At 37.3% G+C, this 144,179-nt stretch overlaps 1 protein-coding gene across 1 annotated transcript; it reads left to right on the top strand.

Moving 5' to 3' along the window:
* Positions 1 to 35,312: 35,312 nt before the first annotated feature.
* LOC121156745 (casein kinase 2 subunit alpha' interacting protein) lies at positions 35,313 to 139,050 on the top strand. Its single transcript, XM_040980613.1, has 2 exons — positions 35,313 to 35,578; positions 136,606 to 139,050. The coding sequence occupies exon 2, from the start codon at positions 136,968 to 136,970 to the stop codon at positions 139,026 to 139,028; it is 2,061 nt and encodes a 686-aa protein (XP_040836547.1). The 5' UTR covers positions 35,313 to 35,578; positions 136,606 to 136,967; the 3' UTR covers positions 139,029 to 139,050.
* Positions 139,051 to 144,179: the final 5,129 nt, after the last annotated feature.

Raw genomic sequence — 144,179 nt, 5'->3', positions numbered from 1 at the left:
ATATCCTTGGAAGTAAAGTATAGTTCACAACGATATGTCTATGTCTATAATTTAATTTTGACATTTTAATGTTTCAAGTACTGAATTTTTTACTCATGTAAGCTAGTGAGGATTCTCAGGCAAGTCTTAGTAGATCTAATATTTTGTTAATTAGTACAATAAAAATTCACTAGTAACAATTCCATTTCGATATTGACTTTTGAATATTATTAGACTATGAAGGGTACTTCAAAAAGATTGGAGGAAAACTAAATTAAATGATAAGTTCATTTGTGTTGCAAAGTTTTTAAAATCCACCCTTTTTTTCTTAACGCATATTTTCCGTAAACCTTTTGAGCTAACTTTGTATGTCATGTTTAAATTTGGGAAGTGTGCGGGAACTCAATGAAGGCTTAGAAGAGAAACACAATGCAGAAAACAATAAAAGAATTACACTATTTGTGATTTGGTGAATTTCATATTATATGATATTGATGTTTAGTGAGGAACTGGTTTACCATAGGAAATTATTTTTAAGCCAAAATACAAAGGAAATGAACATTTTAACTTTTATAGTATTTTACAAAGGGCGTTTCTATTCACCACAATGAATTTTGCCAACTTGGTAATTCCTTTGACCTGATCTGAGGACCTTCTACTTGAACTTGGCCTCCCAAATAAGATCAACATGGTTGTGGTTGTGGTTCTTGTAGGGCAGAGGGACACGCAGCCGGGGCTTACCCAACTGATGCTAAGTGCAATATTATGGAGTAAATGAAGAAACATGCCAAGTCAAGATGAAAGAATTTCCTGTGCTTCTCTCCTCAAAGCAATCAAAGTTACTGAGTTGGCCCCTGAGTACAGAAAAATATTCTAAACTGGAAAGTAATTTGTTTGAAAGGATTTTCCCCTGTAGTGAAAGCCCATGAAAGTAACTCCTATGTATTATAATATGCACCATGAAAGTTGATATCCTATATCACTAAGTAATATTTTCCTTACATGAGGAAAGTCTCCAGAGTCTCAATAATTAAAACTACCCCATAACTCCAGCAAAATGGATGAAGGCTGAGATTTTTCCACCACAGAAGTATTGGCTAAGTTTTATTGCCTGTAAAAAATGCACTTTTTCATTAGTAAGTTTTCCTACATTTTCATTAGTGAGTTTTCCTACATAGTTTGTGCCAGTCCTAACGTTTATTTTTGTTTTATACAAGTTTTGATTTTTTTCCTCAAATAATTAAATTCAGATTTTTATTGGTTGGTGTTGGTTTCTTGGAAATTTTTATCATCAAGCTGATTCTTGCAAATAACCTAGTACTGGTCTTGCCTTTGCTTTGAAGGGAAGGTACCATGTAATGAAGAGGAAAGCTGAGAAATAAATACTGCTGACAACCAAGACCCCCTCTTACAATGCTCATGCCAACTCAGAACCTGATGTCTTCAAGCTCATCTCATTCATTTGCGCAGGAATTCTTTCAGCGACAAACATGGCCCTAATTTGATTCTCCTTTTGCCAGTAAGCTGCTGTTCTATCCATCATTATCCATTTACTTGTTTCTTTTTTTCCTCTTAATCTTTCCACATATTTTCCCTCCTCTCCTTTCTCTTCTTTTCTACTTTCTTCCCGATCAGTTCTCATGTGTTCTTCCTGGCTGCGGTGCAGTGCATCACCTCTGTGAAGCTTGTGTAAATGAATCCTGGCCAGGAGTCTCAGTTGAATCTTAATTTCTTTAATTGCTTTTAACAATACATTTTCTTCCTTGTTTCCTGACATTTCTGTTTTCCTATCTCTCTCTTTTTTTCTTTTAATATGTACTTACTTGAAAGAGAGAGGAAGAGACAGAGAGGGAGAAGATGAGAGCGAGGTTTTCCATTGGTTGGTTCACTCCCCAAATGGCTAGGAGGAAGGTGAAAGGTAGGAGCTTTGTCTTGATCTCCCATGTGGATGCAGAGGTCCAAGTACGTAGGCCCTCGCTTGCTACTTATTTTAGGCATAAATATAATTGTCTTAGACAAGTTACTGGTTCTATCTGTTTCAATACACTTATCTACAAGTCAGGAACAATGATAATATTTTTAGGTTAAGTTTACTATTGGAATTAAGTGAACTAATGGTTTTGAAAAAGATGAAAGTAATAATCTAGATTTTAAATGTAACTTATGTTAAGATATTATTTATGGTCTTTCCTTAAAATTGCATTTTATTAAAATCAAAAAGATTAGTATGCTTCATAGAATGTATCGACTATATAATTCACTTGGCATTATTAATATTTCCTACAATATATTCGTTTTTTCTTTCAAATTTGCAAATTATAAAAATAGTTTATTGCTGATTATTGCTGTAATACAGAAACACAGTGTTGACACCCCAGAAACTTAACTGATATCTGATTATAACAGTGTAAAAATGTTGCATGATTTTTTTTTTACTGATACAGGATATTATCTAACAACTATTTCGCTATAACAAATCGATTGGTCTGAAAGAACTTTCCAAAGTTTCTACTATGTACCTGGAAGAGAGATTTTTCTCACAGTGAAAAACAAAGATCTGACACTCACTCTTTGTATTATGTTTTATTTCTGCTTTCAATTACATTTCATCTAAATAAAAAGGCGTCTGTCTGAATTGTTGGTCACTGAATTTGTGGCAGTTAATGGACTTGCTCATGTATTAATTTTTTCCATTGTTCAATCACGTATTTGCTCATTCACTGATGAGAGTTTTCTATATTAATGCCTGTAAAAGTGGTAAAAGCTTGATGAGTTGTCTTGAGGAGAGTTGCAATGAACAGAACAACAGAAAGAAAGGCTGTGACTAGAAATTTCATTGTGCTAGGGATGGTTGGCTCTTGAATGAAGTCCCTGCCTTCAAGTCCTAACTCTGGTCTGGGTTGCACCTTCCTGCCAATGTGCATGCTGGGAGGTAGCAGGGAGGCCTGGGGATCTGGGTTTCTGTGTTTTTTGTGGGAGATCTAGATCAAGTTCCAGGCTGCCAGCTTTTATCTGGCAGAGTCTAGAATGTTGCATGCATGTGGGGAAAGACCTCAGGTTGGAGTGGGAGTATTGGTGGTAAACTGGTGGGTGGGAGAGCTGCCTCTTGGTCTGTTAGTCTTTCCACGCATTAAATAAATAAGTTTCAGAAAAGGAAAGAATGCCATAAAATGGGTGTAAAATGTAGTAGTAAAAGCAAATGCTTTAAGGTAATCAGGGAGTGGAGGAAGGCTTCTCAAAGTCAAGGAGAAAAGAAATAGTTTGCATTGGCCAAGAAGCAACCAGATAATCAGATATTTAAGATAGGGTGTAGAAGTCATTTTTAAAAAGATTGCTTTATTTTTGCTTGAAAGGGTTATGGAGACATGGAGAATGATAGAGAAAGAGAAACCTTTCATCCACTGACTCATTCGCCCAGGTGGCTCCAATGACCAGAGCTAATCTGAAGCCAGGAGCCTGGAGCTTCTTCCAGGTCTACCACGTGAGAGCAGGGGCCAAGTATTTGATTTAACCTCTGATGTTATACTGGGCCATTAGCAAGGAGTTGGATTGGAAGTGGAGCAACTGGGATGCCAACTGGCCCCCATACGGGATGCTCGTGCCACAGGCAAAGCATTAGCTTGTTATGCCACTGTGTTGTCCCCATAAATCTTTAATGTTTGAGTATTTTATAATAAAGCTACCTTATGTTCTTTTTGAACAAAGCCTCCTTCTTTCACACTTGGAATTAAAGTGTAGAAAGCTGGAGAAAACCTTGCTCTAAAGGCGTTTTCTTTTAATTTTTGAAACTGGTGGCAAATTTTCTTTATACACTCAGATTTGTAGTAGGTAGTTTTTGTTTCCCTGACATTTTTTTTTTATCCTTACCAGTCGGAAAATACGTCAAAACTAAAACACTTTCATATACAAATTGAAAACCATGCTGGTTGCAATGGACAATTTTCCCCCAACCCATGTGGCCTTGAAAATGAGTGTATGAAGACAGAAACTGGTCCATGGAGCAGTTATCTCCGATTCTTGGGTGGCTTGTGGTTAGTGCTATTGTTTTTAAGAACTGATTTTGGCTTCTGTGGCTCATTGACCTGTGTGTGGAATCAAAGGAAACATTTTCTGCTCTGTGGGACACTGGGCCAAAGACAAGAGGTTTTGCTCCCTTTCCAGTAACAATCATTTTTTTCTGTGTATTTTCGGCATGATTGAAAGTCCTCTTTATTTAGGCAAATGTTCTTTCTTCAAGTAAGTACCCCACATTTGGGAAGATAACTTGAAAAGCCTAGAGTTCATTTCAAATCAAGGGAAAGCAACCCTCCATTTGGTATAATTTCGCAGATGTGGGGAGCTTGCTTTCCTTATTCAAAAAGCTGCTCTTCTCAGCAATAGCCCATAAAATTCTGGTTAAGCTTTATTTCTCCAGAACTCCTCTACTTTCTTTCTCTCTGATTTCAACCTTTATCAGCTTGAACATAAATTAGTTTACTAGAATAGTTAAAGTGATGGGCAGGGAATGAGCAATGCAGGTTGTACATTTTACGGGGGAAAGGAGTGGGCAGGTTGCGAACATGGTGCGTTGTCCAGTTGGAATGCAGAAAACAGTAAGGCATTATTTGTTCAAGGCATCTTAATGAAGAAGAAAATGAAAAATGAGGAGTATAAGAAATGAGGACTGCCCAAACATCCCACGTAACAACTTTGAGGTTTTAGCTGATTTGGAGAGACTGGGTTTTCCGCACTTGAAGTCTGGCTAAGTGTGACTCTCTGAAATATTCATTCTGTGAAAGAGCTACTCCAGGGATTCTGAAGGTTGAGACACTGGCTTAGGGCTGCATCATTCAAAATTGAAGTAACACAAATGATTCAACAACTTAATACTGAATCAAAACGAAAGTCGCCCTGGAGTTTCGGAAAGGTTCAAGTTGTGGGCCTTTAGAGATATAGCCTGAGTCTGGTGCTATAAGACAGGGCAAGCCTCTGACATATTGCTTACCCTGCCAGAGGATGCTAGCCAAGTGGTTGCTCTGAGTATCCAGCTGCATTAGCCCTTTGCCTGTGAGCCCAGCGTTTGGCCTTTTTCAACGCTTCTCCCATGTGCCTCCACCTGTGTTCCAATCTTCCATCAGCTCTTGCCCCCATTTCTCATTCTGGTCTCACTGCAGTTTCAGGGTAAGGTGAATTGTAATAGCTTCACCTTCAGGTTGCAAGAACTTGAATGAAAGTGTTCTTGAGCAGCCAGGATTGTTGTGACATTTTACTTGGAAGGTTGTTTTGATGCCACTAACTTGAGATTTTTGTGAATCACGTGATCTCTCTCTCTCTTTTAAGATTTATTTCTTTTTATTTGAAAGTCAGATACATAGAGAGGAAGAGAAACAGAGAAGAAGATCTTCCATCCGATGATACATTTCCCAAGTGGCCACAACAGCTGGAGCTGGGCTAATCCGAAGCCAGGAATCTGGAACCTCTTCTGGGTCTCCCACACATGTGCAGGCTCCCAAGGCTGTAGGTTGTCCTTGATTGCTTTGCCAGGCTACAAGCAGGGAGCTGGATAGGAAGCAGCGCCGCTGGAATTAGAACCAGTACCTATATTTGATCCCAGTGCTTTCAAGGTGAGGACATTTTCGCTAGACTACCGCACCTGGCCCCCATGTGATCTTTTGATTCAGCCAACATCACATTTCTTTTAAATTTATGCCTGATGAGTTTGGAAACTTGGATTTGTGTATTTCTCTCTAAATCGACTGCTAAACAGTAAAATTTTCATGCTAAATGTAAAAAATTATTTTTGCTACCAGCTCAGTTTTGCCACACACTAGGGAAGTTTAAAAGGTTGCTGGAAAAATGGAATTACATGTTTAGGTAAATATTTAAATAACATTTAAATTTCATGCATCATTTTTTCATAATACAAATGTCCATCAATTTGGAGGAGATTCTCATATTAGTCAACTGATAGAATACCGTGAATACAATTGATTTATAGTTTTTTCAAATAACTTATATAGCGCATAAACCTTTTTAGAATTGATTCACAATACTGTTTTCCCAGACATGCTCATCTTTCTGTTTTCTTACCACTTCTTTCAGTCAGAAATCTAGATGAGCTAACTGTGAAAAGTTTGCAGATGTAATGCGAATCAAGTCTCAAATATGCTGTTATTTTGAGGGAAAACCTAATATTTGACTGCAGTTATCAGCTCCGGAGTCTATCTGACCCAGTGGCCTTCAACACATGTGTCTCAGCACTGTTGTAGGAAAGGCTTGACTGCAATTCAGAAAGTTTAAACTTTGCTCATTGTAATTCACTTTTCAGTGATGTTAATTAGCTAATTTGTGAGATACCAATAAGCTATAATTAGCATGGTGCTTTGATATTTTATTTCTAACAACAGGATGATGATTACCTTCAAAAATAATAAAAGATTTAAATCTGAGTAAGGATCTAAATTACAGCCCTTGGATTGTGAAGAAAAGTGAATCAGTTAATCCCTATTTGCATGTGCCAATTAGTTAAGTATTAATCAATTTCCTATATAAATGGAAATGAGGTTACCAGGATTTCTTCGTAAGATAATCTTCCTCATTAACACAAACACAACCTGACATTTAATAAAAAAAGAAGATACTTTCTATTTGCTGTTCCTCTTGTTCAAAGTATCTGTTGATATTCATTTTCTTTCGCTATGGAATTTGTGCATTTGAAACATTTGTGGAAATCTTTTTAGATTTCCTCTTAGAATTTAATAGTACAAGATGATTCCTGAGAAGCTGTTTATTAAAAAAAATCCAAATGTCGGGTCTTTCTTCTCTTGGAGCCTCCCTCCCAATGCTGCACAGCAGGTTTCTTCTGTCTTCAATATCTTTACTAAATTTTGCTTTTAAAAATATTTGCAAATTTAAAAATTTAATTCTGTACTTTAGGAAATAGATAATATACCAAGAATGAGATGAAAAATTTTACATGAGCCATACCCCAGTAAAATGATCATTTCCTTCTCAATGTACTCTAGATAATAAATATGAATTTGTAATTAGGCTTAAACTACTCTTATTGTAAGTAGCTGTTGTCATTGATAAATCAATTAAGTGGATCATTTGTTTTGGTACCTGGAAAGGTATTTAGTATTTGAAAACTTGAAGGCACATACTTTTCAGTGTGATTCTGAGATAAATGAATTATTCGTTAAGAAATACTTTCATAGAACTTTCGAACTTGGAGCTCAATTTTGCACAATTCAGGGATGATATAGCTGTGAAAATCATGGGCATGTCCATTGTCTTTCTCTTTTGGAGTTAGTCCTCTGGGATATATTTGCTGTATGGCAACCTGGCTCTGCACTTTCCCATTGACATATCCCAATAATTCAATTAATATTATTAGGGTGAGAAGTGAGAAACAAATAACGCAGAATATGCCTTTGAAATGCACGTCAAGAAGGAAATAGGATTCAGAAGGTGAACAGAGTAGTGTCTGGACTTCTACTTTAGTATCTACTTTAAGAGGAAGAAAGCTGGTAGAACCCCCAGTTATATTTTAGTGATTTTTCCACCAGAGTTTTTATTCAATCCTTACAAAAAGCAGAATCAGTGTGGGGATTTAGTTATTATTTTTAGCAAATCACAAGCTTATAAAGGTAAGGATGTTGGTTACAGAAATAGCTGATGTCTTCTATGTTCTCATTTCCCTTATTATTTTTATTTATTTAGTAAGTAAACAGAATTTCCCTTAATTGTAAAACTTAAATATAAAGAAATAAATGAATAGTTCCCTATTTCCATTCCTGTTTAAGTCTCAATCTTTAATGGTAATTTCAATGAACATTTTAGTGCTCATCTTTGAGACTCGTCTTAATTTTATTCAAAAATACCTACATATATATACATGTACATCTATTTTCCATAAATAGAATCATAAGTAAATAATAAATTTTATATAAATTATATCATAAAAATTTTCAACCATTACTTTGTTTTTGTTTTCCTCATTACAAATGGTGTTTCAGTGAGAATTGTGGTACAAGCATTGATTTCCTTGTGGGTTTCTTTCTTTTGGGGAGGTTTTGTTTGTTAATCTTTTCGTATGGCCACCTGAAAAAGTTGGGCTATATTCTGTGCAGTCTGTGAGAGGGCCTGTTTCTTTGCATGCTCATCATTCAAGGATGATCATCCTTGAATGTCACTTTCCCCCTTCCCCACTCCGTTTTTGGGTAGTGCTACCAGTTAGGCAAAACATCTTTCAAATGTTTACATATTGTCCATTTGTGTGATGCTAAGTTTAAAAAAATCTCTTAATATTTTGGTAATCCTCCTCTTTGACTTTTTAATTTTAATTTTAATTTTAATTTTAATATTGTTTACATAATTGAGAGGGATGCATGCCCATGTAAGCCCCTTATTAGGATGGAGGGGATAGGGGAGCAGGGAGGAAGGTTGGTAGGACAATTATTTCAATTCGTTTTTCTTTCTTTCCTTTTCCTCCCTTGTCTGCATTGGAGGAAGTGGAGGAAGTGTTTCTTGCCATCAAACTACATCAGTACCTCAGGATGTGGAGTGGCCATTTGGTAATGCCTTAGAGACCCTGATATTGGGTACAGTGTCCTGAAGATGTTACCTGAGTGATTTTGGTGTTTCTGAGATGTTGTGAGCTTTTTTGCACCAGGGTTGAGAAAATGTTTCCAAGGTCTATCGGCTGATCAAGTCCATCTTAGTGCATCACACACTCAGACACTTGTTGCAATGCCTGGCCCAGAGAGTAGTCCAACCTTTTCTGCTTTGCATCCTCTGAGGAGGCACTCGATGTTCTCTGTTGACCTAGATGAGCTGGCTCTCATGCCTCTCATGTACATCTGCATTTGCTGTCTATTGCATGGGCATCAGCAACTCAGGCGGCCCAGCCCTGATAAGTGTATGCCAGGGTGGGACCACATACTTGTGATTTTTGCTGTGGCTGGGATTTGAGTCCAGTGGTCTAAGTTGAGGAGACCCCCAAGAAACTTTATCTGAGGAGTCCTCAGATTTAATTCTTATGTGCATCAGCTAGTGCAGGGCCAGTTTTGGTTCATCACCTTATGCATGCCAGTATCTGCTATGGCCTAGTTGGGGGTGACCACCAATAACCGCCACCAGCTCAATCCTAGCCCTGGTTTTTGTGCATGCAAGATGACACTCATGTACATTCATGAGTACCGCATCTTAGCTCTGCCCATCCTGCCTCCAGACCTAGCTCACACATATGCTGATAGATGCTGTCACATTGTCTGGCCTGGCCTGCCTCCAGGTCTGGCTCACGTGCTTACCAGTGGGAGCTGCCACCTAGCAGGGAAGTTCCCACAGTTTCTTACCAATCCACTTTAAGCCTCAGAGTCCATGTATGCCAGTGGGTACCCTGGGTTTGTTTGGCATGGTCCACCCCAAGTACTGGCCTTAGCATGTATCATGAGTGTTATAGCCTGGCCCAGCCTGGACTCCTCCCAGTCAAGTCTCTTGCACAGTAAGTGGTTGCTGCAGTCTCACAGGGGCAAGCCCACAAAGTCTTTACAGAATCCATCCTCAGTTCAAGGTGGGTGCTGAGGCCCAGTGTGATGTGACCTAACCTTTGCCCCAACACGCACTGGAGGGTACTGTGGCTTATTCCTGCCCGGCTTGCCTCCCCCTTGGCCCTCAGCCCAGGTGGGCATTGCTACGTAGTCCAACCCAGGTCTCTCATATAGGTGGATGCCTTGACCTGACCCAGACATGCCCTTTGATTTCTTCTTTTTAAACCATCGTGTTTCAGCTCCCTCATTTACCCGTGAGTGCACTGACCTAGTATGTGGAATCGCTTAGAGGTCATGACGCACCTGTCGAAAATGTGCTTGGTATCCCCTATTCCAATGTTTCCCCAGGAAATCTGCAGTGAGCCCCTGCCACTCAGCTGTGGGCAGTATGTCTGGGGCCAGGATGGCAGGTCCTGGTCCAATGTCCCCACTCCCTGCTATTTGGCATTCCTAACATATCTTATAGAAAATAGAATAGACAACTGTGTTGGCAACAGGTCAGTTAACACAGGTATTAACCAAGCCCAGAATGCCTACCTTGTATAGGTTGTTTTCCCCTGTGGTATAACATTCGCCTAGGTACAAGGCAACCTCAGTAGCTGCCTACAGCTGGGGTGCCTCTTTGATTTTAACATCTAAGCTTGTTCTTTATTTCATGGAAAGTGAATAAACTTGCAAAGCCATCAAAGAAAGTATTTAAAAATATTCTGAATCTGAATAGATGAGAAGGTATATTTTGTAATGATGCAAAGAGCTAAATTCCTTATGGCTTATTCAGTCAGTTCTACAGTTACCAGTTCACTCAAGGTCAGAGGCTAGGACTGTGTAACATTTGAGAAATTGTCAGTTATATCATGATTTAACCTTGGAAAAGTTTTAATTATAGCTGTCTAGGTGAGGATTAACACACACACACACAAACTGCATTTCTAATCTGAAATATGAAATTCAAAATGCCGCATGATCCAAGAACTGACATAATGTTCAAAAAGGAAAATTTCACACCATGAACCTTTGTTTTCTGTACAAAGTTGCTTATAATACTGTGGTCAGGCTATGTGTATAAGACATATATGAAGCCAATAAGTTTTATGTTTATACTTGAGTTCCATCCTCAAGTGATCTCATTATAAATGCAAATATTCTAAAGCGAGAAACAATGACAGATCCAAAGTATTTCCTGTCACAGAATTTTGGATAAAGTATCTATCTATCTATCTATCATCCTAATATACTATATATGTGCATGGATATATGTATATATGTGTAAACAGATGTTTGTATTTTTATCTATTTATAAGCAAATAAGATCTGTTTTTGAAAAAGAATTTGATTTTAGGAGAGAAGTTTTTTTTTAGCAAGATGACTTGTTTTTGAATTAATTTTATTTTTGTATAATATTAATAATTAAAAATCATATTATTTTCAAATCCCAAACAAAAGCAATTTCTTAGAATGAATCTAGAAGAATGTGGGCCATACTTTTGCACAGAGAAGTACATTACTGAGAGAAGTTAAACAAAATATAAATAAATGTAATTATGGATACAATGAGTTTGCAAATAAGTTGAAACATTCTCTAAAACAGAAATTTCATTTCCTAAACCAATTTATACATTCATCACGATTTTAATAGATAGTCACACGTTTTTGCTTCTTTAAAAAAATATTCACATGCTAATTCTAAAAGCTCTATGAGAAGCTCAAGGGGCCAATAACTATCATGAAAAATCTTGAACTATACAAGCAATGATAGGAAACTTACACTACCTTGAAAACATACATTCTCTCTCTCTCTGTGTCACACACACACACACACACACACACACACAGATGAATGCTAGATAGCTAGACAGACAGATAAGTAGACACATCTGTCATCTGCTGGTTCTTTCCGTGAATGCCTGCAATGGCTGGGGCTAGCTCAGATTGAAACTGGGGATACGAGCACAATCCTGGTCCCCCACTTGAGTGGCAACACCCAGTAACTTGGGCAATATCCACCTGCCTTCCAGTGTCTGCAATAACAGGAGGCTGGAGTCACAAACCATAGATGGCAGGTGCTCTGATGTGAAATGCAGATGCCCTAACTAGCAGGACAAATAGTCTCTCCCTAAGGAGTCTGTACTTATGACAACGTTTCATTCTGAAAATGTGAAATACAAGACAAAATTAACTACAATTCTTTGAGAACAGTGAAAGTAAGTAGTAAGGATGTTTAAATGGTTGGAACAATGGTTATAGTTGTATTCCTATATAGTGTTAACTTACATTGCTGTCTTGGTATCACACACAAAGTCAAATCACTGACCCACCGTTTTTAGTTGGATCTTCCATGAGTTATTGATGCTTAAACTTTTTAAAATCTTCCACTGTCATAAGCCACTTTATTTAATTCTTTCATCTCAGAAATGGGAATCCAACCACTTTCCTGACATCACAGTAACATGATTATTAGTTAATATTTGTAGATCTCTAAATAAGTATTAAGCACAGTTAACTATCAAAATCAATCATCATAAGAGCACATTGTGTAGAGTCTCCTACTATTTCAAATTCAAATAACTGATTTAATTAATAGGAGGATTCTTAGGAAATTAGAACTATCGGACAAAATTATCCAAAATTTTGTTTTCGAGAGATGTAGTAGTATCCAGATTCACATTGATTTATTTGTTTAGTGTTTTGATTTGCCTCCATTATTAAGTTCTTCAATAGAGACAAGAAAAATTTCATTTCAAGTTGCCACTTCAATGTTATATATTATAAATGCTCATGCAATAATATCTGCTGGAGTCTATTTAGTTGTCTGTAACTCTGAGCACATACAATACAATTATTATGTTTCTAATAATGCCATTGCTATTTTGTAAAGAATCTTTGGAAACTGGAACTATAGTTATTTTGTCCTTGTATTTTCATAAACTGAAATAAATGACTTTGTATTAATAAAAATTCCCATTTTTTTCTGTCTTGAATTTGAGATATTATAAGAAAATTTCTGTATCTAGAGGACATAGACTAAGAGGGCTGATACAATCCAGACACACTGACTCAAAGTCCAAACGCACAGAATAATGAAAAGGTAAGAAACATAAATTCTTTTTTCATTTCTTTAAATCCCAGAAGGTTCTCATATTCTTCGTACAGGAGGGAAACATTAAATCAAATTTATTTATCCATGTGTAATACAAAAATGAGCAAATGTTAACTAGGAACTAATTTATTATTATTAAAAACAGTTCACTATGTGTGACTTTTTATTTCAAGTAAATAAAATGTATTTTTCTCAAATAAAAATACTTAAGATATTCTTTAAAAATACTTGAAGCACATGCTGTAAGTACATGAATGCATCTTGCACTCTGTCTTCGCACATGAGTTCACCTTTTGGAGCTAATTTTTAATGCATGCAGTACACAGAATGAGTGAACAAAACAGTTTATCTATGGCTTTCCAGGGCCTTTGCAGACCTAACAAACACTCCTCTCTTTCCATGACAGTGCTTGTGTGAGAATATCTCAAGTACAGCAAGGGATTTAATTCAGACACCGATTGCAAAACCAAACCACACTTTTAAAAATATACAGATCCCAGACTCCTCACTCATTCTGGGAAGTTATTTTCCTGGGTTCCTAGAGATCATCACTGAGTGTAATCTTGGAGATGACAGCCCCAGGTTGCACAGATTCCAGGAACTGGCCTGGGAAGCAGGTCTGAGGGCATGGGGGCAGTGCTGGGGCTTCTCAGTCCTGTGCCCTTGCCTTGGTCACCTCCATGCTTTTGTGGGTGAGTAATGCAGTACAGATTTTGAAATTAAGCATCTTAAGCCTGGGTGCCAATTTCTGGCTTTTTTCATTTTCTATTTATGTGACTTTGAGTGTATCACTTCTCAGCTATGTTTCTCACAGAATCGAGAAATAATAATCTGCTTTTCAGGGTTGTTGTAAAGGTTAAAGATAATGTGCTGCAAGTACTCAGTGGCTCAATAGTTGAGGGTAAGCTAATATAATTAGCCCACAGTCCTTTCACATTCATTTATCTCAATTGGAAATTGTACTAATGCTACATTATTATACTCATATACTAAACAGCTCTACATTTATTCATCTAGCTTCGTGGTAACTGTTAGGTGAGTGTTTTATTTCTATTTTACAAGTGGGAAAATTGATGCTCAGAAAGACTAATGGACATGTGTAAGTCAGTGGAGCCTCATGGAAATTTACTAACCAAATCAAGTACACAAATCTTGTGTCTAGGGACCTGGACCTTGGTCGACTTGACCAGTCTTTCCTTTTGCCCCTTTGCTAATACCGTCTGCCTTAATGCATGACTTAATGATGATCTAAACTCTAAACAGGAAATATCCTCTTAAAAGGGAAGAGTAGGAAAAACGAGAGCAGAAAAAGATTGATGAGAGCAGAAAAATCTTAATTAGATAAACAATGTCATTGATATTGATATGGTCTGTTACATGAACTGCATATTTTTAAACAAATATCTCACTATATTCCTCCTCTTAAAGTTTATTGCAAAAGAACTTCAATTTTTTCTTGATCTTAGTGCATTATTCATTACCCAAGGTCCACTAATTTGCCACCAATTTTACTGACTAAACTCGATGTAGTGTCTGTTAGTGACAAAGCCCTCATTTGTCACTTGTGAATACGCATTATGCCCTCTACTGTGCCAGCGACTATATCCACGGTTCCTTGGGGAACTAGAGCATATCACTTACAGTGCTTGGTGAGCTCATAAAGCTATCTATAATGTGCAATGCAACCATTAATAGCTTAAATATTTATAACCATATTTAATAGCTATATATCACTGGTAGAACAACAAATGATACACAGGAAAGGATGATGGTTTCTTTCTCAGAGGCAAAGCTAATTTCTTTGCCTTTAAATGCATTTGGGAGAAAAACTAGATTAGTATTTGTATAAAACTCAAGCTAAGTGTATCCTGGGAGTTCTGTAGCATTTCCTTACAGTATTATAATTTACATATATTTCAGAGTTTCCTTTTTTTTTTTTTAACTATCCTGTATCTCTTTGTCTAGTTAATTGTACTGGGCTAGTTTATCTAATAAACAAATGAAAGTTAATTTACACAGAACTGACTTCCTGATCCCTACCTTTCCAAACATGCACCTCTTGGAACCATCCTTTCCCGGCAGATGGTATGTGCCACTCTTCTACTGAGGCCACTGACCTTGGAATCATTCTTACTCCTTTCTCTCCTGTTGCTCTGTACACTCTTCTGTTAGAAACGTATTCATCAGCATAAGATATCATAGTTTCAGGATGTTCTCAGGTGACCTTATTCCTTGAAATTTCTTAGCCTTTAAATTGAGGACACCCATTTAATGCCCTTTCGGACTTAATAATCACATCATAATTTAAGGATCTTATTGTAAAATTGATATAAAATAAAGCAATAATTCACCTTAAGACAGTAAATAACAACTTAATAGAAGGCTGTTTGAATGGAAAGAAGTTTATACTATAATTGGTTCTTACTTTCTCTTTTAGTGTTTGAATATGAGAAATCTTTGCAGAAAATCAGTCATGAAGGAACTTAAAGGGTCAATTTAGTGGACTTCGGGACTGCCTTCACTGATTTAAAAGAACATACACATTCACAATATAAACAAAAGACAGAGTTTCTATAGTTTGTTAGGCACTAAATGCAAGAAATTTGTCATTGCGAGTGTCCTCACCAAGTTCTACAAACAAAAATCACAAGATACTTCTTTAGTTTCTGAAAATTCACTAGCAATTCTATTGTTGATAAACACATCAGGAAAAATCAAGTAAATTTTTGTATATAATTAGAACTTTCCCTGTTATCATGCAAATTTTGCTGGGTCTGGAAAACCCTTGCCTAAGCCCGCAAGTTGTGGTCATTGTACATACATGGGGTTCCAGTGAGACATGTGCGTGCAAAGTGTAGCCATTAGTATGTTTTCATCGGCATATCAATTAACTCTGAGATTTGTAAAATGTGTTAGGAAAATTAAAAATCATCTCTTCTATTTATGAATATTTTGAACTAGTCAATCAATTATTGTTAGAAGTTACTCCTGCTATCCTACTTTAGCCTTCTATCTGTTAACCATGGTCTCTCCATCTTTTCCGCTGACCATTTCAGGCTCTGGAAATAATGATTATACTCACCATTTATTTAAAAAACTTTAAAAGACATTCATTTTATTTATTTGAATGGGTTAGGAGAGAGAGGGAGAGAGAGAGAGAAAAAGAGAGAGAGAGAGATTTTCCATCTGTTGACTCTCTCCTCAAAAGGCTGCAAAGGCCTGGGCTGGGACAGAATGAAGCTAGGAGTCAGGAAATTCTTCCAGGTCTTTCACATGGGTGGAGGGACCTAAGCACATGAACTACCTCTGTTGCTTTCCCAGGCCCACTAACAGGGAGCTGGATCAGAAGTGGAGCAGCTGAGACTTGAACCAGCATCCATATGGGATGATGACATTTCAGGTGGCAGCTTTACTTGCTACAATGCAATTCCCTTATATTCTGTATTTCTTCAAAATAAGCTTTTCAACTTTCACAAGTGTGAGGGTATTTCAAAATGTTCAAGGAAAGTATGTAGTATGAATAAACTGAATGGATCTTGGATTTTTGCATAAAAGTAAATTTTTATGAACTTGTTATATCGTGCTTGAAGAGAATCAGAAGAGAAGATTTTTTAAAAGACAATATAAATGTAGTTAAAAATGAAGCTTACTTGTTTCTTTGAAAGTCAGAGTTACAGAGAGCAAGCAAGACGCAGACAGAGATATTTTACATAATTGAGCAACCTGGTATTCTATTTTTTTATTTTTAAAAGACAAATTATTTATGTATCTTTATTAGTTTGTTACAGTTTATTAAAAGGTTATTTTACTGCAGTGAGATATTCTAAGTTGTTTTACCAAGTTGTACAATGTTTTGTTCAATTTCAACAAAAATGACATTTAGATATACTTTGGTACTCAGTGTATCAGAGTGTAAAAACTTTATGGAGATCCATTTTTCTTCATTACTTCTAATATAAGTTAATGTTTTTTCTAAAGATCAATATGCAAAAAATTCAGAGAGCAAACAGCATGCATATATTTAGTATAATATTCTTTACTTTCTTTAAGTTGAACCATAAAAGCCTTTCAGTAATTGATGTTAAATTCCTAAAATAGACTGCATTATCTTCAACCATATTATCTATTCCTATATGTCATGAAATGACAAAGTTTCAACCAGAATGCCAGGAAATATACAAAAGGAAACTGTAAGTGGTATTATTTTTTTTTTAAAGCTTTCTAGTAGTGAAGCTATATTTGATTATAGGTTTTGAATGCAATGCAGCAAAATAGATGAAAAATACATTTTAGATACTAAAAGCATCACAAATTTGGGTATACAAGATAAAATTTTCTCAGATTTGAAACATTTTAGAAATGTGAAATGACAGGCATTGCATTCCCACTAAAATTAATTTATTCATTACACAGGTATTTTGAGTGCCTTCTAGATGCTAGCTGTTCTAGATTATGGCAATGGACACAAATGAAGCAAACCTTTCTATGGGAGGAAGCTTTGAATGGCTCCCAAGGATCTCTGCCTCTTGATACGCATGTCCTTGTGTACTACCCTCCCATTTGCTGGACTTAGAATTCATTCCTAATAGATAAAACAAGCCAAAAGTATTCCTGAGATACAGTTACAAGGACAATTTCTGTCTTTCTTTGGTGTCCTGCCTCTCTCCCCCTTCTCTCCAGGATCCATGAGTTTGGTCGAAAACAAGCTCTCTGTCCTGCTGTGATGGGTCCCAGTGGATGCCCGTGAGCCACTGAGGGCCTGGTGGGCTTCGAGTCCCTCTTCTGAGGCTTCCCAGATGGACGTGTGAAGGAGCTCTGGACACAGGCCCTTCCTGAGAATCCTGCAGATTCTTCCTGAGACTGCTTGACTACAGTCCCTGCCACTATATCAATGGCAAGATAGCCAGTGTTGGGGCACCCAGCTACATTGTGCCCAGATTCCTGACACACAGAAGCTATGAAATCATATTTTTTTTATTATTGTTTAAAGCTGTTGGGTTTTGGGAGTCACTGCTACGTAGCCCTCGATAACTAACATACTTGTCCTCATTTCTATGTACATCCAACCTAAGCAGAACACATTCTAGACAATGTTGGGTGCAAGAGCTAGTCTGAGTGGTAGTAGTTCTTCAAAATACTAATCAGAATTGCAGAATGATCTAACAATTCCATTTCTGAGTTATGTATTTCTCAGCTTCTCATTAATTCATCCGAAGAACTTAAGAAGAGTTTCTTGGGAAGGAAAAGGCTTATGTTGGCTTACAGATTGGAGATTGTTGTTTCAAGATCAAGCAGCCTCATGAGATTGGCATCTGGTGGAGGGTAGCAACAATGGAATGTGTGAGGACCCATCACATGATGAGCTGGGAAAGACACAGAGCAAGTGAGAACCACCTCAATGGCTGCAAGATCTTCCAAATTTTACATTGGATTTTTTAGTTTCTTTACTATCTGAGAGTCTGCAGAGGCCTTAGTATCACTGAGAGGTTGTATTATGGCTTAGTTTCAGAATCTTTGAAGCTTGTTGTCTTACTCTGTACTGAATACAGACAAAGACAGTGATAAGAGTAAAGAAGAGCTTTCTAACTGGGTGTTTATTGGTAGCTCAGTGGAGGCTTAGAGATGCTTAGAAACAGGGTATTATGTTGTCCTGAGGGGGAACAAAGAATAAACAGTAAAGCGGGAGATCCTAGTGGATATAGAGATGTAAACCAGAAGTATGGGCACTTTCCGCATATGATTTGTCTCTTTTTGTCATTTACACTTCACACCTGAGTATTATATCACTGAATACTGACATTGCAATTATTAATAAATCTTTGGTTTGGATCATATTGACATAATTGTGAAGTTTGCTGGATGATAAATTTACTGTCTTTATCTTAGGGTTACATAGAAGAACGCAGTCGTTTGCAGGCACCAACTGATGGTGTAAAGGAAATTCTTTTAACTTCAATAGCTTGAAATAAAAGTGAAGGAAATAAACATTTGTCCTGATACAAAATCTGCAGAACAATAATGATCTGCAAAGTGTGCAGAAACCAGAGAGTAAGTTTGAGTACCAGAGGAGACCTCTTGAATGATTCACAGTCTTGAGTAGCTACAGCCTGTAAAGAATGGATGAATGAAGTAACCAAGTGCATATCTTAATACTGAAATCACTCCAGCTAAGGATAAAAAAATAGGCTGAGCGAGGAGGTGCCATAGACCCTATGGGGCCCTGTGCTTGTCTGTGAATCCTGTAGATGATAATAAACTGGTGGGAAAAGTGAGATGTTCAAATGTACATGTTTTTGAAGACAATGAAAGCAAACTTATGCAACTTGTAGATACGAATGACATTGATTCCATGAATTATGGATTGTCTGCCTCTGCATCCACATTTTAAAAAGGTCAGCTCTAATTATTCAGATGGAAATAATTCCCACCTTGCCTCATTCCCTACCCACAACAGCCCAATACAGAGGACTGAAGTAGAAGGAGAAAGTTTCTTTTAAAAAGTGGTTGATCTGTTTGCAAATATTCATGTAATATCACTATGAGATTAAAAAATATTTTTGGAACTCTTTTCATTTAGATGACAAAATTATCATTGAGGTTCCTGGGTTTGTATTTGTTTGGTAACTTTGATTTTTTTGGTAACTGATATATATGAGAAAAAGAGAGAGAGAAAGAGAGAGAGAGAGAGAAATTGAAGATGTTAGAGTTAAGCAGAGGGTCTGGCAGAGTAGCCTAGTGGTTTTCCTTGCCTTGCAGGTGCTGGGATCCCATATGGACTCTGATTCGTGCTCTGGCAATCCCATTTTCCACATGCTTGTGGCCTGAGAAAGCAGTGGAGGTCGGCTCAAAGCCTTGGGACCCTGCACCCACATGGGAAGTCTGGAAGTAGCTCCTGGCTCCTGGCTTCGGATCAGCTTAGCTCTGGTCATTTTGGCCACATGGGGAGTGAATCAGTGGATGAAAGATCTTCCCTTCTGTCTCTACTTCTTTTTGTATAGCTGACTTTCCTGTGTGTGTGTGTGTGTGTGTGTGTGTATAAAGGCACAGTATTTCACAACATACTTTTAACCATGGAAGTTAACAAAAGAAACCTATGATGAGGTTAAGACTAAATACCATTTGGACCTAAAGTAAAGGATGAGTTGAACATTGTTTTGAATTCTATTTGCAGTGAAGATAAACTGAAACGGAGGGTAGGTAAGCTTTTTTCAGGACTGTGTTCCCATCTGGTTTTGAAAGATGTCTCCATGTTTTGGAAGTGGGAAAAGGAATCTGGCGAAGAATCTCTGGTTCCTGAGATAAAATTAGTATCACCTGTTGTAGGCATTCATTAGCATAGCTAGAGAGACTGAAGGTTCTGAGGATAGAATGATCTGTTTGGTGCTTGGCAAGAGGTTATCAAGACAAGTTCAACAGTTACCAGCAGCCCAGAAGCATGGCTTTCAAGTGTAGAGCGAGTAGGTCTGGCGGGACTGCCCTGCAGCTCAACAGAGAACTATGGTGACTGGAACCTGAATGTTTGATGCCTACACTTCCTCCAGTGTCTTGGTACTGAAAGGTTTCAGTCACTCACAGATTTGTTCAGTGTCAATTTAAAGTTACAGCTGTGTTAACTATTCTCATTTCTGAAAAGCTTTAAAGCAAGACAAAGTCACACTCCAAGGGTAGACATTGGAAACAAAAAGTGGAGAATAAAAACTGTGTGGACATTGCTGTTCCCAGAACTTGCATATCTTTATCCAACACATTTATAGTATGGTATTCACTCTGGATTCACTCTAGCATGGATTGATAAAGATGATTATCTAGCACAGAAAGGAACTTATATTCTATGGATAAATTTCTGCATTTGTGCTGCTAAATAAATGAGTCATACATCGTCTTTAAAAAGACTTAAGAACTGAGAATATCTGTAAGAGTCACGTGCCGTGTGTCTTGGGTCAGTTCCTCTGCTCTCCGTGTACTCCTTTCTCCTTGTTTCTTCTGCTGATTCTGCTGCTGTCTTTCCAAAACAGTAATTTTTTTCTGATACAAATCCTAAATTTACAGATATAAGCCAGCATTAAGAATATTTATTGACTGATTTTAAAGACACAATAAGATAGAGGGGGAGAGAAAGGACATCAATCATTTCATGCTTCTCACATCCTGACTAAAACTGACAAGGAAGAGGTTACTGGCAATTACCATGAAATCTGATGCTAGATAGTTAAAGTATCATGTGACAATTCTTAACAGATGAAAAGTCTGACAATTCCATTGGATTCAAAAGTATTTCCTGAGCTGCATTAGATAATTAAAAATATTTAAAAGGTGAGTTCATAGCATATCAGAACTGAAATGGAGCTTGCTTATACAGCTTGAAAATATTTTTAAGTGGTTGGAGGATAACAAGTAGATTATCACATGGAAACAAAGTTATTGAAGAAAAACTTCACCTAAAATTTTCATTTTCTGTCTTTACACATTCATGAAATATTTAACACCAAGGAGGGGATTTAATGTCCACAGCTAGAGTTAATGAAACAGTGAAGACAGATTTCTACTTAATCTCCCTGAATTAAAGAGAGCTATTTTTTAAGGCTTAATATAACAACGAAAAAAAATTTTTAACCTTACTAATGCATGTTTTCTTAAATTTGTTTTAATTTTATTTAGAAAAATTATGGTAAGATTTAAAACTTTGGATTTTAATCATGATTCTTAACTTCTATTTTTATGATCCATAAATATTTTATGTATTATGTTGCTGTACGGTTTGGTTAAGTATTCGTGTACTGCAACTGGTTTCTAATACATAGTCGTTTTGTAATTTTGAGATTTCTTCATTATAGAATTTTAATTTCGAAATTAGACTTGTTACTGAATTGACATTAAGAAAAAAGTTCCAAAGCCATAGAATTGTTCTATTTTGTTAATGGGAAACCAAGTAGCATGTACGTTTATTTGCAGCAAACTAAGTAGTACTTATTCAATCTTACTAGCAATAGCTTTTTATAGCTGTAATTTTAATAATTACTTCTGAAGCTAAAAACAATCTAGATTTAACATTAAAAAACTGTTTAAGAAGTTTTCTTAAAAAAATTAAAATCTTACCTTCTTTTTTAAATGGCAGGGCATCAGAGGGGTAAGAAAGAGAGGTTTTTGGATTTTTCATTTGCTGGTTCACTTCTCAAAGGTCTACCAAAGCCAAGCTTGGCCACCAAAGCCACGAGCTAGGAGCTTCCATCGAGGTCTCATTGTGGTTGGCAGGGGCCCAAGCACTCCGCCCATTATCTGCTGCATTTGAAGTGGTATTTTATTAAACATGTTCAATTCCTATTACTGGAGCATATGCTTAATAACACTAACTGTTCTTTTTAGTATCTGTAAAAAATTCTATATTGTTGTGGGAATAGTGCTACTTATTTTCAGGGTAGAATATATTACAAGCAAAAATTATTTTTGAATATAAATGTGAGTTTATAGACTAAGGCAATTGGGTCATGAAAGTCTCTAACTCAGATGAGCAAAAATATTTTCAGATATCTCTGTAACATTTATTATTGTCTGAAATAGGAATATATTACAATGGTTTTTTAAGTATTTTATCTTTTTTTGCCTGGTGAAAAAAATATTTGTCAATAAAGGACTCTTTAAGTATACCTTGACATGACACATGGGTTTTAGTTTTTAAAATCCTTTTCACTGAAAATTGTTAAAAAAAATTAAAAAAAACTTTTTGAAAATACATTTATTTTATTTTGTTAGTGGATTGTAATTTTTTGAAGACAGAAAGAATCTCATTCTTTCTAGTGTTCCCACTGCTTGGTTTATTTAGCTTCATCAGTGAATAGATGGATGATACATTTTTTTTCAACATGAAGATGTTTAGTATATCTGAAGGTTCTTTTAATTATTTTAATTTTAGTGTCCATACATATATATATATGAACATAATGTAGAAACATGCAGGTCCAAGGATCTAAAATAAATGTATGGCCCCAGTGCAATGGCTCAATGATTAAATCCTCATCTTGAAATCTCCATGATCCCATAAGGAAGCCAACTCATGCCATAGCAACTTTATTTCTCATGCAGCTCCCTGCCTGTAACCTGGGAAGCAGTAGAAGATTGCTCACAGCCTTGGGATCCTGCACTTGAGTAGAAGAGCTAGAAAAAGCTTCTGGGTCCTGGCTTTGGATGGGCTCAACTCTGCTGCAGCCATTTTGGAAGGAAGGTATTTCTCTCTTTCTCTCTGTAAATCTAATCTGCGCTTCCAATACAAATAAAAAAGTAAAATACATATACAACTATTGAAATCAAGAAGTTAACTATGAGCTGTTCATAAAGGAAAATAAAACTGCTTTTTGCCATGTCTAAGAACTTCATGTACTTGAGAAGACATTGCATGAGTGCTTGGTAAAGAAAAAATGTGTTAAATTATGAAGCTACAGAAACTGAGGTTAAAAAAATTAAGGTTTAGTAAGGCAAGCAATAAAATAAATTTTAAATCTCAATCAAGCGTTTAGACATGATAAACTCAGGGTTTAGGGTAACTGCATCTCACAACAGTATAAGAAACCTTTGATTGACAGGATGAAAGACATGGAGAGCAAGTGGAAGACTGCTGCTGTAATTTAATGAGAGCTGTAGAGCAGAAATATGAAAAGAGGGAGATGTAAACAGAAAATGCTTAGCAAGTAATAGTGAGAAGACTGGATAAAAGCCAGTTTCCATTTGATCTGACTGCTGAAATGGTAGGGACGAGAGAAGAGAGAAGGTTAAATTTTATAGCTTGTTTTAGTACATCTGAAATTTAGGAAGGAAATCAAAATATCTATAACAAAATATAAAAAAATCTTGTATAAATATGAATTATAATACAGAGCTAAATGTAATATCTGTAAGCATAATCAGCTATGTAGTCAGTGAGTTATGCTAAGAGAGTAGGCTGGGGGAATATGTTGAGACCAAGAAAGGAGCCACATTGAGCTCTATGAACGAGAATAAAGATAGGAGAAGAAACTGCCTGGAAATAAGCAAGGGAAAACCAAAGAAGAAAAAAGAACAGCACAAGGATTCAGGACATGCAGTGGGAAGGAAGAATTTTAAGGAAGAAAATATAGAGTAGAAGTCTGTCCCTCCAAGTTCAAAAGGCAGGCTGTCAAGTTTTCAAAAAATGTATAGAGAAGTTTCAAAATACACTTATTTAATCATTCTAGTAAGTTTACATAATTGTCCAAGTAAGTAAAATGTTAAAACAAATCAATTTAATAAGTATTTAAGAACTCATCACTTTCTAATTAATACTATTTTTACTCTTGCCCATAAAATTAAGTTTATGTTCCATGTGCTGTGTGTCATGTGGAAGTACTAGCTAATGATGCTTTATTGTACATCTCTTTCCAACTTAGGATGCAATAAAGTCGTACTGACAGTTTAGAAGCAGCAGTAGCACATGACACATGCTAAAAATCAGAGCCAATCTGTCGCTCTGTTAATTATCTAGGCAAAAGGATTGGCAAACTAGTTTCCTTGGGCCAAATCCAGACTGTTACTTGTTTTTGTATATAAAACTTTATTGGACATAGACACATTTTTGTGTACATTTTGTATATGGCTTCTTTCACACCAGAATGGCAGAATGTGGGTAATTACAGCAGAAAAGACATGGAAAACCTAAAATATTTACTATTTGACCCCTTGTAGAAAAATTTCAACTACTTTTGGTCAAAACATATGCAAGTGATGATGAACATATTAGTAACGCAGTTTACACTTAAAATTTTTTTGTGTGTGTTTTCCATCATGAAAAAATACAAATAATTGAGACATAATTCCGTTACTTGAAAATCACATATAATCTCAATTAGCAAAAATATTACACTTGTCATGAACATATTCTCAACGTTCTGATAAATGTTTCTGTTTTTCATGTTATTAAAAATTATTTTGAGAGAGAGAGAAATGAGAACAGAAAAAGAGAGACAGAGTGAGCAATCAAGCTCTCATCCAGCGCTTCACTCCTTAAATGCCCACAAAAGCCAGAGAGCCAGGGCAGAAATGGGACTGAAACTGAAAGTAAGGACTGAAATGGGACTGAGGCTGAAAATGCAATGGGCATCTCCTCTTTGGGAGGCAGGAGTTCTGTTACTTGACATTACTGCTGCCTCCCAGAGTGTGTATTAGCAGGAAGCTGGAGTCAGGAACCGGAGCTGGGATTCAGACTCATGTACTCTGTTGTGAAATGTAGGCATATTAACTGCCCAGCTAAAATCTGCTCAGATTGTTATTGCACACAATGAAAGTTCAATCTATAGATACAGTGGAATTACATTCATTTATCAAGTTAAAGTTTAGATTCAGTGTGTGTAAGGGTTTAGAGCGAACCTGCAAAACTGGCTAGAAGAATTAGTCACATACATGAGGGTTTCAAGGAAGAAAATTGAGCATTCTAGTATTTGTTGTAAATTATATGCTGTGCATTCTTTATGTCCGTAAATTTTTAATAACACGCAAGTATACATGCACACACTACATGCACCTACCTTCTGCATATAATAACATGTTATAAACTTCTTGGAAAATGAATTTCAAAGATAAATTTATTTTGATGCACAAATATTCAAAGTCCATGCATAGAAGGCTCTTCAAAAAGCTATTGGATTATGCATATTATGAAAGAATGCATAGGTTACTAAACATTTTTCCATCATAACAAATCAAATCCATTTTGTTTTCTGAATTTTTATTTATTTGAAAAGCAGAGAGCAATCATCACACTTCTAAAACATCTGCAAAAGATGGAGTTGCTTGGTTAAAGCCAGTACATGAGAACTCACTTTAGGGTCTCCTACATGGGTGACAGGGATCTAAATACTTGAGTCATTACCTGTTGCCCTCATTGGTATCAGTAGCAGGAAGCTGAATTTTAAGTGGAATTAGGAGTATAAGTATATATATATTAGGAATATAAGTATAAGTAATATATATTCTTATATGCCTAGTTCTGCTTAAAATTCAGCCACACACATACAAATACACACAGGCAGTTTATATATATTATATATTATAATATGCATATATATATATATATATGCAGTTTTACACAAAAGAAGGAGGGACAGAGAGATCATTCAGGTGCTGGTTCACTCTCCAAATGGTCGTAACAGCTTGCCCAATCTGAAGCCAGGAGCCTCTTCTGACTGGTGTGCATGGCCCAAGGACCTGAGCCATTCTGTGCTGCTTTCCCAAGCCACTGACAGGAAGCTAGATTAGAAGTGGAGCAGCCTGGACATGGCTCTGTGCCCAAATGGAATGTTGGTGATGCAGGTGGAGGCTTAACCTACTCTGCCACAGCTGGTCTGACAGCTGGACTTTCAATCAAAGTATTCTGGCATGGGTTATGGGCAGCAAGTATTTCTTCCAAATTAATCTTGAGAGAGAGAGATCCTCCATTCTTTGGTTTATACCTCAAGTGGTTGCAATGGCCATAGCTGAGCTAATCAGAAACCAGGAGCCAAGAATCAAGAGAGAGATATGGAGAGAGAAAGTTGTTAAACATTTACTGTATTTATCATTACACTACCATTTAATAAACAATTTCAGAAGTGTTGGACTTTTTGCAAAAGAAAGGAAAGCTTTATTGTTAAATACATATACTTATTCAAAAAAGTAGCACTCAGCAAAAAAGTTTTCAGACAACTTATTTTCACATTTTTTTAAAAATTTGAGAAATATTGGACTACTTGCTCTGTTCTCGGCATTGTACATAGAAGTGCTTTCAGGAGTTAAGCATATAAACATATAAACATTGTTTGTTTCGTGGAATTTGGAATCTCATATAAAATGCAGTTGAAAAAGGAGTATTTACATAATAGCATATTTACAAAATTATATAACTGGACATAGAGTTGGTGACTAATGGAGGTGTGGTGAGCTTGACCTCCTTGGTCAGTGTGGCTAGGATTGCCTTTCTGAGAAAACAATGTTTCAGCTAAGGCAGTTTCCAGCTAGAAAGATGGTGCTTAGGGAAAAGAAAAGATTGCACAAATATCTTGAGGGGTTAACTATTTTCTTTTAAAAGTTATTCTCTTGTAAGAAAAGAGGTAATCACTTTCAACTGCTTCTTTAATTATGAAATAAATTAAATGTTACTATTGCTTGAGATATAGGCAGTTACTTTCCTTTAAAAACCTCAAAGTTAATCATGTGTGGAAGTTAATTTCCCAAGTTTCCTTTTAAAACTAGTGTGGAATTCTTTCTATGTTTACATATGACCTGTATTGAAAGTAAGAATTTCTTCATTTAACTTTTGGCTTTGCACGATGCAAATACGGGCTGTTTCTCAATAGTTATGTCAGAGGACGACAACCTTTTTTCTTTATTTATTTGTATGTTCCTGATTTTGTAAGTCACTCTTTGCACTGGGAGAGGAACACATTCACACGGTATCCAGTTTGGACTTTCTCCTTAATCAATTAAGTTTTCAGAAACAAGATTTGGTGGTTTTAGTTTCTTGATGATACTGAGTAAGTTCAGTGGTGCTGTGGAACTCTATCTTGTGAGAAAACAACAATTGCATTTCCTCATTATCATCCATTCTTGACTTCTTTTTTCTAGGATACAAAGAGAGAATACATTAGAATCCACACGCTTCTGTCATTCACTTGATTTTTAAATTATGATAAATTCATTTTATTTTTTTCTGATGGTTATGTAGTTGAGAGGCATGCATGCCCACGTAGACCAACACATTAAGTTGAAAAGAGTAAAGGAATGGGAGAAAATGGATGAGATAACTGCCTCTAACCTCCTTTTATTCTTCTGGTACCTGGAGAAAGTGGAGAGGGCTGCTTCTAGCAACCCAACCACATTCGTACTTAGGGATGGGGATGACTACTCAGTGTTGTTCCAGGGTCCTGTATGTGGAGCATTTTTCGTGGACACTCCTTAAGTGATTTTGATAGTTCTAAGATGCTATTGATTTCGCTGCTCCAAGGTTGAGGAAATCGTTCCAAGGTTCATTGACTGACATAGTTCACCTTAGAGTCTTGATTTGCCCAGAAACCCATCTGGCAGAGCTGTCCAAGTTGTTCTGCCCTCCATGGTATTGGCTATGCTTCGCAGGCCTAAATGAATGGGTTGTCATGTCTCCCATAGGCATCTAGACATGCTCCCCTCTGCACAGGTCTCAGGAAACATGGAGGATCCAATTCTGACACATGGACTCAATAGTCATATCACAGATCTTGTTATTTTCACCAGGGTGATCTAGTTGGTGGGAGTCCCCAACGATACCTCATCAGAGGTGACCTCAGAACTTTTACTCCTGTGTGTGCCAACCAGTGTGGGGTTCTGTTCAGTCCAATATCAGCCTACACACGCACACAGTGGTGGGTTTGTCAGTTATGACTCCAGTCCCATCTCAAACACAAACCAATGGATGCTGTGGTCCAGCCTAATCATGCCTACCACACATTCTTCCTTCATGTGTACCTTTGAGAGCTGCAGCCTAGTTGAAGCAATCCCCAATAACCACCACTAGATCTGCCTCAGTTCTGGTTCCTGTGAATGCTAATATGTGTCACAGACTGGTCCATTCTGTTCCACAATCCATTTAGCTCTCAGTCAGACCAATGGGCCCTACTGGGCCCACTCCCAGCCCCAAATCTGACACTTTCTAGGTGGTTCTGCAGTCTATTCCAACAGGACTTGCCTCCAGTCCCAGCACTTGCCAGCTGATGCTATGGCGAAACCCAATCAGCTTGAACTACTCTAGCTCATTTTTGCCCCAGTGGATATGGTAGCTTAGCCCAGCCTGACTCTCCTCCTAACCCAGCTCACATGAGGTCGATGAGTGTTGTAGCCCTTCCCAGCCTGGTATGCCTCTAGTCCCAGTTCTCACACTCACCAGCAGGTGCACTGGTCCACCAGGGAAGCCCACATTCCTCAATCACATGTATGTTAGCTGATACTGTAACGTGGCTTGGGCTGGGCTGCTCCTAACGTTGGTTCTTGCATTCATTTGCAGGAACTGCTCCCTGATGGAGGAGTTCCCCAATCTCCTCTATCAGGTCACCTCCCAGTGGCAGATCTTGTGGATACCAGTAAGTCTTTGCACATACCAAGTCCCACTCAGCCTGATTTGGCCTCTCCTGTCCTGGCCAGAACAGTGGCCTTGCCCAACTGGCCCACACTCATTCTGACTCTTACTGTGGGGTTTTACAGCCCAGCCATGCCTGTTCTACCCCCAGACCCAGTTTTCTTGTGGTTCAATGGATGAAGGGACCTAACCTAATCTGTCCTACACCTACTCTAGCTCTTGTGAGAACTAGTGGATGTTGGAGCCTAACCCAGTCTGCCATACCCCAGATCCAGTCCGCATTCATACGGGGGGGGGGGATGCTGCAGGCATGTCCAGCTCTATTGGTCACCCACATTCCATCTGTCACTCCATTGCTCCCGAAAATCTTTTGCATGTCGGTGGTTTCTCTGATGCAGCCCAGCATAACCCATCACCAGCTGGGCCTTTGCCTGTCCTGGCCTGGCCCCAGTCCCAATTCTTGCTGGTAGGTAGCGCAGCCTCACCCTACCCAGTCTGGTCCCATCCCTGGCTGTCATACAGAACTGTAGGTGTGATAGCCTGGCTTAGCTTGGCATGGTTCTTGTCCTAACCTGTCTCCCACACATGCCAGTGTGCCAAGGTTTGCATGTCTGCCCCCTACAGAGCCAGTACTCACATTTGCCAGCAAGTAAAGCAGCCCTACCTGACCTGACTTACCCGCAGTACTGACTCATGTGCTCACCAGTAGGAGTTAGGCCCATGAGGGGAATTTCCTAAGCTCCCCCATCAGACCCACGCCAAGACCCAGATCACACTGTGCAAGCAGGTACTAGGCTCTTACCAGGCAGTCTGCCCCCAGTGTCAGCCTGTGTGTATGCTGGTGGATTTTGTGGCCTGGTCCACCCCATACCCAATTCTTTCATATACCTGTAGGTGCTACAGCCTGAACCATCCCAGCCTGTTCTGAACCCCAGTATCCATGAGTGTTGTTGAGTTCCATTGTCATACTTAGCTCAGCCTGTTACCATCCCAGCCCTTGAGAAAAACAGCTGGTATGGCAGTCCCGCCGTGGTGAGCCCACCATCCCCCACAGAATCTGCTCCCAGACTGAGTTCTCTCATGAGCTGGTTATTGTCATAGCTCAGCCTACCATGGCCACTCTCTACCCTAACACTCACTGGCTGATACAGTGGTCAAACCTTTGTTTGCACTGGTAGGCACTGATTGATAACAACCCCAGCTCAGTTCTCCCACATGGGCAGGCATATCGGTTTGGCCCCCAAAGTCCTCCGTTTTCCTTTCTCTAAACCACCTGGCCTTAGCCCTCTCATTTACCTGCAAATGCAGTGGTCAGGCTGGTGGAAGTCCCCTGAAGTCACTCCCTACCTGTCATGTTTTCCCTCGGCAGTCCTCCATCCCACACATCTCTAAACCCACTTCACTGAGCAATCCACAGACTCCCATGCCTCTGAAGGTGTGCTGTGCCAGCTTGGGGCATATATATATGTGTGTGTGTGTTTATATATTTAAATATATATGCATTTGTATTAATTTAATTTATATATTTGATGTGTGTATATATATATATGTATCCATATATTGTAATAGGATAGGCTACCGTGCTGGAAAACTGGTACAGTTAACACAATTTGGCATTATCCAGGTCCAGGATAGTCATCATCTATTAGCTGCTTTTCTCTCAGCATTGCAACACTTACCTAGGTACAGTGTAACCTACACCTCTGCCTACAGATGGGGAATGCTAACTTTTTAATGAAAGGATAATCTAGTTACAATAACTTACTCATGTGATAAAGGTCAGAGCTAAGCTTGGTGAATATTTTGGAATCTGTGAAAACTGCGTACCATTTGCCTCTTGCTGTCCTCTCAACCTTACCTCTAAGCCTTTTTGGATTTCTTTTCTTGGGTCTTGAAATTCTAGACTGCATGTATCCAGAAATTTGTCATTGGATCGCAGTATTCATAGAAACCTAGGGGGAAAAAGTCAACAAATACCTGATTTTAAACTCCAAAAGTCTCAGTTACACAGGAGGATATATTTACAAGAATATTTGTTATTCAGTTTTGAACTCTCTCCAACCCTGACAAGAGCTGTTCTGCAGGACTCAGGGTATGAGAAGAGGAAAGGAAGCAAGAGTGACTGGCTTGGGATTGGTCTTCTCCCTTTTTATTTAGTTTTTTTGGGGGGTGGGTGAGTATTTATTTTGATTGAAAAGTCAGATATAAAGAAAGGAGGAGAGACAGAGAGGAAGATCTTCCATCTGATGATTCACTCCCCAAGTGGCTGCAACAGCCATAGCTGAGCTGAGCCTCTTCTGTGTCTCTCACGCGGGCACAGGGTCCCAAGGCTTTGGGCTGTCCTCGACTGCTTTCCCAGGCCACAGGCAGGGAGCTGGATGGGAAGCCAGGATTAGAACCGACACCCATATGGAATCTCGGAGCTTGTAAGGCGAGGACTTTAGCCACTAGGCTACCACACCAATCCACCTTTCTATTCCCTACCCAGCATTGTTTCAGCACAGGTGGAAGATGTATTCAAATTCTAAGTCTGGGTGGCTGGAAGTAGAGGGGTCCAATTATGAAAGCTCAGGAAGATAGCTAAAACTTTGTACCACCTTTAACGTAGGCACGACATCAGCAGAAAGACAAAGCCATCAGAATCCCTCAATTTTTAAGTGCTGATTGTTTCATGGTATTACAGATACTGGAATGATGTTTGATATGTTCAGAGACCACCAGTGGGAGCAGACGTGGGAACAGAGATCGAGAGAGGCAGAAATCATTTCAAGAGATAAAAATTTGTTATCAAAGGTGGTCACAGCATGGGCGTTCCCTCTGACGTCCCTTCCATATAAGCTCTAGGAAATTATGTACTAGGTTGAGGAGAAAAATAAAAATAGTAAAAGAAAAAAAAAACAAAAAAGCTTCAAAGCAAAAATAATCAGGGGTAACAGGAAATAATAAAGGTTCTGCTTATTTGAAAATTTGCTATATGTTAGCTGCTGTTCCAGAAACTTGAGGTATACTAGGAATAAACATATTTTTTGCTGACATTATAACAAGTGACACAGGAAAAAATATGACTAGGGAAATAACAATATAAAACAGGATGGTTAAGATGAGTCTCATTTTGACAACAGCATTGAGCAGAATCTTGACAGACTTACGAAGTCATGCCAACTTGGGGTTAGAAGGAGTGTTTTGGGGGTAAAAAACCACTAGAGCAAAAGTTGTAGAATAATAGCACACCAGGATACTTGGTGAGGACTCAGCAGTAGTATGGAAACAAATCATATGAGCTTGCTGCTCATTTTTACAGAAGTTAGCTTTTACTTCGAGTCAAACAGGATTCTATTAGAGAATCCAGAAAAGGGAGAAAAAGATCTGAAATACCTTTTCAAAGAATCCTTCTGCCTGCTGTGATACATGTGGACCAAGGGGCCTGCTGTGATACATGTGGACCAAGGGAACAATGGTAATTATAATGAATACATTTGGGATACTATTGCTGGGGTCCCTACAAGGGATGAGAGTAATCGCCATGACAGTGAGCACAGTGCTCTGATCCTGAATGTATTCAAAAGTGGAAGGAATTGAATTTTTTAACTGGATTGGATGATGACAACAGAGGCAGGAAGAGTAATGAACGCTCTGAAGTTTACTATTTTGAGTAACAGGAAGGATACCGTTGTAATCCCCTGAGATGGAAAAGCTGCTGAATGAAGGGGCTTGGGGTTAGGAGACTGATCTGGGGCATACTATGTCCAACACTGACAGCATGTGTTGATGATGAGTATACAGGTAGATAGATGAGTCTAGATGGAGGTATTAAACAAGTGGTATTAAACAAAGAGTTCTCAGATATTAATCAAGGTATTAATCAGGAGTTAAGCTGCTATTTATAGTCAAAAGTTTGAAGTTTGGTTCCTGAGTAAAATGTTTGTATATTCTTCTAATACAATAATACTCTGTACAAAAGAGCTGTAAATTTTAAACAGAATATTAAAAAAGAACTATAAAGTTCTGAGGAGTTAATAAATGAGACAGATTATGGAGGAAAAGTGAGACATAAAAAGTAGCATGGCTTCCTGTTTTAATTCTCACTTTCAGCTTCAATATAATCTTCAGGAGTTCCTGAAAGGACAATCTAAAACTCAGCAGACAATCTTAAGATGTTCTAGTTTGAAAAATCAAAGACAGAGTTTGCAGGTCAAAGAAATAAAAGGTAACATAGCTTCTACAACATAGTATTTGCAATGTTTAACATATAAATTGAAAATCCTCAATATATAAGGAATCTGGAAAGTGTGAGAATTCTCAAGAGAGTAACAGTGTAGGTGGAACAACCCTGAGGTTGGAATTACTCAAAAATAACTTTAAGGTAAATTTTAGCTATAGCTAATAAGAAAAAGTAAAGATGTTTACAGAGGATTAAAATATTGAAGATCCCAACAGAAAGAAAAGAAAAACATGAAAAATGACGCTGGAAGTTCAGTCCTTGTCAGTGGTGCCACATCAGAATAATAAGGACAGATTTGTAGGAAAGAAGGAAAGAGTAAGTTCAGCCCATCAGTGGAAGACAATGGCAGAATTTGACTATACATTTCTTATCATATTTTAATGAATAAAAGATAATTGTGGAGTTTGTGACAAACTAGAGTGTTCACAGCATTAAATAATGCTTGCTAATTCTAGACTGGCTTTGAAAATGGTCACCTAAGATCCTGAATAATCTAGACTTCTCAGCATGATGAAAGGATTGGACATATTATAATAGAAAGTAAAGGGGTACAGTCAGCATGCAATAAACAGTTTTAGGCTGAGTGAATTTCAATCAGGTTAATAAAACACTGAAATCTCTTAACAGGTTCACCTCTACCTCTTTCAGATCTCAATCAACTGGCTGCTTTAGATGTGCAGAACACACCGCCATGCTTTCCTTGTGATGACGTCAAGGCATCAGCAAGCTTCTCAAAGAGCTACATGACCATCTGGGAATGATAAAATCTGACAGGAGGCCAGAAACTGGGTTCAGTGCCTGATTGTATCTGGGTTGGCACTAGTTACTCCTGCAGCACCCCACCCTCCATTTGTACTTCTAGGAGACCTAGACATCTCTCAGGAGCAAGAGAGTAATTTTTGGGACCACTGGTCTGCTGACATCCTCTCTGCCAATGGATTAAACATTCTTTTTTCACTTATCATCATATTTTGTCTGCATTATCCTGATTCATTACTGTTGATAAGGACTAGTACCAAAAGAACCAAATGAAAATTCTAGAACTGAAAGAAACAATTTATGAAACAAGGAATTCACTTGCTTGGCCTTAACACTTGTGTGGTGATGATAAAGAAGAGAATTCATTAGAGATCGAAGAAAATTCATTAGAGATCAATCTGAAAAAGAAAGAAAAGAATTAAAAAATTTGAGCAGGGATATCAAAAGTTCTAACACAGACAATAATTGGAGTCCAGAAAACAGAAAAGAGAATGAGCCAGAGAAAATTGAAGAAAAAAGGAAGAAAATTTTTCTAATGATGAAAGATTCATAATTACAGATTCAAGAAATTAAGAAAATCCAGATCAAGGAAAATAAGCAACAAATGGCTTCTGGACACATTATAGTCAAACATTTGAAAATAGCAAGAGAAAAATGACATGTTGCCTATAGGACTAAGTGATTCATAAAGCCATTGATTTCTTAGAAACCTAGACACCAGAAGATGCCAGAAGAATGTCTTTGAACTCTTTAAGTCGTGGAACTAGATAAGATTACTTTGGAAATAGGTAGAGAAGTGGGACTGAGGAATTAGGTAAAAGTGTTGAGAGACAAAGAATATCAAAAGTGAGAGGTGTACTTGAGAATTTATATAAAAGGGGGAATGACCAATCGCATCAAATGCTGCTGTTAAGTCAAGGGCAGGAGAAGTAACAGTTGGATTGGGCAACTGGGGAAGTAAGACGTTATGACAGAATGGTGGGCTTAGAGACTGATTAGAGTGCATTTGGGAGAGAATGCAAAGATAGGATTTGGAAATAATGGGGAAAGCAACTCTCTCAAAAAGTTTTACTTAAGAAAATGAAACAAATGGTGGCTAATGCAGAGGCTGGGCAAGGGGTTTTTGCTTTGGTTTGCTGGCAAGTTATTAGTGCATTGATTAGCATTACTGAGTATAGATGAAACAGGAGTGAAAACACAGGTAAAAATGGAGAGAATGATCCAGTCTTTAGGAAGACGAAAACAGTTGTACCAGAGCTAAAAGTTGTAGGTATAAATATTTGACTTGAATTCTCTTATCTTTTCCATATTATGCAAACTCTGTTCCTCAGACTTAATAATTTGGAATTTTCTTTCTCATAATAATTGAAAAGTAGATCCACAAAACTACATAAAACTTTATTATTTCCTAGGGTAATAACTTCCATTTTTCTGTGTATATTTTTAATTTTGTGACATTCCCAAATAATGAAGGATATGTTTCAAAATTGGCTTTTACGTTACATTAAAACTCAGAGTATACTTTTCTGTTGCTACTTATGTTACATGAAGTAATTTATCCTAAAACTTGTCATTAGTTGTCTTGGGAGTCTCAACCAGACGTGTTTTCATTTGTATGTGGAAACATGTTCTAATTTCCAACTCAAGATTCTGGAACACATTTCCCATTATGAAGTGGGCCTGAAGGTGGGGGTGGAAACACAGCCCCCTGTTCACACTCCACATCCTCATATTCCAGCAGTGAGGGTGGGATGGTAAGGCTCTCACGGCATGGCAGGCTGAAGCAACGGGGTAATGGAGACCCTAGATAACTGTCTCTCACCCGTAAAGATCAAATGAAGATCCAGGAATCCCTACGGCCCTCACAGCGATGAGAAGGAGGTCTCAGCACTCAGAGTGCGATGGTGAGTTCCTGGCTACATTTTCTGCACAATAGGGTGTTAAGGTCTCTTGTTTCATGCAATTGTGTATGTATGAGTGTACAAACTTGTACTGTTTCTTCTGCACATAATGAAATCTTGGTAACTTCCCGATTCAACATTAAAACATGTTACAGAATCAAATTTTATTCAAAGATCTGCTCTCATGAAGACAAGTGGTGACAAATAAGCCACAAGTAGACATATTTCTACACAAAGTGGATCGCCACAGCCACATGTTGTGCCTCTGAAGGTTCAACCAACCACAGACAAAATATTTGGGAAACATTGTACTAAACATGTATACAGGTTTCTTTTGCCATTATATAGTAAACAATGTAGTATAATAAGTACTTACATAGTTTTGGTTATGAGTAATCTAGAGATGTTTTTAAGGGACTGGGCACTTGTGGATTCAGATATCCATAGAAACCATAGACAATCTGTCCTGGATTCTGTGGGCTGGCCTGGCCGTATTTTAAAGTATACACAGCAAACATCCATTTCCTATTCATTCAGTATCTGCAAGATTGTGAGAGGAGAGCTGATGCTTAGAATAGGGAATTCCCAATCAGCTATAATTTGGTTATTTCCAACATCAATTACTATTTGTTATAAATCTCTAATCATTGACAAACAGTATAATTCTTGGAGTAAGATAATGGTAGAACGACACATAGTTTTGGGAGTGAAAGCAGTTGTTTCCTTAAGTAGAAAATATATTTTATTTAGATTTATTGAAGTAATTTTTCTTGTTCTTCTGAGCCATTATAACTGTCTTGTTTTATCATGTCCTGCTTATCTTGAAATAGAAAGCTGATCAATTTAGATTCCCCTTAGGCTTTCAGAATTAAAGATACAAATGCCTATAGAGGACAAAGAAGAACTTCAAACTTGCTGGAATGAATTAAATCTCAAATGCACGAGGGAAGTTCTTGGGTTCAAAAGACTTAGAGTAATTGTAATTACAACTCATCGAGAGTATGAATTACAGCTAAGTAATTTTGTTTTGAGTACACAGATGTATACTCTGCATACTTGCAGAGTCTTAATTGCCTGACAGGAGGTAGTTTTTAGGAGAGTAAGCAAATTGATTAAGTCACATATGTGAAAGAAAACTTCTAAGAAGGCACACATACATGCTAGCACTGCTTCTGAGACTGAGTTTAAGGCAGAAAGCATTCCCAAGCATTTTGTGAAAGTCTCATGTTGTTTATATACACATTGTAAGGAAACAACGGAGTCATTCACAATAGAATTTAATTTATTGGCATTATTTCTCAAATAACAATTTTGAAAATTATCTTATTATTTTTCCATGATGTATTTCTGCAGGTATGAGGATTATGCCCTCATTTTCCCTGGTCTCTCTCACTACTTTCTTCTCCCACCATTTCTGCCAAATTATTTCAGTAGTACAGGCCTTTAGCAAAAGTTGCGACTTTAATGTTCTGTTATTTAAGTGCTTGATAGGATTATAGGTATAGGCAAAGAGAGAAAATCCAGTATTACATTATCTTTCAATTGTTAGAAAAAGGAAAAGAGCATACACTGTGGTTAATGGAAACAAAGCTGTTCTTACATAGCTCTATTACCTCTATTAGACTATGAAATTGAGAGATAATTTAATTATAATTTGTTATATTTTTGAGTTCAAGAAATGAGTTTGTAAATCATAATTATTTATGCAGACGATGCACTATTTGAAATGATTCATGAGAAAAATTTTTATATGGTTACATATACGACTTGGATTGCTGCTGGCGATGCCCAGAACATGAGTGCCCCAGGGGGTACATCCTTGAATAAACTTCCTCATCTTATAGGAATTAGCCAAGAAGAAAATTACAATTCAATGTAATTACAGAAATGAGACTTGACTTTCACTTTCATGTCCTGGTCTCAGTTCTCTGAACATAACTTTATGTTCTAGTTTGGTAAAAATGTTAATGATGTTTGATAACTGTAATAATCAAGCTTTGTGTGTTTTTATCTGGTGTGACGATAGGAATTGATAAAGGAGGAATGGAATCAGGGAACACACTTAGAACTAGTCTTTTCTCTCCTTCAGTGACTTTATAAGTGGCATATGGATAATATTACGCTAATATTACCCATAAAATGGTTTAAAAATCATTACTTGTGACTGAATTATGAAGACACTAATTTGAGTAACATATCCTACTTTATTATTCCTCTGTGAGACAGACACACAGTACATAGAAAGATACCTAGACAAAGACGAGCGCTCCTATCCTGTTTCACTGCCCACATGCATATCAGGACTGCCTGGTCGAGCACAGATTTCAAAGCTGGAAATGCAATCCAGGTCTCTCCTGTGGGTGGCAGGAATCCGACCAGCTGAGCCATCACTGCTGCCTCCTGTGCTCTGTCTGAAGGGAGCAAGAGGCTGGAGCTGAACTAGGAGATGAAGCCGCGCACTCTGCTATGGGACTTTCCTCTACTAGGCCAAATACCCATTTCTGAATATCATGAATGACACTGACATGTAAATCAAGTCGGAATCCTTTTTGGAACTATTTTCTAGTGAAACAGATTATTCAAATAGCATTAAGCTCATTCTCATGAAGTGAACAGGATTGGAGTTTTAGGGATCAAGGGCCATTGCAGTTGCTCACCTTACTTTGAAAAACGTCACGCCATTCTCCTGAGGCACATGAAATAATTTCCATGGCCCAAACTTTTTCTTTGTGGGAAGGATGAATTCTTTGAGCTTTAAATGTCTGTATTTTGAACTTGCACTAAAAGGCATGTGCTTTTTATTTGCTTGGTACAGCTTAAACTATACATCTTATTTTGTTTTGCTCCTCTAAGCTTCAGTAATAATTATAGGTTTGTGCTCATCAAATCTTGGGCAGAAAACAACAGAAATACTAACAAGAGATATTCTGAGGTTAGAAGAACTGAGCCTGAAATAGTTCAAACTGAATCATTTTTTACTTGGGGTTTATATAACACAAATTGGATACCTACCTGGATTTAACATGCTAATTCTTTTCTTGATATACAGTTTGTTAAATAATCTTTATAAATGTGAGATTGTCACTCATTTAAATTTTCTCTTTCCCATTTGGCTGTAAAGAGACATTTAGAAGTACAGGAAATAAGGGCAAACACATGCAATTCTTGTAATAAATTAATAATGGAAGGAAAGCTATCTTTACCACATTGTAAATTTTACAGTATGACTAGGAGATTTATTTAGTGTCTTAAATGCCCAGAAAATTTCACTAGTTGGTCACGATTGCTAATGCATATTAATGATGTACTCCATTCCACATCTGAAACAAAAAGAACAATGTCAGAAATACAATAATTCTAGTTTCTTTTTGCATATCATATTTTCATATCTTTCATGTTTCTTCAATCTCTTCAGCAGTGCTTAAGGATTTGGAAGATGTTGATTAAAGCATTTCCTCTGATTAATTATATTTTGGCTTTCAACGGTTTTTATTTTATTTTAAAATCAAGTGAACACACATTGTCTGGATTATATGAGCATCTGCTCTTCCCAAGCTCAGCAAATATTTATATAAGTCTAGCTGCCTCCCTGTCCTCTTCAAGTTCTCACTGCTAGCTAACCTTGATTGCACCTCCTCATTAGGCCACCTTCAGGATATGGAAACATAAATAAAACAGGGTAGAAGCCTGTATTTCAGGGATATTTGTGTGTACATAGCTTGTCATTCAACTCAAGTTACTACATTCTCAGAATTCATTCTAAAATCATAGGATCTCTTTTACCTCTGCTGTCTTTAGTTGTTCATCTGATTATTATTAACCAAAAAACTATTTGAATGTAGTGGGTAATTCCTATCAAGAAGATAGGGTATTTCGTATGTCCTCTATAAAATTAATGAAACTAGAAATCCAGAATTTGTTAGAAGCTTAATATTGAATATCTTCTGTATTTATTTTCTTTTTATTCTTAGTATTTGTTCCTTCCTTTTATATTTATATATGGGCAAAGAGAATGTACAAATATAGTACTTAGGGATGCACAAAGATGCACAGGGATGAAGGCTGTTCTTCACCTGGATTTCCTTAACTAAACACAGCTTTCATATGGGGACAGTGCTTTAATCTGGGGCTTTCGTTTTACTTCATGCTTTGATACACGGCAAGAGAGACCTATTTGAATTTATTTTACAAATTGCCCTTTGCCTATGTAGTTTCTGTAGACAGAATAATTTTTTTTTGATAGTGAATTTCTAAGACTGAGAATTTTTGTTCTTGCAGCTTTATGCAATTATGTTCAAAGGGGTTTGAATTAAAATGGAACAGATGTGTCCATCTTTAATTATGGTGTAACAAATTGTGTTACTCTAAGGCTTTATTAAGTGAAACACTCATCTTTATGTAATAATGGGTCAGGCGGTTTCAAAATGATATCTGGAAACATAGTGTATTGCTTCTTCGGCTTGGACTTCAAAAGGGCCGGTAAAACTCAGGAAACAATAGATATGTTATACATACATGTAATATATGTATTATTTTAAGTTAAGTGAAAATCATTTAAAATGTATGACGAACCTTAATGTTCTACAAATAAGAATTTAAAAAGTCAGATTTGACCTCCCAGTCATAGCTAAGGGTTCGTGGGAATATTCAATTTATGGGAATGTTAAAAAAAAATGTCAAATTTAAGGTTTTCTGAAAACTCTCCTATTCTTTTGTGTAAACATTATAAAAGTAGTCAGAAAGGACCTCCTCCCGAAACCCCACCAGTTTCACTGCTTCTAAGTCAGTGCCACAGAGTCTTTTAGGATAGCTGACAGCTAATTAGGGGATCAGCTCATGGCAGGAAGAGCAGGCATCTCAGTGCTTCCATTGTTGTCAGTTGTGCCACTGTTATCGTGTGATGTTGGACATTCTCGGCTTTGCTTTTTCACTTCTGTAACCCAATTTGACACTATTATTTCTGAATCTGTCTTGACAAACTGTTTCATTTAAATTAAAATTTAAAATTTTTATTGCTAAGGGGGAGAGAGAGAATGAAAGAAAAAGGAAGAGAGGTGGGAGAGAGATGAGAAGGGAAGCAGGGAAGAGAGTACACCCCATCTTTTGGTTTGCTCCCCAGGTGCCTGTAACAGACAGTGCTAAACTAGCTTGAAGCAAGAAGCCTGGGTCTCCAGCCAGGTGTCTCACATGAGTGGTAGAGACCTAAGTGTTGGAGTCTGTCTATGCTGCCTCTCAGAGTGAACCTTAAGAAGAAGCTGGATGAAATTATGCCTGGACATTCCAGTACAGGAGTGGTGATGTGATCACTTCCCAAAATGCCTCCCTACATTGTTATTCTTTGTGCTCCCTTGTTATCACTTCCTCCAGCCATGAAACATTACTTTATTTCCAGATTACTCTATTAGTCTGTTAACAAGGTTTTTGGGCTAGTTTCTGTTGTGGGCTAAGGAGTTGATTAGCTCTGGTTAAGCTGAGCAGTAATAGGAAAGCGGCTTGTGGCTAAAAGCACCTGGTCTAATCGGACTCACTGGCATCCTATTTGGTTAAAGAGCTTGGGGGAAAGAGTATAAAAGGAGCAACAAAAGGAGGCTTCGGAGAGATTTTCACCATCACTGGTTTCCTGTTGGTGCTTCATACCCAGAACGTTTCCGTGTCCACGTTACTGGCTCTGCTGGCCCGAGTAAATGGTGCCTAATGTGGGGCATGGCACGAGGGACAATCTGAGGTACCCTTGGACCTATGAAGGTAAGTTTATAATTTAAAAATTTTGCAGGGGCATAACTGATTTCATCCCCAGATCCTTTCCCTGTCCTAGGGCACAAGGGATAATCTGAGAGACCCCTGGAACTCTGGAGGGGCTTAGTTAATTTCATCCTCAGACCTTCTCCCCATCCTGGGGCATGAGGGACAATGCGAGGGACCCTGGAAATCCATAGGCAAGTTTAAAAATTTTGCAGGGGCATAAGTAAAATTTATCATGGGGCAAGAACTCACTAAAATGCAGATGATTAAGGGAATCCGAGATCTGCTCCACTCACAAGGCACCAACATTAAGCTTAAGGCCTTGCAGAAGTTCATTGAAATGGTCTGCAACTTATTCCCATGGTTTGCTCTCCTTGTAGCCACCTTTTCCCTCTGGTACTTGGTAAATATTGCTTTGTCATCCTGTCAAGTGGTGCAACCCTTTCTTCCAAAATTATCTGTAAGAAGGGGGAGGGAACTGCAAATTGGAGTAAGTAGACAGAAGGGACTCCAAACTAGGGTAACTAAGAAGGAGCTGTGAACCAGGATAAGAAGACAGAAAGAACCCCACACTGACCCCAAACCAGGGTAAAGGGGAGTAGGAACCCCAGATCAGACAAAGTCTGGAGAAATTGCGTGAAGTAGATTCAGAGTCCTCTTCTGAGGAGGAGGAAGGGGAAGAGGATGGAAGTGAGTCTTCCAAGGATCCCCCACCCATTGGAAGCTTGGCTGAATGCTTTGCTCTGATAGCAGTTATTGGGATGCTGACTTTGTTAGTCAGGCCTTCTATTGCTGACAGCTGGCCACTTTTTGATTCATCCAGACCTTCATTACCTGACCCTAATTTTCTGTTGCCCGATTGTCCACCTTTTAAATATCTTTATAAGATGATCAGGAAGAAAAGGTCAAAGAAAAAACGATTTTATGGAACTTGTCCTCTAGACTTGCAAATTGTACTTTGGAAGGTGTAAGGAGTTATTAGAATATCCCACCCTGGTGCCATTTCTTCTTCCTCACAGCTCACAAGATTCGCACCAGTCCAGCCATCCACCAATCAGATGTAACCTGGCATTTCACTTGAGAATCTCACCCCAATCTTTCAGCCCCTTCCCCACCCTGCCCAATCACCAATCATCCCTAGGCATTCACCTGCAGGCACCAATCCCCTGGAGCCTGCCCTCAATCCCTCCCAATCCTCACCCACACATCTTGCAGACAAAAAGGCCCCCAGGTGTGGGTGGGTCTCTTTTCCTTCCAACTTTCCATGCGCCCCTCCCATCCCCTTTCCCCCCTTTTTCTCTCCACCACCTCCACCCCATTCCTGCCCCACTGGAATAAACCTCTTAAGATACCTTGTTGCATCTGGTGTTTTCAGCTCACAGTAAAGAACCAGGTTGCAGGAATTAGCTGCACGTAAAATATCGTAATATCATATGAACTAGAACTCAAACTATCTTAAATAACAAAAGATGTTTTGTTGTGATAAATGTTTAGCAAGCTAACTTCATCTGCATATCCATGTCAACTTTTGGGAATTTAGAATTCAAAGAAATACAAGTTTCTTTTCCTCTTTCATTCCTGTGTTCAACTAATTGTCAACCAAATTTAATACTATCAATCTTACTTTGATGTGTAGCATCTAGAAAGTTTGATGAAATACAAACAAGACCATACCATATTTTGGTCTTTAGGATCATTCACCAAAGCACCTTATTCTTGCAACTCAGTGATATGATCTCATAAAATGGCCTCGTTTTAATAAGTAAAGAAGCTTTCCATCAGGCAGGATTGCCCACTTCTTACCAAGATATATTGTTTTGTGCTGTTTCTATATTCCATCTACTTCTTTTTTTCCCTTTCTCATGAAGCACTTCTTCCTTTGAAAGACTGAATTCTTCAGGATACCTTTCATGTTTCATTTTTTTCTTCATTCTGAGTTATCTAAAGCAATTTGGTTCACAGACTCCTAAGCTGATTCCGAATCCTCATAAAGATGGTAATTTTGTGAAACAAAGACTTTCTCATCAAGTCATCCAACTACAAGTAGGAATTGATTAATTGACATTCTTTGAGCTTTGTTAAGACTGTCTTCTCGTTTATAGTTCATGGGAAGGGGCAGAAAGATGAGTTGGGAAAAGCAAAAATATGGAAAGTGAATATTTGATTTCATTGCAACATCTGTAATGTTGTTGGTCTTGAGGGAACAAATACACTAAATTCAAAGATGAGGAAAAAAATTCAGACTTCACAGAGCTGTAGTAAACAACAGATGTTGCAAGAGAAGCTTACCAGACTCCTTCAGCTTTCATCTTTAAGAGATGAATTATGGCAAAAAAGCAATGTAAACATAAAGAAACCATAGAGGGCATAAAGTGAAAATGCAGAGCCATAGATTTCAAAACAGAAGACACATTCCTGGGAGCCACTGCCAGTGTTTCTTTGCTATCCAGGGATGTTGCTGTGAGTTCCTAGGCTCCTGTGTTCATCAACTGTGAGCTGGCCTTTGCACTCTTCCCCACATGCCTTGCCCTAGCTACATCATGGACAGATTCAGATTCCCTCAAGAAGAGGGAAGGAGCCTGATTATCCTGGTCAGGGAGGGCAGCAGGAGAGGAAATGTAATTTTTCTTCTTTGCTGATGTTGGTGCAGGACCCTGGATGCTCTCTGGGATTGAACACCTTTAATTCAAATGAGTTAGAGATAAAACAGGAAATAATACTGAGCTATTTGTCAAATACTAGAAAATGAATAAATGTTGACCATTGGGTTCGTGAAATGTGTTTTATGGTTTGAACAGACAAAACAAATATATGCATTTTCTTGTCCTTAATAACCAACTCAGGGCCTGTCGTGGTAGCCTAGGGGCTAAAATCTTTGCCTTGCATGTGCCAGGATCCCATATGGGCGCCAGTTTGTGTCCTGGCTAATGTACTTCCCTTCCAGCTCCCGGCTTGTGGCCTGGGAAAGCAGTAGAGGATGACTCAGAGCCTTGGGATCTTGTACCTGCACGGGAGATCAGAAGGAAGCTCCTGGCTTCGGATCATTTCAGCTCCGGCTATTGCTACCCCTTGGGCAGTGAGGCAGCAGATAGAGAATCTTTCTGTCTTTTCTTCTCTGTAAATCTTTCCAATAAAAATAAATAAGTGTTTAAAAATTGAAAAGAACAATGCATTATTCACGTTAAAAAGTATAGACTGAGGTGGAAATTCAAGTTAAGGGTATAAATGAAAGGTAAGGGTATAAATTAAAAGTAAGATATCAGAACCCGCAGTGCTGCATAAAGGGTTAAAGTGTTTACCCTTTCTGGAAGCAAGTCAACAGAAGGAAAATCTCTTTCCTTCTATGCCTTTTTCCTCTTTCTCTAAAATGTTTTATGTTATATATTTGAACAACATATATTAATCTTTTAAAAAGTAATATGGTAAAGTAGGCTGCTTCAAGGGAATAGAATATTAGAAACATAGATTCACTTTTATAGATCAAAAACAAGAACAAAGTAGACATGAATTTGAAGATACTGCTTTTCTGTCTCCTTTTTGCCCCCGTCTTGAACCCATCATAATGTTTACTACCGAGTTTTAGACACAGGAAAATTAAAAAAAAAATTAGTCACCTTTAGTCCAACCCTTCCATTCATATGTAATTATAGTGAATGTGTTGATGAATATATTATCAAGATGTTACTGTATGGGTAGACATTCAAAATTTTTATTTTCATTTTATTTGAAAGGTAGACACATACATGCTGTAGGTGGAGACTGAAGCAGAGATGGTCAAAGAAAAAGGCAGATAGAGATCCTCTCAAAGCCTGCAAAAAATGAGGGGATGAGTCGGGTCGAAGCAAGAGCCTGGGTCTCAGTCTGTTATCCCACATGGGTGACAGGGGCCTAAGTAAATGAGCCAGCCTCTATTACCTCCCAGGACATGCATTAGCTGGAAGTGGAAGTGGGGCCAGAACTCTCAGGTACTCCAACATGGGATGTGATTTTCCCAAGGTGATAACTGTGGTACCAAAAACTTTACTCTTAGCTAACTAAGTATTTTAAAAAATTATATCACATAAGATACTCTTGAATAAATATTGCTGCTTCAATATAATTTTCCTATGCAAGTATCAGATTAGGACTTTCATGTCCAATACAATGCAACATTAAATATCTGACAGCTCCGATTTTCTTTATTAAAATATAATTTATCTAATTATAAAATGCAATACTGTATGTCTTAGAAATTACTACATTTATTTATAAATGTTACTTTAAAATTTTATGAAACACCATTAGTTTTTCAACAGAAGAGAACTTCTTTTGAGTCACCAGGTTTTCGTAGTCCATCATCCATACTTTTGTTGCTGTTCAAGATGCTGTTACTGGAAATTTTTTTCCAGCTATAAATACCCCCATTTCCATGACATTAAGATGCTTAGTACATTTTAGATTTCCATAATATAATCATTTATCAGGTTGCTTTTAAAGTGATTTTATTTGCTACAATATGCACCAATTGCTATTTTGTGACCAGACTCTTAGAATAACCTTTAAATATATGCTAATTTTCTATGCTTTCCATCTTGGTTTAAAAAAACTGTTTAATCATGTTAAATGTCTCTTTCTCTTTTCTCTATACATAAACACATAAAACTAGCATCAGTGAAGGCAATTTTTAATTCCTGCAGCAAATCCTGAAGTCTAAGACAAAGGAATTTGAAAAGCATGCCTTGAAACGATTGATTTTGAACTAATTCATATTTTTGAGGATTCCTATTTCCATCTTATAAATGAAATGGCAGATATTTTCATTGGGATTTCAGCTTGGGGGTCAGTTTATTGCCCTTTGCTCAAAATTATACCAAAATATAAATTTTTGCAGAAAATTAACTCATTGTAAACTTGCTTCATTAATTTAGAGGCATGCAATTCTTGCAAACTCAACCAGCTTCAAAAACTAGAGTTGGATACCATATCCTGTCCATTATTTGAAAAAGAAATCCCACACTAATTTTTCCTGAGACAATCAGGGCAAACTTCTCTATTCCTTCTCTTGAGAAATGCTGCTTTTATTGTCTAGTGGGTGCTATTTTCTTTATTGTTTATATAAAGAAGGGATGACACAAACTTACCTTTTTTTTAACCTTATATATCTCTGTAATTCTGAAAAATTGAGTCACTAGTTCAATAGATTTGTTATCTGCTCCTTTGAATTAAACTTTACCAAAATGCACAGGGGAAAAAATCCATAAACAGATTTGATTTGTGACAGACGCTCTATGCTATTTCTTCTCTTCATGATTGTATAGCATGAGCAAATTGATTTGTCCAGCTCCCTGAGATGAGTTTGTTACTTGCGTGTTTAATAGTTACCTGGGCTTAAATTTGCATGAGTTTCACTTCAATGCAGTGGAAGTGCATGTTGAGGAAAGCTCCATCAGACCAAATAGCAAGTGGTCATAGTAAATGGGGCTGTTCTGATTCATGCTGCATAAGCAGCGTATAACATGAAAGTACAGATATTTTATGTGTGTTTTTTAGTCTAGCATAGCCTATGCTGAAACAGGAAATTCTGCTTTTGTGTCTTTTTAAACAGTTGATATAAAGAAGCTTTCTAGCTTTAATCAGATCTATTAACATGTGATTATGAGTAATGGAAGGAAGAAGAGAATTTTGTGAAGTTAAGAAATTAAACTTAGAAGTCAGTTAGCCCTGAGTTTAAATCTTGATTCTCTTTTGGTTATAATTAAGTTATTCAGCTTTCTCAGCCTAACTTTTTATGCTGCAGAATATGGGTAATGGTACTTTCTCTTAGAGTCATGGTGATGAGTAAATTGTAGAAAAGCAGATGCTATTTCAGTGTTTCTAAGGCTTTTTTTTTTCATACCGTGGAAAAAGGATAAGGATTGTTCAACAAAGCCATATCTGTCATGTTGAGCAGAATCCTGAAATTTGAGGAGTGGTGTTGGTAGTGAACTGTGAAGCATATAGTGCAGGCCAAGAAGAGGGTAAACAAATTCACCTGTTACGGAGCATACCAGAGTGGTAAGAACTGAAGGAATATGACTCGCCTATCACAGCTAGGAAGTAATGATTACCCAAAGGATAGTGCAATAACATTTGACGTTTTATGATCAAACTTGTTGCTACTTTAGAAAGATAATTAGAGCAGCAGCCTGGAAGGGATACTAGAAGAAACCATGAGTTTGGAACATCTGTAAGATATGACTGAAGTCGTCTGATAATAAATGCAGGCATACAATATCCCAGTCATAATTACAGCCAAGGGTGTGCATAACTTCACAAGGAAGGTGTCTCTTGATGTCAGAGCTTGGAATGGAAGTGCAAGTGTTGCTAACATTCACTGAGCTACAGGGAGCAAAGTGTTCTGGTGTGGAGGGGGACAAAAAGGAGAGGGAGAAGAAGAAAGATAGGAGCAAGAAACCTTGACTAACATGGATGCTAAGGTAGGGCACAATGTGAGCGGTGGATGAGCAGCAGCATGAAGCATGGCAAAACTCAAAGTAAGACACTACCACCAAGTGTATGTCATTTAGGAATCCAGAAGCTGATTCATGATTGATTTATGTAGAAGCCTGTAAGATTATTGGAAGCTACAGTATACTGCATGAAATAAATGAGGGATGGTGGTTATATGGAAATAGAGTGTTGCTTATAATTTCAAGCAGTTTGATTATAAATCATGAGGTAAAGGGAAGTACACAGACTAAAGAATTGTAATTTTTTGTTTTAAAATAGGAAAAGATTGAATATGTGCTCTAGTATGAATTGTTCTTAAATCCAAACACAGCACCTGCCCATGATCTACTTTTTAAAAGTACCCCTTCTCAGCTGCTGGGTACATGTTTCTGCACCCCAAAAAAGGAGTCTATCTTTTAAAAAGTTTGTGTTAATAATTACTACATTGTTGATCAGGGTGGGAAGGATTGAGGTTTAGGCAAAATTGGGTGAACTCATTGCTTCCAAATTTATTTCTTCTTGTTCCTCAGAAGGGGAGAAATAAAGGGGAAACCACTCATGACTTTACACATGTCCTAGTATCCAGGGATGAGGAACTGCCACTTCATATCAACCCAGAGTCTCATATTTCGAGGTTGCTGTCCAAGTGGTTTGGGCAGACCTGAAATGCTGCCGATTTCACCGATCCAAGGATTTTGTCACCCTTGCAATGTCCATTGGCCCTATTCACCAAGATTTTTTGCTGTCATCGTTTGTTTGGGGTAGTTGTCCAGTTTGTTCTGTTTTCCTTCTGCTACAGCACCAAATGAGCTGCCATATTATCCTTTCACAGGAGGGCCTGTATCCACTGTTCCACCTTTTTCATTATGTAGGACAAGTTCTTTCAGGTGAGTCCAAGTACCTGCAGGGGGCAAACATCACTGGATTCCCCACCCCTGGGGTTTGCAAACCTGGTCCCTACCTAGTAGCCAACCCTGAGACCAGGGCCAGGCAGAATCTATCTTCTTAATGAGTACACCCTACTGAAGACTTGAGATTCTGGGTCCAAATGTCTTTGATCACACTAAGAACTTATGCAAACTTCCCTGAATTTTACCATCAGTATTACTCTATGACAAGTCAGGTATATTGAAAAAATAATCAGACTATTTTGTAATTTCTTTTTTTTTAAAGATTTATTTTTATTATTTTTTTTGATTGGAAAGGCGGATATACAGAGAGGAGAGACAGAGAGGAAGATCTTCCATCCAATGATTCACTCCCCAAGTGAGCGCAACGGTCGATGCTATGCCGATCCAAAGCCAGGAGCCTCTTCCGGGTCTCCCACGCGGGTGCAGGGTCCCAAAGCTTTGGGCCGTCCTCGACTGCTTTCCCAGGCCACAGGCAGGGAGCTGGAAAGGAAGCGGGGCTGCCAGGATTAGAACCGGTGCCCATATGGGATCCCGGGGCGTGCTAGGCGAGGACCTTAACCACTTGTGCCACTGCGCTGGGCCCTATTTTGTAATTTCTATCCTTATTTCATCTTTCACCCATGGGTTTATTGCAAGTGTGTTATTTTTCAAATATTTGAGGACTTTCAAGAGATCCTTGTCTTATTGCTTACTTATCTAATTGTGGTCAGGAAACATTTTTACAGCTTGAATGCTTTTGAGTTTTTGGAGACTAGTTTAATGGCTAGACTTGATTTTTATCTTGGCAGATTGTTTGCTTTTGAAAATGTCTATTCTGATGTTCAATGTAGTGCTTTATACATATCCTGTTTTAAAAGATGTTTATCTGATGGGTTGATTGGAAAAGAGATGGAGTGAGAGAAGTAGAGACAGACAGAAAAAGAGAAACCTATCCTCTGGTTCACCTCTTAAGTAAAAAGAAAACAACAACAACAACAACAAAAAACATTGGCATTGGCCTAGGCAAGCAAAGAACCTGGAATAAATCATCCTGGTCTCTTCTATGGGTTACAGAGGCCCAAATACTTGTGTCATGTACCACTGTCTTCTAACACACATGATCCCGCAACTGGATCAGAAGTGGAGCAGTTAGGACTTTAATTGTTTCTCCTGTTTGGAATGCTTGCATCACAGCCACTGGATTAACTCACTGTGCCACAGGTCCCCCAAATATTCTTTCTCACATTTATACATACATCACATGAAGTTATTGCATAGCTAATTCATACTCTTAGTGTATTTTCTCATTTATTTGTCTTTTTTCAACATTTTCTATATGTTCTCAAATTTGCAAATCTTTTATTCTGCACCATGCAGTTTATCAAATATTACTTAGTGTATATTTAATCATGACCATTGTAGATTTTATCTGTGCAATTTAGACTTGGTTCTTTAAAATATCCTTCAGCACAGGAAATAATAGACAACAGGGTTACATTCAGTACAGAGGCTTACACATTACAAGGAAAATTTTCAACAAATCAAAGAGACAGCACAATGGGAGAAAATATCCTCAAATTATGTAGCTGATAAAGAATTACTGTCAATAATTTATAAAAAGCTCAAGAAACTCAATAGTGACAAACCAAACAATCCCATTAAGAAATGACCAAAGGGCAAGAAGAGACATTTTTCAATGATTGAAATTCAATGGCCAAAAACTGCATGAAAAAAAATGTTCTGAATCATTACTCGTCAGAGAAATGCAAATAAATATGGCAATGAGGTTTCACTTCACCACAGTTAGAATGGCTACCATACAGAAATAAACAACAGTAAATGTTGGCTAGGATGTGAAGAAAATGTGCCCCAGCCCAGTTGGTGGGAGTTTAAACTATTATGACCATTATGGAAGACAGTATGGAGAGTCTTCAAAAGTCTGAAAATGCATATGTCACATTATCTAGCCATCCCACTCCTGGGATTTTTCCCAAATGAAGTGAAATCAGCATATGAAAGAGCTGTTTGTATCCCAATATTTATTACAGGTCCAGTCACAATTTCTAAAATATGGAATCAACCAACAAGTTATAACTAGATAAGGAAAATGTAGCATATTTAAAAAAAAACAGAATGTGTTACATAAATACGTGTAATACTACCCAGTCATTAAAAACAAGGAAACCTTGTATTTTGCAACAAAATGGATGCAACTGCAAACCATTATACTTAGTGAAATATGTCAGTTTCTAAAAGACCAATATCATGTTTTATTGATACTTGGAAATTAACATAGAATGCAAGTAATATGTAAAAATTAAATGAACACCTTGTGATATTACCTTGTGTCATTTTTAATCCGTATTTATACTGTGGAACTGTGGTCTTCCTATGTTTAACTTATTAAATATTATGACTAATGGTGAATTAAGCCTGTGAACATAGAATGGTTTAAAATCATGTGTTTGTAAAAATCGATGAAAGGAAAAGAGGATGAGGGAAGGAAATGTGACTGTTTTCTTGGAACAATACCCATGAAAAGCATGAAATCAGTTTTTCCCACTGCTGGTTCATTCCAGAAATGTCCTCAATGGCTAGAGTTAGGCTCCTCTTAAGCTTGGAGCCAGACACATAGGTCAAGCAATCCTTGTGAGCCACAAACACCTGATTGCTTGAGATTTCACCATTGCCTCCATGGATCTGTCCTAGTAGGATTTTAGAGTAGCAATCAGAGCTAGAACCTGAAGCCAGGCATCCTCATGTGGCACGAGAGTCATCTAACTGGTGCTGTAAGTGCTAAGTCCAACAGTTGAATCCGGGCAATTTTAAATTTGAATGTTTTGTGATCTGATTGTGAATTTTCTGTTTTTGAGTGATGGATATGGTTTGGGTTCCTGTAAACCTGAATGCCATTCTATGGCTCATTTAATTTATTTTGGGACAGCTTGATCCTTTCTGGCTGCCTTGTTCTTGACTTGTTTGCTGAAGCCAGTTTGGTTCTCAATACAGGGATAATTTCTTCTCACCAATGAGGCAAGACCTTTTTCTGAGCATTCAGGTAACTACCTGTGAATAATAGATGTTTTTGGTCTTTTGGTGAGAAAGGTCTTCTTTCTGACCATAGCATTCAAGCTGCACTTTGTTCCTGATTTTTTTCCCTCTCTCACTTAGGGCAGTTTCCTTACTAAGCAAAGTTAGTAGCTTTGCATAATATTTAAAAGAAGGCTTTGTGCAGTTTTCTCCTCTATGTAGCTGTGTCCTCTGAGCTCAAACAGTTGTATTTTCTCTTGCCCTGTGTGCTCGGTTGTCTCTTGTGGAAGGTGTCCCCTGGACTCCTCAGGGATTTTCTTTCTTGTGGCAAGGTCTGAGTCAGAACTCTCTCAATGTAGCAAATTCATGAACTTCTTGGGATCATCTGGCTTGTTTCTCATTTCTCAAGGATTACTGTTGCTTATTGGGTGGTATTTTGAAACACATTGTTCTATTCATTTTGATTGTTGGAGGGAGAGTTGCTTTAGATGGGATAGCAGATCTGGTCACTGTTAAATTTTAGGTGGAATCAAAAAGTTAATTTGGTTTATGACTTTTTAAATAGTTAAGAATATTGTGTGCAGGTCTGCATTCAGTGTGTTTCTCTGATGTCAGCAAATGACAGTGATCGAAAGAAATGCAAATGTAAAAATATAAGGGAAAAGCAGACATATTTAGGTTATAATAACTTCTCAAAAAGGAGGGGATAGTTAGCTATTAAAATTTTGATACAAAGGAGATGAAACAGTTGAGAAAAATGCTAGTGCAAGTTGTCAGTAATCACAGATAATGTTGATTTTTGAGAAATAAAAAGCTGACCAAACTATAGTCATATAATTGTTTTTTGGAGTTTTAAGTTTGTGCTAGCGTTAATTCCAAGGATTAAACATTTTTGCCATAATTTTTTTGCATCTTCGTGTGGAGTATAGCAGTTAGTAGACGTGGAAAAAAAATATTGAAGCACATATTTTGACTAGATATGGAATAAATTCGAGGAAAATTAGCAATTTTAGAAATAAGTGAGTGAATGGTGGCTGATGGCAGCCATTTGGCATAGCAGTTAAACCACCGAATTAATTCCTGTGTCCAACGCGGGAGTGCCAGAATCTGATATTCATTTTTGGCTCCTAAGTCCAGCTTCTCATGACCCTGGAAAACACTGATTCTAACTTAAGTAGTTGAGTTTCTGTCATCCCTGTGGGAGACCTGAATTGAGCTCCCAGTCATTGTGGGCATTTGGGAGGGGAATCAAGAGGAGGAAAGATTCTTTCCCTCTCTCTTGTGCCTTCTCTTTGTCTCCTTTCTGTGCTCTTCAAATAATAAAAATGTACCATTTTTTTTTAATCTACCATGTGTTATATCTATTGTTCCAGGTTGTCTTACTTTAGGACAAATATATTAAGTAGTTACAAACAAGTATCTGCTAAGTTAAAAATAATTCCTCTTTCTTCAGATAAGGGAATTAAGACTGTTTCCAAGTTGATAGAGTAGAAAGTGAGTACAGCAGGATGTGGAAGCAGGCAGCCTGATTTAAGAGCCCACACACTCAACCACTGACTCTATTGCCAATGAGGTTAAAACAGAAATGGATTAAAATACACAAGAAAACTGGAAGGATTGGAGGTTGTGGTCAGAAGGCAGGATATTAATGTTAAAGATGTCAGAACAGAGCAGTTTTGGGTGATGTTGAATCTATGTAAGTGGTTGAAGCAGAGGTGAAGTGGATGTAATTAGAGTTGAGGTAATTTTAGAGCCTCTAGGTGGGGTTTTTGATAATTCATATTCATGGACATTAACCTCACTCATAATGCTGGTTGATTTTTTTTTTTAGGTGATGAATATATAATGAAGTTTTGTTTTTGAACTTTGTTATACTGGTTGACTTTCTTTAGACCTTAAGGTATATTTAAGAAGCTGGATAGCAGGAGCTAACTTCACTGGTAAGGAAATATTCTCAGACCATCATCCTGAGGTCAAGCAATTGAGTGAAAGTCGAGTGGATTATGTGCCCTGGCTCCTGCTGTGGTCTGGGTACCAATCACTACCTCTCTCTGAGGAAAGGCCTTGGTAGGACTCTGTGGGGACCTAATGCTTATGCAGTGATCCTTCAGGCTTTTTAGGATCAAGAATTTCAGCAGTGTCCAAGAGGACGTCAAGGCTTCCTAGAAGCAGGGATATCTGAAACTTTTTGCTGTAATTCAGAAGGGAAATTCAGAGCAAATGTTGACTAAAGGGGCAAAACCTGTAGAGTCCTGATGCTTGTGGCCTTGATATGTTGTAACCACATGGAGTATCTGCTCGCTCTCTCTGAGGTCATCTGAGTTCAATAAATTCCATTATTATTTTAGCAGTGTACTTTTAAAAGAGGCATATTTATGTAAATTCTGAGGGAGATGAAAGGAAAAGTTGCCACCGATTTCAGGGTAAGAAAGAACATTCTTTGTTCCTATGGCATACGTAATGGGATTATTATAATGTGGATGTCAGTGCAAAGTTTAAGACTCTGAAGTATTTTATTTAATTTGATTATGTTGAATGGATATTTTTCCACTTTGCAGCATTTACTGTCATTGGAGGAATTTAATCTTGACTTTAAATTGAGGATTTGTATCTTCAGTTTAATCTTGGCAGGACATGATTTTTATGTGTCCAATTCCATAGTTAAACTCTTCAGCACATAGCAATGGCAATGGCCAGGCAGCACTAGAGGTACAGCTCTGTCAGTTGTATGAGGGAATCATGTTGTCATTTTCTGGAGTGAGCTGACCGAAAACCAAACTGGCAATGCATAAAGTCAATCTATAAGGCAAATTAGGAAAGATAAGTCTGTTCTTCAAAAAGATATTTGAATTTTCATGTCAGCAAAGCTTCATGTTAGATTTGCAAATGAGTCTTGAATTTGAAAACTTTTTTGGGGGGGTGGGCAAGGAAACATTCTGTGTTCCCACTGTTTCTATTTTAATAGAAAATAGATATGTAGAGGATAGTTTTGCCAGAGTGTGGAAGTATCACCAGTTTGGAGAACTAAGAATGAGAAATATGTTGTAATGATATTAGGGTGGAATAAAGATTGGGAAAACAGTGGTGAGATGTGTTACCAGAGTCAAAACAAAGAACAAGGATGTATTTCACAAATATTTGCAGCATTAATGATATAAGTTGCAGTGTTGTCCTCAGAAACTCAATTTCTGTCTCAGCCTAATGCTGGTCTTCGAGAGGAACATCTTAATTCACAGGAAAAAGAAGACTAATGGTTGCTTGTGACACTAAGGTTTACTTGTAAACGCTAATATATATTTTTTCCAAGGATTCTGACTCAAAAATTAATGAAATTTTGGCCTGGCGTGATAGTGTAGTGGTTAAAGTCCTCACCTTCTGTGCACTGGGATCCCATATGGGCACAGTTTCTAATCCTGGCAGCCCCGCTTCCCATCCAGCTCCCTGCTTGTGGCCTGAGAAAGCAGCTGAGGATGGCCCAAAGCCTTGGGACCCTGTACCTGCATGGGAGACCCAGAGGAAGCCTCTGGCTCCTGGCTTTGGATAGCTCATCTCCAGCCATTGCGCCCACTTGGGAAGTGAATCATTGGATGGAAGATCTTCCTTTCTTTCTCTCCTCCTCTCTGTACATCTGCCTTTCTAATAAAGATAAAAAAAAATTAATCGAATTCAAACCTAGTTTTCAGTCAGTTGAGACTGTTTGTTGTTAAAATGTATATAAAAATATGTTGCATACTATAAGGAAGTATGAAGAGGAACAATACATGAGCTAAGCTATGTAGACTTAGGATGATAAATATTGTAGTAAGGACAATCTGGAGGAATTCCATTAAATGAAGGAGGAGTTTCATTGTCAAACTGTTTCCAGGATCCAGTGTGGTGGCACAGTGCATAAAGGCATTGTCTGCAATGCCAGAGCCTGGAAGAGCACTGGTTAATCTCCTAGCTAGTCTGTTTCCCACCCAGCCTGCAGCTAACGGTCCAGGAAAAGCGCGAGAAGATCATCCAAGTGTTTAGGCCTCTTCCACACAGGAGGGAGAATTGAATGAAGCTTGTGGCTCCTGACTTTGGCCAGGTTCAACCATAGTTATTGTAACCATCTGGGGAGTGTGTACCAAAAAATGCAAAGTCTTTCTGTCTTTCTCTAACTCTAATTTTCAAAGAAAGATTAAAAAGATAAGATTTAACAAAGTAAGAAACTGTTATAAATCTTAAAGCAAGACATAAACTGTTTCCAGGCATGCTATGCCCATCCGAAGCCAGGAGCCTCTTCTGGGTCTCCCACATGGGTGCAGGGCCCCAAAGCCTTGGGGCCATTCCTCAACTGCTTTCCTGGGCCACAAGCAGGGAGCTGGATGGGAAGTGAGGCTGCTGGGATTAGAACCAGCACCCATATGGGATCCCGGGCATGCAAGGCGAGGACCTTAACCACTGCACCATCGCGCCAGGCCTGAACATAAAGTATTAACTGGGTGGTGTCATTCTTCAAGAGTTGCCACTCTTACTGGAAAGAATAGAAAACAAAAGCAAAGTTGTGGCTAAATCCTTGCCTTGCATGTACCAGAATCCCATGGTGGGGGTGCTGATTTGTATCGCAGCTGCTCCACTTTCCCTGCAGCTCCCTGTTTGTGGACTGGGAAAGCAGTAGAGGACAGCCCAAAGCCTTGGGACCCTGCACACACATGAGAGACCAGAAAAAAAAAAAACACCTGGCTCTTGGCTTCAGATCGGCTCAGCTCTGGCAGTTCTGATGACCTGGATATTGAACCAGTGGATAGAAGATCTTTGTGTCTCTCCTTCTCTGTATATCTGCCTTACCAATACAAAATGAACATTAAAATTTGTGAATCGTATTACATAGTGATGTGTTGAAAGGAAGAAATTGAAGGGGAATTTGGGAAGTCTGAATGATTATGAAAGGTTTAAAATCTGATCTTGGAGGAGCCTCCTCAGGAAGCGTAATAGTGAGAGAAGTGAAAATATTTACGCAAAGGCTTTTGGTGCCGATAGACACAGAAATATCTTTCTATGGTACCACCCACATTTCATGTAGGAGTACCTGGTCTGGCCCTCACTACTTCAATTGTTGTCCTGCGTCCTGTTATTGAACATTCCACGAGGCAGCAGATGATGGTTCAAGTATTTGGGTTCCTGCCATCAATATGGAAACAGGGGTAGCTATCTTGACTCCTAGCTTTTTCCTGGCCCAGCCCTGGTTCCACTACACATCTGGGGAAGAAGCCAGCAGATGTAAGATACTTCTGTGTCTGTCTCTCTGCTTTTCAAAGAAAACAAAAGTAAGTAAATATTGAAAGCTTTTAAGTAAGGAATAGGCTTTTTGGGGGTGGTGGAGGTTCAGGATCTAAAGGAAGCGAGGATGCTTTTCTTAAAAAGAAGCAGAAAATAAATTCCTATGTTTTTAAATAAGTAGAACATTTTGAATTCTAATTTTATTTGACAGAAAGGATCAATGAGAGGAGGAGGAAGGGGAGGGATTGACCCTTTTAAAATTCCCAATGCCAACAAAAACCTGGGTCTACCACTAGCCCAACCAAAGCCAGGGGCCAACAGGTCAATCTAGGTCTGGTACATGTGTCAGAAATTCAAACACTTGAGTCATTACTTTATTATGGGATGAACATTATGGAATTGGAGCAGAAGTAGGATTCAGACCTAGGTGCTCTGAAATGGAATGTGGGCATCCCAAATAGATTGGTCAAACGCCGTCCCCAACATACTTTTGGCCCATGTAGAAGTGCAAACGTCAAGCTGTCTTTAAGAATTCTTGTTTCTGTCATCAAGACTCAGAATATATTCCCTTTTTTGTTACCTAATGCTTTTTCATTAACGCTTCATCTATACCTTTTGGCTCCTTCAGATTCAGTGTGCTCAAGTTAATTCTGAAAGTTCAATAGAAAAAGTAAGGAAGAACTTTCTCAGAATTTTTGTATAAATTTTTGCTTCACATGTTATCAATCTTTCACATGATTAATCCTGAACTAAGCTTTGGTGAAGGGAATGGAATGATTTTTAGGCAAATCAGACTGCTGGGGAAGTCTGTGAGGAGAATCCTGAAATCTCTACATTCCAAACACACAAGAGTCTACAAGCAGAAGAATGCAGAGCACAAATGGGGAAACTGTTGACAAGGCAACCCGTTTTATGGCTACAGCTGCTAGGGCCACAGCATAGTCAAGAAAAGGGATGTAGGAAGGAAATGAGGTCATATGTTTAGTCAGAGGTTGTGTTTTTCAGAATCTGATACTTAATTTTCTGCTTTCATGAAGGAATTTTTTATTTTTTTTTTTATTGGGAAGTCAGACTTAAAGAGAGGAGGAGAGACAGGAAGATCTTCCATTGTTGTTGATTCACTCCCCAATGGCCTCAACGGCTGGAGCTGAGCCAATCAGAAGCCAGGGTGCAGGGTCCCAAGGCTTTGGGCCATCCTTGACTGCTTTTCCAGGCCTCAAGAAGGGAGATGGAAGGGAAGTGGGGTAGCCAGGATTAGAACTGGTACCCGTATGGGATCCTGGTGCATGCAAGGCGAGGACTTTAGCACTTAGGCTACTGTGCCAGGCCCCATCAAGGGCTTTTTTTTTTTTGAGATTGTGTGTGTGCATGTATGCATATGCTATGACATGACAAGTTCAGGCAACTCTTCCTGCAAACAACAATTATAGATACTATAAAATGATCAAGAACTACTATTTGATGGTACTAGATATTAGTTAAGGCAGTCACAGACTTTGAGTATGATACTGAAATATTATCAAGGCACCACATAGAAAACAATGTTTTGTCTGTTTCTGTGTAAAATATCAGCCTAAATGATTCCTTTTCAGAACAGAAGAATAACTGGATAGTTGAGGGAGAATATTAGAGACAGAAATATTACAAAAGTCTAAAATCTGAAAATCTCAGTGTAAGTTTTGTTCAAATGTTTGGATGACCAGCACATGTGTGTGTAACCCCAGAGAATCTAGTGAAAATGAAGGGGAAAAGAAGAGATGGTTCTGTGCTTGAAAGGCAGGATTGCTCCTGGTGAGATCGTGGAGTTTGTGTCATTGATCGAGTGCATTCCCTAGTTCACATACAGCTTGGGTGGCAGAAAACAGAGGTCTGTAAGATGGATTTGTCAGAAGGCAGAATTCTGGGACAGAAGAGAAACGGAATATTTACTAGGCGGGCCTAGAGGCAAGAAACCACCTAAAGAGCGAGCCTCAAAAGCTGAGTGCAAACTCAGCTACATTCCTTGGCATTCTCCTAAGCAAAATAGGCAAGGCTGAGACCACCAGGGGGCCAGGCTAAAACACAGCAACTGGAAGCCAAGAAAACTTGGCAGTGATAGCAACTTCTCCACATCATGGGGGAGAGGAATTGTAGTTTGAGTCCAGATGAGTTAGTGGCTTACTAGAACCAAAACCCAATAATCTTGAGAGGAGAGGAGGCTTCAGGCATGACATATTATCTGTTGTGAATTGCATGTCTGTGTGACACACCTCACTTTCAAGTCTATATGTTGATACCCTAGCTACCAGTGTGGTTGCATTTGCAGATGGAATCAATTAGTTCTAAAGAGCAAAGAGAACTTAAAATAAGTGATAAAAGTGGGGCTTCTATCCAATAGAGTCATTATCCTAAACAGAGATCTCCGAGAGCTTACTCCTTTTCTTTTTGCACATACTCAGAAAAAAATGTGCATAAAGACACAGTGAAAGGGCAACTATTGTGAAAACCAGGAGAAAATTCACGAGATTCTTTAATCAGCTAGTTATTTCATTTTTGACTTCCAGTCTTCAGAGGCTATTGAAGACACCCACATTGTGCTATTTTGTTATGGCAGCAGGAAAAAGGTTATAACAAAGCCATTACTGTCGAAATAATCTGGAATGTTACAACATAAATTGATTGCAAGCAGGACAGAAAGTTCAATAACTTGAAGGAAAATGAGCTCAAAGGTAGAACAGAAATATATTATTGAGTGAAGAGACAGAGTTTTAATGGCGAAAAGAAACAGCAAAAAAGGAAAATTTAAAAAAAGTTATTTGGCAGAAAGAAGAAATAGGAAAGAAGTAAGAATGAAAGCAAAAGCAAGAGATGTGTCTAGGCCAGGCTGACACCCAGAGCAGGTTACAGTCCAGGTCTCCCACAAGGAGGGCAGAGACCCATGTACTCAAACAACGGCTTTCTGCCTCACTATCACCTGACATCTGGGTTTGTATTTGGAAGGATGCCAGTCAGAAGTTCAAACTGGGAACTGATCTGAAGTGTTCATGTATGAGACATGCATATCTTAGCTGATAAGCTAGATCTCTTAATCGAAACTATAAAATGAGAATTAGAATAAGTAAAAATTCCCATGATGAGCTCAACAGAGTATTGGAGATATCAGAGAAATAAATCAGTCAACTTGAAGTTAGTTCAATAGAGATTATTCTGCTGAAAAAGTAGCTATCAAGGTTGTTCAAAGCCAAAACAAGTATGCATTTTCCCCTTATTTCTCACATTTTCTGGAGTTCTTTTCTCACTCCTTTTGAGATTACACTCATTGACAGAGCCTCTGCATTTTACTTGTATATCAAGCATGAGCACTGACTCTGATGTATACCAACCTTCTACATTATGATTCTCAGAAATTCCCACTTAGTAACTTTTCTTGGTTCTCATCCTTTTTTACCCTGCAGCACCAAATGTTATTGCTTATTTTTCCCCTTTTGTAACTTTTTCATACTTTGTTTTCCAGGTTAGTATTCTGACATTTCACCCACATCTCTGAATTCTGTATTTCAATCTCTGTTGTTTTCGATCTACAAAGAGAAGCTATCTATTAGGAATTACTTTATCCATTCTCTTTTCAATGGCCATTTTGTTCGGAATCATGGTTTTAATCATTAACAATGTGCTGGTGATTTATAAGCCTGGAGCTGACTTTTCCGTAGAACTCCAGATCCTTAATTCCACTATTTTTTGGATACCTCAACCTGAAGTCTTTGCCATAACCTCAAAGTCAATATTTCTGAAATGAACTCATCATCATTCTTCCCAAACATCTGCTTCTCACTATGTACTGATGCCCTATACCTAGACTTGGGAATTTTGGTATTTCCTTTGATCTTTGTCTCTTCATCTTTGTATTGAATTATTTGTTAAGTTGTATTTATTCTGTTGTGTCTGAAATGCTTGTCTGCTTCTCTGTGTTCCTGTTTTACTGCTTTGCTCAGGCACAGAGCTGTTGCATCTGAGTCTGTATTTCAGCTACCTTTTTGTATCACAGGATCTCCTCGTTTCATCCTGTTGTATCCTGTTGCTAGAATGACTTTTCTAAAACACAGTTTGCAATGTTGCAAATGTCACTAATAATTTTAATAGTAACCTTTTATTAAGTGCTTGCCACTTACTAGGTTTTTTTTTAATGCTTCACACTTAGCACTCATGTCAATAGTATAACATAGATATGTATATGGTTTTCTTTTTGTTGAAGAGGAAACTGAAAAGAGAAAAAATAATATTCCAGAGATCACAGATTTTACAGATATGAAATCTAGTATTTGATTTAGCCAATGCATTTTATACCTCCTCATCCATAAATCTTTATTATCTACCCAGTGACCATCTGTGAATTTATTGAATATATTATTTTTTAATTGAAAATAATTTGGTCTTGTCATGAGTAGTAATATCAGTGATATAACAGATTTTATAGGATGATAAATTCTTTTCCATTTTTCACATACCCATAAAATACATTAGATTTTAAAATTAAAAATGTCATCATATTATATATTATATTTTAGAATGTACAAGCAAGGTTGTTACATTAGCTTGCAAAATATTTGTCACCTAAATTTATTAATATATAGCTATTCTGCACTTTCCTCTATTTTCCCATTAGTAAGATTAAATACATGAAAAAAGATAAAATAATAATAATTTTCCCACTTTCTTAATAATCTATCTCTCTGGATTTTTTTTTGTTTTCTTTTTACTGATATTTTCTTACCTTTTATGTGCTTTGTAACAATAATTATTAATTCCATGTATTTGCTTCACTCATGAGCACTCAGCTCTGTTTTTAATACATTCCTGTTCAGATATATTTATACATGCTAGCCTAGTGCATTTCAGTTGGACTTCTCACAAAGAAGAAAATGAAATGCAAAACAGTTACAATTAGCCATATGTGGTTAGTAAAACACTTAAAATAAAACTATTAAGAGTGAAACATTATTTTGTTTAACAGAGCTTTTAATTTAAATCTTCATATCCACATGTTGCTAATGGTTTCTGATCTGAATAATGTAGCTCTAAACTATCAGTTCAGTCTATTGATATTACTAAATGACAAATGTATGTTTAGAATTTATATCACCGCAGTGCATATCCATCCTGTCTTGTTTCCTGTTAATAATATCCTTGAAAGGGAGCTGTGTTGTGTAATTTTTATGTGTGTCTTTATGCATCTAACACATTGGTTTTATAACAGGATAGATAACTGACCGTTTGTTAAATGTCTGATTATTAATGGCTTCAAAAAGTTTTCGTAATCAGTTTTTTAGTATAGCCAAGGTAAAATAACTCACCATCATCTTGGCAATTGACTATACTTTAAGGAAAAATGCTTTCATTTAGTCAATTCAGATTTTGCCTGGCATGGCTGGAAATGAAAATCATCTTTTTGCTTACAATCTAAAATCCAAAGTCAACATGACCACACTTCACTCAGCTCAGTCCACCAATCCTGAATGTGCTAGCCTAGACTCACCATGTTTCTAATCAGCACGGTACACATGGCAGGCTCCCCATGTGGCTCAGGCCCTGTGACACTTGTCTCTTTTTAATGCAACTGCCTGTTCTTGCCTCTGCTGGTTTCAGAATAAATGCCTTGTCAAGAAAGAATTAGATTTTGACAGCTTTTTCCTATGGCTAATTGAGGTGATAGATATACTTGACATTTATCTTTGTGCAGAATAGAAGATTAAGACATATTTTCCACACATATTCTCTGTTTTAGAGGAGGTCACTTTCAGGGGTCTTTTTAATATGCCTGTGCAATTAATAGCAGTGATAATTCTGCTTCATATCATAATGTCTTTAAAGTTCTTTTCAACTGATGGATAAACTTGTCGTTTTGTATGGTTTGAACTTTTTTAATCTTCTTCAAGTCTACCTTTTAATACTTGAGCCCTTTATAACGCTTTACGTTCTGTAAATTCGTGCTGGAACAAAAATAAAGATGGTGTGCAAATTTACCTAGTTCAGAGAAAATGGGTTAAGTGGTCATTTTGAGATCATTATAATTTTTGTTAATTATTTGAGAACATTGTTTGGCACTGTTAGGCAACAAGTAATGATATGTAAGTGTGTGTCTGTGTGCATGTGTGTGTAAAAGTTTCTGAACACTTATTTGTGCTGATTGGCTTTTTGATAGGAATAATTTTATATTCTTGAGGACTAATTTTATTTATAGTGTATTATTTTTATTTTACAGACAAATGTTTGCAACTTAAGAGATAAAGTGTGATCCAAAAATAATCTCGGAACATTGTATTAGCAAATATTAGTAGCCTGTGAAAAGGACCTGGTTGCAAGGGCTCATGGAACATACTGACATTCTCCTACGTACTGCGCTTGACTTTTCTACTATAATGTTTCTTAAGGACAATTGCATTTTAACAGTTGCATTTATAAATTGATTGTTGAAAAAAATCTCAGCTATTTCTGAAGAACACTGTTTATAAATTAAGGTTGCAGCGTTGCATGTTCATTTCTTGGCAAAGTCTCATGTGAAGGGAAAGAAAGGTAGGTTATCACATTTAAAGTATAAATCAGGAGTAAAGAAGAAAATGCAAAAAAGTAAAGTAGAAGAAGAAAATAAGCAAAGAAATTGTTCCAGGAAACAAGAGTGAGTGGTATGGAATCACTAATTGAATGACAAAGTCATTAGAAAGCAAAGGATTCTTTGTTTTTGTTCTGTTTATATGTGGGACTGTTTTTACATGGTTTAAATGATTTGTAGAGATTCCATTAAGGAACTTAGTGTTAATCTTACTTTTTTTTTTTTTTAGCTAACTTTTGTTTGTTATTTAGTTATCAGTTCATAGTTCATAGTTGAGTGAAGTGTTTGAATGGGAGTATGGAACTATATTACATAAGGTAGTTTCTAACATCATGTCTTTCACTTACTGATATTGTGTCATTACATCACAGTTTACCTTTTAGTCCAAATTTTTCTCAGGTTCTTCATCTTTAATCCACTCCTTTATCTTCAGCACCTCAGCAAATACTGCTTCCGCCTCTTCAATTTCTTTCTCTTTCCTTTATATTTGTATGTTTCATATCTGATGAAAAACAGAACTCCCATTTTTCTTATGTGTTTATTCTTTCATTGTCAGATTTAAAGAGCGTTAATTTAAATTTCTTGACTTTAGAAAAGGGACAGAGGAGTATGTGGAAAGAACGTGGAAGTTGTGCAGACATAATTAGTTATTCATTATTTATGAAATGTAAATCAAATTTTAACATTCTGGGTTATTCTGGATCTCTGAAAGCTAATGTTGAAAATGAGTCAGAATGATACATATGAAATACCTGCATGATGTCACATAGTCAAATCTTTTGGCTCCCGTTTTTCCTCGGCATTCACAAAAACACTTTATAATTCACTGTTTAGTTTGCAACTTTCAGTCATTTGAAGCTTCATGGAACCTGTTCTTCTCATTCTATGAATCTGCTTTGTAATTGCAGCTTTTGCTATGTAACATAGAAAATAACTTCTGATTTTTTTATGTGATAGCTTATCGATTCATTCATCATCATCATCAGAATGGCTTCTTTGCTTTAGTTTACAATTTTAACTGGGAATATCATGGTAAATGGGATAGATAGGCTGTTTTTCCAAAGAAAATCTCGTTAGTAGCTTGAGATGGACACCAACCCCCCAAAGAAATGTTTTATGCAAGATGCAGATCATAAAAAAGGTACTATTAAAAAGCATATTCAACTTCTATTACACAGAAGTAGATAAAGACTGTATCTGATTGGCAGGACAGAGTTGATTTATTCATTTTTCCTTCCCTTCTTATTTTTCTCTGTCCTTTGTCTTCCTTCCTTCCTTCCTTTTTTGCTTTCAATGGAATTGGAGTTAAAATGCAACACAAAACAACATAACACCTTGTTGCATAACCATAATTCAAGTTCAGTTGAGATTCATTGCTTGCAAACACATGCCTAGCATAAAGTTCAGCGTCTTATTGTCCAGATAAGTTCGGTGGCCGGAGGAATCCACCATGGGGGGAGGGGTATGGGAGGGGTGGGGGGAATCCCCAGCGCCTATAAAACTGTACTACATAATACAATGTAAGCAACAATAAAAAAAAAAACAACATAACACAATCCATCATTCTTTTGAAGAGCTGGGAGAAGAGTTTTTTAAACCTGGGAGTGACAAAAGAGAATCTCAGAAGAGGTTCTCTAGGAATGAGGAGAGAGAAGGAAGTCAGTATGGGAGATTTGGTAGACTTTCGATAAGGTGATGTTTTATGTGATGAAAATAATCAAACAGCAAACATTTCTTACACTCCTTTAAAAAGAAATGGAAACAATTTGATCCACCTCATTCTAAATAACAGATTCAATTTATGTCTTAAAATTGATTTTTTTGTCTTGGCTGTCACACTTGATCTGTAATGAGCTAACTACGGAAGCATGGAGATTTGAAAGAAACATGTAATTGACCAGGTGGAGATGCAAATAACTAGGATGGAGACTATAGAACTATAAGCAGATGAATGGAGATATACTTAGAAGACAGAATTAAAATGATATGGCAACAGGTTGAATAACAGGAATGAGGGAAATGGAGGAACAGAACCTAGGTTACAGGGAATAAAAAATAGCAAGTTTAATTTCTGAAATTAAATGATTGGACATAATAGGAAAGAGATGAACTTTTTTGAGATATTTTGGGGGAGTATTAGCTAACACACTCAGCATGGGACATAAAATGGGCAGTGAGATATAAGAGGGAAAAGTATTAGATGGGGATGTAGATTTGGAAATAGCATAAATATTTTTCATATCATAAAATCAGTTCATAGAAAGTGTAAGTAACAAAGGCAACTCATGAAAATATTCCAATGTAATTCAATAATTTCATGTTGTTCTCAAAAGGAATACTTGGCAAAGGAAATTAGAGAAGAGGAACTGTAAAGGCAGTGGATATGGAAGCCAAGGGCAGAGGATTCCGTATTGGAGGCAGTGGAATCATCTCATATATGAGAGAGTGACTGAAATGAACCTGGGAAATGTATAGATCTGAGAGGAGAAACTCAAGTCAACCTAGGAAATTGGAAAACAGATTAAAAGTTGGGTAACTGGAATGAAATAAAATAGAGATGGCTAAAGTAAAACTTACTAAAATCTTTACTGTTTTTTCTTTTAGTTGATGGGGAAATGAGATGGCATCTAGAAGAGAATATGGGTAAAAATTCTTTTTTTAAATGGAGGCTAGTAGAGCACATTTATAGGCAAGTTGGAAAAATATAAATAAATGAAAGGTGGAGAAATTGGTAAAATGGGGTCAAGGAGAATGCAGGTGATGATGTAACATCCTTGATGAGAATAGAAGGAACTGTAGCTGAAGTTGACTTTGGATAGTCATGAAATGCCAATTTCATTCATTTTAATGTGAAAAATATGAAATTCCTTTACAGTAGATGCATTAATAAGGCATCCTTGAACAATTGGAGGTGAAGGGATGCGGGAACTATCATTCATGACTTTACATTTTCAATATAGTATGAATAAGATTGTTAAAAGTGGAATAAATGGTCTTTTTGGCCAGAGCTGCCATCTTCCAGGGAGATGATGAGCACAAACGGAAAGTCAGGAGGAACGTGTTACATGTTCTTAGGTCTTTGAGGAAACATGGAGTTACTCCTTGGCCTCATATATGAATATTTACAAGAAAGATGAGATTGTAGCATATTAAACACTCTAAGAGCCAAGATAGCTTTCTGAAAGAGGTGAAGGAAAATGAGTAGACAAAGAAGGCTAAGGGAAAGATTCCAGGCTGAAATGCCAGCCTGCTCCACCTGGAGAAGCCTGCTTTGTCAAAACCAATGGGAAGGAGCCTAAGTTGTTGTAGTCTATTTCCTTTGATTTAATGGCATAATGAGTGAAAGAAAAATACAAGATCTCTGGGCTCTTAAAAGTGGAATAATCAGAGGATGTAAGTTTTTCTCAGAGATTAGAAGAGGTGATAGAGACAAAGAAAGAAGGTAACTTTAGACAATGTAAGGCTGAGAATATGTAAAATTCAATTTAAAATTTATGCAAGTAAAATGAATTACTGACATTTACTATTTTTGCAACAATATTCAAGTTTATAAAAATAGAACTTGCAAGAAAGCAGATTAATTGAGTAAATCAGGTTTGAGGGTTGGCAAGGCAAGTATGATAGGGAGATGAATAAAGAAATGAAGCTATTTTCAAGGAGAAATAATGAGCAGACATTATTAACTATGAACACAGAAAATGGGCAAAAATGATACAATATTTTCAAGTTAATCAAAACGTGGATGTTGTGGGGCGTGGTATAATTCAAAATGAAATGCCAGTGAGTGTGATGCTAAAATAGACATCTTGATGTAGCCTAGTTATTAATTATGGTAAAATATATCACTTGCCTTACTTGAGTTTTAGGTGACCACTCATATAGAGGGTGATGTTCCCAACAATAAATGACGAGAAGAGCTGAGTGGGACACCTGGGATGTTAAAGAAGAGTAAAAGGAACTTAAATCTTCAATCAAAAAGGTAGTGGGTGACTAGTCCCGTAGAGATGAAAGTGAGGGAAAATATCTACCTGCGGACTCAATTCTCTATCTAGTCATTTTGTAATTCTTTTTATTTCAACATAATATCCACTGTCTTTTAAAATAATTGCTTTAATTTCATGTTACTACTGTATTATGTAGCTTACATTCATGTGCTTATATTCTTCATCCCACTGTACAATCTATATAGTCCCTCCGTTTCTCATCATCTTTGTTAAAAAAAAAAGTTTATTTAGCTAATTCAAGGATATAGTGAGGCAGATGTGCGTTTGGGGGGACAGATGTCTCACTTGCGTGTTTGTGTGTGCGCGTACACACACACACACACACACACACACACACACACACAGAGGTATGTTTCTTTCATCCACTCACTCCTGAAATGGTCACAATGACCTGGTCTGGGTCATGACAAATATCAACTTGTTCTCCTACATGGACAATACTTGAGTCAAGATTTGCTGTTCCCTAGTCGTATTTGAAAAAATGGGATTGAAAGTGAAGTAGCTAAGGTTCAAACCAGCATTTCTATATGGAATGCTGGCATTGGAAATGGCAATTTAACCTGCTACATCACAATGCTGGTCCCTTCCATCATTTTCAACTCACATATTTCATGACATAATATTGAAATTTTGTGTGTAGTTTATTAAAAATTAGATAATTGATTTTTACTTATTTGATAGAGAGGGAAAGAAAGTAGAGACAGACAAAAACACTGATCTTCCCTCTGCTGCTTTTCTTCCTGTATTTCTATGACAACCAGGGATTGGGTAGGGGAAAGCCAGTGGCTCAAACAATTATCAAGTCTCCCACATGGGTGGCAAAGAACCAAGCACTTGTTGTCATCTGCTGCCTTTAGGATGTGCATTAATAGGAAGTAGGTTTGAGATGGAGCCTGAACTTGGTCTCAGACGCTCCAGTATGGGATGTTAGGCCAAATGCCTGTTTCAATTATGCATTCATATTTTTGCTACATTGATCATATGGTGATATTGCTACATGAGTTATATTTTTTTAACCTAGCTCTGCCTGAAAATAATCTATAAATATTGTGATAATTCTTCTTTCCCAATATAAATTTGGCTGCTTTTAAATTTCATTTTCATTTTTGTCTGTGTATCAGTATTTACTCCTTTCTTTCTTTCTGATAGCAATTCTGTTAAGACATGCTATTTTACCATTTCTATATTAGATCTGAAAATTTCCATGAATCCATTACTGATAATTTTGTTCATAAAAATTTGAGTGAATCAACATGCAACTCCCTACTCCTTCCCACAAATACACACAGAATGATTTTTTTTTTAAACAGGGAAGAATGGCCTAATATCCACATTTTTAGATATGATTATTCTAGTCATTTTTGGTTCTAGGCCAGTTATGTTAATTAGAGTATATTGAGCAAGGTACATATTTCCAGTCTTTGCACATATATTATTCAATTTGATCAAGCTCAACATATAAAAGCTTTTTGCAAAATGTAGTGTCAAAATGTTAGAGTCTTTGGTCAGAATCTTGGCAGATGAAGTCAATTAAAAAGGTCAAAATGATGGTCCTTTATTTTACAGGAAGTGTAAATGTGCAGAATCTATTATCTAATTAAATGCAAGTCTGTAATTCAGTGTTATGACAGAGAATATAAATGCATCCAAGTCAGGAAGTGGAGAAAGTTGGTTTATTAGCAGTAATCAGACACAAGATTGGCTGTCCAGTTCATTGCCATCTTATTTATTCCTCTTTGAAAGTTCTATAAAAGCCTTCATGCCCTCATACATACACAAACATTTGCTAGTCAGGCTGATTGCATTACTTTCTGGTTAGTTGAACATTGGCTCAATTAAGGCAGTTGGTTTAGCCACAATGAAGTCTTTCAAGGAGTGTATCCACAGTCTCTACATAAGATCGATTACTTTCTTTGCATAATTTAATAGCAAAAACTAATATTGATTAATTTGAACATTAATAGTTAGCTATTGTTTCCTTTGTGCTACTCTTGGATATAACAGTGAATCAAATGGACCAAAACAAACAAGCAAAAAACAAATCTAATAGCTAATGTATCCTGCTCCCATTTGCTCAAACTGTAGTGGGAATAGACAGATATTAAAGTAAGTGATGTGGATATTTTAGATGAAACTTGATGTCCTGTATAGCAGAATAAAAGCATCAGGTGGTCCTTTGAAAATTAGGGCTAGGCCTAACAAAAACTGTATTGATGTGAGAAAATGAGGACAGTATTTATCAGGAGGAGGGTTGTTCGTGGTCACACAGGGGACAGCAAGTGTGAAGCCCTAAGGTTCAAGCTTGTATTAAGTAGGAATCAGAAAGCCAGTGTGGCTGGAACACACCGAGTTGGGCTGAAGAGATGGGCAGTGAGGTCAAAGACTCATCCAAGGATTTACAGGCCATCCTGAGGATGTCAGTGTCTTTCTGGTTGATATCAGAAATTAATGAGCACAAAGGAGAGTGTAACATGGGTTTTTAAGAGTCGATGTGTGTTAAGAACAGCCTGCACAAAGAGTAAAAGTGAAAGCAGGGAGAGGAATTAGCAGGCACTAAAATAATCCAGGATGGGGATTCTAGTGCCTTGTGTTCAGGTATTGAGGGAAAAGGAAAAGAAGTTGTATGCTGGATGTATTTTATGTCAGAGAGGACAGTAGCAGTCTGCTATAAAGTGTAAATTGGAGTGCTATCAATGAAAAGTGAGAAGAAATTGTATACTTTTGCTTGAGAGTTTAGGAGTTATTTTCTAAGCAACAGATTTTTTTTTTTTCAAAATAAACTTACTAGCTTCTTTCAGAGAAAGTATGTTGAAGTACATCTTTTCTTCTCACCAAAACCACCAGACAATCTCACGTCAAGCAATGTGCCCTGACTACGTTCAGGGAGAAGAGTGTACAACCAACCAACCGACCAAAGAAGAAACCCAGTTTTTGAATCAGCTAATTTGCTCAGAACTGAAGGTAGCTAGGACTCTAGGGGCCTTCTAGGAAGGCAAAATGCATAAGAAGCTTACGTGTGTCTGTGTAGGGTGATAAATTTGGAGAAATTAGAAATTCTATAGTAGGTTTGATGCATTTGCCTGGAGGAACCTGTAGAAGAGGAATTTTAAAAGAAAGTTATTATTATTATTATTGTTTTTTACTAGATTTGGGGCATAAAAGCATTATTTTGCTCCCAGCATGTGTGGTGTTCTTGAATATTAGTGGACATAAGAGACACTGACCTGCCTTGTGATAAAATGACATTGGAAAATGAGTTATTTTGAAGCTTTGCTATGTTTTTTTTAAGTTGTTGAACCCATGTTACATTCAATAAATGGTCTCCTTAGAAAGATATTGTAGTTACAAATATTTGATGCAGCAAAAATATCAAAAGTATTAGCAATTAAATCAAGCATACACATCTTAATGGCATCTTGACTCTCACTAAAATTTGCAAGTTCTTTCAGGTCATAGAAGTTTTATTTAATAAATGATTAAGGAGTTCTTAAGCAGTATGAAATAATTAGTGCCAAAATATATCTGATTTTGTTATGGATTATTTTAAGATAGAGAAATATAGATTTCCTAGATAATTTTTATGGATTATTTTAAGGCATAGGAAAATCTAGATTTTTTTATTACATATTTTGGCATGTTTGCATGAGTTTTGTGTGGAAATCTACAAATATATTTATATAACATTAATAATGTTATTTTGTAGCTTCTTTCTACATTATAATAATTTAAAGCCAATGTTTATTTAAGAAGAAAGGCTTGCCCAATATTACTAACATTTGGACTGTAGAGTCGAGCTTTTCTGTGCTCAGCCTCAGCTATACACTTCTGATTGTGATTGAAGAAAATTATTTAACCTTTATATGCTCAGTTTCACATAGGTGGAATAAAGGCAATAGTAAACAGGCATTTTTTAAAGATTATATATTTTATAATTAGCAGGCATCTTAAAAACGAAACGAGTCTTTGTCTACTCACATGATCATCTAAACAGGTAGAAGCAGAGAAATGCAGATGACCTGATATCACTGCCAAATTCATAAATACTGAGAACTATTAGTTATTACCATTTTTGGGAAGAAATGTTCACATTATGGTTTTTTTACACTGTTGAATGATGTTAACTTATTCATCCAATGGTTGTTGAAGTTACTATGTGTTATGTCTTGCAAGAGGCATGGGACAAAATGCAGCTGTGACCCAAATGAAACCAAATAGTAATTTAACACACTGCTTCCACTCATAGATGTTGCAATATGGAGCAAAGACTATTTTAAAAAGTTTGAGAACAAATGCTAACTTGGAAACTGAAATATTTTTTCTAATGGTTCTGAATATCAACCAAATCTGTTCATAAGACATTATTTTGCTCTTAGAATTGTACTCAAGATATGAAGGCATGCTTCTCTATTTAATAACCAGATAAAGAATGAAGCTGAAAGCATTCTTGTCAGAAGAAAAAACAGATTAAAAAATCAGAAGTAAGAATGATTTTTAGAAATTAACAAAGCCATAATTATATATGGATAAAAGTAGCAAAGGGGTACTGTAACTGAAAAGCTTAATTAGGAAAAGACCAGCTTGTGTATGATCTGGTAAGCCATGTTAGAGAAACATAGCTTTAGTATAAGAGCCAGGGGATGTTAAGTAATTATCTGTGGCAAGAGTCGCATGATTACAAACACATTAATGAAAAAAAGTATTCTGGAATTAGATAAGGAGGATGGGGAAAGGCAGATAAGACTATTCATGGAGTCAATAGTGAGGAGGGTATAGCATCAGTTAATTAAGTAGTTATGGAGACCTGGGGATCATTCGAATGGAGCAAAACAGATGGAACCAAAAACTCTTTAGGATGTATACTCAGATGGATTTGTACGAGACAGTCTAAAGATGAAGACTTTGGCATACCATATAGAGTGTTTGGGTTTCATTTGCATCTCTGGTTCCTGATTCCAGCTTCTTCCAATGTGGAATCTGGCAGTGCTGATGGTTTATGTATCTGAGTTCCTGCCACTCATGTGAAAACATGGGTTGTGTTCTTGCCCCTGGCTTCAGCTTTGACCAGGCCTAATCATTGTGGGCTTTTGGGAGCAGTGATGCAGTGAATGGAAGCTCCTTCACTGTCTCTGTCTCCTCACCTTTCAGATGAATACAGTGCACATAAAAAAGATGAATCATGAGTCAGAAGATGACATCATGTCCTCTGGCATGAATATGGGAATATCAAGCAGTGCCCCAGTCACTGCACCAAGTACCGTCCCCTGAACATTCATTTTTTATAAAGATTTATTTTGTTATTTTTATTGTGAAGTCAGATATACAGAGAGGAGGAGAGACAAAGAGGAAGATCTTCTGTCCTATGATTCACTTCACAAGTGAGAGCGATGGTCGGTGCTGTGCTGATCTGAAGCCAGGAAGCAGGAACTTCCTCCAGGTCTTGCATGTGGGTGCAGGGTCCCAAGGCTTTTGGCCATCCTGGACTGCTTTCCCAGGCCACAAGCAGGGAGCTGGATGGGAAGTGGGGCCACTGGGATTAGAACCGGCACCCATATGGGATCCTGATGCTTTTAAGGTGAGGAATTTACAGGCTAGGCCACCGTGCAGGGCCCCTCCTGAACATTCTTAAAAGCAAATGGGATGGGAGCTTCATATAGAGTTGCATTAAATTCAGAGGTTCCCTAGTATCAACACAATGGCTGTAGAAGTGAGGAAAATTAAAATCTGAGTTAAATGGAAGGATTGGCCTTGGAAAGATAAGACACTTTTCCCATTATATCAGAAGGAGAGAGGTGATTATCACTGTATGTGGAATCATGATTTTGGTTTTGAAAATTGGAGAAAATCTAATGTATCTTCAGATGGTATGGGAATTTTGAAAGTTAAAGAAGGTGTGATGTAGTTATTAATGAGAATGGAAGAGAAAGCAGTTTACATAAACGTATTAAGAATCTTGGGAAACTTTGGAAGTCAGAGCGAACACTTAGATTTTTGAATGTCAATCTTCATAACAATTATCCCCCACTTAGATTATAAGCGTGCAAAAGTGTCTAGTGAGTTTGCCGAGAGTTAAACAGAAGATGGATATGATGATATACTGAATCAAACATAGATGAAGTTTATACATACATGAAGTTATTATCAATTTATATAAGATGGGTAATGAGGATGATGCATATATGTACATAAATATATGTAATTGTAGGCAAGCAAAAGGGGCAATGGTTTAATGGGCTTAGCAATATATATTGTTTTAAAACAGTGAGTTGCAGTAGCAGAGCGACATAGCTAGAATTTCAGGAGATTGTGGTCAGACAGAAAAATTTCTGAAGCACTTTAATGTGATTGCTTGGTTCATTTTGTGGTTAAAGAAGTGTGTGGTTAAAATGAAATGGAGGAAAATGCCATTGAAGATGGAGAATTTGAGATGTAAAATGTAAAATCTACAATTGAAAGATAATAATTTAGCTTGGCCACAGGGGGAAAGTGTCATTTGCGTGCCAAAGTTATTAGTGAAACAGGAAAAATGACCAAGAGATTGGTAGATTGCACATAGGTTTAGGAAGCTCCAAGAATTGAACTGACATAAACCACAAATGAACAAGGCTGATGCTCTGATAGCAGAATTAGGGAACAAGGAAGACACAGACCCAATTCCATATCATTAGATGTGGTGTGTGGGGAAATGTGTGGCCTTTACTTGAAAAAAAATTCCAGGAATATGATGAGCTCAAAAGAGAACAAGTTTACATTTTAGGTTAGGAAATGCAGAGAACATTCAGTAAAATAATAACACTTTACGGGAGATCGTTAATTAGGGAATATATGTACTGAACCACACCTAAAATTTTGAAGAAAAGGGTGGTCAAAATATTTTTCAGTGGGGTAGATGCATATAGCATCATCAACAAAACAGTTTATGAGAATATAGAACGTGGTAAGAGCTTGTTTTTGGTTTTAACCAAAGAAAACATGGACATACAATGATTACTGTAAATCTTCCCAATTCCTTGAAAAAGAAAGAACTCTAGTTAGTTTTTCAGTTGTGAAATGACATGTGGTATTAGTTGTGTGTGGCAGAGTCTTTCCCGTTTTACAAATTTTTCTTTTTATCTACAGGGCTGTTAGCTTTTTAGTATATTCCATTTTATCTGGATAAAATAGATATACAAAATCCTTTCACTCTGAGTACATTGGGTCCAGAATTTATCCCCAGTCGTGAACAGACAACCTCCATACACAACAATGCAAGAGCAAAGAGACTTTATTGCTAGCTGGAGCTAAGGTCCAAGTTTCATCCAAAGCATTGGAGTCTTGACAAGGACCACGCCCACATCTCTTACACAGTTTATATAGGGTTTTGTTATATAATACTAAATTCCATGAATAGGTCACAAATTCTAAGAAAAGATGCAGGTAGGATTTATGATTGGTCAATCTTTATCACCTTGACCATCTGTTAAATAGGGACCTTCCAAGTCACTTCGGATTGGTCGGCTCTGTATATGGTGGGTGCCAACTCACTTCGGGTAAGTGAGCGTATCTATTCTTGGAAACTGAAACTTAGGCATAGGCTGTCCCACAGCCTGTCACGGCTTTAAGTTCTCTACAGAGCAAGCTGAACACTTATTAGAGAAGCCAAAATCAGCCGTTAGATTAATAAACTCTACTTAAAATGGGTTAGAAATGTTCTAGCCCAACAATTGCAGTGTGATAAGCTAGAAATGAAAGTTCTTATTTCAAAGACAAACACTGAGGAAGAGGCAGATAGGGAGAAGGAGAGGAGGGGTAGGGACAGGGAAAGAGGGAGATGGATAAGAGAGAGAAAAGAGGGAGAAAGAAAAAAAGGCAGAGAGAAATAGGAGAGGATGTGAGATACTCTTTCACCTGCTTGTTGACTAACCGAATGATTACAACGATGATAACAACCATGCCTGGGTTAAGCTGAAACAAAGAATTAGGAACTCTAACTGGGTCTCCCACGTGGGTGGCAGAAATCCCAATGCTCTAGCCATGATTTTTCCATCTTCCCGGAAGAGTTGAGTGGTGAAGACTTGAACCAGCATTCTATGGGTATCTCAAGCAGAGACTTAACTCACTGCAGGTTAATGTCTGCCCTGATTAATTTTGGCAAATCTAGCTATCACAACAATCAAATTATTTTTTTTAAACTACATTTATTTCATTTTATGGCAGTTTCATAGGCTCTGGGATTCCCCCAACCCTTCCCCATGCCCTCCTCCCACATTGAATTCCTCCACATTCTGTTACAGTAGTACAGATCATAGCCAGTCATGATTCCTCCATTGGAGGCATGGACCATGCAGAGAGTCCAGAATCTTACTGTCCAGATAAATTCAACAGTTTCATTGGGAAACCATCCCTGGCCTGAAAGTGGTGTTGGCAATATATCATCCCCTCCAATGAAAAGCCACTACACAAGTTCAACAATTTACAACATCATGAAGTTAATTGATCTGGTATTGAATGACCAATACATTAGAAAATGCAAGTTCTTAACTACATCCTGTAACTACTTCATTGACATTTCAATTATAGTTTATACATAACTGGCTGCTATACACCTTAAAATGGTTATAGGGTACTATTCAGCTGTCTCCTGTTTATTTTCATTTTTATGTTTAGCAGTTTAAAGTATTCAAGCATGATTTTTACTGAACTTGGCGAATTTAGGATAGTCTAAAGAGTCTGATAACTCAAAACAAGCCATATGTTAACAATTGAGGAGCAGAACACTTTTAGGAGGGATGTGCAGAGAAATCTTCAATACCTTAGTGAGGAGTAACTAATCTTTGTGTCCTACCTAGTTAGGTATATGGGAGTCAAAACTGTTTCCTGTCTGGTTCTAAGCTTTCCTTATTGGTCTCTGTCTATCTGATCCATTTTTGGGGGGGGGGCGGAGCTCAGGAGCGACCCTGATGGTCATTGCAAGAGAAGGTGGGGAGCCAAAGTTGGAACTAAGTAAAGACCAGAGAAAGCTCCTCTCCCAAAGGAAGTTTACTGTTCTGTTTCTGCGGACCACTCAGGGCTCCTGGCTGTTGTTTCGATATCATTAGATCCTGTGAGGAAGAATCTGGGCTTCTTCCATCCCATGTGGGAGACCCAATAGGGAATGGATGACCTCAGAGTTCTCAGACTGTGAGGGTATTCCAATTCCCCGTTTTCTCCTTGACAGTTGGCTCCCATTTTGGTAGTCCTTGGTGAGGATCCAGGAGTCTCCAGGGTTGGGATACAAGCCTCCTCCTGTTGTCCTGCTCCACTCTGAGGCCCCTCCCTAACCCCTCCCCCCCACTCTGTGCATATGACCTCCTATTAAGGGGCTATCAGTATCTATCTTAGAACCCACTGTATGCCTTTATAATTTTTGCTAATGTCTAATACAGATTCAAGTCTGCTATCCCTAAGTTACTTATCTTGATTGGTTATACTTAACATCTTCCTCACACACTCTAAGAAGGTGGAAGATTTCTCTGCTCTCTCTACCCATTACGGAATAATATAGGGTATTAAAAGCATATCAGGCTTTTCAGTTCTTTGATGTAGATGACAGGCAATCTGCCTCTCATTGATTGCTGGTCCATTGGTTACATCACAGTATCTTATTGCATGTGATAAGGCTATTTGAGTTTGTAATAATATTGCAATTTACAGGGACTCTTATCCAGATTGACATCATTTCATTTTAAGGCAAACGTGTGGTATCTAACCTTTTGGGATTAGCTCATTTTCCTTAGCATACTGGTTTCCAATTGGGCCCATTTGGCCACAAAGAAATGCATTCCTTTTTTTTAAATAGCTGAGTAGTATTCCATGGAGTAGATGAACTATAGCTTTCTTATCCAATCTTGTGTTAATGGGCATTTCGGTTGCTTCCAAATTTTTGCAATTATTGATTGTGCTGCTATGAACATAGGGGTGCATGTTGGTTTCTGGTGTAACAGGTGTTTTGGATATATTCCTGGGAGTGCTATTGCTGAATTATATGGTACAAAGATTTTGAGTTGCTTGACTGTTCTCCATACTGATTTCCATAGAGGCTGTACAAGTCTGAAGCCCCACCAGCAGTGGAGTACTGTTCCCTTTTTCCCACATCCTTGCCAGCAAGTGTTGTTGGTGGTTTTTTGTATGTGAGCCATACTTACTGGTGTCAGGTGACACCTCATTGACGTCTTAATTTGGATTTCCCTTATTGCCAGAGAGCTTGAACATTTTTCATATGTTTGTTTGCCATTTGGGTTTGTTCCTTTGTAAAGCGTCTGCCCATTTCCCGTGCCCATTTCTTGAGTGGTTTGTTTGGTGTTTTGCTTGTTCTTGAAATTTTTGTATATTTTGGAGATTAGCCCCATATCACTTATGCAGTGTGCAAAAATCTACTCCCATCTGTGGGTTGCTTTTTTATTTTGCTGATTGTTTCCTTTGCAGTACAGAAGCTTTTTAGTTTGATGAGGTTCCACTTGTTTATTCTGGTCTTGATTGCTATAGCTTTTGGTGTTTTTGTTTGTTTGTTTGTTTTGCTTGTTTTAGGAATCCAGGGCCTACACCTAAATGTTGCATGGTGTTTCCAACGTTTTCTTTCAAAGGTTTGAAGGTTTCTGGATGTAGGTTTAGGTCCTTTATCCATTTAGATTTGATCTTAGTGTATGGTGGAAGATGTGGGTCTAACTTCTTGTTTATACAGGCTATCAACCAATTATCCTAATAGCATTTATTGAAGAGACCTTCTAATTTACCTGGATTGTTGTCTGGTTTTTTTTTTTTTTGTCAAAGATTATTTGGCTGTATCTGTGTGGATTCTTCTTCTATTTCTATTCTACTCCACTGATCTTTCTTTCTATCCTTGTGCCAGTACCAGGCTGTTTTAATAACCACCGCCCTATAGTATGTCCAGAGGTCTGGAATTGTTATCTCCCTTGTTAAATTTCTATTCTTCAGGATGGTTCTAGCTATGTGTTTGTGTGTGTGTGTGTGTGTTTCTTGATGAACCCTCGTATCATTTTTTTTCTAGTTCTATAAAGAATGGTTTGGGTAATTTGAACAATCAAATTATTGAACATTACTTTCACCTAGAAAAGGGTTGTTTTTGCACCAATCACTGTAGCCCTCATCAAGTATTTTCTCTATTTTCTATTGATTAATTACTTTTGCCTCTCCTAAGATTTCATATGGGTAGAATTCTAGATATGTAGTTTCTTTGTGTCTTGCTTCTTTTGCTTAGTATAACAATTTTGAGATTTATTTATGGTCTTGCATATACTACTTTGAAAGGATAAATAGTATTTCATTGCATTGATGTATCAAAATGTACTTCACTGACGTAAATTTGTATTGTGTTCAGTTGGGGGCAACTATAAAAATGTATGCTACAAAATTTATAAGTAATTCCTTGAGTGGACACTTGTTTTATTTTGGGGGGGCATATCTGGTACATACAATTTTTAACATAGGGCCCTGTGAGATAGTCTACTGGCTAAATCCTCACCTTGCATGCGCCGAGATCTGTATGGAGGCTGGTTTATGTCATGGCTCCTCCACATCCCATCCAGCTCCCCGATTATGGCCTGGGCAAGCAGTAGACAATGGTGCAAAGCCTTGGTTGCTTGCACCTGTGTGGAAGATTTGGTGGAGGCTCCTGGCTTCTGCCTTCAGATAGGCTCAGCTTCATCTGTTGTGGCTACTTGGGACTGAACCAGTGGATGGAAGATCATTCTCTCTGTCTCTCCTTCTCTGTGGAAACCTAACTTTCCAATAAAAATAGAATAAATCTTAAAAAAAAAAATAGCATACATTTACTTTTGTAACTATTTGTAAGCTACTTCCAAAATGGATATAATATTTTTCAATAACCCAGAAATATAAGAAATTCCAAGTCTAGGCAAATCATCACCTATATTTGCATTTTTAAAATTTTAGCCAGGGCCTGGAGTGGTAGCCTAGTGGCTAACCTCTTCATTTTGCATATGTCAGGATATTATGTGGGAGCTTGTTTGTCTCCCAGCAGCTTGCTTTCCCTTCCAGCTCCCTGCTTGTGGCCTGGGCGGGTAGTGGAGGATAGCCCACGGTTTTGGGACCCTGCACCTGCTTGGGAGACTGGAAGAAATTCTGGCTCCTGGCTTTGTATCAACTCAGTTGTGATTACTTGCAGAGTGAAACAGTGAATGGAAGATCTTTTCGTTCTGTAAATCTGACTTCCCAATAAAAATAAACATCTTTTAAAAAGTTTAGCTATTTTAGGAGAGTTTTTTCTCATAACCTTAGCTTATGCTTATAATATTGATATTGGTTTCACTGCAAATACAGATTTTCAAAACTTTGTTTTATATGTTTGTCAAGCCAGTGGTCAAAAATGTTATACTTCTATGTATTATGCAGTGCTTATGGATGAAATTATAATTTTTCTATTCAATTATTGTTTATAGTCATTATTTGGTTTGTTTTCTGTCTGCAATTGTTCTAGAGACATTTTCAGGTAATGTATTTTTTCTATTGTTTCTCAAAATTAATTTAGCTATTTTCAAATCCTTTGCATTTCTATTTAAAATAAGCCTTAACTTCTATAAAGAAAAGTATACTGAAATTTTAACTAAGACTCAGTTGAAGCTGCAAATAAACCTTGGAAGAACTGACATCTTAATATTGTGCTAGAAACTTAGTAAAATAGTATACATTTTAATATCATATTTGCTCTAATATAAGAGAATGTTATCAAATCTAAGGATTTTACCTGTGAATTCTCTTATTGCACATCCTAGTTATTTGTACCCTTCATGATAAGACCTTGCACTGTAATGCATTAATCAATCATCCATAAGAGACTGATTGCTTGTAATTACTCAAGATTTTTAATGTCCCCTTTTTCGTTGTTATTACTACTGTCCATAAGTAACGAGGATCTAGTCTTCATTGTACCTTTATTAGTGCCTTGGGACACATGTTGGCATTTATATCCATGTGAAGATGCTGGACACTTTTTCACCATCCTAGCATCACATTGATACCTTTGTTATGTTCATAAACTTCTTGTGGATGAAGGTTTGCTATTTACTCTATTTCTTTTTTCTCCCTGTGGTGGACTGTACTCAAGGGGATGAATTATGGAAATGTAGCAGAAATTAATATGTTCATAGGTGGAAACAGAAGTTAAGTCCTTATGTATGCACTACAAGGATGGACACACAATGAAATGACTGATAATCTCCTACACAGTTTGGAGACACCTCAGTGGCAACATGATGGACTTGTGAAATTTCACAAAAGACACCAATTGTAAGACTGGAGAGGAGAAGGAGGGGGAGGAGAGAGAACTTAGGGAGGTGGAAGGGAGACCTCAATGCCTGTTAAACTGTGTCATAAAACAGCAAAAGTTAGTATACTTTATTTATTTCATTCTAATTTTCCTCAAAATTTTGAATTTTTTAGTATATGTCCTTCATATATTTTGCTAAATGAATTCTTGTGTTTTATGTTTTTTCTATAAAATAGTAGTAGTTGAAAATTTTATTTTATTATTGTTGATCACTTAATCCAATTTAATTGTTGGTTTTGTTAGACTAATTTTTTCAGATTATTTACTGTACAAATTCACGTGCTTTATCCTGGAGTTAGAATAATGAATGAAATTGTAGGTATCCTCTCTCCTTTTAGAGTTTATACTGTGGTGGAAATAAAAGTTGCACAATAGTGTGATGGAGGTGGAAAGCTAACCCATTTCCTTTTGTGATGATGGCATAGAAGGCTTTTTTGTAAGATGATAAGGAGCCTGAAGGGTGGAAAGTACACAGGATTTGATTAAATGAGAAAGGAAAGTCACATTCCAAATGGCACTAATGTAATTACATTTTAAATCTAGATATGGTTGCCTTATGGAAAGTAGATTGGGCGGAGACATCATAGAATTTGGAACAAGCAGTTAAGTAAATGTTGCAATAGTCCAAGAGGGTAGCTTTTAATAGAATGGTGAGTTGGGGATGGAGAAAAGTCGTGTGTTCAGGACATAACTCCAAGGATAATCTGAAGAGTTAGTGATGTATTGGATGTGGCATGGAAGGAAAAGGAGAGAGAATGGAGACAGAATCAATATGTCAAATGTATGGCAGTGCCATTTTAAGAGCTGTGAAATGTATAGGTAATAGAGGTTTTGGAAGTCAGAAAGATGTCTAAGTACATTATGTACTTTTGTTGCCTGAGTACCACTGCCAGAGGAAACATAAGGTGAAGATAAAATGATCTTAGAAGTTGAAGTAGGACAGGTCTACACTCAATTGTTTTCTTTTCCTAAGTCACACATTTTAGTTATACCAAGACTGTTGTGCTCATCTTATTTTTTCTACATAGTGTTCAGTTTTTGCCAATTTTTTGACTGTTTTTTTATATTTTGCTATATTCATAATATACCTGTGATCCTATGCTTGCAACATAAGTAATCCTGCATTTTATTGAGTTTTATTAAATTAATGGGAGAATAAGAGGACTGATTGCAATTGATTAATTAATGCTAATAATTCACATGACACTATAAAATTGTCAAATCTCAGAGGTGTGTTGAACAAGTCTCTGGATAGACACACTGACTGCAGATCACTAGAAAGATATAAAATATAAAAGAGTACACTTTAACTCGATATACTGGAAAAGAAAAATGAAAAATGAAGTAAGAGTATTTACAGTGAAAATTACTAAAAATCTCCACAATTATTATGGAAAATCAACATTTATTTATCATTATATTAGGATTTCTAATTATTTTCTATATTTTACAAAAGATACCATGCTCTGGGGTGTCTCAATCCCAAACAGTGAGAATGTCATTACTAAGAGGGAAAAGCAAAAAGTGGCCTGATAATGTATAAATTAGTCATTCCCCTTTCAGATACCATGTGTTATTTTATTTATTCATAAGGCAACCCTTAATCTGGGCACCGAGCCAGTAAATTGATTTCATTTTCATTACTTATAGCAGCTTCTTGGATAAAACCCATTGTTATAACTTAGCAAAATTGGGTAGCTGTTTCCTGACAACCTACAGGAAAAAATATGATTTCCTATAATAAAATACTGAACTTCATCCAACTCGGAGAAATACGCTGAATTCATAAACACAAAATTAAATGCTCTAATGTAGAATGAATATGGATGTTATGGCTGCTAGAATTGTTCTTAAATTTGAACTGCTATTACTTATGCAAAATGTCCAAGCAAGATGAATAGCCTATTGTTGAACCCATCGAACAAAAAGCCTTGATTTCCAACAGCGATTTTAATCAGGATTCATTATATGACTTAGAATAAGATACTTAAAAATCTCAAGCTTCTGTTTCATCATCAGTGAAGTAGGAAGAAAAATACACTTTCTTTTTATCCTTGAACTTTTAAAGTTGCAAAGAATAATAATGCTACTGTACTCAGCTGGTATAAATGCAAAAATTCCATTATTCAAGAATTAGTTAAATCTAAGCACTGTTCAGATAAATTGATCATAAAATGAGCTAGGTTAAATTGATTTGAGCATTATTCAATGCTTGTATGCTCAAATACAGTCAGCAGTTACTAGTGTAATGCTACCCAACATGTTAGTATTATGAATAAGGACAAATGGAAGCAGTGTCTTTCCTAGTTATGAAAAAAGCATTAGTATCAGTTCCCAAAGTAAGAGTTTTAAATGAAGAAATTCATTTAAGCTATGTAATGAGTTCAAACTGAAAGCTGATTTGGCGATGGCATCTTGAGATACTAGAAGGACATTCTGATTTATCTCTGTTTTGTAGTCTTGTGTATGGAGCCACACTCTTTAGTTGGGTTTCTTCTCATTTTTACTTCACAATGGCAGAGAATGTTAATATTTTGCTCAGTGCTAAACTCTAGTTTACACAGTCCCTTACACATACTAATGCTCAAAAGACAGCAGGAATATTGGTAAACAAGATATCTACCATCTATTTATTTATTTATTACGTTTTTTTTTTCAAAGAAATAACTATCTTAAGTAAAGGATACACATTAAGTTCATGATCTGTCCAGGATGAAACAAAAAGAGAAATTGTAGAATTATAGCAAAATAGAAACTTGATAAGACATTGCATATATCCAGTGTTGATAAATGAGATATTTATTTTAATGTATGTGCTGTTTTAGCATCTGAGAAAGGCAGCGAGACAGAGACAGAAAGCACCCATCTTTGGGCTTATTGTCCTAGTACCTGCAGTGGTTCTTTTTTTTTTTTTTTTAGATTTATTTTATTTTTATTGGAAAGGCAGATATACAGAGAGGAGAGACAGAGAGGAAGATCTTTCACTCCCCAAGTGAGTGCAACAGCCGATGCTATGCCGATCCGAAGCCAGGAGACTCTTCCGGGTCTCCCACATGGGTGCAGGGTCCCAAAGCCTTGGGTTGTCCTCGACTGCTTTCCCGGGGCCACAGGCAGGAAGCTGGAAAGGAAGTGGGGCTGCCGGGATAGAACCGGCGCCCATATGGGATCCTGGGCATGCAAGGCATGCAAGGCAAGGACCTTAACCACTGCGCCACTGCGCCGGGCCCTGCAGTGGTTCTTACACAGGGCTGAAGCAAGGAGCCAAATCCAGATGTATCTCCATCCTCACTTCAGGTGCCACTGTTGTTGGGCAGGGTCTGCACTAACAGTAGGTTAGGTACTGAACCCTGGTTCTCTGATAGGAGATCTGTGAGGTCATATGACCACTCTGAATGAAGTCATTTTGAAGGATATTTTATCCAGAAGTATTGTAAGTGTTGAAATTATTTTTGGAATTCTTTTGGAAATATTCTCTTATGAGGACTTCTGTCACAGATTTTTCTACTTTATTCATTGAATAAATGGTTGTCTTGAACTTATCGCTGAGATTTTGAAGAAGACAATTTGTTGACTTAATGTTTAAAAAACTACATTTACATGTTAAAATAAGTACATGCTTCTATGAAGGGAATTCAGGAATGGGTATCCAGGGCCAGTTGAAAAAAAAATATAGAGTAGACAAATTTTACTTGCTCTGTCCTTGCATCCAAAACTCAGAAACAGAGGGACAAGAAAGGCCTGTCTTTCATGTCACTCTTCTTTCATTCACCTGTTTTGATAAAAGCTTAGTAAATACCGCGTGCACGTAAGGAGATGGTCAGTGGTAGGGCTGATAAAAACACTCTTCCAGGCAGCATTAGTACATCAGGAGATGTGGGGGCCTGGAGCGAGTCCCCTGCTTCTCCCTCTGCAAACTAGACGGTGAGGCTCTTAGTACTTATTCAACTTATGCTTCCACAATAATTACTGTCAGAAAAACTGGAATGGAAAAGATTGAAAAACTGGCAGATTCATGAGAGATCCTGTCCTTGTGTGCGTTCTTTTGGGAGGAACCAAAGGTGTAAAATGAATGGGGGATTCTGGCTCTTGGGGCAAAAACTAAAGAGAACACACAGTGGAATGAGTGATTGAGAAATGCTGTAATGGTTATTAAACAACAGAAACCACAAAATAAAACACGTAATGAGTATAGTATTTGAGAGTTGAAAGGTAATGCTTGCCTTTGGATAAAACGAATAGTAATTTACAGATTAGTGGCAAGTAGTAAATGCTGCAGAACACTTGGATGAGAAATTACTGCTGGCAGAATTGAGATTTACAAAGAATTACAAATGGAATTTAAAGGTGCTTTATTTTTACATAAAGAATTTTTATCTATGCATAGATTTAAAACAAATTCACTTACCATAACATTTTGATGACACCTCAAATTTTGTTTATCTTTTAATCCCATTTCTCTAAGTTTTGTTTGAGGACACCTCACAGGAAATTCACGTGTACTTGCAAATATCAGCATATGGCGTTGGAGGAAGATACGAGTGTTTGAGCGAACAGAGGGTAAAGCGTCGGCAATAAATTTGAGTTATGTAATGTGTATGGAAGACTCACAGATAGTATATAAGAACAAGCAATTCTTGTGTTAGATTGTTGCAGTCCTGGAAACAGTCAAATGTTCTATTTTTGTAATATTAAAAGTGACTGAATAATGCATCAATGTGTTCAAGACAACAAAGAGGGCAATATAATTACTACAATGAATATTCACATTCTAATAAATTGTTAAATCACAAATTTTGAAGGCTAAATGTAAAACCTTATAAAACGAATAATATAGTGTCCTTAATTAAAGAACTATATTGCGATTGTTTCACAAAGCTTAAATTTTCTGAACTTTCTAAATTAAAAAAATTATTACCTCCAACTCCAGGAAACTCATTAAATAATATCAAACCATATATTTTTTAAAGATTTTTTTTTTTATTGCAAAGGCGGATATACAGAGAGGAGGAGAGACAAAGAAGATCTTCCGTCCTATGATTCACTCCCCAAGTGGCCGCAATGGCTGGAGGTGAGCCAATCCAAAGCCAGAAGCCAGAGGCTCTTCCTGGTCTCCCACATGGGTGCAGCGTCCCAAGGTTTTGGGCCATCCTCGACTGCTTTCCCAGGCCACAGGCAGGGAGCTGGATGGGAAGCAGGGCCGCTGGGATTAGAACCGGTACCCATATGGGATCCCAGTGCGTTCAAGCTGAGGACTTTAACTACTACGCTATCATCCCGAGCCTCATATAACCTACATGATTATTTAAATAATAAAAGCAAAACAGAAGTCTATTCGTTAATGGTCCTTAGTTTGTGAAGTTCTCACTGCTAATCAGAATCCCGTAAAAAATTTTCATTTGGTTAAAATAAAAGTATTTCCAGAGCAACCTTAAAAGCAAAGGTAATTTTTTTTATTTATTTATTTTTTTACAGTTAGTTTCAGGGCAGGTTGTACTGCTGTGAAGATGGAACTAAGAATCATCTCAAAGTTAGCCTTTGAGGAGGAAGATAGGCTTGTTAGGACTGCCAGTCTCCAACAGAAGAAATCCTAATGCCTGCTGTTGTATTAATGAAAAAGGACTGCAAGTTGAAGCCTCTATGGAAGCTATAATATTAAGAAGTGGCTAACCAGTCCAATCTGACAACCACATATATTTAAATAGGCTTTTTTAAGCAGAAGGAACACAGAAAAATGAAGGCAGGTGGAGAAGGAATAGGGGAGGAAAAAGAAAACCAAAGACTGAACTGGGGAGCCACTGTTTTCAAAAGTGTGAGAAGAAGAAACTGAAAATCTGGGAGCAACAATTTTACCCACTTTTCTTTAATCCTCAACCCCTCCCATCCCAATATGCCGTTTAATCATCATCAAAAATAAGACAATGTGTAAATGAATACATTTTGAATTATTTCTTAAATGCCATGTTACTTTTCCTGTGAATAAAATAGAATGGTACAAGTCCTCTCTCTCTGCTTTCGATAAAAGAAGCAAACTATTGTCATTCTTTGGGTTCCACTTACTGTCACATAAAGCAACACTGAAGTAAGATTCCGGCAGGGAGCTGGCACAGTGACTCAACAGGCTAATCCTCCATCTCCAGGAGCAGGCATCCCAGATGCATGTCAGTTGTGTCCTCAGCTGTTTCAGTTCCCACCTGCACTCTGCTTGAGGCTTCGGAAAGCAGTGGAGGATGGTCTAAGCCCCTGGGATCCTGCAGGCCACTGGCTCCTGGCTTTGGATTGGCCCAGCTCTGGCGGTAGCATCCATTTGGGGAGTGAACCAGCAGATGGAAAATCCTTCTCCCCATCTCTTCCTCTTTCTGTAAGTCTTCCTTAAAAAAAAAAAGTATAAAGTGAGCTAAAAGGGCACTCCATTAGCCACCTCAAATAACCTAGTAATTGATTGCTTACAAGTCAACTCACTCAAAATTTAAAAAATTCAAAATAAAAATCCTAGCAATTTTGACTTAATATAAACCAGAGCAATAAACATATAGAACATTTTGGCAGTGCTGTGTGCTCTTAAGGATTTGAAATAAAGGGGACCTTTATATGTTGGTAGTGGTTGCGTAAACGGATAGCAGTTTTGAGACCAGTTTGTCAATATCTATGTAAGTAAAGCCGAATTTTGCCTTCTGATGCTAAACACCTCTTGCTCTTGCACAGGGACAGAAGAAAATATGTATGATAGCACTCAATGAAACTTTATTGTAAAAACAGAAAAACCTAAGTAATACTATTATTGCACAGTTTGGTATAAAACAGATATAATGAATGCAGAAAATAGCAACATATCAAAAGAAAAAAAAAGCTTTTTGAGAGTTTATATAATTGCTATCTTAAATTTGACATGTAGACACATAGGAATTTATTCTATATTTATACATAAAGTGTAAAAATATGGATGTAAGGAGTGCATTTCAACCCCTGAAATTGTTATTCCCAGAATGCCAGGAAGATGGTACAAAGTAAAACATAAGGCTTCAGAAAAATGATTTCTTACTAAATCTTTACTGATTTAAATCTTCTCATAATTATCCAAAAAGAATATAACAGGCCTATTAAGTATGAGAAATTAGAACAAGGTATTTATTAAATTACTTCTGTGTATTTTAAAATAAAACCAAACTTAGTAGAGGGGGTGTTATTTTACTGATTGTCCTAATTATCTCATGCATAAACTAGTCATGGTTTCGATTTAATTGTTTTATGTAGTTCTGTTTATATTCATTCAGGCTCTGCATTGTATTTTTTACTTTAAACATTTGGTTTGATATTCTTGCCTCGATTGTGTGCTTATAGAACATCAGGTCTGTCCAAGTCCCCCATGCTTTAGGTGAATTAATTGCGAAGTTATTTTTCAATATCTAAGGAGAGTTAGTCCACAGTATTGTTTCTCTTTTAAACTTAAATTGAAAGCTCCTAATGTAATTTATTAAGTATAAGAACTTGAAAAAATGAGGTCATCAACGAAATATGTAACTTTATTCCAGGATAGCCAATTTGACTTATGGAGTTAAATATGCAACATTGCTGAGAAAAAGAACAGCTTGCCATTAGAGATGATTTTACTCGTTGACACCAAGGGATTGTTGTGGGGCAGCATTGTGCACTCAGCTTTCTTCTTGGTAGAGAAGCCTTGACCCTTGCCTTGCTTCATTAACTTCTTTCACAATAAATCATCAACCCATCACACAGTCACTTAGAGGGCAACAATAATAATCTTTAACATTCAAAGATATCATTATTTCCAGTACTGTGATAATCAATTTACATAAGTTATCTGATGTACAATTTTAATAATTTGTGATGAGGAAGGCATTGTCTTTTTAGCTGTAAGAACTGGGGCTTAATGGAATCCAGGAAATCTCAAAGAAAACAGGAATGTTAGACAATGGATATGATGCCACCACATTGAATCATAAACTAAAAAGCTGGCACTGAATATTGTAAATGTTTTAGTTTACAAAGTCCATATTTTTATTGCTCAAAAAAATCTGCAAGGAAGTTGGAACTGATGCTTGCTTTTGGAAGCCCAGCTGTGGAGATAAGGTAGTAGCTGAGAAACACATGGAGACCTCCAGTGAAGGGAAGCTGGTTGTATTGCTTCTCCACTTTGCTCACATGCCAGTTTCATCTACTGGATGCATTTCTCATGTTTAGTTTATGTGTTTTGAGGTTCTTGTGGAAGATAGCAAATCCTAAGTAGCTAGACGTATGAGAGCAAAATGAGAAGACCAAGGGTGAGTGGGTCAGGGGTGGCTTAAGATGGATGTGATGAGTATACCTTGCAGTTTAGGGGAATATCCATGGATGGTTGTTCAGGAAGGATGTGGGACTGGTAGAATTATTTTTAGTAGATAGAGTCAGCACAGAGGTGTGGCACAATGTCGGGAAGTTAGGATATCCTAGCATGTATTTCATCAATTGTGGTGATTTGTAAATCTCAGTATTTATGTGTGCATGTTAGGTTAGATCTGTCTCATGCTCAATTGAAACAGGTTTACTTCAGACGAAGGTTATTCTTTAAATCTTGATCTTTTTATGCCTAGTACCCTTTGGATTTCTTTGTCTTGAAAATCTTACCAACTTCTCTCCATTTACTTTTTCCTCTTTTGAAAGAAGATGGCTTTGCATTAGTTGTCCAGTTTCATTTTTTCACTCTGTGATTTAGCATACTTTTTTAAATAGCTTTTTACACTTATGTAATATATATTAGTTCTTATGTTGCCATTTTTTTTCCTTTTTCCTCACTTTACTGTCTTTTTGTTTTTTTTTTTTGATAACATTTATTAGGTCAAAATTTAGTCATATTCTTGACCTTCTACTAGGTCATTGTACAACCCCTTATAAAATTCAGCTTCAACAAGAACCCCATTAAATCAGTTTGGCAAAGCCCCAACTAAACTTCAGTATTTAATCACTGCCTATATTTGATCCATTTTCACATCCTCCATCACATTCTTGATAATTGTTCATTTCCCTAGCCAGGTGTCAACAAGAATCCCATTAGTTTATTTAAGCAAGAACTTCCCAGGACATAATGTTGAGTGGCTTTTTCTTCTTTGATTCCCCACATTTAAAAAAAAATATTTCTATTGGGAAGGCAGCTGTACAGAGAAAATGATGCACAGACAGAAAGATCTTCCATCCTCTGGTTCACTGCCCAAGCAGCCACAATGGCTGGAGTGGAGCTGATCTAACGTCAGGAGCAAGGGGTTTTTTCTGGGTCTCCCACATGGGTGCAGGGTCCCACGGCTTTGGGACTGCTTTTTTTTTAACTGCTTTCCCAGGCCACAAGCAGGGAGCTGGATGGGAAGTGGAGCAGCTAGGATTATACCAGCACCCAGATGGGATCCTAGCAGGTGCAAGGTGAGGACTTTAGCCACTGGCTAACATGCTGATTCCCCACGTTAAGTGCTACAAATTCTACTTGCCAATCCCATATTTGGAGTTGAGGTGGTCTGCATACCTATCACCATACCACCCCTGAAAAAGGAATGCCTCACCACTTTGAACAAACATCACAAAAGCTTTCTGTTCAGCAAAAACCTTCATTTTCCCTTCCTCATTTTTTTTTTTTCTTGTCATGAGCTTGTGCAGAAACCCTGCCAAGAAAGGTCAGAGAAAGGAGAGAGGTCAGTGAGTTCACACCAGGGCTGGCACTTCCCTCCTTTATATTAACTTTGCTGCTTGGTCAGAAGTTCAAGCCACTGTCATGGTTGCTTTCTTCATTCCATTTTCTTTGATCTAGATCTAGAAAGCAGAAAAGTTCAACTATTTGTAGCCCAGGACTCTGGAGGTACCTCCTGTGATTTAATTAATTAATTAATTAATTTGTTTGTTTACACCTACCTTGGTAAATAGTTCATTTATTATACCCCTTTGCAATGATTCTTGCTTGAGGAAATCATCTACTTTCTTTTGGGAAACTGATGAAACCAACCATTTGTACTTTATTTAGTTTTTCATTAAGTTTTCATAAGTTTTCATAAGTTTTTCATTTTAACCTTTATCTCATTAAGGACTTGTAGAGTAAAAATACTGTATGACAGGAAGTCTAAGTGTTCTGCTGTAAGCTGTGCCATGCACTCATTTTCTCAACCTAACATTTATTAAAATGTTTTTTTATTGCAAAGTCAGACGAGAGGAGAGACAGAGAGGATGATCTTCTGTCCACTGATTTCCAAATGACCGCAATGATCGGAACTGAGCCAATCCAAATCCCGGAAGCAGCAGCTTCTTTCTGGTCTCCAATGTGGGTGCAGGGTCCCAAGCCTTTGGGCTGTCCCGGACTGCTTTTCCAGGTCACAAGCAGGGAGCTGGATGGGAAATGGGGCTGCTGGGATTAGAACTGGCGCCCATATGGATCCTGGTATGTTTAAGGCTAGGATTTTAGCCGCTAGGCCACCATGCCAGGCCCTCTCAAAGTCTAATTTTTTTAGGTCTAAACTGTGAGTGGAGTTATAGTGAGTGATTGCTGAGATCATTTGGCTTCAATATTCCATATTGTTATAAAGTGAGGAATACATATGATCCTTTAACCTCATTGACTATTGATATTTATTCATCTATATATTTGCATTACATGTGAATATTTTAAATGGATGAAAAAAAACTTGAGCACTTTCAAAGTATAATTCTAGTTTTATTTGGAAACATATAATAAATGGCTTTCCTGATGACAAAGCTTTGATTTTGAATTTTAAACAATAAAATTCTATACCAAATCAGAAGCAAAATAGAAATGTCGAGTGAGATAGTTCCTTACTTAATGCATGATGGCTAACTGCACTTGGAATCTTTGTGATTCGTTGAATATGATTTACTTGCATACTCAGTTGTGGGCTATGAAAAGAGCAGCTGGTTTAAATGTTATCTCTAAATGGTTCAGGCAGCAATTGAACTTTCCCACTTCGTTTTCCTCTTTTTAGAAATGTAGAGATTTTTTTTGAAATATGTAGCTTTGTGAGAGGAGGAAAGAGACACTCAGCGTTTGATACCATATCTCAGATATTTTGTTCATATTTTAGCTAAAGAATATAATATTGATTGATTTTAAGATAGCATTTTGACCATTGTTCCATTGTATTTGATATTATAAAAGCAAGCCCCAATATTATCCTTTGATTTCCAGATAGTATTGTGAATCTATCTTTAGCTGGGTTGTGTTTCCTGTTAATGAAAACAAGTGCATACACCTATGTTATTAAAACTCTTTAGTTAGTTTCTTAAAGGGGAAAAAAGTAGCCAATAGTCAGTATTAACTTCCATATTTGAGGCAAACCTGTGCTGCCATGTGATTGGTCGCAGAATTCAGCTTCTGTCATGGAATTTGCCCTGTGGAGATGGCTGTGCAGTGCCACTCTCATGTTGCTGACAGGGAGGTGAGGGGGCCATTGCGTTTACTGTGCTTTGTCTCCAGCTTAGGAAAATTGCTTGGTCAATTGTTTTTTATAGCATGAAATATTAGTTCCTATCCAACTAACAGATTTCCACCCACAAATAGACCACATGGCAGATGGAAGAAATACTGCTTTTAGTAATCATATTGGCCCAGGTATCAATAAGAATGGTAGCATTTCAATCCTTCCTTCTTGTACTCTACGCAGCTTTAGAGAGCCAGAGTACAATCATTTACTTAGTTTTGTACCAGATATTATCCAACATTGTGCAAACGTAACTTTCTCTAATGATAAAGTAAATGTCAAAAAAGAAAGAAAATTGAAAACTTCAGAAAATCATTTCTGGTTATATTTAGAACACTAGGTGTGTAATATACTTATCTGAAAAAGTAGAGTGACACAGAAAAAGGGACAAAAAGAGACATAGCTGTTGTTCACTGCCCAAATGGTTGCAATGGTGGGGCTAGGCTAGGCCAGATGAAGCTGGGACTCCATTCTGGTGTCTGGTAGGGACTTAAGTACTTAGATTATCTTCTGCTGCCTTTCCAGAAATCATGAGCAGAGAGTTGAATTAGAAGCAAAGAAATGTCAGGATGTGAACTAGTAGCTTTAGCCACTACACCACAATGCCACAGCCCCTCTCCCCATTTTGTATTTTTATGAATTCATGCAAAACAAACGGTGTCATTTGATTTAAGCTAGCAAAATGAAAAGTAGATACTAAAATGTAATCAGCTTCTTGGTAATGTATAAAAGGTTGCAACTCTTTTTCCATTTTGAACTCACGGGCACTTGATTCCAGTAGACAAGAACATCATGTCCACCCTCTGAGCAGGTGGTGACATAGGTGGCCATATGGGCTGTGCACATGCACTGGCTTTTTACTTTAGGATTTATTATTTAATTTGCAAGTCAGAGTAATGGAAAGAGAGAGAACCACAAATCTTCCATTCAGTGGTTCACTTCCCAAATAGCTGAAATAAAAGTAGCTGAGTTGAGCTGAAGCCAGGAGCAAGAGCTTCTTCTGGATCTCCCATATGGTGCAGAGACCCAAAAGGTTGAGCCATGCTCTTCTGCTTTCCCATGCAATAACTAAGGAGCTGGACTGGAAGTGAAACAGGTGAAAGGATTGAAGCTATGCCCATGTGGGATGCTGACAATGCAGGAGGAGGGCTAGCTTGCTATGCCACAGTGCTAGATCCTATTTTTTTTTTAATGAATTAGATCTTCTTTGGCCAATAAGGTTTTGTTTAATATAAAGATGATACTCTCTGGAAGATATTTAAATACCATGTAATGGATCCAGTCAGAAGTGATTAATTCATTTCTAGGTATACATTGAAGCAGTACCTTGAACAAATGAGTATGGAACAAGATTTATTCACCAATACTCAGTTCAGTTCTTAGTGGGCAAATGGTTAAGAGATAAGAAAATAACAGAAAAGACACTTCATGCAAACATTTGCTACAAAATTTAATAGGATGAAAAAGATGGTCTTCCTCAAGGAAATAGGACACAAGTGTAGAGTTGCTTACTTTTATTCTTTGATTACGAGTGTGAGAGGTTTTGTTTAGTTCCTAATGATTTGTTCTTTTGAACTCAAATATACAGTCCAACTTCCTTATCTGTTGGATGAGGCACTTTTTTTCCTGGTTGTAGGTGGAAAAAATACTGATTTCTCAAGACTTTGTGGAGGGGCAGAACAACAACAAAAAAGAATGGAGGCTTTCCCACCAAATTTGTTATCATTATGTGTAATATTACATATTATTACATTATGTGTAATAATAATAAAAATGAAGAAATGTGAGTTAGTCTTAACTGTCCAGAATTAACTGAGTGTCAGAGCAGGTACTGAACCCTCATTCAAAGAAGGTAAATGTCACGCAATCAACCACTCAATGGCCATCCTACACATGGCAACAGCTAAACACTCACCTCTCCATGTGATTGCGCTATGAGCTGCTTCTGCAGCAAATCAGAGACCTCCTTCCATTATTAAATGGTATCAAATTATTCATCTCAAGACCTTGGAGTACCTATGCTCACTGTGGTGGATTCCCTTTTGTTTTAATGTTTTGGTGGTTTCATGATTAGAACCAATTTTCTTTAGCAAATACATAAATTTATTATAATGTTAGACCTCTCTAAAGTGAATCAAAACAAGTCAACCAGGGCCATTCCTTCCCCCTGAGACCAGAGGAAAGGGATCCTGGAATGGAGTAATTAGTTGCCATTATGTGGCTGCAAGCCTGTGAATTTCTTCCTAACTCTGACCCACTGCATTGCTTAAGTAAGTATTTGCACGACAACTCGTGATAATTGATCTCCTTCTATGTCAAGTGTCCTCATAACTTTAAAAATTAAAGATGCAGAGTGTCTCAAGTGGTATGGGTAGGCAATCTGAATCCAATTTTATTATCACAATGGGTCGGTAATGTGCATGAGGTGTCCTTTCTGATTAGCCATGCCTCAGCAGTTCCCTACTCTATTTCCGTTTTTTCTTGTATTTCCCTCCCCATGTTCTATCTCTTTTGCTGATATAGGCTTCTAATTTTCTGAAAAATGAAAGAGGTTTCTGGCAGAAATTAGGTAGATTTTCAAATTAGTTACCCTGCACCAGGGTATATTGACAAGCTACTTCTTGCTGACACTTTCACACACACACACACACACACACACACACACACACACTTGTTTAACTCAGTGTCTGAGCAGGCACTGAACCCTCATTAAAAGAAGGTAGATCTCACACAATCAACCACTCGATAGCCATCCCACACACGGCACCAGCTAAATACTCATCTCTGTTTTTGTGCTGTGAGCTGCTTCTGCAGCAAATCAGATACCTCTTTCCGTTATTAAATGGAAATATATATGTTTGTTTCTGTCACTTCAGAGAAAGGGGGGTAAAATCTCCAAGTGGCCAGATACAAATGAAAATCTAGCTGTAATCCAGGTATTTTTCCTGTTAGTTCTCTTTGTCCAAATTATAGAAAGTGCAAAAATTAGTTTACTTAGCAGAATATGAAGTGCCAGAAAAGGAGAGACTAGCATGCAGACCCAGCGTTATCCACATACTAGGTATAATTTAGCGGAACATTTTCTAGACATGGGATTAATCTGTTGTGGCCTGGGAAAGCAGTTGAGGAAGATCCAAAGCCTTGGGACCCTGCACCCATGTGGGAGACCTGGAAGAGGCTCCTGGCTCCCAGCGTTAGATTGGCTCAGCTTTAGCTGTTCCGGCACCTGGGGAGTCGATCAGTAGACAGAAGACCTACTTCTCTGTCTCTCTTCCTCCCTGTATATCTCACTTTCCAATGAAAATAAATCTTTCTTTTAAAAAAGGATCATTTTGTTTTTCTCATTTTCTTTTTCATATATGTATTCATTTCCTAGTACAGCTGATGGTTTTGTCTTTGTTGTTTATAGGATTATATATTTAATTGCTCACTTGTAAGAGGAAACAATAAAAGATCAAATTAGCCTGTAGTACAGGAATGGTTATAAAAGCAGCCATGGCATCTACCTTCTCTAACAAATGAGCCACAGAGACTTTTTTGCTGTGCGAGGGCTGTTGTCTAAGCTGACGTAGGACTGTTGTTATCACAGGAGTTCTTTCCCCTGAGAGTAGCTAAGACTAAGTCAATAAAGGAGAAAATCCCAATGCTCTGCATAGATGAAAACATGTGAATTTTGTTACCAATGACTAAAAACGTAGTGGGGTTTCATTGTCTCTTGCAAGGAACCATGGGCCTCACTGAGCTCAAAATGAAGCCTCTGTGTGTAAATCATGACAACTGTAGTGGAGACATAAGCTTGTAAATGCAAAATAAATTGAAAGTATGTTACTGCAAAAATGAAAGGAGAAAGGGTTAAATGAGGGTTAGGGAAGGTGGACATGACTGAGGGAGGGAGGGAAGCCTGGAGATTTTCATCATGCTCTCTAACTACAAGAAATATGTCAAAGACATTTCCTATATATAAATAAAATGTAAAAGTATGTAAAACCCTTCCATTCAATTCCAAAGCTGAGAATCTACTGAAGATAACATATCCTCAGCCTAATTCCAGAATTTGAAAGTTTCTTTTTTAAATTTTTTTGTCTGTTAGTAACTTTGTAACATTTATGTTTTTATTTTACTTTTTGTGTAGTTAGAGTTATAACCCTGTTTGGACTATCCTAAAATTCGCCAAGTTCAGTAAAAATCATGCTTCAATACTATAAACTGCTAAACATAAAAATGAAAATAAACACGAGACAGCTGAATAGTACCCTATAACCATTTTAAGGTGTATAGCAGCTGGTTATGTATAAACTAAAATTGAAATGCCAATGAAGTAGTTACAGGATGTAGTTAAGAACTTGCATTTTCTAACATATTGGTCACTCAATGTCAGGTCAATTAACTCCATAATGTTGTAAATTGTTGTTGAACTTGTGTAGTGGCTTTCCATTGGAGGGGATGATATTTTGCCGGCTCTACTTTCGGACCAGGGATGGTTTCCCAATGAAACTGTTTGATTTATCTGGACAATAAGACGCTGGACTCTCTGCATGGTACATACTTGCAATGAAGGAAACATGATTGGCTATCATCTGTACTACTGTAACAATGTGGAGGAACTCAATGTGGGAAGAGGGCATGGGGAAGGGTTGGGGGAATCCCAGAGCCTATGAAACTATAAAATTAAAAATAAAAAAATTCTAGAAAAAAACCACTTTCTCTTAAATAAGGTAAATCTAATTAATGTTGTTAACATTAATGTAGAAAATGTCAAAGATTGTAGAGAGATTAGTAATCCACTTTAGGGCCAGCCATCAGACCTACTTTTAGCACAGCTGTGCTCCACATGTGGGTTCTCTCCACAACTTATTCTGACTCAGCTTTTTACTAATGCAGAACCTGGGAGGCAGGGGTGACAGCTCAGGAGAAATGCGTCCCTTGCCACCATATGGAAATGTGCATTGAGTTTGTAGCTCCCTGAGCCTCGGTGTCAACTGTGTAAACCAACTGATGGGACATTTCTGTCTCTGTTTCTTGATGTCTCTGCCTTTCCTTTTTTCTCTCTCTCCTTATCTGTTTCTGTTCTCTGGTATTTTAACATTTTTTAAGGGCACAGCTGTTTGTAGGGTTAAGTATAAACCTTAATTTTCTTCTAGATTTGAAGCCAGAGTAGACCACTTTATTTCTTCCCATTTTACACATTCTAGAAAAGGTACATCTGTCATGTACTTACCATTTTGGCAAGCTAATTTTATCAGTTATCTCTCTCTCTCTCTCTGTCTCTCTCTGACCTGGCTTTTTAAATTACCATGAAGTTTTTATAAATTTGGACTATGACTTACAGTATGTTAGACATATAGCAGAAAACTCATACAGATACTTAATTAAATTATTTGAAAATTTTTCTATGGAATAACCTGAGTAGGTGAATTGACCTTTCCAATGGTAAATTTGTTCAATTTAAATACATGCTAAGAACTGCAGATGGTAATTTAGAGTTAGCGTCGAAGTTTTGTAAATATGAAACACATCCCAGTTTCGAAGACCTCATGTAAGAAGCATGCAAAATGTCATTAATAATTTATTTTATGTTATTAAATGACAACGTTTGGGAAAGGCTGAGTGGAATAAAAATGTTATTAAAATTAGCACAAATGTTTCTCTTTAGTTTTTTTAATGTGCGGACCGGCAAATTTGAACTTACTTGTATGGCTTGCATTATATTTTTACTTGACCACACCATTTTCAGAATACCCAAAGACAAAGGGTAATGTAATCTGACTTATATATTAAAACAAGTATTAAATGAATAAAGAAAGTTGGGTGGGCAAAATAGGTCATAAGGAAATAGATGACCATAGTATTCATCTTATTTTTGGAACAGAATGTTTTACCAGTATTAAGTGAAAATAAGAAATCATAAATAATATATTGGAAAGTTTGAGTATACAAGATTAATAAAAGATAGGTTCATGTGTACATATTTAAAAATACATCAGGAATAAGCCTAATAATCATTAGCTCATTGTGCTGCTGATCAGCAATCTACCTTCCACAGGGGGGAAGGTTTCGCTCACTTCCCCGAAGCACAGAGTCCCCTTGACTCTGACTTCTGCACAAAAAGTGGCTCATCCTACTCCTGTGACAGCATCAAACCTAGTCTTTGTGGGACTGTATTGTCTTTCTTAGGTTTGGATTTTATGATGTTTGTTAGCAGAAATTATTTAAATATGTTTATAAAATTAATATATTTCTGGAGGGAAGTAAACAGGGAGGGAAACAGAGAACCCGAGAGAACAGGTCCATTTGCTGGTCGCTCACCAGACTCTCCGTAACCCCTGGGACGTGGCCGTGGAAAGCTGAAACCGAGGGCCTAATTCTGCATAGGTGACAGAAAGATTCTTTAACCACCACCTGCTGTCTCCCATAATGTGCGTTAGTTGGAACCTGAATTGGAAATACAGAAACAGCTTGGACCCAGATACTCTTGTGTGGAATGCAGGAATCCCAGGGGAAGTCTTTATTAATTTAAAAGTTTATTTCTCATGATACAGTTCCTCAGGCTCAGGGATTTTCCCTTCTACATCATTCCTCCATTAAGTACTCCAGCTTTTTTCCTGTAACAATACTATAGTCCCCCAACAAAAATCACATGTCCATCATTCCCTTTAAGTATATCATGACATTGTAGATATAGACAATGGCAGAAAGTTCTGCATTCTATTTTCAACATCTATTTAAGTCTTAACCTCTAGGACAAATGCCTGCACCCAGACTTAGACATTTGTCTATTTTTTCAGTTGTAAATATATATATATATGTGTGTGTGTGGCTGTGAATAAGGATGGAAATACTTGGGATTGTCATTTTTGAATCTGTAATAGGGTAGGTGGGTTTACTTGGCATATTTTAAAGAGTATAATATAAATTATTATGTTTGCTTTGGGAACAAGTTAAATTCTTTAATCTGTTTTTTTTTTCTGGGGGCAATTTATGCGTGGTGAAACAGCATTCCAAGCTGTCTGTCTTGTCGGACTTTAATTTTCTTTAATGTCACACTCACAGACTCATAATGTACTGCATTGGGAAGTATGTTGAATCACCTATGTTGTGCTCTTGTCTGGTATGTTTAACCTGAATCCATTGTTGAAAAACATCTGAATCCATTGAAAAAGTGCCATATTTTATAGATTGACTAATGAACCAGTCAAGGAATTTACATCATGAAAGTCAAGGACGTAGTATAATTCTTAAAGATTGAGGAAGCCAAACAAGCGAACAATGTGCCATTGGACTCTGAAGTTACAATTGGATGCTAATTGGTAATAATCATTCATAAACCACTTACTGGTTAATATTGTTAATTTTTTAGTTACGAAAATGTTGCTATTGTTTAATAACATATGTTTTCTTCCCTGTAATATGTGCTGAAGTATTTAGGAGAGATGTATAACTCATGTTTTGGAAAGATTTAACAAAAGGCAACTGTGTGTGTGTTTACATGTGAGTGTACCCATGTAGTTAGGCAGCTGGTGTTGTTGGGCATGAAGTGTTGTGACTCACAGGGATTTCTCTGCTGGGCTTTTTAAACGACTTTTAAAACTGGAAATACATGCACACATGGCATACATACATAAATACATGTATACACACATCCATAGTTATTTTTATGTATGTCATTGGGAGGAGACATGTATTTAAAAAAAATGTAAAACTCCAGAATGTAAGTGACAAATCCTTGAAGCATATATGAATGTTAACAAAAGTAGTTATGTTAAAAATTAAGAACACTAAGAAAAACATCTTCTTAACAGAAAAATGGTAAAACAATGCAACTAGGTTATCAACAGAGTGAGTAAGACAAATGGCTCACAGACTTAATAATATTTTTTACTGCAATAATAAAAGACAGGACTCTAAATGGATTGCTAAAAGAAGAAAGTTTACATTTTTATGAAAATATTTAAAAGTTGTAAATAATATGACAATCTGGGAAATCATTCCTCCTCAACCTAGTGGCAGATGTACACTATCTTGGAAAAGTGATTTATAAAATTTATTGAGTAGCATATCTTAAATGGAAACTACCAGCAGATGCATCACTAGAGATTTTGACAAGATTTTAATTATTTATTTGAAAGGCAGAGTTACAGAAAAAAGAGAGCAAACACACACATACACAAAGAAAGAAAAGAAGAAAGAATCTTTCATCTGCTGATTTAATCTCTTTGAATGACACAAAGGCCCGGGATGTGCTAGGACAAAGCTGCTGCTTGGTCTCCCACATGGACCCAATGTGCAGTTTTCCACTGCTTTCCAAGCTAATAAACAGGGAGCTGGATTAAAAGTGAAATAGCCACCACACTAACTGCTACCTCTATAGGATGCAGGTACAACAAGTGGAGGATTAGCCTGATATGCCACTGTGCCAGCCCCAAATCCAGACCCTTTTTTATAAGTTCCAAAGCGAGGAAGCCAGCTACCTTTTCCTTTGCCTCTGTAGGTTGCAGTTACTTGCTTAGGCAGTGTGATTCCTGAGATTGAGACAATTTCCCAATAGACCTCAACTTCCAGTGAGATGCCCTGAAGCAAATCTTGGCCAACATTCAAAACCAGGGAATTCAAGGTTAGTTTCTCGGTTTTCTAGAAGGCTTGAATGAGAGCGTGATGGAGGTCTTAGCGAGCCAGAGAAATGGAAATTAGGATTCAGGAAAATAGCTCTTGACATCTGTCTTTTATTTGTAGTTTTTGTGCCTTCCTGGTGAGTTAGGTTGTTCCCTGTAGATTTGCAGGCCTCAGTTCAGCACACAGTGCAAATAAAGAGGGCCAATAGCATTTTTAAATCTCAGGCGATCAGATCAAGATGGTATTCAAACGAAGAGGGAGTGAAAGATCAGTGCCGCCCCATTGTAGCTTTGAGGCTATGTGGAGATCATTATACTTCTGCAGTGTTTTTCTCCTGAGAGACTTGCTACCCCATATCACGAACCATCAACATTTATCACCCTTTACACATCCCATTGCCAAGAGCTTATGAGCATGGTAGGGATGATGTTCACTTTAAGGCAATATAATGATAAATTTTAACCCTTTAATTTACCTTTATTAAAAGAAAGGTTCTTGTAATATGACCTGCTTGTGTGGAAAGCTGTTGTTTTATTACTCAAAATAAAGGCAGTTTTTTTGTATTAAATTTCCAAATTAAAATAATATTTTTTCTTTAATTGCTCATACTAGCAGATTTCAGTATATGGGCTTATATTGAATAACTTGCATGAAGGTATTTTAGGGTGCAATGAGTGCATAATTTTCCCTGGTATTCTGCACTGCTGAATATTACATAAGTTATTCCCTGTCATTTATATAAACTATTTTTCTTGCAGGCAGAATTAGAAATAGTTGCTACTATATAGGGGTACCAGACGTGTTGATAAAATAGGTCCTCCCCACCCCTCTTTTTTTAAAAAAGAAAAGGTTTGCCTTAGTTTATGCATTGTGTGATTGACACAGAGGGGAAAATGTGATGGGAGAAAAAATGGAATGGCGAAAGGCAATTTAGGTTATTTACACAATAAATTGCCACATTCGTTTGTATTTAATGTTTACTATTTATCCGTTTCTACTGACTCTGTGCACGGAGATAAAGGTTTGAGCACACACTTTCTTACTGGTTATCTGGCCTAGACAGAAGGTTGCCTGGGAGCTGGAAGGGGAGGCTTTTTAACACCCATAAATTTAATTACCTCTTGTAGCCTCACTGTGTCTGCAGTGTGTTCTTCCCAGAGAGGAGAGTCCTCGTGTGTGGGAGTCTGCTTCACTGGGTCTGAGAATGAGAGCAGTGCTTTCTGCATGCAGGGTGGGGCATGAGCGATCTCGGTTTCGTTCAACCTGTTCTTTGCAACTTTGCTACCGTCAAAAATAAGGCGTTTCTAGCTTGGATACCGGGCCCCAATGAGGAGAACAGCCTTGTAAAAAAAAAAAAAAAAAGAGCAAGCCATTTTCAAAGGTGTTCATTTTATTAAATGTTGATCCCAAATTTGCTTCTGAGTAATCGGCAATCACTGGTCCTGGAACTTTTCCCTAAGGAAGCAAACACTTCTCTCCTGTACCATAGTGTCTGTCCACTTGACATTGTTTATGATTCACAGAGGAATGTGTTCAATTATATTGTGCTTTGACTTGAATTTTGTGAGACAATTATTTATTTACACACTCTGGTGAGCTATGCTTTGACGCCAGAAAATTGTTTGGTGCAATCTTTTCAGATTTATGAAATTGAATCACAGTATCTGTAATACTATAAATTACTTGATACTTGGTACATATGTGATTATGTATAAAACCATGAGTACTTGAAGGTACAGTAGATTTTGTAATTGTGGGAAAATCTCTTAGATAACTAATAAAATATATCTTTGGGCATTGTATTACTTGTGAACTCAGCACTTACTGGTAATTCCATTGGAATGTGTGAGAGGGTGTATGTCACTGGGGCGTTGAGAGGTGTTTTGATGAAGTCCAGGAGAATATTTCTAAGGATTTCACCTTTTTTAAAAAAATAAAAAGATCATAGTGCAGTTAACATATTGCATGCCTGTCAGCATCTTATTCTGAAGAACTCTCCACACAAGAGTAATTTTCATAATTAGGACTGTCATTATGCTACCGCTGACAACTTCCAAATGTCTACAGGGAACTGAAGGTCGGTGTGTGTGTGTGTGTGTGTGCATGCGTACACAGCACGTGCATATGCACACTTATTCTCATGCCTTCCTCTCCACTCTTGGGCAGCAGCTAGCTGGGCATTAAATTGTACGGTACAACTTAATAATTAGCATTATTCAATGAGGGCAGGTGAAGGAGAAGAGGAGTACAATTCTAAGAGTAATGTGATATAACCTAGGCATTTGCTTCGTTATTATGAATACCGCCTGTAAGATTTTTCTTGAATGCAGAGAAAACTTAGAGGCAAAGGAAATGTTTGTAAACCCCAACACTCATGAAAACCAACATTGTTTTAACTGTCAGCTGTCACTCCTTGGAAGTGTGTGTTTGATGCTCCTTAGTAATTGAAATGAACACTGAGGTCTGGAAGGCTGTGAGGAGTGAAGGAGAATCACAGCCTAGGAAAAACCTGGTTTACTTTCCCTCCCAGAATCACATCAGAAGATATTTTGAAATGCTGATTGAGACTCTGAAATCTACCAGAGTAATTCTGAATTTGGAGTCTTATAGAAAGGTTAGACAGGAACATTTTTTGGTCTATTTTCAGATGATTTCAGTGTGTGGCATGATTTAGAACAACTTGGTCTCCTCTAGGACAAAATACATGTAAAACTTACACGTGGCGGTTTCAGCACTACAATTAGGTATTGTGGAGATAGATCTCACTGTTTCCAGCTACTTGTGATGCTCCTCTTAGTTGCAAAAAATATATGATGCTTGGTAGATAAATGGCTATCTTAATATTATAACCGTTTGTCTTGCTATCACCACTAATACTGAATGATAAAATGTCTTGCGTATGCAAGCACTTCATCTTTGTTCCATCCAACTCAAGCATTTATAACAGTTATCTATTCCAAATTATGCCATGGAAAGCATCATGATCTTTCTCTATGTGGAATTTAAGGCACCCATGACTAATGGGTCAGAGTTGTCACATGAAATCAGATTTATAAAACACCTCTAAATGAAAGGCATCAGCCATTTCTTCAGAAAGGCTTCTGAATCGAGATTTATAAAAATTTCATGTATTCTCTGATTGTAGTATATAAATGCTGTATTATTATTATGTATGGTTGAACACATGAAGATATTCATATAATTACTTAGCATAAAATATTTCGTTGTCAAATATATTCTTTCATGAGGAAGACTTGGAAGGAAAGAAAGATAAATTCTGGAGATGCAAGCTTAATATTTAAATTACATTTAGCAATCAAACTAATCACCATGTTCTTGGGAACATTGGTACTTGATTTACCATACATGAAAAAACAAACAAAGAATTAAGAAAAACTAAGTGTAATCTGTTGGGACAGCAAAGCAAATCTTTGACCAGCTCTAGAATGGCATCTTATTGATTTATGTAGGATTTTATTCTTATAATAGGAGTTAAGGAAACTACAAAAATCATGATAAAACTGAGATACAGATTAAAAATTTTAAGTTATTATTCAACTTCACAAGATTAAACACTCAGATATTCACAGAGAGCAAGTTGGGGGTTTTCTGCAAGATACATTTAGAATCTACCTCATTATCATGTCTCATCCTTCCCACCTTTTGTCAAGAGGTCTGAATTCTTAGTTTTTACTTTCTTCCTTAGCATTTATCTGATTTACCTGCAGTTATTTAGAAAAATACATACCATTACTTATAGCACGTTACTTTTAAGATTTATTTTTTTATTGGCAACGCAGTTTATAGAGACAAGGAGAGACAGAGAAAGATCTGTCCACTAGTTTACTCTCCAATTTGCCACAATGGCTAGAGCTGAGCAGATCTGATGCTAAGATTAAGGAGCCTTTTCCGAGTCGCACATATGGGTACAGGGTCCCAAGGCTTTGGGTCATCCTCTACTGCTTTCCCATGCCATAATTAGGCAGCAGGAGGGAAGTGAAACTGTTGGGACATTAACCAACACCAATGTAGGATGCCAGTGCTGGAAAGGGGGAGATTTAGCCAGCTGAGCTATTGTACCGGGCTCAGCCTTAATGTTTTGTAAATTTAATTTAATAATTTTGTGTTCTTTACAAAATTGACAAAAATGCAGGCCTGTGTGAGACCACTGAATAGGGTAGGGAGTGTCAAGGTGTGGGGGAAGGCAAGTGGCATAAATGCTTCCAATTTTCCTTTTATCTTTAAAAAACATTTTTTATGGTTGCACCCAAACTCATTATGTGCATGTGCTGGTTCTTTCTGGTAGCACCCTAATTCAACAAGGAGCCGTTTCTCTCCCATACAACTGATGCAATTGGAAACCATTATGCTTAATGAAATATACCAGTCCCCAAAAGACAAATCTCGTATGTTTTACCTGATTTGTGATAAGTAATACACGGAATGTGAGAGTGACATTCCAGGATTTGGCTATTTTGTACAGCCCTTGTTGATACTCCTGACAACAATAAACTGGTTTTGGGTTTTCTCTTGAGCCTTTTTATTTGAGTTTTGTTTTTGTTGTTCCTTGCTATTCTTATTTTTTCTTGTTGTGTGTTATTATCTAATGGAGTGTTAAACATGTGGAGATAATAAATATATATACATATTTATATAGACCTAATTGATGTGTATTTTGAAATACTCTTTATTTTATAGAAACACAGCATCTTCCACCTTCTATCAAGAAATTGAATTTCCACCAATGCAGCAGGATTCTCGAGGGCCATCCGGATTTCCTTTTAGCAGTGTTGTAGGCTTGCTCATAAGGCAACTTTTTGTCAAAACTATTCTAGAAAAAAATATTCCTCAAAGGGTCTGCATATTTTTCTCAGAAAATATGTAAATGTTATTTGATAGCATATAGATGAAGTACATAACTAGCAAGAATCTATGTGCATTTAATTCATCACTTAGCAAAATGTCTTTACATAAAACAGTGTATATGCTTCTGTGGAGCTCTTATTTCTGAACTATGTTCCTTTCAAAGTCTGAACTTTGACATTTGTTTTTAAAGATTTAGATTTTTTGGAAAGGCAGATATGCAGAGAGAAGGAGTGATGGAGAGAAAGATCTTGCATCTGCTGGTTCATGTGCATCATGTCTATATGTTCATTTTCTTTTCATCATTCAACCAATTATAACATCATTGTTGGCTGATTGATGGGCTGAAGAACACTTCCTGACTTGTTTTCTCCATTCGTTATCCCTATATGGCAAATCCTGTAATGTTCACAGGGAATGTAAATGTAAAAATAAAACTGATGGTTGCACAGGCAAATAGAGAAAGTAGCACTTTGCATTAAAGATCTGGATTAACAGATGGCAGGGTAAACGTTTGTCTTCTATTGTTTCGGCTTCTTAAAGGTTATAATGATGGCAGTATTAAAATTATAAGAAATAAGTCTGCTAATGGTAACTTAAAAACAGAATGCTAATCTTATAACTGTTACCAAAGGACTAAACTACTGTAATAATATGGGAGGGGGGGCAAAGGTGAGAGGGGAACATCAGGACAGAGGAAGAGGAGGGAAAGGGAAGAATCCATATACCTACAAAATGTATCATGGAAATAATAAAAACGATTAAAAATAAAAAGTCTGTTCCATGTGATAGGTCAGGGTGCTATGTCAGAGTGGTATGTCCAGCAATGTGGAGTAGTTAATATGGACTTCAGTCACAGATCAGATTGGCCCACTTGATGGATAAGAAGTCTGACAGTAAGATACCGGGTAGCTGGCCATTTTCCATACTTAGCAGAGTACAGCAAGAACAAGAGTCTAATCCTGAAGCCCTACCATTATTTTGCACTCATTCCATTTCTTTCATTTTTCGTTTGCTGGTTTACTCCTCAATTGACCCATAGACAGCAGGAGCCAGGAACTTCACCAGTCTCCCACACTGGTGGCATGGACTGGTGTGCATATGGGATGCTTGTATCACAGGCTATGACTTTACCCACCATGCCTAAATGGCAGCTTCTTTTCCATTTTTCTAATACCTCAATTTCCTTTTTAAGTCAACATACCTGCCATCTAGATAATTTTAAAATGTTCTTTCTATAGTCTAATTAGCCATGGGGCTGTGTTTGTAGATGATAATGGGTAACTGGGTGCTGAGGATACTTGTTTTGCCTTGGGAAACTAGAATGAATAAGGGGTGTACAAACTGTGAAGTAGTTATCTGTTACCTCTCGAGTTGGTTTCTTGGGTTTTGAGGCCTCGAATCTAGTACTACTTTAGAAATCTATTTTACTCATTGGCAGTTTGTCTGATCTATGTTAGAGGGAGGAAGCTGAGCTGCAGCGAGAGGGAGAAGCGCCTCCACCAGGCAGGAGAGACCTTCTGACAAGAATTAATAAAAGGAAAACACAGAGGGAAAAATAGCCTAAATATGTGTTCATTTTAACACTCTTTAGGAAACGGAGATGGCGTTACTTCTGATTTGGAGTTTAGTGAACTCAGAGATGAACTGGGAGGAGAAACTCTTGCAGATAATGAATTGTTCAAACTTTGACTGTGGTGAAATGTACCTTGATGTATTGCAAGTCTTGATTTGTTCCTCCAGTGTTTCGTACTTATCAGTGTAAATCTTACACGGCTGTGGTTGAATTTATATCTACATGCCTTATTGTTTTTTGATGGTATTGTTAATGGATTTCTCATTATCATTTCTGATTGATTTTTAGAGTAGAAATACAGTTTTTATATCGATCTTATATCTTGTGTTCTTGCTAGACTCATTTATTAGTCATAGTCATTTATCATCCCTTCCTTGAAGTTTCTACAATATAGGAGTGTTTCTTTTGTGCATAAACAGTTTTGCTTCTCACCTTCTATTCTGTGTGCTTGCTTCCTTTCTTTTTTCCTTCCGTCTTCTTTCCTTCTTTTTGTCTCTCATTTCCTCTCTATTCATTTCCTTTTCTTCCTTTTCCCTCCTTTTCTCCTCATTCTTCTTTTTGTATTTAAGCACTGTTACGACTGCAATATAGTAATGCAGAAAATTTTATTTGATGGAATACCATTTTTTTGGTTAGATTGAAACTGAGTTAATTCTGGAAATAACTGCATATTCCATAATAGACCAGGTTTAAAAGCAGAATTTAGTTGCATAATCACAATACCTATATTCCACATAAAATTACTGGAAACTTTCATATTTCATAAATTTTCTGTGGGTTCTGTGTCCTGTCCAGCTCTTATTTCCCACATATACTATATTTTTGTTTTTTGCTATTATGGAAATTTTACTTACTTTCCCCCCAAATAACAGTTTCATACCTTTATTTGCTGCATGGACATGTTTTGAACCAGGGCAGAGAGACTTCTTGCTGTTCAGCATTGTTCCTTCTAATTAGTGTTAACTGGAGTGGGCAGCAGAGTGATTAAACTGCTGCTTTGGACACCATCGTTTTCTATCAGAGTGCATGGCTTTGGATCCAGGATCCACTGTCCATTCTAGCTTCATGCTGATGCACATCATGGGAGGCAGCAAGTGATGGCTCAAGTCTTTAGGTGCCTGCCACTCACATGGGAGGCCAGAGTGAGATTCCAGGATCCCGAATTTGCCGCACCTTAAGAGGCTGCTGCAGATATTTGGAGAGTGAACCATTGAGTTGGAAGATCTTTTCTTCTGTCTCTGTTTTTCTGGATTTAAAATATATTGCTAAAAGTAAGTAAACAAACATTGTCAAGTTGTACTATGGAATTTGAGAGGATATCACATCGGATAGCACAAGGAAAGTCCACTGTTTTTATTTTGTGGATGTGATGTTTTTCTGAAAACCTATATCTATATGTATAAAGTGTATAGAACACAACTTTTCTTTTTGGTATTAATCATGCTATATGAATTTGTTTACATACAGGTTGGACACCTTTAATTCAAAAATCTGAAATTCAAAATGTTGTGGAACCTATAACTTCTTTGAGTACCATCATGATGGCACAGATGGACATTTCTACAGCTGATATGTGTTAAGTTGCAGTAAAATGCAGGCACACTAAGATATTATATAAAATTGTCTTCTGCCTATTTGTACAAGATTATATTAAACATTCATGAACTTATTTTTATTGGAAAGGTAGATCAGATTTACAGGAGAAATAGAAAGATCTCCCATCTGCTGTTTCACTTTCTGAATGGCTGCAATGGCTGGAGCTAAGCTAATTTAAAGCCAGGAGCCAGGAGCTTCTACTAGGTTTCCCAAGAGGGTGCAACGTCCCAAGGTCTTGGCCCATCATCTACTGCTTTCTCAGGCCATAAGGTGGTGGGGGTGTGAATGAGAAGGGGAGAACCTGAGACATGAACAAGCTAGCATATGTGATCCTGGCGTTTAAAAGGTGAGGATTTAGCCACCGAGCCATCATGGCTGGCCCACTATAAATGAATTTTGTGTTTAGTTGTCAGTACCATCCCCAAGATATCTCTTTATGCTCATATACAAATATGTTTAGAAAACTCCCAAATCCAAAACATTTCACATTGCAAGCATTTAAATAAGGTATCTCAACTTACGTGTGCACACATTTATGCAAAAATGTACATATTTTTCATAAGATCAACCTCCCCAAATTAGAAAAGAAGCTAATAATGAATCATGTGCTATAGTTGGAAAAAATCTAATAGTAATCCAGACAGTAAGATGCTTAGTTTGAAAAAAAAACATTACTGACACAGGAGACAAAGAATCTGAATTGTTAGTAAGGTAAGAGAACTAAAAATCAGATACAGAGGACCCATGTACCCACATCCTTTGTCCTGTCATTGCTATGTAATACTGTTCTAATGGAAGTCCAAGGATTAAGATAAAATCCAAAAATTTCCAGAAGTGGGAATTTTATTCTCAATTAAAAACATACTTTGCCTTTTGCACTGAATGGTAGGAGATAATAAAGCTATGATTTTTAAATTTTGAAAAATTTGAATATGCACTTGATCAAGGAAAACAAATGGGGTAGCTTTTGATGGGCCAGGTTAAGAGCCTGGTTGTGATGTCGGTGTCCCATATCAGCATTTGTTCAAGTTCAGGCTTTAATCTAGTTGCCTGCCTGGGAAGCAGCAGACGCTGGCACAAATTCTGAGGGCTCCTGTAGTGTATGTGGGAGACCCAGATGCATTGTTTTGGTCCTGGCTGCTGCCTGGTCCAGCCCTGACCTTGTGGCATTTGGAGAATAAATCTGCAGAATGAGAATATTTTCCACTCTTGCCAGTGTTTATGTGTAGGTTGTGTAGCATGTGTGTGTATGTGTATGTTTTTATGTGTGGTGTGTGTGTATTGTGTGTGTTTATGTATGTAGTGTGTGTTGTGGATTTCTTGCCCTCACTTTGATTTTGTCTCACCTTTTCAAATACATAAAAAAAAGCAAATATTTGGATTAACAAGAATCAGCAGAAGTTCAAAACCATAATAATAAGAAATTCCAGGATTATAATAAATGTGGGAAGCCTAGAGGAGTTTTATTATTAGTATTAGTATATTAATCTATGTTTCACTAGAAAGGCAGAATTATAGTGAGAGAGAGACAGATGTTCCATTCCCCAGTTCACTCCCAAATGATTGCTTAAGCCAGAGTTGGCCCAGTTCAAAGCCAGGAACAAAGGGTTTCCTTTGTTCTGGGAACTTCTCCTTTGTTCAGGAACTTCTGGGTCTCCCACCTGTGCAGGGACACTAGGACTTGGCCCGCTCTCTGCTGCTTTCCCAGGCCATGAGCATGGAGCTGGATTGGAAGTGGACCACTGCCCATATGGGAAGCCTGGTCACAAGCAGAGCTTTAGCGGACAATGGCACAGCACAGATCCCTAGAAGTGTTTGACAAATTTGGAGTTTTAAGGAAAAAGTGAGGGATCATTCCACGAATTACATGACCAAAAATTCTTGATGGGTTGCAGCATGTAACCCTGGTCAATTAAGAATTTAAAACCAATTTGAAATTCTGGAAAAGACAAAGCTGTAAAGAGAAGTTACAAAAATGAGGTAATAATGATTTATTCTTTTGGGAAAATAAAGAAGTTATGCATTGCTCCCACAACTTAGGAAAGAGAAGAGGACCTATTAATATTCTCAATTTATGTAAGAATCTCTTGTTTGTAATAGGTAAAGTTGTGAAGCAGTTTCCTATGGTGACATATTGTGCTTGAGTGTGTTTGTGTTTTATATAAAAGCACACCGTTTTTATAGATTTTTTTTAGTTGTAGTAAAAACAGTTATTTCACTAAAATTTTGTATTTTCTACTTATGGCTTATTTTTGTTTTAACATAGTTGAGTTATCTTTTAATTTTTTGAGACTACTAAGTTATTTACTCAATAAAATATGTACATGTATTAATATATAGCTTAAAAATTGCATCTTGGTAACCCCAATCATTAAATATTTTCACAATTGTTTTATTTAAGGTGAATGTTGTAGAAAATGATTTCTATTAGTAAGAAAAATATTTATCTAAGATTTAGTAATTTATTTAATTTTATACTTCAGCTGATTTCTAGTTCACTCATAATTAAATTATGAATATAATGCATACAAACAGAAATAAAAATTTAATCCCTGATCTGTCTGAAATTTATTGCATGAAAAATCTAGCAAATAGCCTGAGCATTATAATTAATATTATTGTATACTGACAGTATACAAAGATTAAAAAAACATTTTAAAGAGGTATATTTTACTGTTTTACACAAAGTAAGCTAAAGTAATGGAGTGGTGATATCTCTTCATTTGCTTATAGTAGCAATTATTTCATTATATATCTGTATATCAAGATAAGTACAATATGTATATAAGGTAAGTATGATTTATATATCGAGAGGTACAATAAGACATAGCTCAGAAATAAAATTGCAAAAAATTTTCCAAAATACGTAAAGTGAAACTGAAAAAATTAAAGCAAATATTATTTTTGTTTCTTGAATTTTTTCTTGTTTCATGAATTTTCTTTGCAGCATAGTGTAGTCATATACCAAATGTACTTTGCATCGGGCTACTTCATTTAGTATTTGTTGATGAGTATTGACCATGCCAGTAATTCTTCTTGTGAAAATACCTTTTTAAAAATAGTGATAAAAAATTCCAGTTTGGTGATTCCTCTCCCTGATCCTGGCATGTTTAGGTTGCATCCAAAATATTTAATGTTGTTAAGAATAAGCAGGTTTGCCTATAGTTCATGTATCTTTATCCTCATATCTTTGAATAATGCTAGTTTTTTGGGAGCAGAAGTAATTTTAAAGTATCAACAAATTTCAGGTTTAATACGCCACCTTGATAATACTTTAAGTTAATACTAACTTATTTATATTTGAAGTTATGAGGGCTTCATCCCTGAAGGTCTTGATGAGAATTGTTATTTTTGCAAGACCCATTTGTTGAATTAAAAATACTATATCATTGCTGCTTTAAATATTGGGGACACTTTTTTTTTTATTACATTGCATCATGAGACACAGTTTTACAGGCACTGGGATTCCCCCCTCCCCTCCCCAAAACCCGCTCCCCCCCCCCCATGGTGGATTCTTCCATCTCGTTGCATTACCACAGATCAAATTCAGTTGAGATTTTTTTTCCTTGCAAGCATCTACAAAACATAGAGTCCAGCATCTTATTGTGCAGATAAGTTCAACAGTTTCATGAGGAGACAGTCTCTGGTCTGAAGGTACAGCCAAAAGAGTATCATCCCAATCAATTGAAAGCCCCAACATTACATCAGTAACAATTTATAACGTACCAGAATTAGTTGATATGATATTGTGTAACCAGCATGTTCAAAGAGAGAGAAAACAACAACAACAACAACAACAACAAAAGAGTACAAGTTCTGAACCACATCTTATGACTTCTACATTGACATTACAATTATTAGTTTATATACTGCTGGGTTCTATACACCTTAAAATGGCTATAGATTACTATTCAGCTGTCTTATGTCTATTTTAATTTTAGTATTTAGCAGTTCATAGTGTTGAAGCCTGATTTTGCAGAACCTGGCTGTTTTTCGGGTAGTCTAGCTCTATAACTGTAACAAGACATATGTCAACAGTTTAGGTGAACGGTTTTAGGAGGGGTGTGCAGAGAAATCTTCAATACCCTAGTGAGGAGCAACCAATCTTCGTCCCACCCAGTGAGTTATAAGTGTATCCCCCCCTACCCATTTCCTTTTTCTAAGCTTTCCTCGCTGTTCTCCATCTATTCTAGGTTTTTTTTGTTTATTTGTTTATTTGTTAATTTGTTTTGAGGGGTTTCTGGAGCAATCCTGATGGTCATTATGAGAGAGAGCGGGGACCCAAAATTAGAACCAGGCAAGAACCAGAGAAAGCTCCTCTCCCTAGTCCTGAAGGAAGTTCACTGTTTTGTTTCTGCGGACCACTCAGTGCTCCTGGTTGTCGTTCCAATGACCTTGGATCCTGCAAGGCGGGATGTGGGCTTCTTCCATGCCGTGTGTGAGACCCAAATGGAAATGGGTGACCTCAGAGTTCTTGGCCGCAGAAGGCACTCCAATTCCCCGTGGTCTCCTTGGCGATTGGGATGTAGTCCTCGGAGCTCGTACTGATAGTCCTTGGTGAGGATCTAGGAGTCTTCAGGGTTGGGGTACAAGCTTCCTCCTGTCTGCCTGTTCCATTCTGGGGTCCCCCCTGCTCTGTGCATATGACCTCCTATTAAGAGGTTGTTGGGATTGCTCCTGATTCCCAAATATTGGGGACACTTTTAAAGTTTATTATTCACTGACAACTGTTGGGTAAACATTTTCTTTTTAAAAATTGTATTTCTAGGGCCAAGTATTTAGGGTGATAGTTAAAAATATCTACATTCCATATCCAAATACTGGAAGCTACTCCCTGACTCGGGTCTGGATTCAGTTTCCTGCCAGTGTCGAGGCTGTGAGAAAACTGTGATGGCTCAAGTTATTTGGGCTCTGCCGTCCTTCTGAGAGGCTCGTGCTGTGTTTCCAGCTCTTAGCTATGGACATTTGGAGAGTGAAATATAGAATGGTATAGCTCTCTTCGTATCTCAGAGACATATGTTTTCCATTTTATTGAAACACACTCATACTGATCGTTCTTTACATCTTTGTTCAATTTTAAAATAGTCTATGGTAAATGTTTTCTTTCTGCTCTTCAAATCCTTTATACAGGGATGTGTTTGCAGATATTTTTCACTGCTACCTTGTTTTAAATATTATTAGCTTTATTGATGTGAAATAGCTCGATGTTTAAAATACTAACCTTTTACTTCATCCATGCTTTCTATACCTCAATCCGCCTATGTGTCTGATTAATATTGGCTTTTCTATTGAATGTTTCTATTTTTATAATTTATCTGACAAAATTGCTCTGAAATTGCCCAGTTTTATTTGGTATCTGGATTGTTGTATGTAAGTCAGGGGGTCATATTGATTTCAGTGGGAAAGGAATTTACTGATTGCTGGGAAGACAAGAGAACCAGAATTGGACAATGAGGAGCAACAAAGGATTTTCAGAAGTTTCCAGCTACATGGTTAAATCATCCTGTAACTTCTCGTAGGGAACAATGAGCTGTCCTCCAGTCACAGTCTTTATGGGTCACTTTCATTCAGAATCCTAACTTGTGAGCATGATTGCCCATTTGCTCATGCCTATGTTTTATACATCATGCTATTTAGGAAGATACATGTTATTGTTTTTGCAGTACTTTTGGTTTTAAATCTCTGTTGTTTCTAGCCTAAAACATCTTAACTGGAAAAAAGTTGAATAAAAAAACTGTGTATTTTAAATAACAAACCTGCAATGTAGAGTTGGTGGCAAGGAGATTGAAAGCACTGCTTTCTTGCCTGTATTTATTGCTCTATTGCAAGATGGGAGTTAATAATCAGTTAACCAATCAGAAGTTTTGAGTGGTTTCTTGTTGCACTTGGTGATACAGATTGCTTACCTATCAATTCTGAAAGAATGCTAGAAAGAACACATTTCTGCACTGACTAGTAAAGAGAATAACTCAAAAGTGACCAATTTAAATAAAGAAAATATTTGTCTTTCTGAGAGGATCTTTCTGTTTACAGCCTGTCTACATCTAAGCTAATATGGTTTCCAATAGTCCAACAGATGGAAAAAAGATGAATAATCAAGGTTAATTTATGGCAGGTGAAGGTAGAAAATTAGCTGTTGAAAAAACAATTGAGCTCCAGGCTCATCTGTAAGCATCTTCTGTTAACCACTCATTTCTTGAGTGGAAAAATTGAAGCTCTTAGGAAAAGCCAGTAGTAGTGCAAAGGAAGCTACTTATGATTATTCCCACCCAAGGTACTTTCATAGTTCTATGATTGCTCAGTGGGGATCATTTGGTTTTATCTGATGAGGTATAGGCATGTAAGTATTCGCTATGATGATAGTTACTTTGGTCATCAGTACTGGTTCTTGGATAAGGAGAGTTCAAAAGCCTGCTCAGCCATCATGGGTTTCTGTATTAACAAAGAATCCCAAACTGGGTAATAACAGTCCAATCTCTGATTAGAATTCTTTGTCACCAATTGCCACGCAGAAAAAGGCTGTAAAATGTCAGTTCCACCTGAGACATGGCCTGGAGGGGCAGAAGAAAATAGAGCTCATCTGAAAATTTAGGACCAAAGCATGCCTATTGTTCCAGTCTTCTCCATCTCTTGTTCTTTAATTGAATGTTGTTGAATATTTCCACTGTTTTTAAGTATCCTTTCCTCTTCCATATACCTAAAAGTCTCATAGGATATTGATTTTCACTTTTTAGGGATTAGAATTGAACAGTTTTTTTTATAAGCTCAGCCTTCTCAGCAAAGATTCCCAAGAGAAGCAATCCTGACAATATGATGAGGTTCTCATTCATTTGTGAGTTTCTGAGAATTTAGCAACTTTGAAAAGAAAGAGACATAAGGGAAAAATGGTTTTCTGCTATGTTAATGTTTTTATGAGTGTCCATAGGGCATGCTAAGAAATGATGCAGTTCTCTTCCATGAACTCAGAAGGAAGCTAGGGCAGGGAAATCAGCTAATACTGATGTGTGCAGATATTTTTCTGCGTGGCAATTGGTAATCTTAATTACCATGGGCTGAGCATACACACTTTGAGTGTTACACTTTATAAATATTTGTAATTACTTCATGCCTATTAAAATATTTAGAAACTAAAAAATTATAGGTCTAATATAGCATAATGTCTTTAAACCTGAAATCAATGGAAGACATTTTGACACATAACTTTAGTATGCCACATGGAGTGGTTGAAGACAGAGAATGGGAGAAGCAAAAGGCATAGGGAAAAAAGGAAATGAATGAAATAAGAAATTTTCAATCATGAGAGTATAATAAACCCCTTCAGTCTGATCTTAAGTTGTAAGCATGATACATGTTAGAAAAGAAAAAGATAGCATTTTTTTCCAACTCAAAATCATTTTTCAGTGTCAGAAATACTAATTCTTCAAGGGTTCTTGTCATTAAAACAAAATGAAGTTTAATTACTATTATCAAGGGTTGACTTATTTCTTCATTATTGCAGCACGGTGTTTAAAATAAGTGTTTTATGTAGATTCTTATATTCTACCTTTGCAGTGTCTTTCACATTTACCACCTATACTTTCACCTATACTTTCCCATTCTTGCTGATCCCACCACTACCACTTATGCATCTCATGATACCAGTCTCAAGATACACTTAATAGGCAGTCATACTTAACTTGAGTTGAATATGTCAAATTTCACTTAATACCAAGAAATTGTCGTCCCTTTTAATCAATCCTATGCTACAAAAGAGGAGCTTCAAAGGGATCCACCAGTTCTGCCAAAGTTGTTCCAAGCATAAAATAAGATGTTGTACTTAAACTCCAGATTTCAGCATTCCAAGTACTGATATCACAGTATCCCACATCATGTTCTCATAGACCTTGTGTAGTGTTTGCCTCTCTACTTCATAGCTGAGGGCTGACATCAACTTTCTGATGTAGTTTCTATTATTATCACAAAGGCGTTTATTGTCAAGCTCTGATTCCTTGACTGACTTTCTGTTGTCTATTGGATTACTCAAAATGATCATTTTTTCTCATTCCTCTGTGATTGATTTTGAAACTTCTGTGTCTTATTACCATCCTCTGTTACTCAACTTGAGTCACCTTCGCCAAACAGGCACATGTTTGTGGGCCCTGAATTCACCTCTGTTACTCTTGTTTCGAAATAGCGCTTGTCCTTCAAAACCTCTCCCAGATAAGAAATCTTCCAGTAAATCTTCTCTAATTTCTGTTTTTGATTCTTCAACCTTGTCTCACATGTATAATCTTATGTCTCTCTTTTCTTTGACTTCCCTGCCTTTGTCCTGATGTTAGTCTCACTACACTTCTTTTATTGGAGAAGTATCAACAAGTTGGATGCAAATATACTAAAACTGTGCCATTTTTGCTTCTATGGTGAGTTCATTTTGGCTAAAAAGTTAATTTTTTTTTTATAAGGCAAAGAGATGAACTGAGACAGTTAACAGAGTAATCCTTGGTTCAATTGTCAAATACCTGCAACAGCAAATGTTGGGCTGGGCTAGATTGGCAGGCCAGATCTTAATCTGGGTGGAAGGTACACAAACACTTGTCTTCCTTGCCTTCATATGCCTTAATGGGAAGCTGGGCTTGGAAGCTAAATGGGGATTCAAAGCCAGGCTATGACATGGGATATGGGTGTCCCAAGCAGGTAGCTCTCCATTATGATTTCTTTCTATAGAGTTTTTGTTAAAATCTCTATTATAAATTTATTTAGAGCCTAATCAAATGAAAACTGAACATTTTTAGTAATTTATTACAATTGTTACAGGTTGCTTTGGGGGTAGTTCAGCTACTTTTAGAGATGTAAACAGTATATAATTGCATGGGGATTAGGATTCAGTACTGTACTGTTAAATTTATTTATTTATTTTTTATTGATTACATTGCATTATGTGACAGTTTTATAGGCGCTGGAGTTCTCTCCACCCCTCCCAAAACCTTCCCCCCATGGTGGATTCCTCTACCTTGTTGCATTACCACAGTTCAGATTCAGTTGAGATTCTTTCATTGCAAGCATTTACCAAGCATAAAGTCCAGCATCTTATTGTCCAGATAAGTTCAATGGTTTCTTGGAGAGACCATCTCTGGTCTGAAGGTAGAGCTGGCAGAGTATCATCACAATCAATTAAAAGCCCTGACATAACATCAATAACCTATCAAGATCATAACTGCTAACTCATAGACAAATGACTTGAATCTGCATTAGACAACAGTAAAACCAGAAAGGCACATGGGTGGAATCAGGAGTGATCCTGACAACCTCTTAACAGGAGGTCATATGCGTGGAATGGGGTGGTGGTGTGGGCACCCCAGAGTGGAGCAGGTGGACAGGAGGAAGCTTGTATCCCAAACCTGAAGACTCCCAGATCCTCACCAAGGACTATCAGTACAAGCACCAAGGACTACATCCCAACTGCCAAGGAGACCACGGGAAATTGGGGTGCCTTCGGAGGCCGAGAACTCTGAGGCCACCTACCCCCATCTGGATCTACCACATGGGATGAAAATTTATTTTTTTAAGAAAATGTGGAGGAAAAGTTCTTAACTTGAAGTTGACATCCAGAGTTAACTTGAACCATACTAACTGGGCTGGCCTGAGAATTTATTTTTCTGTTGATGAAGTATAGAAAGGACGGAGGATGACTATAATTTCTCAGGTGTCATTAACCAACTCAGTGATCTCAGGCAAGTCTCATTTATTTAGCATTCAGTTCTTGATTTAAAGATGATAAGTTTCAACTAAATGTTTGATATTTATTCTTAAATTATTTTACATTTACTATGTTTCTAAATATACTATACTGTTGAAAAAGTACTATACATTATCATTTGTATTTTTGCATGTAATTTTCATTTTGGATTCAGGGATCACGTGAATGTGGAAACTGGACGTAATGAAGAATTCTTGAAAATGATCAACTTTAGCTGATACTTGGATTTAAGGAAGAGATCATTTGTGCATTAAATGAAACAAAATTTAATAACAGTTTAGGTGATACACAGTAGTTTTAGAGATTAGTAGTCATTGAGTATGTCCTTAAGCCTGAGAAAGGAGTCATATGGAAAAGGTTTCAGAGATGTCAAGAATTGTGATTGATAAGAAAACAGGAGTTCATCCCACTGCGTATATAGAAATGGATATAAGAAAAAGACATAATTCAAAGAGAAAAATGTAATATTAACGTTATTAATGGGTACTGAGTTACAGATAGGAGTAACCAATCCTGGGCTTCCACTGCACAGAGGATTGACTCTAGATGTTAATATACTGTTTGCTTGTCTGTTAAAAAAAGTCCTGAAAAGATAGCATTTCAGATTTTCACACTACAAGAAAAATGTAAAATGCTTCAGGAAATATATTTATCTTGATTGGACATTATACAATGTATACATGAATAAAGCATTACATGCTACTCCATAAATATAGACACATTTAATATATCTGAAAAAATTTTAAATAAAACATTTAAAATTGTTCTGAATAAGCAACTATAAGGGTGACAAAATAATATTTTCTTTACTTTATTATATTGAGACATTACCATTGATACAATTTTGAATTTTTGTTTTAATCTAGAAAAAATATTTTTTTCTTTAAAAGTAATTTTAGAGATTTTGTGTCCAGAAGTTCCCTACATTTCTATAGACTTTTTCAGCATCTTACTGTGTACAATTTTTATTATCTTATCCCAAATACCAGGAAATAGCCTGAGCAGATGCTGAAAAAATATTACACTGTTTTAATCTCATTATTTGAATTTCAAAAAAGAGGAAATGAACCTTAATTGTCGGCCAAATTGTTATTTGCAGGTGCAAAAGCAAGCCTTGGCTACCTCATATAATAACCTGTTACAAGAGTTCAAAGGTGAATTAAAAGGATAGTACAATTTAATAAATGGATAATTTAGCTAGGTGTTGCCTGGAGAAGTTTATGTGTCCTTAAGGGGGAGAACAGTAAATTACATTAGCAAAAGGAACTTTTGTTAGCTAATTACGTAACAACAGAAAAGTGTAAACCAATTTTCTGTTTGAAAGTTATAGCTCCATATGTTTTAACTCTTACCAAGAAAATGATTAAAATTTGTTGCTATTCAGGGCATGAGTTTTGAAGACAAGTATGTCTGAAACTTCCCTATGCTTTTCCTCCAATAATGGAGCTTCTACAGAAGATACTTTGTTACTGTGGGAAGAAAAATAAACACAGGGGTTAAGTGGAATATATATCTTGGTTTCCTATGCAAACTGATTTTGAGGATATTTCTTTCTTCAGCTGTTGTACCAGGAAAGAGAAAGCCATAAAAAAGTTGCATAGTCCATTTCCTGATAGATTTTTATATGCTGGGTTAAATCCATAAACGTAGAGTTGTTTTCTTATCAGATTCTTCTGTTTCAGTTTTTGAGACAGACAATACTTTTATTCCCCTTTTCTTAAAGTAACTGGCTTGGGTTTATTGTGAAATTATCATGCCATATTTAGATAAATTGATTTTGACTTTGAAGCAAAGCCTCCTTTTACCATTCATTCTAAGGTAATTATCTATACCTATGTTTTTGATTTTATCTAGATGCATTCTTCAAGAACACCAATCACAATACAACTGTAGGATGTTTCATAGAAGTTTTTCTAGATAAAGTTTAGTTTCTTATCACCTAAGAATGTAATAGATAGCTCAGTAAAAATGATCCCTTTTTCATAAAAATAGAATTAAGGTTTAGGGACCTGTTGTTTTTATGCAGTACTTGAAAAGCCTTAAGTATTTTACGGTTTTTAAGAATATTGAAAAGTAAGTAGCTTTACACTGAAGCTGACATCAGATTTGGAGAACCACAATCCATTACATCTTGTGCATAGTTGTTATGCTGTGTTAGATGTGTATCTCCTACAGGTTAGCATACTTATAAAGCTAATGGGCAATGTATATTATGTTCATATGGTGCTCAAAGGGTTTCTGCATAACAACCTTGGCAACAGGTGTTCTACGAGTCTCAGGGTAGCACATTTTATCTTTATTTTCAAATTAGTAAGCTGTTATCTTTATACAGCAAAATAAACTTTCAAGTCTATTTTCCATGAGCTTCTTGAAGTTGCCTTGTAAAGGATACTCACAACACAGCAATGATTCCCTTTAGTTTCTATTTGAATTCTGAAGTCTTTGCTGGCATAATCTCAAAGTTTTATCTCCATATATTTACATAGCTTATGGAAACTATCATATATTTCCATAGACAAGTATATTCAAATGCAAATCAACTTGAATCAACTTATAGGAGAGGCACAGACATAATCAAAGATACTACAACATATGAGGCAATGATATGTGTTTCATGATAAAAGGTAGCAGTTTGTGTAGGAATTAGTAAGCATGACAAAAGTGTGCATTTTCATAACTGCTCCTTAGAACAAGCACATGAGATTCTATCTTTACAGAGAAGTATCAAGACTTTTCATAATCTAAATGATCTTCCCAAAGACATAGAATTAGAAATTGAAAATTGATGTTCTAGTTTTAGTGTTCTTGGTTTTGTTTTCTTTTAAATAATACCTTATCAGATTTGCAACTTATCAGAAACAGCCTGAAGCAATTGTGAAAATAACATTGATATATTATTTTTCAAATTTAATGATTTTAGTGCTCTTTTGTTTCATATATATATAATATATATATGAAACATATATATATATATAAAATACCCTGGCTAGTTACATGAATTAAAAAATATGTTTGCCAGTTTAGCAAAAGGGTGTGCATTATATTATTTGTAATTATGTCTGTTCTTGGCACTGCTATTTGATATAAACATCTGGATTTTACTTCAAATACTTGAAGTTATTGACACAACAATTTTTGACAGTGTTAGAGGTGAGAAAGTATGTAAAAACAATGAGCTTGATGTGGAATAGACAGGTTTAGGGGTAGGAGTGAGGCAAAAGGAGTACCAATTGAGAAAAGAGGTGCAGAGATCTGGGTCAGAGACAAGAGGTCAGGGAAATGAAGGGAACGTCTTGGGAGCTATGCAAAGGATGACTGAAAACAGATGCTGGCAGCAGTCGCTGGAGAGCCCAGGGGCACAGGGGATGATTCCGAAGGTTGCTTACTCTTTAAAGATAGAGAAGCAGAAATTAAATGACCTTCTGTGTCCAGACTGGAAGATGAAAAAGAATCCTTTTCTACCTATGAAGAGTCAGAACATTAAAGCTAGTGTGTGGATTGCAAGGCCAGGCCACTGTTCTTTACAAAAATGGTATCGCTGTTAATATTCAGGGCAAAGGGCTTTTGTAAAAGAGCAGAGTTAATGCAGATAGCATGGCTTAAATAGGCTCAAAGTGTTGCTATCATGGTTTTTGTGGCGATTTGTTAATTTGTTGTTCTCCAGTTTTCTGTGCATATAAGTATTTGGGAGGTTGTTAAAAGAAAATGTACAAATGAGTAATGGAATCATTCTAACTTGAGATACCTGTGATATCAAGATGTGAATAGAACTTCAAACTTTTTTCTTTTATACTTACAATGTAACGCTTAGGAAATATGTATTAAGTACTTCTTCAGCACCACAATGTTTTTTAAGAAAATAGTATAGATATCTCATACAACACTGCTTTTAAAAATTTGTGTATTTTAAGATAAAAGCTAGTAAATCAATGAAGAAGAGACCCAGATGTTAATAAACTTTGTTCATAATTATTTTTTGGAATGATATGAAGAAAGATTTTATAAAGAACAATGGATCTTGGATGAATGTTTTAAATTATAAAATCAAAAGCCTAACATAATTACACAAATCGTTTAAATGAAAGACGTTTTAAAAAATCTACACTAGTGAAAACCGAAGTGCAGACATTAATAGTTACTTTATTCCAAAAAGTTCTAAAACTTGTTTTCCAATAGACAAAGGATTGTGTAATCATTTTACTTAGTAAGCTACAGGAAACTATGTTACCTGTCGCTATGATAATATTTTGGTTAGTCGTCATAGCAAGAAAATTAATGTTCATTTGAAGAAGAATATTGCTAACACTTGCCAGAAAAGATATTTTGAGATCTCTGATTTCATTCTTATCTTAAAATGATTAGCATTTGGCTATTATCAAATAAGCTAAGGTACAGAAATGTTACATATATGCATTAACTAGTTTAACGCATTTGGAATGAAATCTGCATTACTGAAATCTTATCGTTTTAGGTTCAAATGGCTAAGAGTGTTTCATGAACTTGACAAAATGAATCAAAAAATATGAAGACAATGTGTAACCTACAAATTAACTATTGGAGGCTGTGTTCTTGATTTGGCATAAGCAAAATATCTGGAATTAGACATGCAATGTAATCAACAGGTCTGTTAATGTCATGGTTTCCATGAGCTTCTTCGCTGTGTTTGCACAGCTGCTTTCTGGAGACGTGTGTGTCACATCTCCCTTAAGTTATTGTCACTGCTGTTCTAAGCCCTGTGATGACTTCTAGGGAGAAATTCCTCTGTACAAATGCATGCTCATATGAAACCTTGCTGCACTTTCATGATCATTGATAATTTTAATTTTATAGTTGAGACACTTGGATTATTCAATATGCTGTTAACTGTGACCTCATTAACAAGGAAGGGATGTTGCGTATACAAACCTAATCCCAGAACTCCCAGTATATCATATTCTAAAATGTGGCTTCCTTTAATGATTTTGTTAAAGATTTTATCATGGAGTATTGATTTAAAGATTGTTTTATTGGCTTTGAAGAAATATATGTTAATCTTGAATGCTATGTTGGTTCCAGCATAAAACTGATAGATGAAAAATTGTGTGCATTTAATTCCAAATAGCATTATTGATTTAAACATTTTCATTTTTAAAAAATTGGTTTGAAAGGCATAGGGAAAAAGAGGGAGGGAGAGAAAAAATGGGAAAAATAGAAACATGGAAAGAGCAAAGAAGCAACCGTCATGGCTGGGCCAGGCTGAAGCTGTGAACCTGGAACAATCTGCAACTCCAGTAAGGGTGGTAAGAGCCATCACCCACCGCCCGCAAGAGTTACCAGAATACTGGAATCAGAGTGGAGCTGAGTCTCCAATCAGGCCTTCCAATAATGGTATGTGAGTGCCCCAAGAAGCATATTTACTACTCAAACACTCACCCTATGTTGTGGATTTCTATGCCTATGCACGTAGAAGCATATGGGAATTAAACACATGGAAATCAATTAGCTTTATGTTAGCAATATCCAATTAGTAAGATACTGTGCTTCTTGGTTTTAATCCAAGGAAGTTCTATGCTGGAATATGGATTATATAAAGAAAAAAATATCTGTTTGAAAGGAGAGTGACAAGGAGGAAAAAAAACACTCTCCAGATGGCAAGAATGACCAAGTCCAGTCCAGGCTGAAGCTGGGACGTAGGAGCTGCATCCATGTCTCCCTTCTGGATGGCAGGGTCTCAGAATCCAGGAACTCAGCCTTAGAGCCAAGTGGCTAAGCCATCATCTGCTGCACTTACAGGGTACTTTTTAAAGGGAATTTAGAATTAGGAGCAGATCTGTGAGGACCATAAAGTGATACTGTAGTGTGTCCGAAGTAGTGTCTCACTGGGCTGTGGCAAATGCCCTCTCCCAATGATTTTTGATGTATACAATGCTTGGTATGTTTGTCTTCCAGGATAGCAGAAATTGAGTTACATGTGTGAGTGTTATGATTGTGTTATTTTGTCAAATGGACATGTGATTTTATGTGCACTTCTGCCAACGTGGCCTCTCTGTTCCACTGACTGGTTGGTAGAGTTTTGTCATCAAAAGCTGTGTTTTCCAAAGATTCACAGCAAGCAGAATTTGTATCTGGAATTACCCCTTCCTTCTCTCTGAACTTCTTTTTGTACATTTCCTTTTTTTTTTTTTTCAGATTTTAAATGTCTGTGATACAATCCTAAAAAGGAAAGTGTATTTGCTCTCATTTAATGACTTATTTTGTCTTAATCTTCTGAATATTTATCTATTTAAATATGAGCAGTAATAAATGTTTTTGTTTTACTTTAAAATGCAGGGTAAAAAATTTCTTCTCTTGATTAGTTATATTAGATACAAACTAATGCTTTGTCACCTGTCAAATGTGCAAAATAATTGTTTACAGATTATCTAGCTTTCCATCTCTCAGAAAATAACCTTGCCTGTCTATCATCACGTGAAGAAGTAAAAAATAATGTGGTATTTATACACATTGAAATATTTGAATATAAAAAGGAAGGGAATTCTGTAATTTCCATCAAAATGGTCATAATTGGAGGACATCATGTTGAATTAAATCAGTTGGTCACAGAAATATAAATACCACATGTTCTCCCTACATGTGGGAAGGCAAATTTGAAAAGAATCAGAAAACAAAAACAAAAAAGGAAAATGTCTGTACCAGTGTTGTTGCCGATATAGTTATATGTCTTTGTTTTTAAATTTTTTAAAAATTTCATGATACATTTCCTTAGCTGAGGGGTCTCCCCATCCATCCATTCCCAGCACCCCCACAATACTGATTTCCCTTATAACAATAGTACAGTTTTTCAACAACAGATTGTGTAGCTATAAATGCAGGATTATGGTTCCCTTTCTTACATGCAGATTTTACTTCCTTTGAATATATTTTCCAAAGTGGGACTGCTGGGTTATACAGTAGATCCATTTTCAGTTGTTTTAGCACTGTACATATTGACTTTTATTGTGTTTCAGACTATGCTCTCACCAACAGTGAGTGTTCTGACAATGTTGAATGTACTAAAAGTGATGCTAATTGACTTCTGGATGAATTTCTACAGTGCTGTTGAGTAGGTCCACTTTGCTAAAGGAGACCTACATTTGGGTTATACTTTGTAAGTGGAAAATAACAGGTTCCTTGAAATTCCCTTATCTGGAACTGATAATTGTAGATCTAACTTATGAAAATCGATAGTCCAGGAATTACGTTCTGATCTGCATTATGACATGGGATTGGTTATTTTTAGCATACAGGAGAGGCAAATAGTTTATGGGATTGCTTAATACTAAATTATCTCAACTTCCTGTATCAATGTGCTATTAAGATTCTTCGTTTTTCCAGATTTCATGCAATTTACCTTGGTAAGAGATGTTTACATTATTAGAACTACATGTAGATTATTGTATATTTATGTGCATGTAGAGAATGGTTGGATTTGGGTAACTTGATGTAGAAATCTGAAAAATATTCTTGTGGATTTATATGTGATAAAAATTGAAAGCTTTCTGCCTGAGCTGATAAGGCAGAGATGTGAGTTGTTTATGTCAGGTACTCATGTCCTGCTGGAGAGAAACCTTAGATAGGATATTTCGTCTGATGTTGCCTGCATATTGAGGCAGATAAGTTTATGAAACTGATTCTCAAGGATAATTATTCCCATGGAATGATGAATCTTTCCTGAGGATTTGGTGCACTAAAAATAAAATTAGAAAATCTGAATTAAATGAACTTGATTGCAAAAATAATTGTTATGACCTACTGGTATTTCAGCTATTAAGAATTTAGCAAGTACTTTGGCCATATATTAAAACAAATCTTTCCAGGTTACTTCAAACTAAAATGAAAAGAGTAGATATTGTATATTCACCAACTCAAATAGAAATTGGCAGAAGATCAATCTATTATTAAAACTGGAATAAATGTTATGTATAATAGTTATATGTATATTGATTTATCATATGTTCATACCTTACTAATACTGCAAAGTATTTTTGGAGACCTGCATCTTAGATATCCAATGAATCTGATACATGCACCTCTCTCTGTTTCAGTTCCTGTTTTAGTGGTTAGAAAACAGGCTATTTGCCTTATTGTATGCTATATTGCCTAGAAGATACTGCATTTGAAGTATTAAATAAGGTTGATTTGGGAGAACATGTTTATTTTACATTGGCTCTATTTTCTATTGAGTGACTGTCTTCTATAGATGATGTTACTGAGATTATTATTGTCATTAGTAGTAGCAGCGGTATCCTCATACTTACCATAGATGCAATCTCTTGAATCCTTTCCCCCCACCAAGAGATAGTAGGTGATTTCAACTTAGTAGTAGTAAACAAACAAGCAAACAAAAATAGAATTAAAATATTCCAGTAAGTCACACTATGGATGTATGCTGCTTTTCCTACTGGGGAAGTGGCTGAATCATAATATATGTGTATTTGTATGTTTGACTTTTTAAAAAATAGTGAGCTGTCTTCTGAATTTGTTATGATATTTTACATTCTCACCACCCCTTTCAATACTTAGCATCGTCTTTTTTTTTTAAGTTTAGCTATTCTAACAGTCATTGATTGTGCTTTGGGTGTGGCATCTAAAAAAAAAATCCATGCTTACCTCCATCAAAGTGAGTTTTACTGAAAGTGTGTAATTTCAAATTAGATTTATAATTTCCTTAAGAATTGATTTTTGTATATATTTTTAAAGTATGGATCACCTTTTTATGTATGTGTTCTTTTGCCAACAGTATTGAGATATAACTGACAAGACATTTGTATTCATCTACCATGATATTTGGATATATGTATATATAAAGGGAAGGCTAATGTTATGTGACATCCAGTGATTACTAATTCAGGCTGCCTGTAGTCTTGGATCCAATGGAGGTTATTTATGACAGGTGTGCAGTATATGCAGTGAGGCAGGAGAGAGACACAGAGAGAGAGAGAGAGAGAGAGAGAGAGAGAGAGAGAGAGAAAGAGAGGGAGAGAGAGAGATTAGGCTGAACTTGAGCAAAAATTTTCAAATTCTTCCAAGAACTGCTTTCTAAGGACACAATCCTGATGAACGAAAATCCTCACTGACCTTACTCCTCATAAAACACCATTAAGTCAGGCCTCCAAGTTTAAAATTAAGTTACTGGAATTTAAACAGCTAAACACGCCTTGGGGAGACAAAAATGCTACTAAACCCATGACAGATATCATTCGGTTGTACTTCAAGTAACATAATGTATTTCAGATTCATTCACGTCTTACAATGAAAGATTTTTTTTTTTTAAAAACTAAGTTTTCACACAGGCCGCTCATTGCATGCTACACACACAAAATAATCCATTTCTTTATTAACCAGCACCTAGATCGTTTTTTTTTTCTTGTGACTGTTGTGAAAAATGCTGCCTATAAGAATTCATATGTCCTTTACTGACACTAACTTTTTGATATTTGCCTAGAGGTATTGTAGCAGATCATATGCTGCTACTATTTTTTAAATTTTTGAGAACCTGTGTTCCACAGTTGCTCTACCAAGTTATGAATCTGAGCAGCACTAAACAAGAATTCTCTTGAATTTTTGATGGTAGATGCTGTAACAGGCATGAGACGGTATATTTTATTTTTAAACCATCTGATATTTTAGTTTTTAATGATGCAAAACAAGTAGATTGAATAGTTCACAGATACAGCTCAAAGAATTTAATGATCTTCCATTCCTTCCTCCCTCCTTCTTCTTCTGTTCCTCCTTGTCCACCCTGGCTCATTTCTCTCCTTTCATCCATTCTTTCTTCCATTTTTCTTCCTTCCTCTCCCCTTCCCTTTATCCTTTAATTTCCTCCCTTCCTTCTTCCCTCATTTCCTTCCTTGCTTTCTTCCTTTCTTTCTTCCTTCTCTCCTTCCTTCCCTCGTTCCCTCCCTTCCTTCTTTCTTAATTTCCTAATTTTTTCTCTTCTTTCTCCCTTACTGTCTTCCTTCTCTGCTTAGTTTTTGAGACAAAATGTTTTAAATTTACATTATAGTCGAAGGTTTAGTTTTCTACCAAATAGTGTCCACAAGTGAAAAAGTAAAACTGCTCTAGTTCAGTAGCAAGGGCTACAAGCAATAGGAAAATATAAAGATGACAATTTTCCCCATACACAGAAAATGTTAAGATACTTAATAATTAAAACTATGCCTGTATAACATTCTTAACTACCGATTTGTCAAAGGTCCCAAAAAAATAATGTTTACTAAAAGTGTATTTGTAGCAATACTGATAGATAGGCATTTTCTTTTTTGGAGACACCACAATACCTTTCTGTTAAGCTGAAGAAATTAAAGCAGCCTGGTGCTAGTGTGAACAGACACACAGATCTGTGGAACAGAACAAAATGGAGAAGTTAATCCACATGCATAGATCCAACTAAGTTTAGCCAAAAGTGCTCAGACAATACTTCACAGTGCGGATAATCTTTTCAGTAAATGCTAGCAAAACTGGATGCACAGATGCAGAAGAATGATATTAGATTCGTATCTATCAGCATATACAAAAATTTAAAAATGAAAGATGTAAGCTTAAGACATGAGACAATGAAATTACTAGGAAAAAATACATAAAAAAACACTCCAAGTCATGGTAAGTGGCAACTTCTTGGACAAAAGAACTGGTAACAAAAGTAAAACTGGACAAATGGGAATATATTGAAATTCAGAATTTCTGTATAACCAAGCAAATAAAAAGATTCAACAGCGTGGTAAGTAATATTTATAAGCTACCTATGCAAAAAGGAGAAATATCCTGAAAATATTAGCAACTTAAAAACTAAACAACAGAAAATAACCATTCCAGATAAGAAAGGGGCAAAGGATGGCATGAAAAATGCTCAACATCACTAGCCATCAAGAAATGCATACCAAAACCACAATGAGGTATTACCCTCACTCCTTTAAAAGTGGCTAATATCCTAGGGAGGGGAGCTTTCTCTGGTCCTTGCCTGGTTCCAACTTTGGGTCCCCACCCTCTCTCAGTGACCATCAGGATCGCTCCAGAAACCCTTCAAAACAAACAAGCAAACAATCTAGAGTAGATAGAGAGCAACAGGGAAAGCTTAGAATCAGACAGTAAATGGTCAGCGTGGATGCACTTATACCTTAATACGTGGGACACAAAGTTTAGTTACTCCTCACTAGGGTATTGAAGATTTCTCTGCACACCCCTCCTAAAACTGTTCACCTAAATTGTTGACATATGTCTTTAGAGTTATGGAGTTAGACTACCTGAAAAACAGCCAGGTTCAGCAAAATCATGCTTCAATGCTATAAACTGCTAAATACTAAAATTAAAACAGACATGAGACAGCTGAATAGTAATCTATAGCCATTTTAAGGTGTATAGAACCCAGTTGTATATAAACTAATAATTGAAATGTCAATGAAGAATTAGCAGGATATGGCCCAGAACTTGCATACTTGGATTCTTCTTCTTCTTTTTTTTTATTAACATATTGGTTACTCAATACCATGTCAATTAATTCCATAATGGTATAAATTATTGATGTTATGACAGAGCTTTTAATTGATTGTGATGATACTCTGCCGGCTCTATCTTCAAACCAGAGATGGGCTCCCCAAGAAACCATTGAACTTATCTGGACAATAAGATGCTGGACTTTATGCTTGGTAAATGCTTGCAATGAAAGAATCTTAACTGAATCTGAACTGTGGTAATGCAACAAGGTGGAGGAATCCACCATGGGGGGAGAGGAGGGGGGGGAATCCCAATGCCTATAAAACTGTGTAACATAGTGCAATGTAACCAATAATAAAAAAATAATCAAAAAAGCAGACAGATGGACTATGTGCTGGTGTTTCATAGCATTTCATGGTGTGTCTGAATCACACTGATGTACTAGATGCTGAATAAAGAGCTGGGCAAATATAAACATAAAAAACTGGCTAATATCTAAAAAATAAAGAATAATAAATGCTGGCAGGAATGGTCACAAAGGGGAACACTTTACACACTGTTGATGGCAATGTAAATTGGTGCAACACTGTAGAATACAGTACGGAAATTTGTTATGAAAAATTAGAAATGGGCCTGGTGTGATAGCCTAGCAGTTAAAGTCCTTGCATTGCACATACTGGGATCCTATATGGGCATCAGTCGATGTCCTACAGCCCCACACCCCATCCACGTCCCTTCTTGTGGTCTGAGAAAGCAGTCAAGGGCAGTCCAAAGCCATGGGACCCTGCACCTATGTGGGAGAGCTGGGAGAGTCTTCTGGCTCCTGGCTTCAGATTTGCTCAGCTCTGGCCATTTCAGCAACTTGTGAACTGAATCAGTGCATGCAAGATCTTCCTCTCTGTATATCAGACTCTCCAATAAAAATAAACAATAGAAAATTAAATGTGAGAAACATATTTTTCATTATTAAGCAGAAATTCCACTTCTGGTAGGTCCCCAAAAGACATGAACTTTTGTAAAGCAGTGATACATACATTGCCATGTGTTGAGTAGCACTGTTCATAATAGCCAAAATATAGAATCAACCAAGGTGTTCATTATCAGATGAATGGGTAAAGAATGACAGACAATGGAATATTAGTTAGCTATTAAATAAGAAAGTTCTACTGCTTGCAGCAAGATGAACACAACTGTAAGACATGAGTGAAATAACTTCAACATCAAAAGGCATAACTACAGTTTTGATTCAATGACTTAGTCATTGGATATCTTTCTTGTACTTGTTGGTCATTTGTACTTGGATGTTTTTGGTTTTGGAGACATATCTATTCAGGTCAATTACTCAAATTTCTCTGCTTTTCGTAACTTTATGCTATGAATGTCTCATATACTCATTGTTAATTCCTGAGGATAAACAATATGCTCATACTGCTCATTCTGCAGGTTGCATTTTCAATTGGCTGACTGTGCAGAAACATGTTAGGACTGTGTGGTATTGTTTGCTTATGTTTGCTTTAGTTGATTGTCTTTGATGTCATATTTTAAAAAGTATTTCCAAAAACAATATCATAGATATCTTCTCCCAGAGATGTTATGATTTGGGGTCTCTCGTTAACTCTAGTATATTTCTAATTGATTTTTTTTTTTAGTGTAAGTAAGTGACTACCTCTTTTTTGCATGCAGATTTCCAATTGGCCCTAAATTGTTTGCTGCAAAGTATCCTTCCCCTAATATTTTTGAAAGTCGATTGATGACCTATATGTGGATTCCTACTTATTCTCTCTCAGTGGTCTAGGTGTCTATTCATGCCACTACTACAGTTATGATTACAAAGTTTTGCAATAATTCCTCCTACATTAAAGTGTAATAGTATATTCTTACATATTAATGTTAAATTATTGGTAGTGATACTTGATATGTACTCATTGATCTTTTTATAAATTGACCAGCTCATATTTCCATACCAATGAAATAGTTGACCTTTGTTTTCAGATTGATTGTTTGCATGAAACACCTAGTTTTATTTTACAGTGTATGGAGTTTTTTCTTCCAAAGATTTATTTATTTTTTATTAGAAATGCGGATATACAGAGAGGAGGAGAGACAGAGAGGAAGATATTCCGACAGAGGGTTTACTCCCCAAGTGGCCACAACGGCTGGAGCTGAGCCAATCTGAAGCCAGGAGCCAGGAGCTCCTCTGGGTCTCCCACACAGGTGCAGTGTCCCAAGGTTTTGGGCTGTCCTCGACTGTTGTCCCAGGCCACAGACAGGGAGCTGGTTGGGAAGCAGGGCTGCTGGGATTAGAACTGGTGCCAATATGGGATCCTGTCGCGTGCAAGATGAGGACTTTAACCACTACTTATGACGCCGGGCCCACAGTGTATTGAGTTTTATAAGGAATGGAGATTGTATTTCATAAAGTAAGTTTTAAAACAATTCAAATTTATTTTTTATGGATATGAGAAATTATTACACTTTCTGGTAATAAATCATCATTGTTTCCTTTGAATATGATCATCTTGGTTACAGTGTTCTGTACATTAAATTGCTAAATTTTTAAAAAAGAGTGAGTGACAGTGAGAAACAGAGCACGAAGAAAGAGTTCTTAAGTGCCCTATATTTTCTCCATATAATTGCAAAAGTGGTGATAGTTCAGGCCAATGCCAAAAGCTCAAAGATAGAGCAGGGTCTCCAACATGCCTGGCAGATGCTCATCTACTTGTCCGTCTCTGCTCCTCTCCAAGGTACATTAAAAGGAAAATGAGTCTCAAAAGTGGAACAACCAGGAATCAGTCCCGGTGGTCCACTGTTGCAGGTGAAACTTAGCCTAGTGCACCACAATGCCAACCCCTAGTTTGTTTGATTTGGTTTTGCATTTCCATAATATAAAATGAGTGACATTATTTTCTCTTAATTTTTTGTTTCAACTAATTTATGTATAGCAGTTTAGTAAAATTGATAATTTTTCTTTATTATCCTTTGAAAAAGTTAGCATAGTAATATAAATATCTGTTTATTAAAAATATTGCAGACCTCAACTGTGAAAAGAATTTGTTTAATCAATTTATTTGAATTGCTTATTTCATAGTGATATTCATTTTCTCTCAATTTTATATCTTCATTCCAACTTCTATCACTTCTTTAGTATCTAACATTTATAGTCTTCTAGCAAAACAATGAAATAAAAGTGTCAATATTTATGTCTGATAATGGAAAACATTTTTCTTTTTTTTTTCTTTTAAATAGGCCCTTTTGGCTAGTACCATTTGTTTTGAATTGATTCATTCCCTTCTGTTTGATAGTAGGATTTCCATACTGCATTCTTCCCTCTCTCTTTCTTTTTTTCCTTTACAATTTCATTGCATCTGTGTGCCAGATCTTGGTTCCCCCTTTAATGTTTCACCTTACAGTGCAATTTTGGCTCAGGCATGTCATTTCAAATTAACTTCAAGCTATATAATTTTACCCATTTTATTGATGTAAAGAACATGCACATAGTTGGAACGTTACAGCTCTATTATCACAAAGTGAATTCATCCATGCAAGCATCGTCCAGGTCAGAAACAGAACAATCCCAGATATTCCTTTTGTTCATGTCTCCTCTGCCTGCTCAAATGTGTTGTTATTCTGAGTTTTAGCATTGTGTTTGGTATGATACAGTTTGGTGCTTTCACACATAAAATTATGAATTTTTGCATGTTTTATTCTTCTAAACTGAACTACGTGTGTGAATAAACCACTGAGTTGCACAGTGGTACATCCCTTTTATTCATTCTCTATTATTTCTCATTATTTTGATATTCCATTGAGTGATGTGATAATAAACCATTTAGATACCCTGTTATTGGTTGGCAGTTGGTTCCACTTTGGAAATATTATAACACCCCAATGAACAACCGATCACGTGTTTGCTGATACATGTAATTAGATGCTGTATACAGAAAATGATAATTTAATGGATACAGTTATTTTCCAAAAGCGTGGTGCTAATTCATATCTCTATCAGCAGTGTTAGTAAAGTTTAAATATGTACTTCCCTGATTTCTAATGAAACAATGCTTTTTAATAACTATATATATAACTATATATATAAACCTTTTTGTGTTTTCAAGTATAAATTTGCTCATGTATTTCCCACTTTTTGTATTAATATGCAGATATGAATGCAAATATTTTGTCACATATATGTATTATGTATAGTAACATAATGTAAACATCCACACACACATATATATATATGACAAAATATATATGCCTTTATAAACCAGAGTCACAGATAGCAAGGTCAGATAGCAAGGTCACAGCAAGGGCTAGATACAGAAATGTCTTCTATTCCCCAGATGGCCATGACAGACAGAGATGGCCAAAGCCTGGAACTCCATCTGGGAGTGAAGGGCCCAAGTCATTGCACCATCGAGTGCAACTTTTCTTGGAGCATTAACAAGGAGCTGGTTTGAAAGTGGAACAATGGAGTTTGAACCAGCACTTGTATGTGATGCTGATACTGCTGGCACAGAATTCACAAGCTGTACAACAATATACATTTAAAATTATAAAAGAAACAGTAGGAGATTAAAGCTCAGATAATGTGAGTGAAGAAAAAATAAATTGGGTTGTCAATTATTACAGCACAGAAACAAGTAGGGTACACAACTCAGACAATTCTCTTTTTTAAAAAGAATTTTGATCCAAGGACTTAGTTGACAGAATTCTAATTACCCTCAGTTTTTTTCTTAGTATATACTGTGTGTGGTATTTAAAATCTGAAGAGGAATATAAAAAAAATTGACCATGAAAAGTAAGGTAAGGTGTCATGTCACAGTAGTGCCTTAAAAGGTGATGTTTTCTTCGAGTGGTTGATGGTTTCACCATATTTGGCCAGCAATAAGTTCTCTGCCTTTTTGATATTTCTGTAGTTATTTTTAAATGCTAGATACAACTGATAGAGGCTTAAGGGACAGAATAAAAAGAGACTTGAGAATATAATTCTCAAAACTGTAAGTGGGTGAAGTCCTGGAGAGAAATGAGAAAAAGTGTAGAGCTTTAGGGTGAAAGTAAACAAACAAAAAAAATAGACGTTATAAAAAGTAGCTTTAGAAGTGTTTGGCTAGGAAAGGTTTTGTGGTGAATCAGATCAAGTGCTGCTTGGTAATCCTGAATGCATATGACAGCACCCAAGTTCAAATTCTAACTGTGCTTCTTGTCCAGTTTTGTTCTAATTCAAGACTTAGGTGGCAGGGCATCATGGCTCACATATTAGTCTCTGCCATGTGGGAGACCCAGAGGAGCTCCTGACTCTTGGCTTTAGCATGGTCCAGTCATGGACGTTGAAGGCACTTGGGGTAGAGCCAGTGTTGATAAAAGATTTTGCTTCTTATGTAGTTTTTTCCCTCTCTATCTCTCTTCCTCCCGTTCTTTCCCCTTTCTCACCCCAAGTTTCAAATAGATAAAACTTTTAAAGATTGTAAGGGTGAAGCAATAATTTCAAAGCTAGAATTTTGTAAGAAATAAGAATGGGCAATGCTGTGTAATAGCAGGTTCAGCCACAGCCTGCAGTACCAGCACCCAATAGGGACAATGGTTCAAGTTCTGGTTTCTTCATTTTTTGATGATGGGCTTGGGTTGATGATACTTGATGATGGGCTTGATGGGCTTGGGTTGATGGGCTTGGGTTGATGGGCTTGATGGGCTTGGGTTGATGGGCTTGGGTTGATGAGACTTTGATGATGGGCTTGGCTGATGATACTGGATGGTCCAAAGCCTTAGGGCCCTGCAATAGCATGTGGGACCTGGAGGAAGCTCTGAACTGGTGGCTGCATCCTGGCATAGCCCTGGCTACTGAAGGGATTTGGGGAATGAAGCAACAGATGGAAGCTTGCTCGCTCACTCTCTCTGTCTCTCCTCTCCATGTAACTCTGCCTTTAAGATAAATAAAAATAAATCTTAAAAAAAAATGGGTAAGAACAAGACAGAAAATATGCAAGTTGACCTTCAGGCAGAATCACAAATCCTTGAAACTAAGCTAGAGATGGTAATAAGGGGTAATTTAATCTGTGTTGAATACCAACATTTGTGTACTTCACTTTTCTCTAAAATTCTATTGTTGGATGCAATTAACTTATCACAGATCATTTATACAGTTGAGTAATTCAAGGAGTAACAGTTATAGCTACTATAATTTATTCAACATAATTGCTTGATATTATATATTTTGTTTAATATTTGATTCAATAAATTAAGTACTATATCTGTTTTATAGGTGACCAGGTGAGTTTAGAAAGTCTAATTCAAACTATTTGCATTACTATATACTAAGTGGCTGGATATACCTAGTTGCTTGATTTTGGAAAATGGTCTATGTTCTTGCTATGATAATGACGTATTTAAGAAAATTAACATCCCTTTATGGACCTTTTTTGAATCTCCTTTACTATTTTATTAACAGGCATTATTTCCTCAAGAGGGAACAACTCTTGGAAACTAAGAGAAGAAAGGACATTCTCCAACAGTGACTTTTTTTCCCCCTGATCTTATTTACACCTTAATATTGTGATACAGTATTTGAGAATTAACAGGAAAGTCACAATAGACATGAGAAACCACCAAATAGTATTTGTTTAAAATTATCCATTGTCCATTAAACATAGCCAAAAGAATAATAATTACTAAACATCAAAGTGAACTGTTTTTAAAAAGAACTCTGCCTTGCCTTAAGACTACTTTTCCCAACTGATCACAGTACATTCATTAACATAGGAATGTACGGGTGAAAAACTAAATCAACTCACTAACCAACCTGTAACCAAAATGCAATCCCATAGCAGGCACCTTGCAGTACCTTCATTAGATACCAGTAAGAAAGTTCACAACTGTTCAATATTGTCTTCTTCCAAGCCTCAGGTCACAGTTTCAGAAGGCTTCTATAACAGGGCTATGAGATCTCCATTACCCCACTCTAAGTATCAACCCACACCTGCACTAGACCTCCTTTGGAGAAGTCCACTACGGCCTACTTCTAGAGCCCTCCACTCACATTTATCCCACCTCAAACCTCAAACAAATCCATCAGACCTCAATGAGACTTCGTCAGCACTGCAGCTCAGTCAAACAGCCCTAGACTCACCTCTCCCAAAATTTCAAACCGCATCTTCAAATCCAGACCTTTGTTCAACATCACCTTCACTGAAGTCTAACCAGAGAGATTCTAGCTCTCAGTTATCTCACCTCAAAAATCAGGAATCATCCTCCTTTAATAATGCCTGGACATCATCTCTCTTGGGACCCAACCAAAGAGCATTTAGCTCAACATTACTTGAGTCTAAATCTCAGAAAACTTCATTAGAACGCATTTGGACATCTTTAATGGAACGCAATCAAAGATCTTTGAGCTCACCAGTACTTGGCATCAAATCCCAATCAAATGAATATTTTCAAACTTCTCCTTCCTTGGAGACTAATCAAATGTCACCTGACTCCAGATCTCCCCAAAAAACTGTATTGGTTTCTAGTCGCAATGATCTGAGTCTACCACTGTCCAATTCAAATTTAAGAAAACCACTGTTATCACATTCCATCCACCAGTGTCAGAGTTTGCCTTTGTTCCAGTCCAAATCCCCGTCAACAGCTACCCTAGATCCTTACTTCCGGACACGCAGCTCACCGCATTTTCTCTCAAAATTTCAGGATACTGCTGTACCAAGTGACAAATCCATAGCCACAGATCAGCCTTCAACCCCTGTCAAGTCAAATGTCTCAGGCCATTTATCCTCAAGCTCCAAATATTGCATCAAGAACATATCTGCTTCAGCACTGAGTTACAGACTCCAGAGTAAAAGCAGTTTTGATTTTGATGCAAATTCAGAATCAAAGAAAGAAATCCTGTGGACTATAGACTGTAGTCAGCCCTGCATTGTTAAAGGTGGACCTGTCCCTGATGATGTTGTAAATAAAATTATCAATTCTATCTCCAAGTCCACAATCCAGAGGGATCTTTGTAGGCAGATTCTGTTTCGAAGGATGAGAGGAAAGCCAAATCCTCGTCCTGGCCCCCGCCTTTCAACGACTTACATGGTTTGTTTAGCTTGTGCTTCCTGCATAAAAACTCAGTGTGAACATCTTAGAGGAAAGAAAGATCCACGTTGTGCAACACTCTTCGTCATACCAACACCAGAGACTACTTCTGAGGGGAAAATAGAGGTGAAACTCGTTTTTATTCTTTCTATACCAGAGACTCACTTATCCTCTGGTCTCTCATTCATTATGAAAGGAAGTCAGACCGATGAAGTACCTGACGACAACCTAGAAGGAATGGAGAAAATACAACAGATTTTCCCCACGTCTGAATCTGATATCATCCAGGACCTTAATATGAAGAAAAAATGTTTGACAGTAGCCCTTGAAAACAAAGTTACAAACCAACAGTCTCCGGCTGTAGACTGGCTCTTTTATGTTAAGAAAAGTAGTTCTCAGCCACAATCCCAGCTCCCACGACCTTCTTCCTCCTCCTCCTCCTCTTCTTCCTCCTCAGCTTCTTCCCCATCTTCTTTAGCCTCTTCTTCATCTTCTTCATCTTCTTCCTCTTCTGCCTTGCCCCTATCAGCTGTTCCTTCCTTGCATTCCATCAAACCTGCTAGTTCAAGTTGTAAACTCACTAAAGTGCTTAGTTATCACCGGTTGCCTCCAGGGGTCTCTTGGCTTGAGTTTATACGTAGTAGAGATCACCAACCACACCTTGGAAAACGAAATCAAAATCAATCACCATTTCCCCCCAAAAAATCTGTGAGGCATAGCACCAAGTCCAAAAGGAAAAAGGAATCAAACGTGCTACTCAAATTTCTCCATACAAAGTTTCAAAATGAGAAATCCTGATTAAACTAACTTTTGTGTCTTTGCAAGCAATACTTCTTGGTTCTTTGAAATTAATGTTTTACTTCTTCCCGTGTTTATTAATATTCTTAGAATCATTGAGTGAGGTGCTGAATTTTAGTTAGTGACACACCCATTAATAATGAACTGTTAGCCTCAAGTCTGTTTTCTGGTTAAATAGTTTATGATCTCCTAGAAGTCAAAAGCTGAATTTCATGTTTTTAACTGAATGGCTGGGTCATGGTCACCATTATGCAATTATTATTGAATGAATTCGTAGTTGACCACAAACCAGAAATATTCACCTGTCTTGCCCTGAGCAGTATTCAGTTCATTGTCATTCTCCTTCCTTATAAAACATGATGATGAAAGTATCATTTACCCAATTTATGCTAGAAAATTTTCTTATTTCTAAAGAAAATTCAAGTGCTTTCACCATACAAAGGGATATTTTCAATTAGGTTTTCCAAGGGGAAATTCTTCTATTCAGTGATTTATTCAGGCTTAGTTGATAGATCTGAGGAAGGAATATTCAGCTAGTATAAACAATACAATTTCATGCTAATTATGCTCATATTTCAGGTAAGAACTTCAAAGTCACCTGTTCATCATTCCTATCTATATAAGCAAATGGGATAATAAAATTATTCAAAAGTAATGCTGCTCTTCCACTTAGTCCAGTGGTAGTGAGAAGAGAATTGAATTGTCTTATTCGTTGACTTCATGGAATCATTTTTTTCCACAAGGATAGAACTAGCATCTCTTACTTAGGCTAATGACTCACAGTCCTACTTTACCACCACACCTCCTTCTGGAAAATTTCAGCTGGAACATAGCTAAGGGATCTCATACTTCCCAGCAAGACGGAGTCAGATTTAATCATTTTTACGTTTACAACTTACATCTTTCCATCATTGCCCTTTGCCCACTCTACTGCCTGTAGCAGTGGATAATTACCACCCATCACATGGTTATGTTTGACTGTTTTTCCTCATTGCTTTCTTGTTTCCAAGCCAATGATTTCTATAGCCCTGTTATAAAGGATCACTTTTAATAATTTATTCATCTGCCATTGTGGGCAAAAATTAACTGCCCTTTATGAATGAATTCTTATGACCTATTAAAACACAAAGCTCTTATCTTCCTCTACTCTTCTGCTGACTATTTTAACCACACTGCTTCTTTGCAATGGATAGAATGTGCAATGGTCTGACTTATATTCGACATTGAAATAATCAGTTTTGTTGTCATTCTAATTTTTCTATTTTGTCTTGATGATTTATGGGAAGCTTTTCCTTGATCCACACCTAAAGTTATGACCCTAAAACCTCATCGTTACTCGTTGTATTCATCTGAACCAGTTATGTTTTTACCATTTCTTACCTGTGCTCATTCACTAGGTTGAAACTATTTGTTCAGCATTTTATCCCTGCTTTTCCACCCATATCTTGGAACACAGTAAATGCCGTAAAACATGCTTTGATATTGAACTACTGCTATTGAAGGGCTTTCTCTCCCACTATTCTCTGAAACAAGTGATGTTTTATTGTGCTGTTTTTCCCTCTTAAGATTTTTAAAAATAATATATTTATTTTATCTTTGATGATGCGTACGTAGTTGGCCCATGTGGACCACAAAATTAGGGTTGGGGAATATCGAGGAAAAGGAGAAAGTGGATGAGACAACTGCCTTCAATCTTTTTTTTTTTTTTTAAACTCCCCAGTATCTGGAAAGGAAGGAGAGAGGAGAGCAGAGGACTGCTCCCAGACACACCACTATATCAGTATCCAGGAATGGGGGAAAGCCACTAGATGTCTTGCCAGGATGCCCCTTGTGGAGCTTGTTCTAGGGATACTGCTCAAGTTTTTTAGATAGTTCTGTGATGCTGTTGATTTCGCTGCTCCAAGGTTGAGGAAACCATCCAAGGTCATTGGACTATGTAGTCCACTATGGAGTCTTCATTTGCCCAGTACTTGTCTGGAAGAGCTGTCCAAGTTGTTCTGCCCTCCACGGTACTAGATGTATTCTGCAGGTATCAACGAACTGGTTGTCATGTCCCCCATAGACATCTAGACATGCTATCCTCTGCACAGGCCTTGGGAGACCTGTTTCTGACACATGGACTGCATGATCAAACTACAGATCCTGATTTTCCCCATGTTGGAGTTCTGAGTCCAATGGTCCAGTTGGTGGGGATCCCCAAGGAAACCCCACCAGAGGAGACCTCAACCTGCTTCTTGTTTGTGCCAGTCATTGTGGGGTCTGGCCCAGTCTATCACATTAGCCTATGAGCACACTGATGGTTACAGTCACCTGATCAGTTTAATCACCAGTCTCATCTCATACGCAAACCAATGGATGTTGCAACACAGCATAACCCTGCCCACCACACACTCTGGCCTCATGCACACCAGAGGTAAATGCAGCCTAGTTGAAACAATCCCCAACAACTTTCACTAGACCTGCACCAGCCCTGGTTCCAGTGAGGCATACTGGTTCACATTCTGTCCCACAATCCATTCAGCTCTTGTACACATCAGTGAGCATTGGAGCCTAGCTCACCCCAATCGACCCCACTATCCAGGTCACACTCATGCTAGTGAGTACTACCTCCTCCCTAGCCAGGCCTGCCCCCAGCGCTGGTATTCATGCTCAGCAGTGGGAGTTGCAGTTCATCAGCAAGATGCCCGCCTTTTTCCCTAACAAGCCCACTCTAATTCCTGGATATTGAACTTTTCAGGTGATTCTATTGTCCAGTCTGACAAGACTTGTCCGTAGTCCCAACATTTGCTAGCTGATGCTGCGGCAAACCCAAATCATTCTGAACTTACTGTGACTCATGCATGTACCAGTGGATGCAGTCACTTAGCCCAGCCTAGCTCTCCTCCTAACCAGGCTCACATGTAGGCCCGGTGAGTGTTGTAATCTTTCCTAGCCTGCTATGCCCCCTCACTCCCGCCCAGTCTTGCTCTCATACTCCCAGCAGGAGCAGTGTCCCACCAGGGGTGCCCCTACCACTCACCCCCCATTGCAGGTTTTACATGTGCTGGTGGGAGCTGTGGCCCAGATTGGCATGGCTTGCCTCTCCTTTGCATCGATTAAGGGGATACTTCAGCCTGGTTCGGCCCAGGCTACCTCCAGGTTCAGTTTATGCTGGTAGGTGCTTAACAGCCTAGCCAGCACCCAGTCCCAGCCCTAATGTGAACTGGCTGGCATTATGGCCCAACCAGGCTTATTCTGAATCCCATCCTATTTTTTTCATCTGCCAGTGCGTGATGTGACCTGGCCCAGGCTGACCCATCCCCACACCTGACCTACATTTATGCCAGTGGGTACTGTAACCTAACTTGACCTGTGCTGCTCCTAGCCTTGGTTCCTGCATGCAGCTGCAAGAACTGCATCCTGACATGGGAATTCTCCAAGCTCATGTGTCGGGTCACTTCTCAGTTGCAGATCTTGCCCATACCAGTGGGTCCTTGGCCCAGCCTGACTTAGCCCATCTTCTGTCCAGGCAGGAATAGTGATCTGGCCCAACTGGTCCAACTTGATTCTTTCTCTTACTGTTGGGTATTATAGTCTAGCCACTCCCGGTCCACTTCCAGACTTAGCTCTCATGTGGTTCAGCAGGTACAGAGATCTTGCCTAGCCAGTCTTTCACCCACTCTGGCTCCTGTGAGCACTGATGGGTATTGGAGTCTAACCAAGCCTGGTATACTCCAGACCCAGTCCACACCCATGCTGAGGATGCTGCAGCCATGTCCAGCCAAGTTGGCCACCACATTGTAGCTGCCATGCTCAGTATTAGGAACTGCAGCACAGCAGAGACTTCCTTAGCTCCCAAACAAGCTCACTCCAAGTCACAGATCTTGCACATGCCAATGGTTGCTCTGACTCAGCCCAGCATAACCAGTCAACCAACCTGGCATTTGCCATCAGATGTTTTTGCCAGATCTGTCCTGTCCCACCCCTAGTCTTAACTCTCATTTATGGGTGCTATAGACTAGCCCTGCCCAGTCAGCTTCCATTCCTGGCTTTCATACAAACCAGTAGATATGACAGCCTAGGCTAGCTCAGCATCAACCACCTACCACACTGGTTCCTGCACATACCAGTGTGCTATTTGAGCCTGTCCATGCCCGCCCTGCCCAATACCGAGCCAACCCAAAAACATGCCTACAAATGAAGCAGTTTTGCCTGGCCTGACCAATAATCAACCCTGATTCACACGCTCACCAGCAGGAGCAATAGCCCAACAGGGGAGTTCCCAACGTTCCCCCCCCATGCTCTCTCCCAGACCCAGATCTCCCGTGTGCTTGTGGGTGCCAGGCCTTTACCAGGCAGTCTGACCCACCCAGTGTCAGTGATTTGTGTGTGTGGGTGGATGTTGTGGCCCAGCCCACCTCACAACTATTTCTTGGGGGTGTCTGTGGGTGCTGCATTCTGGACCAACCCATCCAGTTCCCAACCCCAGTACCAGTGAGCGTTGTTGAGTTCCATCATCGTTCCTAGCTCAGTCTATCACCATCCAAGCCCTCAAGCAAACCTACTGGTCCCACAAGGGTAAGCCCATGGTCCCCCAATGAATCTGCTCCAAGACCCAGTTCTCTTGTGAGCTGGTTAACATCATGATCCTGCCTGACATGTTCCACCCACTGCCCTAATACTCACTGATGGATACAGTGCTCAAACCTGTGATACAGCCCCACCCCCCAGCCATGACTTTGTGGGCATGAGTAGGTGGTGGTTGATAGTAATAATTCCAGCTTAGGTCTCCCACATGTGCAAGTATGTTGCTTTGGCCCCAAAAGTTCCTCTGATTTTTCTTCTCTAAATCAACTGGACTCATACCCCTCATTAATTTGCAAGTGCATTAACCAGTTTGGTGCAATCCCCCAGAAGTCGCTCCTCACCTGTCACGTTCTCCCTCAGCAGTCCTCCCTCCCACACATCTCAAAACATACTTCCCTGAGCAACCCACAGACGCCCACACCTGCAAGTATGTATAATCCAGGCCTCTGACGATGTGCTGTGCCATGTACCCTTGCATTGCGCTCCCCAGACCCCGTCTGTCTATTGGTGTGCTGCTGCCTGGCTTCTCCATTAAAAAAAAAAATATATATATATATATATAGAAGAGGGCCTGGCTCAGTGGCC

This window comes from Ochotona curzoniae, unplaced genomic scaffold (genome assembly GCF_017591425.1).
Source record: "Ochotona curzoniae isolate NIBS_2020 unplaced genomic scaffold, NIBS_Ocur_1.0 contig_3498, whole genome shotgun sequence".
In the NCBI taxonomy this organism is placed as follows: domain Eukaryota; kingdom Metazoa; phylum Chordata; class Mammalia; order Lagomorpha; family Ochotonidae; genus Ochotona; species Ochotona curzoniae.
Note: the sequence above shows the minus strand (reverse complement) of the source record. Positions and strands in the feature narration are given on the sequence as shown.

What these genes read in the sequence shown, in the direction of transcription:
- LOC121156745 (XM_040980613.1), top strand. Translation starts at nt 136,968, where the DNA reads ATGCAATCCCATAGCAGGCACCTTGCAGTACCTTCATTAGATACCAGT.